This window comes from Ambystoma mexicanum, chromosome 10 (assembly GCF_040938575.1).
Source record: "Ambystoma mexicanum isolate Mex_15411 chromosome 10, UKY_AmexF1_1, whole genome shotgun sequence".
Classification (NCBI taxonomy): Eukaryota; Metazoa; Chordata; class Amphibia; order Caudata; family Ambystomatidae; genus Ambystoma; species Ambystoma mexicanum.
In genome coordinates, this window is record NC_090932.1 from 421,025,302 (window position 1) to 421,169,480 (window position 144,179).

A 144,179-nucleotide genomic window follows, 5' to 3' on the forward strand; every position below is an offset into this window, starting at 1 on the left:
AAACTTGCCAGAGAACAATATGGACAGCGCCCTCAGGCCACACCCATTTTGTTTATTTACGAACATTTCAGGACACCACAAGTGTTCTTAGAACACATTCAACTTGCCAGAGAACAATACGGACAGCGTCCTCAGAACACCCCCAGTTTGTTAATTTACGAACATTTCAGGACTCAGCAAGTGTTCTTAGAACACATTCAACTTGCCAGAGAACAATACGAACAGCGTCCTCAGGACACCCCCATTTTGTTAATTTACGAACTTTTCAGGACACCGCGAGTGTTCTTAGAACACTTTCAACTTGCCAGAGAACAATATCGGACAGCGTCCTCAGGACACCCCCATTTTGGTTATTTACAAACATTTCAGGACACCGCAAGTGTTCTTAGAACACATTCAACTTGCCAGCGAACAATACGGACAGCGTCCTCAGGACACCCCCATTTTGTTAATTTACGAACATTTCGGGACACCGCGAGTGTTCTTAGAACACATTAAACTTGCCAGAGAACAATACAGACATTGTCCTCAGGACACCCCCATTTTATTTATTTACGAAGATTTCAGGACACCACAAGTGTTCTTAGAACACATTCAATTTGCCAGAGAACAATACGGACAGCGTCCTCAGAACACCCCCATTTTGTAATTTATGAACATTTCAAGACACCGCGAGTGTTCTTAGAACACATTCAACTTGCTAGAGAACAATACGGACAGCGTCCTCAGGACACCCCCATTTTGGTTATTTACAAACATTTCAGGACACCGCAAGTGTTCTTAGAACACTTTCAACTTGCCACCGAACAATACGGACAGCGTCCTCAGGACACCCCCATTTAACATTTCAGGACATTCCGAGTGTTCTTAGATCACTTTCAACTTGCCAGAGAACAATACGGACAGTGTCCTCAGGACACTCCCATTTTGTTTATTTACGAACATTTCAGGACACCGCGAGTGTTCTTAGAACACTTTCAACTTGCCAGAGAACTATACGGACTGCGTCCTCAGGACACCCCCATTTTGTTTATTTACAAACATTTCAGGACACCGCGAGTGTTCTTAGAACACATTCAACTTGCCAGCGAACAATATGGACAGCATCCTCAGGACACCCCCATTTTGTTGATTTAGGAACATTTAGCGGAAACCACGAGTGTTCTTAGAACACTTTCAACTTGTCAGCGAACAATACCGACAGCCTCCTCAGGACACCCCCATTTTGTTAATTTACGAACATTTCAGGATACCGCAAGTGTTCTTAGAACACATTCAACTTGCCAGCGAACAATATGAACAGCGTCCTCAGGACACCCCCATTTTCTTAATTTACGAACATTTAGCGGACACCACGAGTGTTCTTAGAACACATTCAACTTGCCAGCTAAAAATACGGACAGCGTCTTCAGGACACCCCCATTTAACGTTTCAGGACATCTCGAGTGTTCTTAGAACACTTTCAACTTGCCAGAGAACAATACGGACAGCGTCCTCAGGACACCCCCATTTTGGTTATTTACAAACATTTCAGGACACCGCAAGTGTTCTTAGAACACTTTCAACTTGCCACCGAACAATACGGACAGCGTCCTCAAGACACCCCCATTTAACATTTCAGGACATTCCGAGTGTTCTTAGATCACTTTCAACTTGCCAGAGAACAATATGGACAGTGTCCTCAGGACACTCCCATTTTGTTTATTTACGAACATTTCAGGACACCGCGAGTGTTCTTAGAACACTTTCAACTTGCCAGAGAACTATACGGACAGCGTCCTCAGGACACCCCCATTTTGTTTATTTACAAACATTTCAGGACACCGCGAGTGTTCTTAGAACACATTCAACTTGCCAGCGAACAATATGGACAGCGTCCTCAGGACACCCCCATTTTGTTGATTTACGAACATTTAGCGGAAACCACGAGTGTTCTTAGAACACTTTCAACTTGTCAGCGAACAATACCGACAGCGTCCTCAGGACACCCCCATTTTGTTAATTTACGAACATTTCAGGATACCGCAAGCGTTCTTAGAACACATTCAACTTGCCAGCGAACAATATGAACAGCGTCCTCAGGACACCCCCATTTTCTTAATTTACGAACATTTAGCGGACACCACGAGTGTTCTTAGAACACATTCAACTTGCCAGCTAACAATACGGACAGCATCTTCAGGACACCCCCATTTAACGTTTCAGGACTACTCGAGTGTTCTTAGAACACTTTCAACTTGCCAGAGAACAATACGGACAGCGTCCTCAGGATACCCCCATTTTGTTTATTTACGAACATTTCAGGACACCGCGAGTGTTCTTAGAACACATTCAACTTGCCAGCGAACAATACGGACAGCGTTTTCAGGACACCCCGATTTTGTTTATTTACGAACATTTCAGGACACCACAAGTGTTCTTAGAACACATTAAACTTGCCAGAGAACAATACGGACAGCGCCCTCAGGACACACCCATTTTGTTTATTTACGAACATTTCAGGACATCTCGAGTGTTCTTAGAACACTTTCAACTTGCCAGAGAACAATACGGACAGCGTCCTAAGGACACCCCATTTTGGTTATTTACAAACATTTCAGGACACCGCAAGTGTTCCTAGAACACTTTCAACTTGCCACCGAACAATACGGACAGTGTCCTCAAGACACCCCCATTTAACATTTCAGGACATTCCGAGTGTTCTTAGATCACTTTCAACTTGCCAGAGAACAATACGGACAGTGTCCTCAGGACACTCCCATTTTGTTTATTTACGAACATTTCAGCACACCGCGAGTGTTCTTAGAACACTTTCAACTTGCCAGAGAACTATACGGACAGCGTCCTCAGGACACCCCCATTTTGTTTATTTACAAACATTTCAGGACACTGCGAGTGTTCTTAGAACACATTCAACTTGCCAGCGAACAATATGGACAGCGTCCTCAGGACACCCCCATTTTGTTGATTTACGAACATTTAGCGGAAACCACGAGTGTTCTTAGAACACTTTCAACTTGTCAGCGAACAATACCGACAGCGTCCTCAGGACACCCCCATTTTGTTAATTTACGAACATTTCAGGATACCGCAAGCGTTCTCAGAACACATTCAACTTGCCAGCGAACAATATGAACAGCGTCCTCAGGACACCCCCATTTTCTTAATTTACGAACATTTAGCGGACACCACGAGTGTTCTTAGAACACATTCAACTTGCCAGCTAACAATACGGACAGCATCTTCAGGACACCCCCATTTAACGTTTCAGGACATCTCGAGTGTTCTTAGAACACTTTCAACTTGCCAGAGAACAATACGGACAGCGTCCTCAGGATACCCCCATTTTGTTTATTTACGAACATTTCAGGACACCGCAAGTGTTCTTAGAACACATTCAACTTGCCAGCGAACAATACGGACAGCGTTTTCAGGACACCCCCATTTTGTTTATTTACGAACATTTCAGGACACCACAAGTGTTCTTAGAACACATTAAACTTGCCAGAGAACAATACGGACAGCGCCCTCAGGACACACCCATTTTGTTTATTTACAAACATTTCAGGACACCACAAGTGTTCTTAGAACACATTCAACTTGCCAGAGAACAATACGGACAGCGTCCTCAGAACACCCCCATTTTGTTAATTTACGAACATTTCAGGACACCGCAAGTGTTCTTAGAACACTTTCAACTTGCCAGAGAACAATATCGGACAGCGTCCTCAGGACACCCGCATTTTGGTTATTTAAAACATTTCAGGACACCGCAAGTGTTCTTAGATCACATTCAACTTGCCTGAGAACAATACGAACAGCGTCCTCAGGACACCCCCATTTTGTTAATTTACGAACTTTTCAGGACACCGCGAGTGTTCTTAGAACACTTTCAACTTGCCAGAGAACAATATCAGACAGCGTCCTCAGGACACCCCCATTTTGGTTATTTACAAACATTTCAGGACACCGCAAGTGTTCTTAGAACACATTCAACTTGCCAGCGAACAGTACGGACAGCGTCCTCAGGACACCCCCATTTTGTTAATTTACGAACATTTCGGGACACCGCGAGTGTTCTTAGAACACATTAAACTTGCCAGAGAACAATACAGACATTGTCCTCAGGACACCCCCATTTTATTTATTTACGAACATTTCAGGACACCACAAGTGTTCTTAGAACACATTCAATTTGCCAGAGAACAATACGGACAGCGTCCTCAGAACACCCCCATTTTGTAATTTATGAACATTTCAAGACACCGCGAGTGTTCTTAGAACACATTCAACTTGCTAGAGAACAATACGGACAGCGTCCTCAGGACACCCCCATTTTGGTTATTTACAAACATTTAAGGACACCGCAAGTGTTCTTAGAACACTTTCAACTTGCCACCGAACAATACGGACAGCGTCCTCAGGACACCCCCATTTAACATTTCAGGACATTCCGAGTGTTCTTAGATCACTTTCAACTTGCCAGAGAACAATACGGACAGTGTCCTCAGGACACTCCCATTTTGTTTATTTACGAACATTTCAGGACACCGCGAGTGTTCTTAGAACACTTTCAACTTGCCAGAGAACTATACGGACTGCGTCCTCAGGACACCCCCATTTTGTTTATTTACAAACATTTCAGGACACCGCGAGTGTTCTTAGAACACATTCAACTTGCCAGCGAACAATATGGACAGCATCCTCAGGACACCCCCATTTTGTTGATTTACGAACATTTAGCGGAAACCACAAGTGTTCTTAGAACACTTTCAACTTGTCAGCGAACAATACCGACAGCCTCCTCAGGACACCCCCATTTTGTTAATTTACGAACATTTCAGGATACCGCAAGTGTTCTTAGAACACATTCAACTTGCCAGCGAACAATATGAACAGCGTCCTCAGGACACCCCCATTTTCTTAATTTACGAACATTTAGCGGACACCACGAGTGTTCTTAGAACACATTCAACTTGCCAGCTAAAAATACGGACAGCGTCTTCAGGACACCCCCATTTAACGTTTCAGGACATCTCGAGTGTTCTTAGAACACTTTCAACTTGCCAGAGAACAATACGGACAGCGTCCTCAGGACACCCCCATTTTGGTTATTTACAAACATTTCAGGACACCGCAAGTGTTCTTAGAACACTTTCAACTTGCCACCGAACAATACGGACAGCGTCCTCAAGACACCCCCATTTAACATTTCAGGACATTCCGAGTGTTCTTAGATCACTTTCAACTTGCCAGAGAACAATATGGACAGTGTCCTCAGGACACTCCCATTTTGTTTATTTACGAACATTTCAGGACACCGCGAGTGTTCTTAGAACACTTTCAACTTGCCAGAGAACTATACGGACAGCGTCCTCAGGACACCCCCATTTTGTTTATTTACAAACATTTCAGGACACCGCGAGTGTTCTTAGAACACATTCAACTTGCCAGCGAACAATATGGACAGCGTCCTCAGGACACCCCCATTTTGTTGATTTACGAACATTTAGCGGAAACCACGAGTGTTCTTAGAACACTTTCAACTTGTCAGCGAACAATACCGACAGCGTCCTCAGGACACCCCCATTTTGTTAATTTACGAACATTTCAGGATACCGCAAGCGTTCTTAGAACACATTCAACTTGCCAGCGAACAATATGAACAGCGTCCTCAGGACACCTCCATTTTCTTAATTTACGAACATTTAGCGGACACCACGAGTGTTCTTAGAACACATTCAACTTGCCAGCTAACAATACGGACAGCATCTTCAGGACACCCCCATTTAACGTTTCAGGACTACTCGAGTGTTCTTAGAACACTTTCAACTTGCCAGAGAACAATACGGACAGCGTCCTCAGGATACCCCCATTTTGTTTATTTACGAACATTTCAGGACACCGCGAGTGTTCTTAGAACACATTCAACTTGCCAGCGAACAATACGGACAGCGTTTTCAGGACACCCCGATTTTGTTTATTTACGAACATTTCAGGACACCACAAGTGTTCTTAGAACACATTAAACTTGCCAGAGAACAATACGGACAGCGCCCTCAGGACACACCCATTTTGTTTATTTACGAACATTTCAGGACACGACAAATGTTCTTAGAACACATTCAACTTGCCAGAGAACAATACGGACAGCGTCCTCAGAACACCCCCATTTTGTTAATTTACGAACATTTCAGGACACCGCAAGTCTTCTTAGAACACTTTCAACTTGCCAGAGAACAATATCGGACAGCGTCCTCAGGACACCCGCATTTTGGTTATTTAAAACATTTCAGGACACCGCAAGTGTTCTTAGAACACATTCAACTTGCCAGCGAACAATACGAACAGCGTCCTCAGGACACCCCCATTTTGTTAATTTACGAACATTTCAGGACACCGCGAGTGTTCTTAGAACACATTAAACTTGCCAGAGAACAATACGGACATCGTCCTCAGGACTCCCCCATTTTGTTTATTTACGAACATTTCAGGATACCGCAAGTGTTCTTAGAACACATTCAACTTGCCACCGAACAATATGAACAGCGTCCTCAGGACACCCCCATTTTCTTAATTTACGAACATTTAGCCGCCACCACGAGTGTTCTTAGAACACATTCAACTTGCCAGCTAAAAATACGGACCGCGTCTTCAGGACACCCCCAATTTAACGTTTCAGGACATCTCGAGTGTTCTTAGAACACTTTCAACTTGCCAGAGAACAATACGGACAGCGTCCTAAGGACACCCCCATTTTGGTTATTTACAAACATTTCAGGACACCGCAAGTGTTCCTAGAACACTTTCAACTTGCCACCGAACAATACGGACAGCGTCCTCAAGACACCCCCATTTAACATTTCAGGACATTCCGAGTGTTCTTAGATCACTTTCAACTTGCCAGAGAACAATACGGACAGTGTCCTCAGGACACTCCCATTTTGTTTATTTACGAACATTTCAGCACACCGCGAGTGTTCTTAGAACACTTTCAACTTGCCAGAGAACTATACGGACAGCGTCCTCAGAACACCCCCATTTTGTTTATTTACAAACATTTCAGGACACTGCGAGTGTTCTTAGAACACATTCAACTTGCCAGCGAACAATATGGACAGCGTCCTCAGGACACCCCCATTTTGTTGATTTACAAACATTTAGCGGAAACCACGAGTGTTCTTAGAACACTTTCAACTTGTCAGCGAACAATACCGACAGCGTCCTCAGGACACCCCCATTTTGTTAATTTACGAACATTTCAGGATACCGCAAGCGTTCTTAGAACACATTCAACTTGCCAGCGAACAATATGAACAGCGTCCTCAGGACACCGCCATTTTCTTAATTTACGAACATTTAGCGGACACCACGAGTGTTCTTAGAACACATTCAACTTGCCAGCTAACAATACGGACAGCATCTTCAGGACACCCCCATTTAACGTTTCAGGACATCTCGAGTGTTCTTAGAACACTTTCAACTTGCCAGAGAACAATACGGACAGCGTCCTCAGGATACCCCCATTTTGTTTATTTACGAACATTTCAGGACACCGCAAGTGTTCTTAGAACACATTCAACTTGCCAGCGAACAATACGGACAGCGTTTTCAGGACACCCCCATTTTGTTTATTTACGAACATTTCAGGACACCACAAGTGTTCTTAGAACACATTAAACTTGCCAGAGAACAATACGGACAGCGCCCTCAGGACACACCCATTTTGTTTATTTACAAACATTTCAGGACACCACAAGTGTTCTTAGAACACATTCAACTTGCCAGAGAACAATACGGACAGCGTCCTCAGAACACCCCCATTTTGTTAATTTACGAACATTTCAGGACACCGCAAGTGTTCTTAGAACACTTTCAACTTGCCAGAGAACAATATCGGACAGCGTCCTCAGGACACCCGCATTTTGGTTATTTAAAACATTTCAGGACACCGCAAGTGTTCTTAGAACACATTCAACTTGCCAGCGAACAATACGAACAGCGTCCTCAGGACACCCCCATTTTGTTAATTTACGAACATTTCAGGACACCGCGAGTGTTCTTAGAACACATTAAACTTGCCAGAGAACAATACGGACATCGTCCTCAGGACACCCCCATTTTGTTTATTTACGAACATTTCAGGACACCACAAGTGTTCTTAGAACACATTCAACTTGCCAGAGAACAATACGGACAGCGTCCTCAGAACACCCATATTTTGTTAATTTACGAACATTTCAGGACACCGCAAGTGTTCTTAGAACACTTTCAACTTGCCAGAGAACAATATCGGACAGCATCCTCAGGACACCCGCATTTTGGTTATTTACACACATTTCAGGACACCGCAAGTGTTCTTAGAACACATTCAACTTGCCAGCAACAATACGGACAGCGTCTTCAGGACACCCCCATTTTGTTAATTTACGAACATTTCAGGACACCGCGAGTGTTCTTAGAACACATTAAACTTGCCAGAGAACAATACGGACATCGTCCTCAGGACACCCCCATTTTGTTTATTTACGAACATTTCAGGACACCACAAGTGTTCTTAGAACACATTCAACTTGCCAGAGAACAATACGGACAGCGTCCCCAGAACACCCCCATTTTGTAATTTACGAACATTTCAGGACACCGCAAGTGTTCTTAGAACACATTTAACTTGCCAGAGAACAATACGGACAGCGTCCTAAGGACACCCCTATTTTGTTAATTTACAAACATTTCAGGACACCGCGGGTGTTCTTAGAACACTTTCAACTTGCCAGAGAACAATACGGACAGCGTCCTCAGGACACCCCCATTTTGGTTATTTACAAACATTTCAGGACACTGCAAGTGTTCTTAGAACACATTCAACTTGCCAGCGAACAATATGAACAGCGTCCTCAGGACACCCCCATTTTCTTAATTTACGAACATTTAGCGGACACCACGAGTGTTCTTAGAACACATTCAACTTGCCAGCTAACAATACGGACAGCGTCTTCAGGACACCCCCATTTAACGTTTCAGGACATCTCGAGTGTTCTTAGAACACATTCAACTTGCCAGCTAACAATACGGACAGCGTCTTCAGGACACCCCCATTTTGTTTATTTACGAACATTTCAGGACACCACAAGTGTTCTTAGAAAACATTCAACTTGCCAAAGAACAATACGGACAGCGTCCTTGGGACACCCCCATTTTGTTAATTTACCAACATTTAGCGGACACCACCAGTGTTCTTAGAACACTTTCAACTTGCCAGCGAACAATACCAACAGCGTCCTCAGGACACCCCCATTTTGTTAATTTACAAACATTTCAGGACACCGCGCGTGATCTTAGAACACATTCAACTTGCCAGCGAACAATATGGACAGCGTCCTCAGGACACCCCCATTTTGTTGATTTACAAACAATTAGCGGAAACCACGAGTGTTCTTAGAACACTTTCAACTTGTCAGCGAACAATACCGACAGCGTCCTCAGGACACCCCCATGTTGTTAATTTACGAACATTTCAGGACACCGCAAGTATTCTTAGAACACTTTCAACTTGCCACCGAACAATACGGACAGCGTCTTCAGGACACCCCCATTTAACATTTCAGGACATTCCGAGTGTTCTTAGATCACTTTCAACTTGCCAGAGAACAATACGGACAGTGTCCTCAGGACACTCCCGTTTTGTTTATTTACAAACATTTCAGGACACTGCGAGTGTTCTTAGAACACATTCAACTTGCCAGCAAACAATACGGACAGTGTCCTCAGGACACCCCCATTTTGTTAATTTACGAACTTTCCAGGACACTGCGAGTGTTCTTAGAACACTTTCAACTTGCCAGAGAACTATACGGACAGCGTCCTCAGGACACCCCCATTTTGTTTATTTACAAACATTTCAGGACACCGCAAGTGTTCTTAGAACACATTCAACTTGCCAGCGAACAATATGGACAGCGTCCTCAGGACACCCCCATTTTGTTGATTTACGAACATTTAGCGGAAACCACGAGTTTTCTTAGAACACTTTCAACTTGTCAGCGAACAATACCGACAGCGTCCTCAGGACACCCCCATTTTTTTAATTTACGAACATTTCAGGATACCGCAAGTGTTTTTAGAACACATTCAACTTGCCAGCGAACAATATGAACAGCGTCATCAGGACACCCCCATTTTCTTAATTTACGAACATTTATCGGACACCGCGAGTGTTCTTAGAACACATTCAACTTGCCAGCGAACAATACGGACAGTGTTTCCAGGACACCCCCATTTTGTTTATTTACGAACATTTCAGGACACCACAAGTGTTCTTAGAACACATTAAACTTGCCAGAGAACAATACGGACAGCGCCCTCAGGACACACCCATTTTGTTTATTTACGAACATTTCAGGACACCACAAGTGTTCTTAGAACACATTCAACTTGCCAGAGAACAATACGGACAGCGTCCTCAGAACACCCCCATTTTGTTAATTTACGTACATTTCAGGACACCGCGAGTGTTCTTAGAACACATTCAACTTGCCAGAGAACAATACGAACAGCGTCCTCAGGACACCCCCATTTTGTTAATTTACAAACATTTCAGGACACCGCGAGTGTTCTTAGAACACTTTCAACTTGCCAGAGAACAATATCGGACAGCGTCCTCAGGACACCCCCATTTTGGTTATTTACAAACATTTCAGGACACCGCAAGTGTTCTTAGAACACATTCAACTTGCCAGCGAACAATACGGACAGCGTCCTCAGGACACCCCCATTTTGTTAATTTACGAACATTTTAGGACACCACGAGTGTTCTTAGAACACATTAAACTTGCCAGAGAACAATACGGACATCGTCCTCAGGACACCCCATTTTGTTTATTTACGAACATTTCAGGACACCACAAGTGTTCTTAGAACACATTCAACTTGCCAGAGAACAATACGGACAGCGTCCTCAGAAAACCCCCATTTTGTAATTTACGAACATTTCAGGACACCGCAAGTGTTCTTAGAACACATTCAACTTGCCAGAGAACAATACGGACAGCGTCCTCAGGACACCCCCATTTTGTTAATTTACAAACATTTCAGGACACCGCGAGTGTTCTTAGAACACTTTAAACTTGCCAGAGAACAATACTGACAGCTTCCTCAGGACACCCCCATTTTGGTTATTTACAAACATTTCAGGACACTGCAAGTGTTCTTAGAACACATTCAACTTGCCAGCGAACAATATGAACAGCGTCCTCAGGACACCCGCATTTTGTTAATTTACGAACTTTTCAGGACACTGCGAGTGTTCTTAGAACACTTTCAACTTGCCAGAGAACTATACGGACAGCGTCCTCAGGACACCCCCATTTTGTTTATTTACAAACATTTCAGGACACCGCAAGTTTTCTTAGAACACATTCAACTTGCCAGCGAACAATATGGACAGCGTCCTCAGGACACCCCCATTTTGTTGATTTACGAACATTTAGCGGAAACCACGAGTTTTCTTAGAACACTTTCAACTTGTCAGCGAACAATACCGACAGCGTCCTCAGGACACCCCCATTTTTTTAATTTACGAACATTTCAGGATACCGCAAGTGTTTTTAGAACACATTCAACTTGCCAGCGAACAATATGAACAGCGTCATCAGGACACCCCCATTTTCTTAATTTACGAACATTTATCGGACACCACGAGTGTTCTTAGAACACATTCAACTTGCCAGCGAACAATACGGACAGCATCTTCAGGACACCCCCATTTAACGTTTCAGGACATCTCGAGTGTTCTTAGAACACTTTCAACTTGCCAGAGAACAATACGGACAGCGTCCTCAGGATACCCCCATTTTGTTTATTTACGAACATTTCAGGACACCGCGAGTGTTCTTAGAACACATTCAACTTGCCAGCGAACAATACGGACAGCGTTTCCAGGACACCCCCATTTTGTTTATTTACGAACATTTCAGGACACCACAAGTGTTCTTAGAACACATTAAACTTGCCAGAGAACAATACGGACAGCGCCCTCAGGACACACCCATTTTGTTTATTTACGAACATTTCAGGACACCACAAGTGTTCTTAGAACACATTCAACTTGCCAGAGAACAATACGGACAGCGTCCTCAGAACACCCCCATTTTGTTAATTTACGAACATTTCAGGACACCGCGAGTGTTCTTAGAACACATTCAACTTGCCAGAGAACAATACGAACAGCGTCCTCAGGACACCCCCATTTTGTTAATTTACAAACATTTCAGGACACCGCGAGTGTTCTTAGAACACTTTCAACTTGCCAGAGAACAATACGGACAGCGTCCTCAGGACACCCCCATTTTGTTAATTTACGAACATTTTAGGACACCACGAGTGTTCTTAGAACACATTAAACTTGCCAGAGAACAATACGGACATCGTCCTCAGGACACCCCATTTTGTTTATTTACGAACATTTCAGGACACCACAAGTGTTCTTAGAACACATTCAACTTGCCAGAGAACAATACGGACAGCGTCCTCAGAAAACCCCCATTTTGTAATTTACGAACATTTCAGGACACCGCAAGTGTTCTTAGAACACATTCAACTTGCCAGAGAACAATACGGACAGCGTCCTCAGGACACCCCCATTTTGTTAATTTACAAACATTTCAGGACACCGCGAGTGTTCTTAGAACACTTTCAACTTGCCAGAGAACAATACTGACAGCTTCCTCAGGACACCCCCATTTTGGTTATTTACAAACATTTCAGGACACTGCAAGTGTTCTTAGAACACATTCAACTTGCCAGCGAACAATATGAACAGCGACCTCAGGACACCCCCATTTTCTTAATTTGCGAACTTTTAGCGGACACCACGAGTGTTCTTAGAACACATTCAACTTGCCAGCTAACAGTACGGACAGTGTCTTCAGGACACCCCCATTTAACGTTTCAGGACATCTCGAGTGTTCTTAGAACACTTTCAACTTGCCAGAGAACAATACGGACAGCGTCCTCAGGTTACCCCCATTTTGTTTATTTACGAACATTTCAGGACACCGCGAGTGTTCTTAGAACACATTCAACTTGCCAGCGAACAATACGGACAGCGTTTTCAGGACACCCCTATTTTGTTTATTTACGAATATTTCAGGACACCACAAGTGTTCTTAGAACACATTAAACTTGCCAGACAACAATACGGACAGCGCCCTCAGGACACACCCATTTTGTTTATTTACGAACATTTCAGGACACCACAAGTGTTCTTAGAACACATTCAACTTGCCAGAGAACAATACGGACAGCGTCCTCAGAACACCCTCATTTTGTTAATTTACGAACATTTCAGGACACCGCAAGTGTTCTTAGAACACTTTCAACTTGCCACCGAACAATACGGACAGCGTCCTCAGGACACCCCCATTTAACATTTCAGGACATTCCGAGTGTTCTTAGATCACTTTCAACTTGCCAGAGAACAATACGGACAGTGTCCTCAGGACACTCCAATTTTGTTTATTTACGAACATTTCAGGACACCGCGAGTGTTCTTAGAACACATTCAACTTGCCAGCAAACAATACGGACAGTGTCCTCAGGACACCCCCATTTTGTTAATTTACGAACATTTCAGGACACCGCAAGTGTTCTTAGAACACTTTCAACTTGCCAGAGAACTATACGGGCAGCGTCCTCAGGACACCCCCATTTTGTTTATTTACAAACATTTCAGGACACCGCGAGTGTTAGAACACATTCAACTTGCCAGCGAACCAAACCGACACATATTGCGTCCTCAGAACACCCCCCATTTAGTTTATTTAGAACATTTCAGAACAGCCGTAATGTCCACAGACAAATCGAACACAACAAGAGGGTCTACCACATAAAATATACAACATTTAACCTATCTCATACTCTCTCACCCTCCCCAAACACTCTTACACACCAACACACTCTACTAAATGCAAATTTTAAACCAACTTTTACCGCACTGTCCGCGGACGTCCGCAAATCCAAGATGGCGGCTGCTACCGAAAACCTGACACGTTTCACGCTCCATGCCGTCCAATCAGCGAACACGCCACATGTCCGCGGACATTACGCAGGCCGATTGGCCAATCAGGACACTGTCCGCAGAGCGAACACGGAAGTGTGTCCGCGGACCGAACACAGATATCAATAATTTTTTATGACCTACTTTTTGGTCATTTAAAAAAAATAACTACTGGACGGATTTTCACCAAATCTGCAAAAGTACGCTTTTGGGACCTAGCCACTACTCCTCATCCAAATTTGGTGATAATCCATTCAGCGGTTTTGGCTGTAGGCGCGAGCAAAATTTTCTCCCCATTCAGTCTATGGGAAAAAAAGAATTTTTGGGACCCCCCTATTACTTTGCCCCCCCTGGAAGAATCCTCACCAAACTTTGCAAAAAAAATTAGAGTGGGCCATATACTTTTTTTGCAAAGTTTGGTGAGGATTCGTCCAGTGGGAGCGAAGTTATAAGCCGCCCAAAAAGTGTTCTTCCTATGGAAGCACCAACTTAACCATAACTACATGGCCATCAGCGTGCCCATATAATTCCCTACAAAAAACTTTGTTAAGGGGACGTTATGGTTAAGTTGCCCTACCAAAAACCTGTGCACTTCACTAAAAAAACTTTTCAAACGTGCCATTATGGTTCAAAGTTAAACCCAAAACCCCTGAAATTCGCCAGTTATGGTAGGATAAGCGACCATAACTGCCCGCACCATTGTGCTCTTCTAACACTAACACCCAGGACATGAAAGATGGCATCATAAATATCATTATTGACATCACTGATGACATCACATGTGCATTTACTTTTCAAAGGAGGGGTTGTGAATGTAATTTTAGCAAAATGTATCAGGGATTATGGGGACATGTGTAATAAAGTACATACCACATCACTCAATGTAGTGTTCTAAAGAAAATACCATTGCAGTGTTCTTTCTAGTACTGGAACATACTCATACAGAAATGCACGTATTGGCTGCAGCATACACCACAGAGGTGCTATATTTGTTATTTCCAAAGTTGTATAATAAAAAGGTGAATATTTCTGTATCACACTTTTCTGGTCTGTGAAACATGTACTAAGTTGGTAATAATGCATCACTTACCACATATTTCTACCAAAACACACAAAACATAAATAGACTGCAATGCATACAAATATGGGGCTTATATATGGAGAGTAAAATAAGCATACAAGACGCAGTATCATTACCAACTGTGTATAAACTACATGATTGTATTCACGCACAAAAATGATTGCTGTGTTTCAGGCCTGCTTCTTCCCCTATATATGTACATCATAAGATGCGATTAAATTGTAAGGAAAGTATTGTACGAACATGTGAGAATAGCAATGTCTATAAATGTAATACCTTTTGAAAATTTACTTTCTGACTTGCAGTAAATACACCCACCTAGCCTAGATATGGCAGTGAATTAAAACAAATGGGCTACATATGTGATGTCATCAGTGATGTCATTAATGACATTTGTGATGCCATCTTTCATGTCCTGAGTGTTAGTGTTAGCAGAGCACCAGTGGAATCCCCCCATCCAGACTCCGTGTGTGGTCCTTCCATGGCCTCCTCCTCAACCAAATCTGGATGACTTCATGCGATCTTCCTCCATATGCCCCTGTGGAGTCTCAGCTGCCCCTTCTGCTGCTGAGGAGTCCACCTCTGACCTCCGCCTCTTGGACCTACCCTCGGCATCTGTGGCCACGGATGCGGCTCCAGACTCCTCACTCCCCAACGAGATGACAACATGGGAGAGGAGCTGGGCCTTGCGTCTCCGGCTAGCGGTGGGATCCCTGCTGCTGTGCTCCACAGCACTGTCTCTGCCCTCTTCATCAGTTGACGCTGCAGACAGGGCGAGACAGAACACAGGCATCAGGGCACTGTAAAATGGTCTGATACACACATGACAGTTGCACATGAGTGGTAGTCTCAAACTTCACACATGGCATCACACTCCCCAACACACATATCATTTGAACCCACACATGCGCAAATTAACAGGAATGTTGCAGCAGGCAGCAACATCCATACACATACAACAGCATGAGCATCCGAAGGTTAGCCTGACATCACATGCAACACGGGGAGTGCCGAACACATGCGCACACGCCACCAAACATACATGCATCTGTACATCTCCACCACCTGTCGGAGTGAAATCATCGGCATCCATGTCACATCTGCCAATCAGCCTCCTACATGTTGGTGTCACATGCATCAATGGTGTATCACAGTGGCACACATGTCAAATACGCACACACGCACATGTACATTGTGCACATACATGAAGGTGGAACCAGCATGCATGTGTCACACCACAACCATGCCACAGTACATACACCGAAATTTAAACATGTGTTTACCGACACATGCCTTTGGGCACCATGCATCCGAACACCTACACCATTAATGTGCCTCACACATGACGGGACTCACATGTGTCAGGCTCATGTCCCTGTACATACACATCGATACATGGGCCTTCCAAGACATATGTGCAACCTGCACACTCCTGCCACACCTCAACATGCACAGCGTCCAATCAGTACGCATGGACACTTACCGCTCGACTCTGGACGGGTCTGCCTCTGAAGGATCTGGAGGTGGAGTGCTGGGTGTATGCGTTTCAGGACCCTCATCTGGATGTTGGTAAGGCAGACCCGGCACCCCTCTGCATGCGTTGCCTTCAAGAGGTGCTGGGCCTTGCTGAGGGTCCTGGACCTGAAGTCCTCCCAGCGCTTCCGGACGTGTTGCATGTCACGGGCTGCCACCCCCTCCATGATGATGGCAGCCACGATGTCCTTCCAGATCCTCTTCCGTCCTTCATTGTCGGTGCGTGAACTTCCAAAGAGGGCATCATAATGCTCCAGGACTTGCTCCACCAAGATGCCAACTCACTTGGCAGTGAAGCTGTCAGCCCTCTGCCTCTCTGGCTGGGGGTTGCCAGTGGTCTCCGATGGTGTGTCCCCCGACATGAAAAACCCCGGGGCAGGTGTGGGTAGGCAACTGGGTCCTGGGGCTGGGCTGTGGAGCGATGGAACTTCAGTCGGGAGTCTTCTGTTCCAGCAGGGGTGGTCACAGCAACTGGACCCCTACAGATGGTTGACGTGCAGGCACCAAACATCAGGGCACGTGGCCAGCAGGCAAGAAGGCAGCAGCATATGCCAGGTGGGAGTGGGCTCAGGGTCTGGGGGGCAGGGAAATGGCCTTCTGGGCAGGAGCGTGGTCTTCCGTGTGTTGTGGCATGGCCAGCTTGATACGGAGTGATTTGGCACGTGAAAAAACTGCACGTCAGCATGTAATTCGAGGAAAGGCCCTTAGCGCGTAAGCGTGTCTGTGAAGTAATGCGCACGGGCGTTTCCCTCCACACGGGTGCATGTTGATTGTTCACGTGCAAAAACTGCATGTCCGGGTGTCACTGCAAGTAATTGGAGTAAAGGCCCTTAGCGCATACGCGCATAAGTGACATCGCACATGTAGGCTGGGTTAAAAGGTACATGTAGGACGCCATTTTCTTGTGCGTACTTTTTGTGGAGAGCGAGTGGGGGATTCTTGTACTTCTTGTCAGTTCACATGCGATTACTTCACAACAGTTGCAGTTCGTACTGCTTGTATACTCACACAGTGTTCAATTCTTCTTTTGGCGGGGGTGTTGCCAACGCGCACATGCGTGTCTTTTTCAAGTTGTTTTACCAGGCAGATGGCGAGTCCAAACGTATTTTTCAACTGTGGTTGCCACCGTGTGTCGCGTACCCATTCACATTCAGAGGTAATTGTAGCCTGCATCTACCACGCGTATGCTTATTTTTGTGTTTCTGGGTGCCACAGCATAGTGCAGGTTCTTTATTCCACGCATGTGGACTACCAGGGGTCGTGTGCACGTTGAATTTTGTTTTTGGGGCGCCTGAGCATTGCTTGACCTGTCATCTTCCCCCAGGGGTAACAGACAGCCTTGCTAGAGCACTAGGGTACGTATTCCATCTAGTACCCTGCCCCTTTCAACCCAATTGCCCAGGACAATTGTTTAAAGCACCTCCCATTCGCACAAGAACATCAGTGCCATGGTTGGGAGGCGACCAATTGGTAAGGGAGGCAAAGGTGGCCGACCTGCAAGAGGTGGCCGTGGTAGGGGACGTGGCCAGGATGTGCAGGGTGGCCCAAGAGGCAAGTGTGTGGAGGACCAATCAGGGACACCTATGCCCCCAAATGGGCCGGGGAGATGCAGCTGACACCATCCCAGCTCAGGCCTTGTTAACCCGGCCCATATTGTAAACCGAACCGGCACAGGATGACTCCCAGGCTAACTTCTGTGTCACCAAGGCAAAGCCACGTGTGGCAGTGAAAGTTGCTGTCACCAGGCCATGTGGATCTGGGGCAGCAATGTCATCTGCTGCCCTAAGTAGCCAGGGTGAGGAGGCTGCAGGGGCAGCCCAGCTCTTAGTCACCCAGCTGGGACAATGTTGGTCCAAGTCCATCACACCGAGGTTTGTCCTGCCAACATCACCCAGCAGCCAATGCCTGCAGTGAGACCTTTGGTCATCGTGCCTTTGGCTACTCCCAGTGCCCAATCCACCTGCGCTTCATCCCCTACCAACCAGGGCAGCGTAAGCCACTCAGGGTCCACACCACCTCTCAATAGGAAGAAGGGTGCTCTTGCGGTATAGGCTGGGACCCCAGAAACAGATCCCCCCTCCGGCAAGTCAAGGAAGCATTTCAATGATGTGGAACTAGACGCACTTGTGGGCTACGTGTCGGCCCATGGCCGCGAAAATGCTGGTGACTGCAGGGTGCAAGACTACGACTGCTCAACGTAGGGCCTACTGGCAGTGCATCGTGGACCAGATTAGTTCCCTTGGATTTGTGAGGCGCACAGCTGATGATTGCTCTAGCGGTGGAATGACCTCAAACGCAGAGCAAAGAACAAGCTGGCTTTCAATCATGCCTCTACTCTGGTGACTGGCAGTGGGTTTCCACCCGAGGAGGAAGTACTCACAGAACATGAGTCTATCGCTGGAGGCGTCATCACAGAGGATCAGATCCAAGGCGTGGGAGACCTACCAGATGTTGAGGCAATGTCCGGTGAGTAGCCATGCATGTGTGTCCTAACCATGTGCATTTTGCTTGGGTGATGTGTTCTGATTGAGTGCCAGGTGAGGCTGTGTAGTCATGACTGCTATGGGTCACCCATGTGGTGTCTCCAAACCATCCCCCGGTCTTGGGTTTTACAGTATCCCTTCTGACCGCAGTTGGCAATTTGCACCCGATTACTGCACTTGCCCTTCAACGCCATCATGCCACAACATTGTTCAAACTGTTATCCTGTTCATTCTGCCTGATTGATGAAATCCTTTGCATGTTTGCCACACATTTTTGTGCTGTTCTGCCCCAAATGTAGCATACTTCAGAGATAGATTACACCCCACAATGGCTCACATTTCTTTACTGATTATGGGAATGATTTAATCAATCAGGCTGATTGAGTATTGTGCACCTACACATGCCCTGCACACAATCACTTCAGGGCCCTGTATGAATGTTCAACATGACAATTGTGTTCTGTATGTCCAAGTGACCAACCATTAATGTATCCATGTGCCTCCCATCACTGCATTAGTGAACACTGGCTTTGTTGCAGCGTGTGGCACATGCGTGTTTTGTCACACTCTTTTTCATGTTCTATTTCATGATGTCCATCTCACATGGATGGGTGACAGTACTGATTTGCTACCATCTGTGTGTCCTTGTCAAATCTGCCATGGCTATGCTGCATGCCATCTGTGTGCTGGCATGTGTCATGTATGTGGATTGTTCATGCCACTCACAGGCATGTGTGATGCCGGTGCTCTGCAGCATGCAGCACATGTGTTGCTTTCCCATCTTGGAGTCCTCAGTGGCTGCTTTTAGGCTCCACTTCCACTTCATTGCCAGTGCATGCATGCCAGAGTTATTGTCATGTGTGACATGTGTCATTTATGTATTCGATGTGTACCTCGTGATGCCTGTGTGTGTGGGCTATGCTGCTAATGCCCGTCTTCATTACTTTTCTTTTATGTTTTTGCAGATGATGAGACACTATATGCTGTTGAGGAGGAGGAAATGGCGCAGAGGCAGGAATACTCATAGACACAAACAGACACCAGTGGAGGACGTGGGGTGGTGGTGGGTGAAAATCCATTACTCCTACAGACCATCTTGTCCACGGGTGTCACTGGGTACACCTCCACAGACCTCTGCAGCTCAGGTGCTGAATCTGACATTGAGACAAATGTCCAGTCGCAGGTGAGTGTTTCTGGAAGAGATGCTGTTCTGTCCAACCCAACTGCTCTGCGGGTAGATCCCACTATGGGCCATTCAGTGTTGGAAAGTCCACCTGTGGCGGTTACGGATGTAGGGTCACACTCCACTATATTTTCTCCTATTCCTGGGCCAGCAGATCAAAGGAGGAATGCAGTCCTGCAGCCTCAGGCAGCCTCAGGCAGTGCCAGCACAGCAAGGTGCACATCCATATATACTATTGCAGCACAACAGGGGGCATCATGTGAGATGATGGCTCATGCCATGGATAGGGTGGCCACTTCCATTCTCCCCTCTGAAAGGCAGGTGGAGCTCCAGCAGCAGGCAACAGAGTCCATGTGCCGCTCACACAGGGAGGACATGTTGGTGTCCAACAGGGACCGACAGGGACCAATGGGCTGGACTGGAGACTCTGCGCACAGCCATTTCTGCAGAGTCACAGGCCCACAAGATGCCCTGAGGTTAGAACACAGGTCCCTCAGAGATACTCTGGGTGCACTTGAGGTGTCCCAGAGTACAAGGTCAGAACAGCAGCTGAAGCAGCTAACACGCACACTCTCAGCTGAGCTCCAGGCAACCCGTGAGGAGATGCGGGCATCACGCGAGGCCTTGCAGGCAGAAATGTATGCTACCTGTGAGGTGCTGCATGGGGATCTCCATACCATCATCCTGCAGAACCAAACCTTTCAGACCTGCATGCTTGCTGCCATGGAGGAGCATGCCAGGGCTTTGTGTGGTCTGCCTCCCATATCACACGCACCTTCTGATGTACCACCAGAGGGTGATGACAGCGACGGCAGTTCTCCCACTGTAGGGTAGCGGTGCAGGCCATGAGCCCATGGAGGGTGTTTTTTTTTCTCAATATCCACGCATGTGGGTGTTGGGGTGTACCTCCTCCCTCCTCCCTCCTGGGTGCCCCCCGGTCGACACATGCCCATTTTTGATGTTGATTTTGGTTTTTTCAAATTTCATTCCGAATTGCAAAATGAAATTAGTATTTAATGAATTTATTATGTTTTTTAATCTTCTTTTTTCAATTTATTATTTTCAATTTATTTTCATTTGTACTTTGTTATTTTAATTTCCATACATTTTTTTAAGTTAAATTGTATTCTGATTTTTCGTTTATTATTCATTTATTTGGTTTACTTTACATTTTCTTTTTCTTTTCCTTTATTTAATTTGCTTTTACTTTTTTGTTAATAACCATTTTCTTTCAGATTGTGAATTCATGTTACAGTGTGTTGCTTTGTGTGCCTCCCGTAGGCATCCACTGTGTATTCCAGCTGGGCACATGCAGGCTTGTCCTGTCTTTGGGTTAGAAACTTGGGTTCCTGACACACACGCCCCTCCTGCTTCCCCTTTGCATGGGCTCGCAAAGGGTGTGACCAAGTGACAGTAACTTACACAGAGGCATTGGGCTCCCATAAGTTGTGTGGGCAGTCTGTAGTTCAAACTGTGTATACATCCCCAGTAGGGATTGGTGTTAATTTCTCCACTGCATGGTCGATATGTGCAGGGTTTTACATTTAGGACTATTTTTGCATATATGCATGTAACTTCTTCATGCCTTAATGAGTCCGTCTCCATTGCAGATGCAATTCATGTTGTATGCAGTACACTGCCACATTTGGCTACCAGCAACACACTGCAGTTGGAAGGGGTCAATGTGCTGCCTTTGTCATGTTGTGACATTTGCACTACTTTCATTTTTTGCTGTCATATGTTGCCACTATTGGATCCTGTACTGATGTTTTGTCTTGCTGGTAAGTATTTGTTCATGTGTGCTGTTTTTTTTTCATTAGTGAGAGGAAATTGTCTCTGGCCTGTTTCCATTTGGGACGGTGCACTTTGTGACACTTTTGTCATGTGTTGTGCATTAATTTGGTTGCTTTCACATTGTATGCCTTGCCATGGTGTGTTGGGTAGTTGAGAGGGGGTTAGGCAGGGGTTGGGTGACATGCCACTATTTGGATGTAGTATATTGCAAGGGGGTAGTCATTCATGCTGCATGAATGTGTGCCTTTTACTGACACAGCATTAGGTGTGTTTAAGTAGCTAGGGATGCACACAATGTAGCACTTCCAGGTGAACAATCTCAGGCTGGTATGGTTGTGACAGTTGACTGTCCCTTTTGTCATCATCATAAATTGTCAGCTGGTATGTGCCAGGCCTGTGTGCGCTTTGTAGGGGTGGGATTTTAGGTAAAAAAAATTGCCACAAGCTGGGTACGGGCTGCCTCACCACATGCCCTTTCACCTCCCATGCACAGCAGCCGTGCATGTGGTTGGGGATGTGGGGGCACCACCATGTCCACCAGCACGCCCCACCAGGTTGCAACGTTGTGCAGGACAATGCTGCCAATATGATCCTGCACACTACTGGGTCGCATATAGCAGCTGCCCACCAGAGAGGTCAAGGGAGAGAAAGCGTGACTTCAGCACTCCGAATGGATGCTCCACTATGCCCCAGGTTTCAATATGGGCTGTCTTATATCTTACCTCGGGTGGTGTAGTGGGGTTCCGTATTGGTGTCATCCTGTAGGTGCTCAGAGGGTAGGCACTGTCCCCAGGGGAGGTGATAATGGTGGTCATTAGTGGCATTTTCACATTTCTCAGTGTCTGACATGCATGCATGTGCAGAGGCATTTATACTCAACAATTAGCCATATGTCGCCATGCCTCCCAGCTTCCAGGTCCCGGTTTAGGGGTGACATTCGGAATATGAAACTATCATGGCTGGACCCCGAATAGTTGGCATATACTGAGGTGATGATTCCCTTGGCATCACATGCTACCTGCACGTTGATGGAATGCCAGTGCTTGCGGTTTCGATAGATGTTCTCAGTGGCCCTGGGAGGCAGTAGAGTCACATGGGTTCAATCAATGGCACCTAGCACTTTGGGGAAGTGTGCCACCCCATAAAAGTCCTGGACGACGGCCTGCCTTTCTACAGGTGCTCTGGGCATGTATATGTGCCTGCAGACTGAGGGGCGTGAAGTCATGATCGCCAACACCTGGTGTAGGCAGCGTGACTGTGTGGCCTATGAGACACCCCCAACTATGGCACTTGTCCGCTGACATGACCCAGTAGCCAAGAAGTGCAGTACATTGAGCACCTTTTCCAAGGAGCTTGGTGCTTGGGAGCACAGGGTGGGTGATGCAAGGTCATCCTCCCACTCCCTGACCAGTTCTAGGATTATTAGTGGTGGAAACCTTTACCTCCCATACACCTGGTCATCAGGCATCCCAAAAAGACTGGTCCTGGGTAATAAAATGCGGGGCCTGGCTATCCTCCTCCTCCTGCGGTGTCCAAATACCACGGCTGCGAGGAACGGTATATTTATCGTAGCGTAAGAGCATGTTTGTTGTTTGCGCGCACTTTTATGCTGCGTGGGGCCACTTACACCTGCTTCCTGCTGGCGTACGTGTTTCCAGATTAGCGTGTCTTTTTTGGCGCACGGGTTTCCCCTGTTCGATTCCATGAATACGCGTTGTTAGCGCACGTGTGGGCGTTGCGAGCATTTACCTCCCGTACTTCCCCCATAACGCCCACATTTTCACGCATTGTTCCCCATTCCGCGTGTTACGCCCCGTGTTTCGACCTCTTTTCTTGTGTGTGCTACACATTGTGCACTTTCCCAGTGTGCGTCAAGCACAGCATTTGGTGACGAGTGTGCCCGCATGCGCCACACACGGATTTGGCACACATCCCAGTGTTTACACGTGCAGTGCATTCCATGAATCGAAGGACGACTGCGTGCGCGGCTTTAGCACGCGTGTGCTGCGTTTTTCACGCTTGCGCCACCCCTTTTTGGCGCACATTTATTCCATTAATTATCCTGCTAGTCTTGTTGTGGCTTGTTGAAACATGGGTCGTGTCATACCATGTATGTCCAGTTTGTCTGTGGAGAAAATTTAAATTATTGGTTGCCTTTCTTTTTTCAACATTGTTTCATAGATTTTGGAACAGCTTGCAAGAGTTAGCTTTAAAGACATGCAATTGACATTTTTGTGTGCTAATTGTACCATGACATCAGTAGCACATGAGTTATGGCCATAAAGTGCACGGATGTGCCGGGTTTTTAAAATTGCTTGTGCTTCTTGAGATAGTACACCAACTCTAATACTTTTTAAAATGTTGGCGTAAGTGAGGTCTGCAGATTGGCACATGTTTCTGTTAATTCTCTGTATTGGAAATGTTGCCAAAGATTGACATTTCCTATGCTGCCAACAGTTTTACGGCAGAGTTTGTGTCCTAAAGTTTTTAAAATAGGCTCACCTTTCACTGGTGTCAATTGAAGAAGATCTCCGAAAACAATAATGTGTTTTCCTCCAATGAGATCTTCGTAGTTTGTTTTAAGTACTTCTTGTAATCTGAGGTGAATGAAAGCCAACATTAGGTTGGAGACCATGCTCATTTCATCTATTAGTAGCATTTTCATTTGTTTTAACACTCTGTGTAGTTCCATTGCAGCTTCTGTAGAAAGTTTGCAGTATTCTAATTTGTTTTGTAGTTCTACTGGAAGGAGTAGTAATCAGTGTAAAGTGACGCTGCCTATGTTGTAGACAGCTAAACCTGTGGGGGCAGTTACAACTGCTGACAGTTTGTTGTTTGTCAATTGTTGAAGGAACTTGCTGATGATTTTGATTAAGAATGTTTTGCCTGAACCAGCTTCACCACTGACATATAGTAGTATAGGTTTGTAATTTTGGCAGGTACATTCTTTATTTTCATGTTGTACACCATGTGCAATTTCGTGTGTTACTTCTTGAAAAATGGTATGCTGCTCTTAGTTCAATTTTGATTGTAGTACAGTTAAGTCTTAGTAGCTTCTTCATAGTGACACATGGTGTTTTCTACTTCTGTCATAGCTAATGCTGCCTCATTTGCTATTAGTGGCTGTCCCAGTGGTTCTTGGCTTCCTGTTACAGAAGGATGACTACTGTCGGGAGTGTCCTTATCTAGTTGGGCCTGGAGTTCTTCTTCGTGTTGCTGTTCATTGTGCAACATTGTTTTGTACTGCGTAAAGTTTATACCGGTAATAGTGCATTCATTTGCTATGAAAGCGTCTTCATAGGAGTCAGAGTTATCTAGTATCATTTCTTCTTTTCTCCATGGTTTAAAAAGTTTTAGCAGGGACATGTAATATAGTTCTTTATGTTGAGGAGTTTTTATTGACAATTTGATATGATTAATTAAGCTTGGTTTGGTAAGTTTCACTAAGCTGCCTTCACAATTTGTTACTCTGTATCTACCTTTTGTTTCATCGGGTTTTATATTATTTTTGTATTGAAGTTTTGGGCTATGTTTTATAGACACATGGTTTCCAAAGTGGTACTCCTGTTTGGGTAGTATGTGTCCAGTAAATTGTTTTTCAAAATGTCTTGGCTGTTGCGATCATTTTTGGCTATTGTTTCTCTGTCGTCGTATGATTTGGGAATTCTTTTTCTAGATTAAGCAGGACCAAGACTTATCCATACTATACAATTTTCCATATAAAGCAGTACCGGTTAAACAATCTGCAGCTTCATAGCAGCCACATTCTCTATGAGAGAGCATTTCTATGCCTAAGCTGTACAATTTCTGAGACAATGTTTTGTCTAATGATAGGTCATTCCAGAGGTCTGGAAGCTCTGTTTTTTCTGCTTTTGTTAAGTAGGCTGTAACATATCGTGCAACTGCAGTGGAATTGTCTGCAATGTACTGCACATCTATGTTTGCATTCCATAAGAGGGCAATGATTTCATTGTAATCATTGATATATTTGGCGTCTTCTGTTCTTTTTATGTAATATGTGTTCTTAGGTAATTTACCTTTAACACAATGGGCCTCATTACACGGATGGCGGTAAGGGTTTACCGGTACCTGTATTTTACCGGTACCGGTAAATCCTTACCGCCTTACTACGAGGTCCCTTTGCATGTTGGGGAATTTAACCCACAAAGGGACCAGGGAGCTAATTACGGTATCGCAATTTGCGGTACTGTAATTAGCGCCTTCCCCATTCCCATAGAGCCCTATGGGGCAAAAATGGGAATGGGGAAGGGCAATGGTGGAAGGGGGAATTACCGCCCCGCCAACCTTGGAATGGGGCGGTAATTCCCCTTTCCACCAAGGCGGTGCCGGTATTTTACCAGCATGAACCATGGCGCTAATAGTGCCATGGTTCTCCGCCATTCGTGTAATGAGGCCCTATGTCTAACTGAAAATATGAAGTTGTTCACTTCACCTGTTTCTGTAACTGGTCTAGGGAAACCAAAGCGGCATTTGGTGTAGTATTTCCCTTTGTTTTTGCATTTGCAACGACAATATTTGCCACATTTGTGATTTTGAAATTGTACAATTTATGCATGAATATCACTATTCTTGCTTCTGATGGAATTTCACAAGTGACATATTTTTTGATGAACTGTAAAACAGTGGCATCACTGTTTGACCAAATTTAGGAACATCTTTAAACCCTAAAACCATGTTGATATGTGGTACTCCTCTGGCTTGGTATTCTTTTCTCCAAAGAAGTGTTGCACTTCTCCAAGGGTAGGAACAGTTTTGTTACAAATAAAGTGTAGCCTAGCAATGAAACGATGATGGAAATATCTTGAAACCTTAACAGGATCTAGAGAGCAATGTTCTCCAGGTGTTAGTATATCTATGTTTGTTTTGTTTTTTTTTTATATGCGTAGGAAATCATGTAAATCTTCCCATGCATATTCTGCACAACTTAATGTAACAAACCAAGTGGGTGGGCCAAGGTTTCTTATCATACAACGTATTTTCCTGCTTTGCCAGTAGGAAAGAGTAGAGGAAAAGCATGTGCTTCTATACTTTTTTCCCATATGCCGATTGGTGATCCTTTGGTTTGTCACAATTTGGTACGTTTCTAGTGCATCATCTATGGTGTCATTAGAGTGTAATGGATGAATTGTATAATGGTCTAAAATATTGGATACTGTAGCTGGATCTAGAAGTTCAAATTGACCAGTTTCTGGTGACTCTTGAATTATTTCAGTTGTTTCCCTTACGTTTTCTTCAATATTAATTTCTTTGTAGTATTCATTATTGTCTTTTAGATATTGCAAGGCTTGTTTAACTTTATGTAAGTATACGAGTTGTTGCCAATTTTTTTTGTCTTTTGTAGGTACACCATTTACTAAGACAATTAAAGATTGCTCTATTGAACATTGTACTCCCAGAGTGTGCACATTTTCTTTTAGATCTAATGGTAAATAAACTACTTTGCCACAAATGCCTTTCACCAATTCAGAGGGAGGTATTTTTTCTGTTTTTGGTTTAATGCGTATTATTGCTTGAAATGGGTGCACTGTTTGAATTATGATGCTCTCATATAAATTCAGTTGTTGCAGGGGTTTTGGTAGTGTGAATAATTCCAAATTATTTGTGATAGCACGTGAAGGAGTTTGATTGTTGTCAAGTTTTGTAGTGCAGTAACTGCAAAGTATTAAGGGGTCAGTTATTTCGTATTTGCTTTCTGCTATAAGGTAGAGAGCAAATTCAAACCATTTGGAATCTTCATTGCTTTCTATTTTGTATGTTACGTCTATAGTTTTTGTGTTACTTTTATAAAAAGTTCTGCGGCAACACACACACACACATGGTTTGGTACTTCAGCGGATGTACTTTTAAATTTTAGTATTTCTTTTTTGTATGTGTGTAGCAGAAGGTTGCCATCTGTACAATTGTTGCTAGTCTGTTGTAAAGCTAGTGCAATATATCAAGTGGATCTCAACCTTTTTTGGTTTTGTTGTGCATTTTGTAAGTGGCTTTCACTTCGAAAATATTTTTTCTGGATATGCTCTATTTCTTCGAGTAGGTCTTTGGCTGTACCATGTAGAATATTGTTATTTAAATTGGCTAGTGCTAAACCAGGACTTTAGCATAGAACAGTTCATAGACTAGATTTCTTATAGTTGAATGATGTGTTGATATCATTTTGATATGACGGAAGGTGCTTTTCCAAATAGGTCCTGAAATGCAGGCTAATGAATGTCCTCGTAGTCCTGCGTATTTGCACACTGGACAGGTATCCATATTTTGCAGTAGTTTCATTTTGATTTTGTCTTTGCCTTTCATATACTGATTGAGGAACTGGCGTAAAGATTTGAAAGATTTTTTGGCATTGTTACACATTGACGTGCATGGCCATTTGTATACTGGACGTTCGTGTTCAGTCGAATGGAGAGGTAATACTACATTTTCTGGGGATATTTTTGTAATTAGTATTTCTTGTTCAATTATGGTATTATTAACTTTTTCATAACCTCGTCCACTGCTTTGTATGGCAATTGTATTTGTTGGCTTTTGTTTGTATGCTTCTTCATTAAAATATGGTTCTGTGCTTGTGGTGTGACTCCATTCACCTCCACAGATAAGTTATTTTTGTTGACATTTCGTTTATTGAGAAGTATTTTTTGTAATTTGCTAGTTAGTTTTGTTAGTGGTTTCATTCTGTTTAATACTAAAATAAATAACTTTCTTTTGAGAAGGATTCCACTGTCTATCAAAGCTTCTAAGATTAATTTTCTACGGTAGGTTTTAAGGGTTGTGCATGATTTGTCTCCTGTTTTTATAAGATTCTGAAAGACCCTGTGGCGGAACATTTTTGCTAAAATACTTTTTTGGTATGGTTACTTGCCACTATATCAAGATTTATAGGAGCAGTTTTAGCAGTAGTGGTAGCTGAATTCTTGTTAATAATGTTCTGTTTCGTTTTACATTTTGCTAGAGGAGGCAAAGTTTCTGTACTGGAAGCGTGTTTTGTTTCGCTAAGTGACTGTATTAGCTGTTTTGTTTGAACTTTTTGTACAACTCTGCTAGAGATGGATGCTTATTTTGGACACTTTTATTTTCATTTGCTCTATTTCTGTGTTGCTTTCTACAGACTTGCTTTTTGGAAGGCATTCTTTAAGGTCTGTTGAAAAAAAAGAAGGTATGGTGTGGGCTGTTCTACAATGTATGTGAGCTGTGTGCATGAGTGTCTGAGTATGATGGTAAAGATGTATGTTGTGGTGTGTGATTGTGCATTGGGCAGCTACAATTAGTTGGGAAGGCTATTCTTCTATTTGTGTGTTACTGTACTGCGGTTCAAAGGACTGCAGAAAGTGAGCTGGAGGTGAGGAGAAGCACTAATAGTAAATTTAATGGTATAAAATTAAAACAGTTCTTTGTTTTGTAATATTAACATTCTAGGGGTTGAGTTATGTTATTTGTGTTCCATAAAATAGGGATTTGTGTGCCATTCTGCCTGCTAATCCCTGTTTAATAAATGGGGATTTGTGGGCAGAATGGTGCGGAAATCTCAATTTATGTGGTGCACAAATTACATGAATGAACCACACAATGGCCCTCATTACGACCCTGGCGGAAAGGGGAAAACGATGGCGGAAATGCAATACCGCCATCGAATAGCGCTCAGTGCGACTACGACCCGTCACCGCAAAGTACGAAGCCATTAGCGACACCGTAGTGAACGCCAACGCTAACTGCACTAAGCACGCGCGCGCGCGCCATGCCAAACCGCAAACACCACCATGGTGCAACGGTACGCCAATTCCGACCCTAGCGGACATGTACCTAACGCCATCAGGCATGGCGGAATGGACCATTCCGCCATGGCGAGAAGTACGGCATCGCGAATCAACCGTAAACGGCCCCACTGAGTGCCTGTACACCGCTCCCTGCCCACAAAGTACAACTCCCTGTAGGTGCAATGAAGTCACAATGCAACCATTGAAATGTACAAAGCACCCATGCATGCCAACGAACAAAAGCAACACAAGAGGGGCCAATGGGAGCTGCAGGGCACAGATGGCACGAATACAGAAGCCATCCCAATGGACATGACCACAGTCCCCCACCAAGAAACGCACGCAAACACAGGCACCTGTGACCAGCAACATTCCGAAAATCACATCATTCCACCAGTCCACCTGGCTGACCGCCATCTGTCACACAAAACCCAATCCCCCGCCCCTGAGCATGACAACATCCAAACTGTCATATAGGCAGCCCCCATCCCTGACCTCACGGGCTCAGTAGGCAAATGCGCCCAGCACAGTACCACGCAACTAAACCCCGAAGCAGGAACCCAATGCAGATCTCCTCACAATACATCGCCCCACAAATAGGCACATGCCACATCACTTGCAAAGAAAAACGCTACACGGGCCAAATCAGAATAGAAATTTAATGCACAACAAAATCACCAAGCCCATACAGCCATCAGGCCATGAACTCCAAAACACATTTCACCATTGTGGGCTGCATCCGCAAGAAATGACCAGCCACTACTTGTGTGACGCCCTGTCCCATCATGGTACACAGAGCCACAATCACGTACGAAAAGGCAACAAGGAAGCGCACACAACCGCAGGGCCGTCCCAATGGGGAGGCACTAGTCCAGCTGAAAGGCCGAAATGTTGCTCCGAGCCACCAGTACTGCGTAAGGGCATGTGGGCCACTGGCGATCGTCCCATAAGATCGTAATGCTGCTCCACCGATTAACACGAAGCAGCAGGTGTCGGGAGTAAAATCCATCTGCAGGAGTGGCATACAGATGGCAGTGGCAAAAGGGGAGGAGATACCTGTCAACCAAAAGAAAAGAACAAGAACAGAATGGCCATCAGAACTACATTCGAACAACTCACTTCAATGAGCACACGAAATCCACAGCCATATGCATGCTAGCCCACTCCAAAGGATCATCACCACCCCAAAGCCACTTGCGACTCATAACCATCTATACCTAGGTGTAAACACCATCACGAACGAGTGTACCTGTGCATGCGTCTGCCAAAACAGAATCCATCAGATGGGAATGTTAACGTGCATGGACACAAGTGTCTGAGGGCGCGTCGAGACAGGGAGGGCTCAACAAGGCCAGATAGACGATGGTCCCACTATGGCAGCCCTGCATCACATAGCGTAGGGGAGGCGGATAGATCCCAAGAAGCCCTGTACATGGCAAACTCTGCATCAAATCACCTGCCCATGCATCCATTCATCCTTCCCTCATCCCGGGATCAAAACGCCTGAATAATTACTCACATGACATTAGAAACGTCCATTGAGTCTGTGCGTAATGCAGCCTGCTAAATCCACAGTGCCCCAGCCCGTAAATCCAGTGTTGTGAAGTAACATGTATTTGGGAATGGCCGGCCTCATCGCCCACGTAGCTATTGCGCATCCCAAACTATTCATATCAATCATTGCTCCCTCGCCATGGGCCCTGTCTCAAGGACATAGAACAATAGAACGTTATATTTGCAGTCAGACCTGTGGGCATCTCCTCGCCGCTAGCTGGAAACCGAAAGCGCCGCCCTTCGAATTCCTCATTTGCAACATCACGTCGAAAAGGCATCTGTGGCCGTTTGAAATCACTAATTATTCCATCGAGTGCGGCTGTGTGTGAAAATGGCAACTGCCTTCACCCACAAATGGGACGCCCCGCCCGTCGTTGCAACTCGGTACAGTGATGCATGAGGGCCCACCGTTACTCGAGTACTACGTTCCACTGACCCTTCACAAGTCCGTTCGCGACTGCACAGATAGTATTGGAAACAATGGGACCACAGCAGTATGAACATATCAACCAATCTTACACGCCCATCGGGTACAAATACATGATTGCAATAGCAAGATACCATTCCCCGATTTGCAGCGTTGTGCGCGGGACGTGCTCGGCCAAAGGGGAGAGCAGTTTGCACAGGTGGAATCAATCACCACAGGTGGAGGCCATACAGCCTGAAAACACATAAATTGCACAGCCAGTCTCCTCCCACAACCACAGCGAAATGCTACCGGCAGGACTCGCGATGTTGGCCCTGGGGGACCTGATAGCACTGCAAGTGCTCCGACTCCAAGAAGAAGACGAACAACAACTACAACCAGCCGCACGGAGGAGACGCAGGAGGAGGAGGAGGCCAAGGCAGGGCCAGCAAGGCCCAGCAGCACAGCCACTACCACCACGCAGGCAGCCCGCAATCCCACGCCTCCGAGCACATCCGTTCAACCTCACTGATGAGCAGATCCACACCCTCTACCGTCTGGACCGGGACACCATAGCCGCCATTGTGGACATGACACAGGCTGACCTAGTCAGCATGATAGATAGCCCAACCGCCATCCCACCCCTACTGAAGGTGGTGTCTGTACTCCACTTCCTGGCCACAGGCACCTACCAGCACACAGTCGGACAGTTGCATGGCATTTCTCAGCCACTGTTCTCACGGACACTATTCCAAGTGCTCGATGCCCTCCTGCAGCACGCAGACGACTACATCTCCCTACCACGCTCGGAGCAGGAAATAACCAACACAAAAGTGGGATTCCATGCACTTGCCGGCATACCGGGTTGCATTGGTGCCATCGACTGCACCCATGTTGAATTGGTCGTGCCACATGCCATGGAGGCCCAGTACCGCAACCGAAAACAATTTCATTCCCTGAATGTACAAATGGTGTGTGACTCCAACAGGATCTTTACGCATTGTTGTGCCCGATTCCCTGGATCAACCCATGATTCCATGGTCTTGAGGAACTCTACCATACCACGCTACATGGAGCGACACGCAGGGAACAGATCCTGGCTACTCGGTGAGTCTCATTGCATGCATGATGATGTGGGGTATGTGATTTGGCAATGTACTGGCAGGAAGGGGGGGGGTGTGCGTACGTATCAATGGCATCCCACATCCTACGTTTCTCGTCCACATACAGGTGATGCTGGATATCCACTGAAGAGATGGCTCCTCACACCAGTCCGGAACCCACGGGACCAGCATCAGGAGGACTACAACCATGCCCACTCACGTACCCGTGTAGTCATTGAGCAGGCATTCGGCCTACTGAAGGGCCGTTTCCGCTGCCTCAGCAGGTCTGGCGGGGCACTCCTGTACCGCCATGAGAAGGTTGCAAAGATGGTGATGGCATGTGTCATGCTCCACAACATGTGCGTACGTAGAAATGTGCCCATGCCCCCTGACGCAGAACTGCAAGCACCGGATGATGGTCATGATGAGGGTGGGGATGTGGCAGCACCTCAAGGAGTCTGCGAGGCACCGGAGGCCCGTGACATTCGTCAGCATCTCATTGATGTATGCTTCTAGCACTCATGCCTGGTGGCTGATACATGGACACGGGACACGTGGCACTGTGTGTGTCTGGAACATGCACAAAATGGACTGTACGTCTATGATGGCCTAGTACACGAAGATCAATGTCCACACATCTCATTGGTTGATCGTGCACTGTTTATGGCATATGTGATATCATGTTGTACACCCTATCGACCCGCCACCCAAGTGAGCCCAACACACCCCCTCCACCCTCCTACCTCCCCCCCGAACACCAGTGTTCAAAGATGCTCATTGTCAGTGGGCTGTCGCTATTGCATGTCCCCTCTGCGGGTATCAGGGGCACCCTTGCCTGTGGAGCGCCGGGTCCTCCCAGATCTACGTTGGGGGCTGCCCTGGACGGAACTTGCAACGGATGATGTGTCTGCCTGCTCACGTCCATGCATGTCCCTAAGGGTTTGCGAGAGCTCAGTGAGCACACGGCGCACTGCGGCAAGTTCGGCACATACGTCTTTGGACGTCGCATGCAGTTCCCCCCTCAGGCTCTCGGTGCTTCTCTCAATTTGTGACCTTAGCGTCTCTGTGCCTCTCTCCATTTCTGCCCTAAGTGTCTCAGTTGATGTTTCTATGTCTGCCTTGGTGCCCCCACATTCATCGGCATGGTCCTTGAGGAGTGTGGCCAGTTGCTGCTGTTGTTCGATCAACTGGTCGAGGGACTGTTGCCTCTGCTGGGCCATGGCCATTTGCGGGGGTGTCGCAGAGGGGCTGTTGACCTCATGTTGCCTTCCCACAGGGCTTGGGGGGGATGGCCAGTCGTCGTCTTGTGGGTGCCCCTGCGTGGTATCCTCATGTTGTACGGGATGGGACAGACAGGGGGATTGGGACAGGTCATGGATGGATCTGACTTCGGCATCCCTGTTTTCTGTGTCCGAGCATGCTGCCATCAATGGGGTGTCACCTATGGTGCTGCTGCCACCAGAGGCAGTGCCTTCTGTGGCATCCATTGGGGGGACCTGTGGTGGTGGTGTTGTGGGCATGCTGGCTGCTGGGGTGCCTGTTGATGTTCCCTCCTGTGTGCTGCCACCTGATTTGTGCTGCTGCCGTGTCTTGATGCGTGCAGCTGAGGTGGAGGGTCTCTGGCCGTTGGTCTTGGCCCTCTTTGCAGGTGTGCTGGTAGGGGTGTCCTGTTGCTCGTCGTTTGGATCGGACCCTGTGGTGGAGTAAAGGAGAGCGAGGGTTATTGATGGGTCTGTGGGAATTGGAATGGCATTGTATCACATGCTTTGGGGTGGTACCTGAGGGTGTTTTGGGTCGGGGCTTTGGAGGTGCATTGATTTGTGTGTGGAGTGAGGGTGCAGTTGTTTGGCAGCCTGCAGTTAGGGTGTGCCTGCTGCACGTGTAGTGCGTGTTTTAGGGGTTTTTAATTATTTATGTATTTATTGTGGTTTTTAACGTGCGCTATCAGGCCGATGTGTGTGGACGTTCTCCTGGACATGTGTTTCTGTTGCACTATGTGGACGCATGGTACTTCACATGGATGGACTGTGTGGATTGTTTTATCTGGCCCACCTACCTGAATCTTCGGATGTCTGCACTCCTTTCTCCATCCCTCCGACTCCCTCAATGCTCTCCATTCCGATGGTGGAGGCACAGATTTCTTCCCAGGGGGTCAACTTGATGGGTGATTCAGGACCTCCCCCGGTGGCTGTGGCAATGTTGCGGTTGGCAGAGAGTATGCTGCGGACGCGTATCCGCAGGTCGTCCCATCGCTTGCGGCATTGCTGTGGGGTGCGGGGTGCGGTCCCCACCGCACTTACCCGCTGTGCCACCAGAGCCCATATGGCCTTCTTGTTTGCAAGTGCCGTCCTGGTCATTTGCGTGGAGAAGACCACGGCAGCATTCTCCTGGAGGGTCTCTGTTAGCACGGTGAGTTCCTCACGGGAGAAGTGGACCTGCCGCTTGCGGTCGCACGCTTTCTTCGCTGCTTTTCCCATTTTTCTTGGTTTCGCTAGGGTGGTTGACGGGGTGGGGTGTGTCTCAGGGTAGTGTTTTTAGTGGTTGTGTGGTTTTAGTGAATTTATAGGTGTACGCCGGGATGTTTCCCGTTCCGGGCCCGTGTTTTAACTTCCGTTTCCGTATATTTCCGGCCACCGTACTTTACGGTAGGCGCACACTGCGGTGACCGCTAAGAGGGGTGGCGGTATTGCACCTAGGGCGCCGTACGGGGGCGGTGTGGGCCGTTTTGGGGTCATTTCCGCCATCGCGGACTTTGCACTTCCGCCATGCCGTGGTGCTCGTGCCCGATGGGTCGGAATGGGCCGCACTTTGCTCCTTCGTTCAATGGCGGAAACGCTATTTACGCTGTGGCGCTCCGGTCAGTCGATTTCCGCAAGGGTCGTAATGAGGGCCAATGTGTTTGAGTAACAGTAAGAATAAAGGTAGTATTGTACTTAATCTTTTTTTGTGGAATGAGCAGGTTTCTTCGTAGATGTTGTTTGTAGTTCAGATGCTGCTACTTTTCAGGAGAGTGGTCTTCACTGCAATTGTAAAAGAAAGAAGTTAGTAATTTTGTGGGTTTATAGCACTGATGTTAATTTAGACGTTGATTTTTATGTTTTTGTAGTAGTATTGTTGCTTGATATCTGAACATAGTGTATGCATGCATTTCATGTGACTATGTGCAGCCTTTATATTTTATTTACAATATGTTGCAGAGCGGAGTGGACAGAGTGTTTCCAGTGTTTGGCAGTCTGTTTGCCATTCCCATTGTGAAGGAGGAGCCAGTTCTCAAAAACCCCTCGCTCAACGAAGCGGAGCGGAGTGGACAGAGTGTTTCCAGTGTTCCCGGTGGGTCCGGGGAGGCCCGGGAGCGCCCTACTCTGTGGAAGTAAAGTGGAAGTAAAGAGTAACTCAGCGACGCAAAGAACAAGCCCAGAGCCCCACAGAGCCCCTGCAGATCGAAAGAACTATGCAGGGAGCTGGGGCGGGAGCGCTGGGCTACGACCAGCTGGAGGACGCTGAAAAGCAGCATCAAGAGGTGGCAGGAGCTCCGGTAGAACTGACGGAGCCGCCGGCCTCACATCGAATCCTGCGGAGCAACAACAAGACTCTTTCCAAAGGAGAGCGGAGGTCGCCGGCGAAAAATGGTAAGATTCCCGTGCACCCCGCATTAGACTTGAAAACTCCTAAAGAGTTGACACCCACCGCCACCCAACTCCAGTCCTTAGGGGTCGGCAGAAGGGGGGAGGACACACCCCGTAATATCGATACGAACAAAGAGTCCCTTGAAACTGCTACAGCGCCCTCACGGATATTTGCCGCCCCCGCAAAACCCCATGGACATCAGCAAGGTGGCGAAAATAGCGCAGGAACAGCGCACTGCTTCGGCGGGCGGTTCTCTAGTCCTGACTACCGGAGGGTGGTCAGACTGGGACCCTTCTCTGGTCCTGTGCGCTAACACACGAGGGGGGAGGACTGAGCTACCTAACATCTATAAGTCCCCAGAGATGAATGTAAGGGACGCAGTACAGACACTGCCGAGTGAAAGACCGGTCATTGTAACTAGACCCCTAATACACAGTACTAAAGACGTACAGATGGCGACAGATGGGAACAGAGACTTAAATGATAGCATCGGTGCACCTAGCCCCACACACACTGTAATCAGCTACTCAAACAACCAGCCAAAAAGGACAAAGGATGGAAGAATTTGGAGACTAGAGTAGCACCGATTGACTGCATAACCAAGGAATCGAATCCTGATACAGGAGACTGGGTCGATCTTAGATCCCCAGGATTTACGAATATGATGGACCCAAAAAAGTGCAATAAATTCAATGGCAATTAGCGCTATTATATTAAGCGCCAAAAGGGGAAAAAAACAGCCGCAAGTGCATCCTTAAACCAAAACCACCAAGATAATAAAACATCCACGCATCATCAGAAAAACCTCGGTACTACGGGGATAAACAAAGTTAAACGGACGCTAGTGGAAAAACCAGCAGCAGGGCCGGGAGCGTACCAAAAGCCTTGCATCCCAAATGCCCTGTTATCCTTCTTCAAGACCAAACAGAAGAAACGCAAACTAGAAACAGAGGACGAAATCACTGATGCAGAAATTCTAGAAGTGATAGAGGGGTCTCTCCCTTCGACAAAAGAGAGCAAAACGGATACAGATATGACAGACAGTGAGAGCAAAATTGGAGAAAGGAGATCAAGAGTAGCGGATCAGCCAGGGGTCAGCCCAAACAAAATGAAACAAAAGGAAGCAAACGCAGAAGAAGCAAGCCAGGCAATTCAGCCTAGCCCAAGGGAAATAATGTGCCTAAATGAGACCGAACAAAAGAAAACGAACACAGAAGAAATAAAACAAGTAAATCAACCTATCACGAAAAATAAGGAGATGCAGACCAAAGAGATGATCGCTTGAAAAGACCTGCCGACTGAATCGACAAGCCCAAATAAAGTCGCAAGGGAAGATTATACAGCATCAGGCACTCTAAGGAAGGTGGCTGACCTTCCTAAAGCCCTCTCGGAAATTAACGAGAGCCATCCTATCCCGCAGCTAGGAACTGAAGCAACCAAATCGGGGCAGAGTACTAATTTAAGGAGAAAATCAATCTCCATTGAGTCACTGATCCATGGCGCAGACACACTATAAATGTCGAAAACAACGTTACAAAGCGGGCCCCAAAAATGGACTGAACAGGAAGAGACGCAGGCCCTACTAAAAACCCGGAACCTCCATGATTTAGTACCAGGCGAAATCCCAAGAAAAGAGCAGAGGGACCTGCAAGTACCTCCTGAACGTCCAAAAAGAAACTTGAGACCCGAAATACAGGCCAGAAAGAAAATAAATAATGAGACTGGGAGATATCAAGAAGGCGCTCTATGCCCAAGAGCTCAAATGAGCGATCAATCCTGGACAAAAATCCACCACCAGCATACAGAAAGAGGAGCAAAATTAACCAGGCAAGTCAAAGAAGGTGGAACAATAGATCCAACTGCCTCTAAAACACTATCAGACTGCTCTGAAGTATCTATTGCGACAGCTGGGACCTCGATATGGGATATTTCAACTACCCAAACCGAAACTGGCCCGGGCAGGGAAAGTTTGAACATGCCTGCCAAACACAGAAGACACAGTGAAATTATGATTGATTCCCAAAAACCTTCCCCAAATAAAAAACCTGATATGACCACAATTATGGCGGCGCTTACGATTGCACTTGCACCATTCTGCAAATTATATGAAACAATCAGTGATACGGCAAAAGACAATACTACACTATTGTGCAAGATGCAATCTAAGCTAGAGTTTCTGGAGGGTTATATTACAGCCGCTGAGATTAAAAATAGCAAGCAGGAGTCAATTTGGGAGGAGAAATGGACCAATCTAGAGATGGAAAGAAAAGAAGCACTAGCTACAAAAAAAATTGTAAAAAAATGTATGGACAGAGCCTGTCAAACAACGGCGAAGTGGGACAAGAAAGAAATGGAACCAATCTTCAATAAGCAAAAATCAAAAACGGACCGAGCCTGTCAAACAACGGCTAAGTGGGATAAGAAAGAAATAGAATCAATCTTCAATAAGCAAAAATCAAAAAACGCGAATGACCTGTCAGAACTACAAACTGAGAATATGATCGGAGCCGCAAAAACAGTACCAGCAATGACAAATCAAAAGAAAAAAGTGGCTCTGTGTTTGGCAAGTGAAACTATCACAGGTCAATCAAACAAAATAAAAATAGCGTCATCCGAATCCGAAAAGGAAGATGAAATAATCAACTTAACCCAAAGCCCTGAAACTCCATCTCATAAAATTACGGCGACGGAAGAAAACTTGAAACCGACTGAAAAATCACTGAGAACGGTGAAAGAATTCATGAGCGTAAGTGCACTGATGGACTTATCATTACATCTCGAAGCAGACGTGCAGGGTGAAGAGCACACAAGTCCAGACGGACTAGCAAAAGAAAGCAAATCTGTCCCTGAAAGAAGGAGGGAAACAAACAGTGACGAAGCTCTAGTTAGTTCAATGCCTAGCCATGGAGCACCTGCCCTGAATCAAAGATTGGACTGGTGCTATGAAGGGAAAACAAGTAAAAGGGGTGAGGGGGAGAGCAGAGAAATTGAACTTAAATACTACTCGGAAAAAAAAAATAAGAACCCAGACAACACCGAAAAAGAATCTAGAGTTTTCAAACTTGAACAAATATCTTGCAAAAACAGATACATCGTGCTTAACAGGAAAACGATATTGTACTTATTAAGTAAGGTACACTGCTTACGACATCTGAAGTCCGAAGACTTCCTACTAATAGAACCCTACCATCGTGATCAAAAGGCGAAGTCCTATCTACACATCAAATCCAAGGCACTAAAAGGAGTGCCGGAGGAAGCCTATAAAGACTTAGAACAAGCCGGATTTATCTTGACGGAAATAGGTACGTCAAAAACAGACGCAAACGCGCAGTCTTCAAAGGAGAAAGAGAGCCTTAAATGGCACTATACATCTAGAACAAAAGAACTCTACAATAGAAAAAGATATGCCCCCTCGGACCATATGGAACAAGAAAACCGTCGGCAGTACAAGTGGGAAAAAAGGGGGATGAGAAACAAAAGATATAGACGAACAGACCCCGAATATAGGGAAGATCAAAAAGAAGAACGATCCAGGTATGGGGGTCGATCCCAAGAAAGAAGGGAACGACATAGAGCTGAAACTGTGTCTCAATTGCAAATGACCAAGACCAGGAGTGAAAGGTCGGAAGAGGAGTGTAGAATGATAAAAGATCGAGAAATGAAAATGGGAGAGATCCAAGAACTTAGAAAACCAAAGGGACCATGGAATTGGCTGAAAAAAACGTTAAACCCTCAACAGGACAAATAGCAACCACCAGGAGGTGGGTCCAGAAGCACACCACCTCCAACCTACTACCAAGCAACGACTCCTCCGAAATTGATCTCGATGGCCTCATGGAACACGAGAGGCCACAGACACTTGACGAACCCTGAAAATCAAGATCTGGGGGTTTTCGACATCCTATGTCTTCAAGAGCACTGGCTAACAGAAAAAACATCTTTAGACGGCTTTGAGATAGCCTTCTCTCCTGCCACAAAAGTCTTGCTGGGCCGTCCGTCTGCTGGACTCCTGCTAGCAATAAAGGCAGGTTCAGGAATTTCTATCATAAAAACGATATACGAGTCGTATGGCATACTGGCAGTCTCTACAACATGGACCCAAGTTGACGAAAGGAAAAAGAAATGTGAAAAAGAGAAATTAGCTTTGATAACAACATACTGGAACCTGGAAAAATCTACAACATCAGATTTTTGTAACCAAATAGCAGGAACAATTGACGACATCATTCTTGAAGATCCACAAACGCACATAATAATATGTGGAGATTTAAATGCCAACTGTAGCAATGAAAATGAAAATAAGGTGAAAAAGATAAAATCTTCAGGGGAACACAGAGGACAAGTATGGCTGAGGCTTATGAAATCGAGAAATCTCCACAATGTGGCCTCTCTGAAATCCTGGAATATAAATACTCCCACATAGGAAAGGGGCAATTCTAGCGCAAACATTGACTACTTTTTCATTTCCAACAGTCTAGTGGCATGCATAGAAGACTACTCAGTGATAAAAACCCAAGAGAGTGACCACAATTTGTTGGCTATAAAGTGGAAAGCACTACGACCTGTAAACAGCCACTACAACACCCAGATTGAGACGAATAATCAACAAAACCGAGTATGTCTGACTGCGGCTAACATCGAGTCCATTATTAAAAAATACAAAACCAGCATCCACGAGCAAGGGGAAAAGACCCAAAGGCCGGACTATTTTCCATTCCTACTCCAATACAGATCGAAGAAGTCAGCGAAAAGGCAAAAGGCAAAACAAAACAAACATATATTTGACAACCAGATCGCGGAAAAAAAAAGATCCCTCAGAAAACTGAAAAGAAAAATAAAAAATGATAATTCACCTACAGCATGGAACAAATGGAAAGATGAAAATTTAAAATACAAAGCCTGGATCCGAAGCCACAGACATGCAATGTACCAAAAAGATGCAGAGGACATGCTTCGCACGTTAAGCACCAAAAAAACTGGTGACTTCTGGACACTTATCAAGAAACCAGATAAGAACATGGAAAATCAGATGGCGAACGCAGTGAGTGAAAATGCGTGGGTACATTTTTTTGAAAACTTGTTTATGGCACCGGAACATCTCCCACTGGTGGCCGAAGGACCAGTTACAACACCTTGGATCGATATCTCATTGATAGACGACATAAAAAGTGCAATCCTCAACCTAAAGAATTCTAGAGCCCCTGGTCCAGATGGGCTATGTAACATCGAGCTAAAAGAAAATCCGGAAAAATGGGCTATTTTCATCAGCTCTATCTTCACTCAATGTAGACAGACAAAATCTATTCCGGCGTCCTGGGTCACTGCGGTGGTTGTGCCGATCTTCAAGCGAGGGAATAGAGAAGAGCCGGGTAATTATAGACCTATTGCCCTACTAGATATAATAGGTAAAATCTTCGCAACTCTCCTCCTGCACCATTTCCAAATTTGGGCCAGAACCTCTATGGCCTATGATTCTTTCCAAATGGGATTTCTAAAGAAAGGGAGCACGTCAGTCAACATCCTAATCCTCAATCTCATAAAAGCCAAGGTAAAGCAAGGGTCTCCTACGGTGTTCCTTGCATTTGTAGACTTATCACTGGCCTTTGATAAAGTTGACAGGCGGATGCTGTGGAGCAAACTTAAAAAATGGAACTGCCCAATGGAAATATTAGACCCTGTGATGGCCCTGCACACCAACACGACACTAAGAGTACATTTAAACAACCAAGGCCTTCTGTCTAAAGAGATAGCAGCGGAGAGAGGAGATAAATAGGGCTGCCCTCTGGCCCCGGCACTATTTATTGCCTTTTTGGGAGATATAAAAGACTCAGAAACACCTGCTAAAGCGTTCCCTCCCAAATTGGGTAAGGTAAATATATCGCGTCTTCTCTACGCAGACGATTTGATATTACTAGATCAAACCCAAATTGAATCTGAAAATAAACAAAACAAAAATGAAAATAGTGATCTTGGGGAAAAGTGCGAAGATGACCCGTCCAGGGTACAAATGGGTGCTGGACAAATCTGAAATCGAAGTGGTCCATAGTTTCAAATACCTAGGAGTTCAGATAGATCACTCAGCAAAAGAAGCATCTATGCAGACCATCCTTTGGGGAAAAGCAAAAAATCTTGCTGCTCAAATGAAAGTCATCGACAGAAAATATGGCAAATTTTCATTAAGTCCAGTGATAGCATTCTACAAAGGGAAAATTGTCCCAACACTGACTTATGGCATGGGGGCAACACTGAGCATGCCTAAGGACATCTGGCGGAAGCTAGAGAGTTATGGCTGGAAGACGGTCCTAGGACTCCCAAACTCAGTGTCAATGGATCTTATCAGAAGAGAGCTGGAACTACTCTCTCTGGAAGTGACAGTGACCCAAAGCGCAATGCAACTTTTCAGGAACACTCTAATGACAGATAGTCCACCCATATACAAGATCATAGCAACAGAAATAGCAAATCACCACTTAAGTATTCTCAACAAATGGACAGACACGCTCAAAGAAAAGCTTTCTGAGATCGCATGCACAGAAGAAAATTTGAAAATGAACCCAGCAAGAGTGAAATCTAAACTCCAGGCTCAAGACTGAATAATGACCCTGGAGAAAGCGCATGCAAACATACTGACAAGAGATCTTCCACCTAACTTTAACAGATTGAAGGAGCCGGTGGCATACTGCACGAAATTCCCAAACAAACATCTAAGGTAAATGTACATGAGAGCGCAATTTAATCTTCTGCCGACACGTGAAATCATGGCGATCCGGATGCAATCCAACGACAAAACTTGCCGGCTCTGAAAGGAAATATCCAAATCAGAAACAATAAAGCATCTCTTACTGCAATGTTCAGAGTTGACAAATGTAAGAGCCACATACCTACACAACCTTGGTAAAAACCATTTAGAACTGCTTGAAGATGAAGACTCAACTTGGTGGAAAAGGTTGATGTCAGGGGAGAAAACAAAGTGGACTATAGCGTCTGTAAAAATCTTGGAAAGCGCTTTTGAAATGATCACCCTTCGATCCACCTTGGTGATCAATTCTGAAGACCAAAATGTGAGGGAGTCACCCGAACAAGAGACTGGCAGCGATACAGCTCCCCTGGCATTTTCTCCCTGATTACTGTGTGAAAACAATGCCTGCTGCTCCGGTATTTTCTATTATGTGGCTCTTTAGAGATGAGCAACAAGAGTTTTGTAAAAATTGCTAATGTAATTAAATACAAAGTATTAAATAAAAAATATGTTAATTCACCATGCTTTGCAAATGAGCAGAATATTACGTGTATGAAATTCACTTGGTTTTTTAGAGCTGTGTTATAGAATGTTAGGAGAAAGAAGAAATAATAATATATTTATTTTGCAATTTTTATAAGGTAAATGGCAGAAACTTTATAGAAAAGCATGGAATGTATGCATTTGTGAAGGTGTGGATAATGAAGCAGAAGGATATGATTTACAGGCAGTGGTGTTATTGCAGCTGGGAGCTTTTCAATGATAGTGTCTTTGTGTATGATTGTATGAAGTTGCATGACCTTTTCCTGGCTGTGTGTAATTTTATAAAACACTACTAAGTGTTTTTTTCACAATTTTTCTGTTGTTCTCCCCTCTTCTAATATTATAATGTTTTATACAGGTGTGTGTGTAAAAGAAATTGAAGATTGCAGACAGGTTTGGAAGTGGCAGTTGATTATAGCAGATGGGAACAATTGCAATAAGTTCATTATATAGGTAATACATGTTTAGTGGCATTACTCTGTTTATATGCATTCATAAGAGTAGTACATGTACTCTGGATAAAATATGAATACCTGTAGTTTGTATTCTTGCATGTGGATATGCCTGTAGCTGTAAGTAGAAATCCTGGAGACTCGTATAGTAGTTTTTGAAGTAGGTGCTTTTGAATGTTATGAGACTTGTAGTCAGAGTGAGCAACAGTACATTTGAAGTGCTGAACTCTGATTATGGAGTTAGATGTAGAGGTCTTGGATATGATTGGTGGATGGTTGTGTGACTGCTTAGCTGTAGTCAATGAGGGATTGTCACAGAGAGTGAAGTGGAAAGGGTAGAAGGGCTGTGTAAGAGTTACGCTGTCCGCGGACACCACGGCAGTCCGTGGATACGGCATGCCACATACGGGGTGTTCCAACACATCCAGCATGGAAAAAGGACTGTAGGGATCAACCAATCAGATGTTGAGGTTGTGGATTTTTGTTAAAAGAAGCTGTGTGTAGTGAAGATGGCAGAGGTGGAGAAAGTCAGGGTGTTGGTGCTTGGAGATATGTTTGTGCATGGTTTACAGCAGTATGCTCAATGCAGGCATGTGGCAAACAATTTTGATGTTAAGGGAGTGGAGGTGGTGTGGAGCACTGTGCCTGATAGCAATGTACAGGGATTGTACATTTTTGTGAAGATATGGGCAGGATGAACAGTCCCCATGTGTTAGTTTTGTACTATGGTGCTTTCCATTTGGGCTATGCCAGTGCCCCTACTTTGTTGGCAGATTTGAAACACTTGGTTCAAGCAGTAATGAACATCCTTCCAAATGCCAAAGTATTTTTTTCTGGATTACTACCTAGGGCAATATGGGACAATAGTTCTGTTTTTTGTCATCAGCAAAACATTGCTAGGTGTGCAATCAACCGAGGCATGTGTGCTTTCATGCTTAGAGCTGGTATGCTTTTCTGTAATAATGAGAATATTGATTCCAGTAATGCTGTTTATTTTAAAGAAGATGGCATTTCCATATCTTTTTTTGGAAATGCCATGCTGTTTTGGAATGTAAGGGTTGCTTTGGAGATGGTTATGTGAAGATTTTAGTGGTAAAGTAAGAAAAAAAAAACAAATAATACAAAGTAACAGGTGTTTGTCAAGCATCTGCAAAAAAACAACAAAAAACAGCTCTTTTCAGAGCCAACTTCAAAGGGGAAATGGGGCACACTATTTAAATTTACATTCACCACGCTCATATTTTTGATTTTTCCGCGGACATGACGGTTGTCCGCGGACATCGTGTATTACATACAGGGATTTTGGGGTGGAGAGGCATGCAAATGAGAATGAGAAAAGCAAGGGATTGCTCAGTAAAGTTTACTGGGTGTGTTGTGTAAGAAGAGAGTTTGTCAGAAAGTATTTTTCCTGTGAAAAGAACAGTAAGCTATGGCTGTGTGTTTCAGAAAACAGATTATCTCGATTTTGGGAGACTCATGGATACATTGGTTGGAGGTGCATGCAGAATGCTGTGGAGTAGCTGCAGATCTTGGATTCCCTCATGTTGAAGTTCACTGGCATGGAGTGTGTTGAATGAAATGGCTGGACTTGGTACCTCTCTTTGCTAATTTCGAGACAGAGCATCATCCAGACATAATTATAATTCATTGTGGAGGGAACAGTTTAGGACATGTGTCTGGAATTTCTTTGCAATTTGCAATGAATGAAGGACTTGAGAAGGTCATGTTCATGTTTCCAAATTCCTAAGTAATTTTTTCTCGTATTGCGCAGAGACAAATGTGGCTGCATTCTTCTTCATTTGGTCCACAAATGGAGACAGTGAAGTGCAATGTCAATAAGGCTGTCTGTGCCTTTCTAAGAGATGTTGGCATGTCCTCTTTTCACAATGAAAATATTATGTTTCGTAGCACATATATTTAGTCGCAGAGATGGAGTCCATCTTACTTATGCTGGTAATCAGATTTTTCTGAGAAATGTACAAAATGCATTGCAACCTTTTTTGAAATAACAGCCATCCATTTTGCAGTAGGTGTTGACTATTTCAAGTTTTTCAAACACAAAAAAACACCACCAAAAGGCTCTTTTCAGAGCCACCACTTCCTCCCAGAGAAAAGTGCAATGGATTTGATAGGGCAGCACCCCAATATTTTAGATGTACGCAAACTGTCCACAGACTTCTAAATAAAAGCACAGGGTCCTGCTCAATTTATTTGCCACTTCTATGTTTAGACTGTGAAAGGCGGCTCTGAAAAGAGCCTTTTTTTTGGATTTCTGTTGTTTTATATTTATTTGGGTTTTTTACACATGACACACTAGGAGAGGAGGGGAAAGGAGGCTAAGGAAGGGACACCAACCACGGGGATAAGAAAGGGCAGGTGGAGAGAGGAAGATGTAGGGTGGGACTTAATTAGGTAGTGGGCATACCTTCTCATGCTCCTTGACCGTAGTCTCAAAAGCACTCCAAAGACTCTCCCCCCTGCAGAGTACTGCATCGCAGTACATACACAAAACTGTGACCCTTGAAAGGAAAGCGTCAACAGCATCAAGGATGGCCTGAGAGGCAGCTGGAGGGATGCACTATCCCACATGAGTGTTTCTTGTGGTGACAGGAGCAGAAACAGAGGATGTGGTAGAGGAACTCAACCTACTACGTTGATCACAAGGTACAACCTTGCGAATGGCCCCACCCTAGAATGACTTTAGGTGTCGCTTCATAGATGTCGTACCAAAGCTGTACGAACCAGGCCTCCCATGAGTCAGCACCATTTTGCACTGGTTGCAGGTGACCTTGTTTGCGCATGCTTTTGGTACATCACCATGAATGGTAAACAACCACCACGCCCAAGACTCACGGCGAGTGCTGGTAGTAGGGACTTCCACTACCTCATCCTAGTCATCCTCTTCATCCTCTTCCTCTACATCCTCATGCCTGTTCCCCTCTTCAAGCCCTTGGGGAGGTGGTGGTGGTGGAGGGGGTGGGGGTGGGGCTGAGACAGATGTAGCACCAGCTGGAGCAGCAAGCATTGATACCATCAGGTCAGATGGAAAGCAGCAAGAGCAGCAAACTCTCTAAGATTAGCAGCCAAAGTAGACAATGCTCTGTCAGATAGCCAGAAGCACAATGAGGATGAGCTCTGGGGTGTGGCCTTTTATACTGTGCACGCTTCACGGAGAGCCGCGCTGTCTGCAGACAGATCGAACACCCAAAAAAGGATCAAAAGGTTCCAAAAAGTATGTAGAATGTCAGGGTTATTGTCTGGGACATATGCAATGGTGAATATTTACTATAAAATACTGTGGATTGCCCAAACAAGTACTTTAAAAATGTTTGTGGTTCAGAACAGTGTCCTCAATTCAGGACACACGCTCAGCATGGGTGCGGGTCACATGATGACGTTGCGAACACGTCCGCGAAGGGAACGGGTATCCACAGGACACTTAGGGGCCGATTTATGGAATAAATGTGAGCCGAAAAGGGGAGCGCAAGCATGCAAATCGCAGCACAAGCATGCCAAAGCCGCGCACATTGATTCATGGAATTCAGTGCACGTGTAAATCCTGGGATGTGCGCTAAATTAGTGGGTGGCTCATGCGGGCACACACGTTACTAAACGGCATGCGCTACGCACACAGGGAAAGTGAAAATTGCGCAGCGCAGAAAAGAAAAGTAGGCAGAACACGGGCGTAACACGCAGAATGGGGAACAACGTGTGAAAATGTGGACGTTATGGGGGAAGTACAGGAGGTAAATGCTCGCAATGCCCACACGTGCGCTAACAACACTTATTCATGGAATCGAACAGGGGAAAGGCATGCGCCAAAAAAGACATGCTAATCCGGAAACACGTACTCCAGCAGGAAGCAGGCGTAAGCGGCTCCGTGCAGCATAAAAGTACGAGCAAACCAACAAGCTCAGACGCTACGATGAATATATCGTTCCTCGCAGCAGTGGTCGTGGGACACCGCAGGAGGAGGAGGATAGCCAGGCCCAGCATTTCTGTACCCAGGGCCAGCCTTTATGGGATGCCTGATGACCAGGTGTATGGGAGGTACAGGCTTCCACCACACATAATCCTAGACCTGGTGAGGGAGTGGTAGGATGACCTCACATCACCCACCCTGTGCTCGCAAGCACTGAGCCCCTTGGAAAAGGTGCTCAATGTACTGCACTTCTTGGCTACTGGTTCATTTAAGCGGACAAGTGCCATAGTGGGGGATGTGTCACAGGCCACTCAGTCACGATGCCTACACCAGGTGTTGGCCATCATGACTGCACGCTCCTCAGTCCGCAGGCACATGTACATGCCCAGAACACCTGCAAAAAGGCAGGCCGTGGTCCAGGACTTCTACGAGGTGGCACACTTCCCCAAAGTGCTAGGTGCCATTGATTGCACCCATGTGGCTCTACGTCCTCCCAGGGCCACTGAGCACATCTATCGAAACCGCAAGCACTGGCATTCAATCAATATGCCAACTATCCAGGGTCAAGCCATGATAGTTTCATATTCAGAATGTCACCCCTAAACCGGGACCTGGAAGCTGGGCGACATGGCGACACATGGCTGATTGGTGAGTATAAATGCCTCTGCACATGCATGCATGTCAGACACTGAGTAATGTGAAAACCCCACTAATGATAGCCATTATCACCTCCCCAGGGGACAGTGCCTACCCTCTGAGCACCTACATGATGATGCCAATTCGGAACCCCACCACACCACCCGAGGTAAGATACAACACAGCCCATATTGCAACCCTGGGCACAGTGCACATTCGGAGTGCTGAAGTCACAATTTCGCTCCCTTGACTGCTCTGGCAGGATTATAGTGCAGCATGTGTCCTGCACAACGGTGCAACCCGGTGGGGCATGCCGGGGGACATGGTGGTTCCCCCACATCTCCAACCACATGCCCGGCCACTGCGCATGAGAGGTGAAAGGGCAAGTGGTGAGGCAGCCCATACCCAGCTTGTGGCAAATTACTTCACCTAAAATCCTACCCTTGCGCAGTGCACACAGCCCTGGCACATACCAGCTGACAAACAATGATGATGACAAAAGGGACAGTCAACTGTCACAACCATACCAGCCTGAGATTGTTCACCTGGAAGTGCTACATTGTGTGCATCCCTAGCTACTTAAAGACACCCAATGCTGTGTCACGAAAAGACACACATTCATGCAGCATGAACGACTACCCCCTTGCAAAATACCACATCAAAATAGTGCCATGTCACCCAACCCCTCCGCATCTCAGCTACCCAACACACCATGGCATGGCATGCAATGTGAAAGCAACCAAATGAATGCACAACACATGACACAAGTGTCACAAAGTGTATTGTCCCTAATGGAAACAGGCCACAATATGCTCTCAGTAATCAATAAGAAACAGCACACATGAACAAATAGTTACCAGCAACACAAAACATCAGTACAGGATGAAACAGTGGCAATATCTGACAGTAAAAAATGAAAGTAGTGCAAGTGTCACAACCTGACTAAGGCAGCACATCGACCCCTTCCAACTGCAGAGTGTTGCTGTCAGGCAAATATGTCAGTGTACTGCATACAAAATGAACTGCATCTGCAAACGCGATGGGCTTGTTAAGACATGAAGAAGCTACATGTATATAAGGATAAAGACATGGATGCACAAGCAAATATCAATCCACCATGCAGTGGAGAATCGAACAACAATCCCCGCTGGGGATGTACACACAGTTTTGACTACAGACTGGCCAACCAACTCATGGGAGCCCAATGTCTCTGTGTAAGTTACTGTCACTTGGTCACACCCTTTGCAAGCCCATGGAAAGGGGAAGCAGGAGGGGTGTGAGTGTCAGGAACCCAAGCCTCTAACCCAAAGACAGGACAGGCCTGCATGTGCACAGCTGGAATACACAGCGGATGCCTACGGGAGCCACACAAAGCAAAACACTGTAAAAAAAATGAAAAAAAAGAAAAATAAAAAATGCCCATTTGTGGACCGGGGGGGGGGGGCACCCAGGAGGGATGAGGTACAGGGTGCACCCCAACACCCACATGCGTGGATGTTGAGAGAAACAAAAAAAACTCTATGGGCTCATGGCCTGCACGGGTACGATACAGTGGGAGAACTGTAGTTGCTGTCATCACACTCTGCTGCTACATCAGGGGGTGGCTGTGAAATGGGATGACATACCACGCAAAGCCCCGGTATGGTCCTCCATGGCAGCAAGCATGCAGGTCTGGAAGGTTCGGTTCTGGAGGCTAATGGTACAGAGATCCCCATGCAGCACCTCACGGGTAGTACGCATTTCTGCCTGCATGGCCTCGCGTGATGCCCGGATCTCCTGACGGGTTGCTTGGAGCTCAGCTGACAGTGTATGTGTCAGCTCCTCCAGCTGCTGTTTTGCCCTTGCACTCCAGGACACCTCAAGTTCACCCAGAGTATCTCTGAGGGACCTGTGTTCTAACCAGTGGGCTTCCCTGTGGGCCTGTGACTCTACAGATATGGCTGTTCGCAGAGTCTCCAGTCCAGCCCATCACTGTCAGACGCCAACCTGTCCTCCATGTGTGAATGGCAAATGGTGTCTGTTGCCTTCTGCTGGAGCTCCATCGGCCTTTCAGGGGGGAGAATGAAGTGGCCACCTATACATTGCCTGAGCCATCATTTCACACAATGCCCCCTGTTGTGCTGCTATACAGTACATGAAGTTCTCCCACACAGTATTGCCTGTTGGCGCATGGCCACCATGTTGGCGGGCACCACACCTGTTTGGGGCAAGGCGATGTGCACCTTGCTGTGCTGGCACTGCCTGAGGCTGCAGGACTGCATTCCTCCTTTGATCTGCTGGCCCAGGAACAGGAGCAATTAGTGTGACCCTGCATCCGTAACCACCACAGGCGGACCTTCCAACACTGAAATCCCCATAGAGGGGTCTACCCCTGGTGCAGGTGGGTTGGACAGAACAGCATCCCTGCCAGAAACACTCACCAGTGATAGCACACATGTCTCAATGTCCGATTCAGCACCTGATTCATAAAGGTCTCCGGAGGTGTATCCAGAGACACCCGTGGACAGCATGGTCTGTAGGAGAAATGGGTTTTCACCCCACGTCCTCGACTACTGCCCGGTTGTGGCTGTGATTCCTCCTGGGTCTGCACCATCTCCTCCTCCTCAACAGCATCAAGTGCCTCATCACATGCAAAAACATGAAAGATAACAAATGGAAACAGGCATGATCACCATAGCACACACACATAGGCCTGACGAGGCAGAGATCCAGTACGTAAATGACACATGTCCCACATGACAATAACCCTGGCATGCATGCACTGTCAATGAGTTGGAGGGGAGGCAAAAGGCAAAAAGCAGACACTGAAGACTCCAAGATGGAAAAGCAAAACATGTGCTGCATGCTGGATAGCACTGGCATCACACATTAGCCTGTGAGTGGCATGTCCAATACACATACATGACACATGCCAGCACACAGATGGCATGTAGCATAGCCATGGTACAATTGACAAGTACAGCCATATGGTAGGAAATAAGTACTGTCGCCCATCCATGTGAGATGGACATCATGAGATAAAACATGCAAGTTAGTGTGACAAACACGCATGTGCCACACGCTGCAACAAATCTAGTGTTCACTAATGCAGTGATGGCAGGCACATGGATACATCAATGGTTGGTCACTTCAACATGTCAGAAGACAACAGTCATGTTCAACATTCAAACAGGGCCCAAAAATGAGTGTGTTCAGGCCATGCGTAGGTGCACATTACACAATCAGCCTGAATGGTGAAATCATTCCCATAACAAGGTAATAAATGTGGGCCATTGTGGTGTGTAATATATGACTGACCCAAACCCAAGGCCGGGGAATGGTTTGGAGGGACCACCTGGGTGACCCATACCAGTCATGATTACACAGCCTCACCTCGCACTCAATCAGAACACATCACCCAAGCAACATACACATGGATTGCACACACATGGATGGGCACTCACCGGACAATGCTTCAAGATCTGGTAGGTCTCCCATGCCTCGGATGTGATCCTCTGTGATGAAGCCTCCAGCGACAGACACATGTTCAGTGAGTTGGTCGTCCTATGGTCGTCCTATGGTGGAGACCCACCGCCAGTCACCAGAGTAGAGGTATGATTGGAAGCCAGCTTGTTCTTTGCTCTGCATTTCAGGTCATTCCACCGCTTACAGCAATTATCAGTTGTGCGCTTCAGAAATCCAAGGGAACTAATGCGGTCCGCGATGGTCTGCCAGTGGGTCCTACGTTGAGCAGGCATAGTCTTGCACCCTGCAGTCACCACCATTTTGCGGCTATGTGCCAACGCATAGGCCACAAGTGCATCTAGTTCGGCGTCATTGAAACCAGGCTTCCTTGACATGCCGGAGTGTGTTGCCGTGTCTGGGGTCCCAGCTTGTACTGCAAGAGCACCCTTCTTCTTCTTGGAAGATGGTGCGGACCCTGAGTGGTTTACGCCGCTCTGGTTGTAAGGGGCAGAAGCGCCGGTGTACTTGGCACTGGAAGTTTCCAAAGGCACAATGACCAAAGGTCTCACTGCAGGAATTGGCTGCAGGGTGATGTTGGCAGGACCAACCTCGGTGTGATGGACTTGGACCGACACTGTCCCAGCTGGGAGACTCAGAGCTTGGGTGGATTGAGCTGCAGCTGCCCCTGCAGCCTCCTCACCCTGGCTACTTGGAGTAGCAGATGACATTTCTGCCCCAGATCCACGTGGCCTGGTGACAGCAACTTCCACCGCGACACGTGGCGTAGACTTGGTGACACGGAAGTCAGCCTGGGAGTCATCCTGTGCCGGATCAGTTGACAATATGGGCTGGTTTAACAAGGGCTGAGCTGGGATGGTGTCAGCTACATTTCCCCCAACCATTGGTGGCGGGGGGCATAAGTGTCCCTGATTGGTCTTCCATACACTGGCCTCTTGCTCCACCCTGCACATCCTGGCCATGTCCCCTACCGCACCGACCTCTTTGAGCTCAGCCACCTTTGCCTCCCTTACTCTTGGTCGCCTCCCAACAACCATGGCACTGATGTTGTTGTGCATATGGAAGTTGCAGTAAACAATTGTCCTGGGCAATTAGGGCGAAAGTGGTAGGGTACTAGATGGAATTTGTACCCTAGTGCTCTGGCAAGGCTGTCTGTGATCCCTGGGGGAAGATGATGGGTCATGCAATGCACAGGCACCCCGAAAACAATATTTAACATGCATGCAACCTCTGGTAGAGCACGTGCATGGAAAAATGAACCCACACTACGCTGTGGCACCCAGAAACAAAAAAATAAGCATATGCGTGGTACATGCAGACTACAATGACAGGTATGCGACACACGGGGGCAACCACACTTGGAAAATAGGTGCGCGACTCACCGTCCCTGGAAAAAGAACATGAAAAAGACGCACGTGTGCACGTTGACAACACCCCCGCCAAAAGAAGAATTGAACGCTGTCTGAGTAAACAGGGAGCACAAACTGGAACTGTTGTGAAGTTATCACATGTGAACTGACAAGAAGTACAAGAATCACCCGCCCGTTCTCCACAAAAAGCACGTACAAGAAAATGGTGTCCTACGCATACCTTTTAAGCCAGCCCACATGTGCAATGTCACTTTCGCGCGTCAGCTCTAAGGCCCTTTCCCCCAATTGCACGCAGTCACACCCGGACGTGCAGTTTTTGCACTTGTACAATCAACATGCACCCATGTTGAGGGAAACGCACTTGCACGTTACATCACAGACGCGCTTACGCGCTAAGGGCCTTTCCTTGAAATACACGTCAGCCATCTGCATGGGTACAGTTGCTGTGACCACCCCTGCTGGAACTGAAGAATCCTGACTGGGATACCATCGCTCCTAAACCCAGCACCAGGACCCAGTTGCCCACCCACACCTGCCTCTGGGGTTGCCATGTCGGACACAACACCATCTGGCACCATTGGCAACCCCCAGCCAGAGAGGCAGAGGGCTACCGGCTTCAGTGCCAGTGAAGTTGGTATCCTGGTGGAGCAAGACCTGGGGCAGTGTGATGTCCTCTTTGGAAGTTCGCGAGCCGACAATGAAGGATGGAAGAGGATCTGGATGGCCATTGTGACTGCCATCAATGAGGATGGGGTGGCAGTCCACGACATTCAACATGTTCAGAAGCGCTGGGAGGACTTCAGGTCCAGGACCCTCAACAAGGCCCGGTGCCTCTTGAAGGCAGCGGATGCCAAGGGGTGCTGGGTTCGCCTAACCAACAACCAAATGTGGGTCCTGGAACGTATACGCCCAGCGCTCCAGGTCCTTGAGAGGCAGACCCATCTGGAGTCGAGCGGTAAGTGTACATGTGTACTGATTGGACGCTGTGCATGTTGAGGTGTGGCAGGAGTGTGCAGGTTGTACATATGTCTGTGTATGGCAATGTATGCATGTGTATGTACAGGGAAATGAGCCTGCTGCATGTGAGTCCTCTCATGTGTGAGACACATCTATGGTGTATGTCTTGGTAAGCATACTTGGCAAATGCAGGTGTGGGTGCACACATTTTTAAATCCTGTGGATGCACTGTGGCATGGTTGTGGTGTCACACATGGATGCTGCTTATTCCTGCATGTATCTGCACTATGCACATTTGCATGTGTGGGTATTTGACAAGTGTGCAACTGTGATACTCCATGGATGCATGTGACACTGACATGTAGGAGGCTGATTGCCAGATGTGACATGGATGGGGATGTTATCACAGCGACAGGTGGTGGAGATGTACAGATGCATGTATGTGTGGTGGCGGGTGTGCATGTGTTCTGCACTCCCCATGTTGCATGTGACATCAGGCTCACCTTCAGCAGCTCATGCTGTTGTTTGTGTATGGATGGTGCTGCCTGTGCAACATTCCTGTTGTTGTGCTCATGTGTGTGAGTTGAAATTACACGTGTGTTGGGGAGTGTGATGCCATGTTTGAAGTTTGACACTGCCACTCATGTACAAATGCAATGTGTGTATCAGACCATTGTACAGTGCCCTGATGCCTGTGTTCTATCTCTCCCTGTCTGCAGCATCAACTGATGAAGAGGGCGGAGACGCTGCTGTGGAGAAAAGCGGCAGGGATCGCACCGCCAGCCGGAGACGCAAGGCCCAGCTCCCCTCCCAGGTTGTCATCTCGTTGGGGAGTGAGGAGTCTGGTGTCGCGTCCGTGGCCATAGCTGCTGAGAGTAGGTCCAAGAGGCGGAGGTTGGAAGTGGACTCCTCGGCAGCAGAAGGGGCAGCTGAGACCCCACAGGGTACGATGGAGGAAGATGGCACGGAGTCATCCTGGTTGGTGGGGGGTTTGGTTGAGGAGGAGGCTGTGGAAGGGTCACACACGGGGTCTGGAGGGGGGATTCCACTGGTGCTAATGGAGCAGTCCAGGGGCAGGGACAGGAGACAGCACAGACCACTGTGGAGGTGCCTGTGTGTAATCCTGTCCCCGATCCTGCAACTGCTTCATCCCGTACCAGCAGGGATGCCTACGTCCAGACCCGTTTTCAGGGAGGGGATGAGCGCACAACAACTGGCCTTCCTCTCCCTGCGGACATGGCAATCTGGGACCAGGTTGAGCCTGTCCTGGCTGGGATGGCGTTGTGTCAACGGGGCATGCAAGGTGACCTGCAGTGTTTTTGTGAAGACACTGCACGTCATCTTGGATTGCCTCTTTGACCGCGTCGACCTACTGGGACGGGTCACCAGGACTGGATTCCTCCGTCTGCTGGACCTTCTTCCGACCCCTTCCTCACCTGAACCCCCTATGTGCCAGTCATATTCTGTGCCATCTTCCAGCCCATGTATCACCTGGGTACCCTGTGGAGATGCCTCTGACCCAGCGGCCAGGCTGGTGGAGGACACATCCCTGCCACAGTCGGGAGTCGGAGGTCCAGCAGGGGTGGCCACACCAACATCTACACCCCAGCAGGAGGAGGATGTGCAGGCATCAACAGCCAGGGCACAGGCACAGCAGCAGCAAGCTCAAGGTGGGAGCGATGATGGCTCGGGGCCATCAACATCAGAGGGGCAGGCATCGGCCGGAGGGCAGGAGGACCCAGGTTTGGGAGTGTCTTCCGTGTGGCAGTGGTTGGGCCAGCACATAGATGCGGAGCGGCGGTGGGCGGAAGAGGCACGGCTCACTATGGTCAGGGCAGAGAACCCCATGCGCAGAGCGCTGAGGTGGGCCGATTGCCTCGAGGCAATTCGCAGGGAGTTGGAGTTGGACATGGCATCATCCCTGCAAAACCACGGGGCCATGGAACAGGCCCACCTCCAGGACATAGAACAGGAGTTCGATGATGTCCTGGCCCGGGAAATCAGCAAGTGAGCCGTATGACTTGTCCGCCGCCATTGTATATAATTAGTTAGTGTTAGGTTTCATTTATGTTTTTCTTTCATTTGGGGCGCTTGGATATGCCCCACCTTTTTGTAGATAGTTCTTCATTAGGTAGTATTTTTTGTATGTTTCATTTCAATGGTTGGGCTCATGGACCCTGGATTTGTTATTTGCATATAATTGAACAGTGGATTTTTCGTCATTTTTATTTTATTTTTCACCATGGAGCAATGGATTTTACTTATTTCTTTCCGTTTGGATTTGCTTTGTTGGACGGTAACTTTGTACACATTTTCATTTGGATTTCTTTGGATTCTGATCTCATATTTTTTTCATTTTGGAACATGATGCATTTTATTTATTATTTCCATTATTGTGTGATTTCATTTCATTCACTTAATTTTGTGTTGAATACATTTTTGTTTCATACTTGAATGTGTGGTATTCTATCATTGGTTTCATGCATCTCACGATGTGGGCTTTCACATTCACTGGCACCCATTGTGTGTGTGTGTGTGACGGACATGTGTTGATGTACATACATGCCATTTGGGTTGTTTCATGTAATGGGCATTTCAATGTGGGGTGGATGTAATACTTGGTTGGCTCTTTGGGCAGGGGTGGCATGTGTTGGGATTTTGGTGGCCATGAGGGCCATAATTGTCGATCATGATGACGTGTTGGAGGGGGACATGAGTCGGGGCCTGCTGGCAGGTGCCCCTCACTGCCAGGTGGGTGGGGGTGCATGGGGACATGAGTCGGGTCCTGCTGGCAGGTGCCTGTCACTGCCGGGTGGGTGGGGGTGCAGGGGGACATGAGTCGGGGCCTGCTGGCAGGTGCCCCTCACTGCCAGGTGGGTGGGGGTGCAGGGGGACATGAGTCAGGGCCTGCTGGCAGGTACCTATCACTGCCGGGTGGGAGGAGGTCCAGGGGGACATGAGTCGGTGCTCAGTGGTGCATGGTGACATATGGGCTGGCTGGGGGGCATGCCCAAAGTGGATGGGCTGCCTGCGGGGCATGGCCTGGGGTGCAGGGTAGTCCCCTGTGGTGTGGGCTGCCTGCAGGGCCTGGGGAGAGGGCACACCTGGGAGGTCCCACACTGCCAATTCGCGTGTGATATTTCCTGCGTACCCCCAAGATACACGTACCTCGCTCGCCCAGCTAAATCACGTGTAAATTGCACCCGCACCCCTCAGAATACACGTACCCCACTCGCACAAGGCCTATCGCGTGTGATACTCACCGTGCACCCCTCAGAATACATGTACTCCATTCGCACAAGGCTTATCATGTGTGATACTCCCCGCGCACCCCTCAGAATACACGTACCCTGCACACCCAAGCCCTATCGTGTGTGATACTCCCCGCGCACCCCTCAGAATACACATACCCCGATCGCACAAACACTATTGCGTGTGATACTCTGCGCGCACCCCTCAGAATACACGTACCCTGCTCGCCCAAGGCCTACCGCGTGTGATACTCCCCGCGCACACCTCAGAATACACATACCCCGCTCGCCCAAGGCCTATCGCGTGTGATACTTCCCGCGCACCCCTCAGTATACACGTACCCCACTTGCCCAAGCCCTATCACATGTGATACTCCCCGCGCACCCATCAGAATACATGTACCCCACTAGCGCAAACCCTATCACGTGTGATACTCCCCACGACCCCCTCAGAATACACGTACCATGCTCGCACAAGGCCTATCACGTGTGATGCTCCCCGCGCACCCCTCAGAATACACGTACCCCGCTCGACCAAGGCCTATCGCGTGTGATACTCCCAGTGCACCCCTCAGAATACACGTACCCCGCTCACCCAAGCCCTATCACGTGTGAAACTTCCCAAGCACCCCCCAAATGCATTGTCCCGGCCCTGTGAATTGGGGATTTCAATGCCTTATCCTTGCGCAAGGGGCGTTCTTGGGGGCATAACTGGCGCTGCGGGATGTTCACTGCGCCAGCGCTCAGAATGGCTTTGATGTTCCATGAATACACGGTGCTCCAGAATGCTGTTTAGCGCACACAGCTGGCGCACACTGGCACACACTACCTCTCGGCGCTGCTCGCGTGCGCTGCCCCTGTAAATGGACAGGAACGGCTGTGCGCATGCGGGCGGGTTTTCTACGGACAGTGTTCGGGTCCTGAAAGTAATTAAAAGTGCTACACAAGTGAGACGGTCAGTTACAGACAGGCGCTATGTTCGTAGGACTAATGGGTGTGGTGCGCATGTGCGTAGATGTTTTAGAGTTAGTATGGACAGGTATCATGTCCTTATGACACCTTCATTTTGGATAATTACGGACATCCCGGACACAGTGCATGTTCTACGAACAGTTTTATTTTGCTTGCGTATAGTACGGACAAGTATAGTGTCCTTAGGACACCTCCATTTTGTTTAATTACGGACATCCCGGACACTGCATGTGTGCTTAGAACAGTTTCACCTTGCCTGCGGACAGTACGGACAGAAATAGTGTCCTTAGGACACCTCCATTTTGTTTAATTCTGGACATTCTGGACACCATGTGTGTTCTTAGAACAGTTTCATCTTGCTTGCGGACAGTACGGACAGGTTTAGTGTCCTTAGGACACCACCATTTTGGTTAATTAAGGACATTCCGGACACCGCGTGTGTTCTTAGAACAGTTTCATCTTGCCTGCGAGCAGTACGGACAGGTTTAGTGTCCTCAGGTCACCTCCATTTTGTTTAATTACAGACATTCCGGACACCCGCACTGTCCCCGGACATCTTAACTGCCTTTTTAATAAAACGCAAAGGACTGAATTAAAACACACATAATATATTTTTTTATTATTACATAAAGATGTAAAATGTATGAAAGAGAGGGGGAAGCAGAAACTGACACACACACAGGGGAATTGGGGGTTTCGAGAGGATGGATAGGAGGAGATGAAGGGATGAAGTCTCATCTTAACGTTTTTCATTGTGGGGAGGGTTTGGGGATAATTGACTGGTATATGGAGAGGAGAACAGGTACATGTGGGACAATTCCATGCACGTGCTCTGGTAGAGCATGCGCATGGAAAAATGAACCCACACTACGCTGTGGCACGCAGAAACACAAAAATAAGCATATGCGTTGTACATGCAGACTACAATGACCTCTGAACGGGTATGCGACACACGGGGGCAACCACAGTTGGAAAATAGGTGCGCGACTCACTGTCCCTGGAAAAAGAACATGAAAAAGACGCACGTGTGCACGTTGATTACACCCCCACCAAAAGAAGAATTGAACGCTGTCTGAGTAAACAGGGAGTAAGAACTGGAACTGTTGTGAAGTTATCGTGTGTGAACTGACAAGAAGTACAAGAATCACCCCCTCGCTCTCCACAAAAAGCACGTACAAGAAAATGGCATCCTACGCATACCTTTTAAGCCAGCCCACATGTGCAATGTCACTTTCGCACGTCAGCTCTAAGGCCCTTTCCCCCAATTGCATGCAGTCACACCCGGACGTGCAGTTTTTGCACGTGTACAATCAACATGCACCCGTGTTGAAGGAAACGCACTTGCACATCACATCACAGACGCGCTTACGCGCTAAGACCTTTCCTTGAATTGCACATCAGCCATCTGCAGTGGTGCAGTTGCTGTGACCACCCCTGCTGGAACTGAAAACTCCTGACTGGGATACCATCGCTCCCAAGCCCAGCACCAGGACCCAGTTTCCCACCCACACCTACCTCTAGGGTTGCCATGTCGGACACAACATCATCTGGCACCACTGGCAACCCCCAGCCAGAGAGGCAGAGGGCTACCAGCTTCAGTGCCAGTGAAGTTGGTATCCTGGTGGAGCAAGTCCTGGGGCAGTATGATGTCCTCTTTGAAAGTTTGCGCGCCGACAATGAAGGATGGAAGAGGATCTGGATGGCCATTGTGACTGCCATCAACGAGGATGGGGCGGCAGTCCGCGACATTCAGCACGTCAGGAAGCGCTTGGAGGTCTTCAGGTCCAGGACCCTCAACAAGGCCCGGTGCCTCTTGAAGGCAGCGGATGCCAAGGGGTGCTGGGTTCGCCTAACCAACAACCAAATGAGGGTCCTGGAACGTATATGGCCAGCGCTCCAGCTCCAGGTCCTTGAGAGGCAGACCCATCTGGAGTCGAGCGGTAAGTGTACATGTGTACTGATTGGACGCTGTGCATGTTGAGGTGGGGCAGGAGTGTGCAGGTTGTACATATGTCTGTGTATGGCAATGTATGCATGTGTATGTACAGGGAAATGAGCCTGCTGCATATGAGTCCTCTCATGTGTGAGACACATCTATGGTGTATGTCTTGGTAAGCATGCTTGGCAAATGCAGGTGTGGGTGCACACATTTTTAAATCCTGTGTATGTACTGTGGCATGGTTGTGGTGTCACACATGGATGCTGCTTCTACCTGCATGTATCTGCACTATGCACATTTGCATGTGTGTGTATTTGACAAGTGTGCAACTGTGATACACCATGGATGCATGTGACACTGACATGTAGGAGGCTGATTGCCAGATTTGACATGAATGGGGATGTTATTACAGCGACAGGTGGTGGAGATGTACAGATGCATGTATGTGTGGTGGCGGGTGTGCATGTGTTCTGCACTCCCCGTGTTGCATGTGACATCAGGCTCACCTTCATCAGCTCATGCTGTTGTTTGTGTATGGATGGTGCTGCCTGGTGCAACATTCCTGTTGTTGTGCTCATGTGTGTGAGTTGAAATTACATGTGTGTTGGGGAGTGTGAAGCCATGTTTGAAGTTTGACACTGCCACTTATGTACAACTGCAATGTGTGTATCGGACCATTGTACAGTGCCCTGATGCCTGTGTTCTATCTCTCCCTGTCTGCAGCATCAACTGATGAAGAGGGCGGAGACGCTGCTGTGGAGAAAAGTGGCAGGGATCGCACCGCCAGCCGGAGACGCAAGGCCCAGTTCCCCTCCCAGGTTGTCATCTCGTTGGGGATTGAGGAGTCTGGTGTCGCGTCCGTGGCCGTAGCTGCCGAGGATAGGTCCAAGAGGCAGCGGTTGGAAGTGGACTCCTCTGCAGCAAAAGGGGCAGCTTAGACCCCACAAGGTCCGATGGAGGAAGATGGCACGGAGTCATCCTGGTTGGTGGGGGGTTTGGTTGAGGAGGAGGCCATGGAAGGATCACACACGGGGTCTGGAGAGGGGATTCCACTGGTGCTAGTGGTGCAGTCCAGGAGCATGGACAGGAGACAGCACAGGCTGCCGTGGAGGTGCCTGTGTGTAATCCTGTCCCCGATCCTGTGACTGCATCATCCCACACCAGCAGGGATGCCTACGTCCAGACGCGTTTTCAGGGAGGGGATGAGCGCACAACAACAGGCCTTCCTCTCCCTGCGGACATGGCAATCTGGCAACGGGTTGAGCCTGTCCTGGCTGGGATGGCGTTGCGTCAACGGGGCATGCAAGGTGACCTGCAGTGTTTTTGTGAAGACACTGCACGTCATCTTGGATTGCCTCTTTGACCGCGTCGACCTACTGGGATGGGTCACCAGGACTGGATTCCTCCATCTGCTGCACCTTCTTCTGACCCCCTCCTCACCTGAACCCCCTATGTGCCAGTCATACTCCGTGCCATCTTCCAGCCCATCTATCACCTGGGTACCCTGTGGAGCTGCCTCTGACCCAGCAACCTGGCTGGTGGAGGACACATCCCTGCCACAGTCGGGAGTCAGAGGTCCAGCAGGGGTGGCCACACCAACATCTGCACCCCAGCAGGAGGAGGATGTGCAGGCATCAACAGCCAGGGCACAGGCACAGCAGCAGCAAGCTCAAGGTGGGAGCGATGATGACTCGGGGCCATCAACATCAGAGGGGCAGACATCGGCCGGAGGGCAGGAGGACCCTGGATTGGGAATGTCTTCCGTGTGGCAGCGGTTGGGCCAGCACATAGATGCGGAGCGGCAGTGGGCGGAAGAGACACGGCTCACTATGGTCAGGGCGGAGAACTCCATGCACAGAGCACTGAGGCGGGCCGATTGCCTCGAGGCAATTCGCAGGGAGTTGGAGTTGGACATGACATCATCCCTGCAAAACCACGGGGCCATGGAACAGGCCCACCTCCAGGACATAGAACAGGAGTTTGATGATGTCCTGGCCTGGGAAATTGGCAAGTGAGCCGTAGGACTTGCCCACCGCCATTGTATATGGTTAGTTAGTGTTAGGTTTCAATTATGTTTTTATTTCATTTGGGGCGCTTGGACTATTCCCCACCTTTTTGTAGATAGTTCTTCATTAGGCAGTATTTTTTGTATGTTTCATTTCAATGGTTGGGCTCATGGACCCTGGATTTGTTATTTGCATATAATTGAATAGTGGATTTTTCGTCATTTTTATTTTATTTTTCACCATGGAGCAATGGATTTTACTTATTTCTTCACGTTTGGATTTGCTTTGTTGGACGGTGACTTTGGACACATTTTCATTTGGATTTCTTTGGATTCCGATTTCATGTTTTTTTCATTTTGGAACATGATGCATTTTATTCATTATTTCCATTATTGTGTGATTTCATTTCATTCACTTAATTTTGCGTTGACATTTTTGTTTCATACTTCAATGTGTGGTATTCTCTCATTGGTTTCATGCATCTCACGATGTGGGTTTTCACATTCACTGGCACCATTGTGTGTGTGCGTGTGACGGACATGTGTTGATGTACATACACTCCATTTGGGTTGTTTCATGTAATGGGCATTTCAATGTGGGGTGGATGTAATACTTGGTTGGTTCTTTGGGCAGGGGTGGCGTGTGTTGGGATTTTGGTGGCCATGAGGGCCATAATTGTGGATCATGATAACGTGTTGGATGGGGACATGAGTCGGGGCCTGCTGGCAGGTGCCTGTCACTGCCGGGTGGGTGGAGGTGCAGGGGGACATGAGTCGGGGCCTGCTGGCAGGTGCCCCTCACCGCCAGGTGGGTGGGGGTGCAGGGGGACATGAGTCGGGGCCTGTTGGCAGGTGCCTATCACTGCCAGGTGGTTGGGGGTGCAGGGGCACATGAGTCGGGGCCTGCTGGCAGGTGCCCCTCACCGCCAGGTGGGTGGGGGTGCAGGGGGACATGAGTCGGGGCCTGTTGGCAGGTGCCTATCACTGCCAGGTGGTTGGGGGTGCAGGGGCACATGAGTCGGGGCCTGCTGGCAGGAGCCTGTCACTGCCGGGTGGGTGGAGGTGCAGGGGGACATGAGTCGGGGCCTGCTGGCAGGTGCCCCTCACCGCCAGGTGGGTGGGGGTGCAGGGGGACATGAGTCGGGGCCTGTTGGCAGGTGCCTATCACTGCCGGGTGGGTGGGGGTGCAGGGGTACATGAGTTGGTGCTCACTGGTGCATGGTGACATGTGGGCTGGCTGGGGGGCATGCCCAAGGTGGATGGGCTGCCTGCGGGGCATGGCCTGGGGTGCAGGGTAGTCCCCTGTGGTGTGGGCTGCCTGCAGGGCCTGAGGAGAGGGGAGAGGGCACACCTGGGAGGTCCCACACTGCCAATTCGCATGTGATACTTCCTGCGTACCCCCAAGATACACGTACCCCACTCGCCCAGCTAAATCACGTATGAAACTGCACGCGAACCCCTCAGAATACACGTACCCCACTCACACAAGGCCTATCACGTGTGATACTCACCGTGCACCCCTCAGAATACATGTGCTCTGCTCACACAAGGCCTACCATGTGTGATACTCCCCGCGCACCCCTCAGTATACACGTACCCCGCTCGCCCAAGCCCTATCTCGTGTGATACTCCCTGTGCACGCCTCAGAATACACGTACCCCGCTCGCCCAAGGCCTATCGCGTGTGATGATCCTCGCGCACCCCTTATGATACACGTACCACACTCACACAAGGCCTATCGCGTGTGATGCTCCCTGCACACCCCTCAGAATACACGTACTCCGTTCGCCCAAGATCTATCGCATGTGATACTCGCCGTGCACCCCTCAGAATACACGTACTCCGCTCGCCCAGGCCCTATCGCATGTGATACTCCCTGTGCACTCCTCAGAATACATGTACCCCGCTCGCACAAACCCTATCGCGTGTGATACTCCCCGCGCACCCCTCATAATACATGTACCGCGCTCGCCCAAGGCCTATCGTGTTTGATACTCCCCGCGCACCCCTCAGAATACACATACCTGCTCGCCCGAGGCCTATCGTGTGTGATACTCCCCGTGCACCCCTCGGAATACACGTACCCTGCACGCCCAAGCCCTATCGCGTGTGATACTCCACGCGCACCCCTCAGAATACACATACCCCGATCGCACAAACCCTATTGCGTGTGATACTCTGCACGCACCCCTCAGAATACACGTACCCTGCTCACCCAAGGCCTACCGCGTGTGATACTCCCCGCGCACACCTCAGAATACACGTACCCCGCTCGCCCAAGGCCTATCGCGTGTGATACTTCCCGCGCAACCCTCAGTATACACGTACCCCACTTGCCCAAGTCCTATCATATGTGATACTCCCTGCGCACCCCTCAGAATACATGTACCCCACTAGTGCAAACCCTATCACGTATGATACTCCCTGCGCACCCCTCAGAATACACGTACCCCGCTCGCCCAAGGCCTATCGCGTGTGATACTCCCCGCGCACCCCTCAGAATACACGTACCATGCTCGCACAAGGCCTATCACGTGTGATGCTCCCCGCGCACCCCTCAGAATACACGTACCCCACTCGACCAAGGCCTATCGCGTGTGATACTCCCAGTGCACCCCTCAGAATACACGTACACCGCTCGCACAAGCCCTATCGCTTGTGATACTCCCCGCTCACCCCTCAGAACACACGTACCCCGCTCACCCAAGCCCTATCGCGTGTGAAACTTCCCAAGCACCCCCCAAATGCATTGTCCCGGCCCTGTGAATTGGGGATTTCAATGCCTTATCCCTGCGCAAGGGGCGTTCTTGGGGGCGTAACTGGCGCTGCGGGATGCTCACTGCGCCAGCGCTCAGAATGGCTTTGATGTTCCATGAATACGCGGTGCGCCAGAATGCTGTTTAGCGCACACAGCTCGCGCACACTGGCACACACTACCTCTCTGTGCTGCTCGCGTGCGCTGCCTCTGCACTGAAATCTATGAATTACCCTGTAAATGGACAGGAAAGGCTGTGCGCATGCGCACGGGTGTTCTACGGACAGTGTTCCGGTCCTGAAAGTAATTAAAAGTGCTACACAAGTGAGACAGACAGTTACAGACAGGCGCTATGTTCGTAGGACTAATGGGTGTGGTGCGCATGTGCGTAGATGTTTTAGAGTTAGTTTGGACAGGTATTGTGTCCTTATGACACCTTCATTTTGGATAATTACGGACATCCCGGACACTGTGCATGTTCTAAGAACAGTTTTATTTTGCTTGCGTATAGTACGGACAAGTATAGTGTCCTTAGGACACCTCCACTTTGTTTAATTACGGACATCCCGGACACTGCATGTGTGCTTAGAACAGTTTCACCTTGCCTGCGGACAGTACGGACAGAAATAGTGTCCTTAGGACACCTCCATTTTGTTTAATTCTGGACATTCCGGACACCGCATGTGTTCTTAGAACAGTTTCATCTTGCCTGCAGACAGTACGGACAGGTTTAGTGTCCTTAGGACACCCCTATTTTGGTTAATTACGGACATTCCGGACACCGCATGTGTTCTTAGAACAGTTTCATCTTGCCTGCGAGCAGTACGGACAGGTTTAGTGTCCTCAGGACACGTCCATTTTGTTTAATTACGGACATTCCGGACACCCGCACTGTCCGCGGACATCTTAACTGCCTTTTTAATAAAAATAAGACGCAAAGGACTGAATTAGAACACAAATAATATATATTTTTTTATTATATAAAGATGTAAAATGTATGAAAGAGAGGGGGAAGCAGAAACTGACAAAAACACTGGGGAATTGGGGGTTTTGAGAGGATGGATAGGAGGAGATGAAGGGATGGAAGTCTCATCCTAACGTTTTTCATGGTGTGGAGGGTTTGGGGATAGTTGACTGGTTGTGGAGAGGGGGAACAGGTACATGTGGGACAATGATATTTAATTTTTTCTTTTATGTGGTCCTCCACAAAATGTTGAAATTTTCCATGAGCATGTCAATTTTTTGTTCCATGTGCTCAAGTGTATTTTCTAATGTCTCTTTTGATGTATTAATTTCAATGTTTGTATAGTCTGTTAAAAAGAAATATATATGTTAAGTGCACATAAAGTAATGATTATTAATGTGGTTATATAGAGACATGTCTACCATTAGTATCACTATCTTCAGACATTTCCCCACCTGGGAAATTTTCCTTAAGCCATTCTAAAGTATTGGACATTTCTGTGTAAAAAAAAATACATATTACTTTTACTGTACCTAATACATAAAGTTTAGAAATATATACGAAAAATTAAGTTTACTTCTTGTAAAGTTGTGGCTTCTGGTAAGTTGTGTTCTTACTGTTCTGTAGGTCTGCTGTTGCTCCTAGTTGTGCAGTTTCTGTGAGGTAATTATGTTGGAATCATATCTTTTTTGTTTTGGTATATTCCATTTTAGTACATATGTGGGTAATTCATGGATTATTTGCGCTGAAAACAACAGGATTTATGCGCCATTCTGCCCGCAAATCCTCATTATGTTAAACAAGTATTTGTGGGCAGAATGGCGCACAAAACCCATTTTTTTCGGCGCACATAATCCATGAATTACCCCCATGGTATTTAAATGGATGGTTGATGAGTTAGGTATATAGGTTCCACTTCTTATATATTATTACATATAATGCTGCTTTTTGAACTTGTGCAGCGTTCATATGGCATGATAGAACAATTTAAGATACCCCCTGAGTTTTTGGGTAGTGTTGATGTTGTCTGTGTCTGTCCACGGACTTCAAAATCACGAGCTGGGGGTTCAGTATGTTCTACATTACATGTATATAAAGTAATGGAATCCTAGTAAACATCTATCAAATTTACACTATGAATATGTATATTCAGTAAAATAAAATTTGATAAAGAGAGGTTATGGTCAAGTTACGCTAATAAAAACCTATGAAATTCAGTAAAAAAAACGTTGTTAAAGGGACGTTATGGTTCAAAGTTAAACCGAAAACCCCCTGAAATTTGCTAGTTATGGTAAGCTAAGCAACCATAACTCGCGCACCACCGTGCATTGCTAAGACTAACACCCAGGTCATCAAAAATGACATCACAAATGTCATTGATGACATCACTGATGACATCACATGTCTGACTCGCTCTTTTATCCTTTAGTGCTATATCTTGGCCAGCAATAGTTAGGAACAAAACATTTAAAAAGTACTACATTTGTAGAGTTATACTTCAAATATGTTCTTACATTAATTCACATAGGTTTCACTCACAGCATATGAAACATATACATAAGGAAAATACACACTTGAAAGAGAGCAATGCTTTCTGTGTATGAAGAGAATCAGTAAGGTTATCAACACTTTCTTATTGTTCTGCTGTTTTTTTATTACTGTACTTTCTCTAGATATGCTCATATTTGTATTCACATTAGTTTTTTTTAGGGTGCAGTCACATCATGTGATAGTTATACATAGAGAAGTAGTAGGTTTCAAGCAGAGAAATCATTTCTGCGCATAAAGATAATCAGTTAGGTTATGAACACTTTCTGGTTCTACTGTTGCTTTTTTTGCATACTTCACTTTCCATTTCTATACTCATATGTGTATGTGTTGTTCTGTCTTTGTGTTTTGTATGTAATAATGAAACTATGTAGTAAGTGGATTAGTAAGTGGGTGTTATTAGATACTTATTACATGTTGCACAGCACGCAAAACTCTAAGGAAAGCATTTATCATTTCACTATTCAACATGGGAAGATTATGAATATTGCACCTCCATGATGTATGCTGTACACAATGCTTATGTTTATATATGAGTTGCTTACTATACTTATACTTCAAATATGTTCTTACAATAATTCACTTAGGGTCCACTCACAGTGTAAAAAACTTCATAAACGAATGCTATTTATATCAATGCACTACATAACTCATGATGTTTATTCCAATGATTCTTGTCACTTTTTAATGAATATTATAATAAGAATCCTTTCTACAGACTTTTCATGAAAAGTAAATGAACATGTGATGTCATCAGTGATGTCATCAATGACATTTGTGATGTCATATTTGATGTCCTGGGTGTTAGTCTTACCAATGCACGGTGGAGGCGTGAGTTATGATTGCTTAGCTTACCATAACTAGCAAATTTCAGTTTTTTTTTCGGTTTTAATTTGAACCATAACGTCCCTTTAACAAAGTTTTTTTACAGAATTTCATAGGTTTTTAATAGCACAATTGGCTGGAATGAAGCGTGAGGTGAGCCGTATTGTTTTTATGTGTCCGCCATCTTGCATCCACAGACATCCACAGACAGCGTGGCGACGAACTGGGGAGAAATACACTTTTGGCAAGTGTGTTGGTGTACAGGAGTGCTTGGGGAGGGTGGGGGAGTAAGAGATGGGTGAAATGTTTTATTTGTTTAGGTGGCAGGCACCTCTGGTGTGTTTGCCATGTCCGCGGACACCGTGGCTGTCCGCGGACATAAAAAATGTGCTTCTGGCTATTTTACTTTAATATGATATTGCTCAGTTAAAATGTTTGATTCTATATAAGTAGCCCATATCGCAGAATTAAACTGTTTGATTCTATGGGTGTGATCTATGGGTGTGATATGCTGCGGTGGTTGTGGCCAGAGCCTAGAGCCTTGGGTGCATGGCCGTAGGCTGTAGGCCATGCACCCAAGACTCTAGGCCCTGGCCACAACCACCGCAGCATATCACACCAGGCCATGCACCCAAGACTCTAGGCTCTGGCCACAACCACCGCAGCATATCACACCCATAGATCACACCCATAGAATCAAACATCTATCAAATATTTGAAAATATACAGTTTCTGTTGTGTTTGATTTATATAGTTTGTATGTGATGTTTTGGCTATGTCATGTCATTAATCAGAGGTGAATCAAAGCCAACATTAGATTGGAGACCATGCGCACCTCATCTATTAGCAGCATTTTCATTTGTTTTAACACTCTGCATAATTCCATTGCAGCTTCTGTAGTAAGTTTGTAATATTCTAATTTGTTTTGGTGTTCTACTGGAAGGAGCAGTAATCGATGTAAAGTGACACCGCCTATGGTGTACGCAGCTTAACCTGTGGGGGCAGTTACACCAGCTGACAGTTTGTTGTTTGTCAATTGTATTGTTGAAGGAATTTGCTGATGATTTTGATTAAGAATGTTTTAAATGAACCAGCTTCACCACTGACATATAGTAGTATAGGTTTGTAATTTTGGCAGGTACATTCTTTATTTTCATGTTGTACACAATGTGCCCATTTCTTGTGTTACTTCTTGAAAAATGGTATGCTACTCTTTGTTTAGTTTTGATTGTAGTACAGTTAAGTCTTCTGTATCTTCTTCATAGTGACACATGGTGTTTTCTACTTCTGTCATAGCTAATTCTGCCTCATTTGCTATTAGAGGCTGTCCCAGCGGTTCTTGGATTCCTGTTTCAGAAGGTTGACTGCTGTCGGGAGTGTCTTTATCTAGTTGAGCCTGGAGTTCTTCTTCGTGTTGCTGTTCATTGTGCAACATTGTTTTGTACTGTGTAAAGTTTACATTGGTTATTGTACTTTCATTTGCTTTGAAAGCGTCGTCATAAGAGTCATAGATACCTAGTATCTATTCTTCTTTTCTCCATGGTTTAAAAAGTTGTAAAAGGGAAATGTAATATAGTTCTTTATGTTGAGGAGTTTTTAATGACAATTTGATATGATTAACTATGTTTCTTTTGGTAACTTTCACAAAGCTGCCTTCACAATTTGTCACCCTGTATCTACCTTTGTTTTCATCGGGTTTTATATTATTTTTGTATGTGAAGTTTTGGGCTATGTGGTATAGACACTTGGTTTCCAAAGTGGTACTTCTGTTTGGGTAGTACGTGTCTAGTAAATCATTTTTCAAAATGTATTGGCTGTTGTGATCATTTTTGGCTATTGTTTCTAGATTTAGCAGGACCAAGACTAATTTTCCATATAAAGCAGTACCGGTTTAACGATCTGCAGCTTCATAGCAGGCACATTCTCTATGGGAGAGCATATTTTTGCCTAAGCTGTACAATTTCTGATACAGCGTTTTGTCCAATGATAGGTCATTCCAGAGGTCTTGCAGCTCTGTTTTTTATGCTTTTGTTAAGTAGGCTGTAACATACAGTGCAATTGCAGTGGAATTGTCTGCAATGTACTGCACATCTATGTGTGCATTCCATAAGAGGGCAATGTTTGCATTGTAATCATTGATATATTTTGCTTCTTCTGTTCTTTTTTATATAATATGTGTTCTTAGGTGATTTATCTTTAACACTATGTCTAACTGAAGACATGAAGTTGTTCACTTCACCTCTTTCTGTAACTGGTCTAGGGAAACCAAAGCGGCATTTGGTGTAGTATTTCCCTTTGTTTTTGTATTTGCAACAACAATGTTTCCCACATTTGTTTCTCTGAATATGCTCTATTTCTTCAAGTAGATCTTTGGCTGTACCATGTAGAAGATTGTTATTTAAATTGGCTAGTGCTAAAGCAGGACTTTTAGCATAGTACAGTTGATAGACTAGATTTCTTATAGTTGAATGATGTGTTGATATCATTTTGATATGATGGAAGGTGCTTTTGCAAATAGGTCCTGAAATGCAGGCGAATGAATGTCCTTGCAGTCCTGTGTGTTTGCGCACTGGACAGGTATCCATATTTTGTATTAGTTTCATTTTGATTTTGTCTTTGCCTTCACATACTGATTGAGGAACTAGTGTAAACATTTGAAAGAGTTTTTGGCAATGTTACACATTGACATGCACTGCCATTTGTATACTGGGCATTCTGGTTCAGTTGAATGGAGAGGTGATACTGAATTTTCTTGGGACATTTTTGTAAGCAGTATTTCTTTTTCCTTAATGGTATTATTAAGTTTTTCACAGCCTCTTACACTTCTATGTATGGCAATTATGTGTGTTTGCTTTTGTTTGTATGCTTCTTCATTGAAATATGGTTCTGTGCTGGTGGTGTGACTCCATTCACCTCCACAGATATTTAAGAAGTTATTTTTGTTGCCATTCTGTTTATTTTCAAGTCTTTTTTGTAATTTAGTAGTTAGTTTTGTTAGCGGTTTCATTCTGTTTAACACTAAAATAAATAACTTCCTTTTGAGAAGGATTGCACTGTCTATCAAAGTTTCTAAAATTAATTTTCTACGGTAGGTTTTAAGGGTTGTGTATTATTTCTGTCCTGTTTTTATAAGATTTTGAAGGACTCTGTGGCTGAACATTTTTTCTAATGTACTTTTTTTGGTATGGTTACTTGCCACTACATCAAGATTTATAGGAGCAGTATCAGCAGTAGTGGTAGCTGAATTGTTGTAAATCACTTTTTGTTTTGTTTTACATTTTGAAAGAGGAGGGAACGTTTTTGTACTGGAAGCTTGTTTTGTTTCGCTTAATGACTCTATTAGATCTTTTGTTTTAACTTTGTGTATACATTCTGTTAGTGATGGATGCTTATTTTGGACACTTTTATTTTCATTTGCTCTACTTCTGTGTTGCTTTCTAAGGACATTGTTCTTGGTAGGCATTCTTTGGGGTCTGTTGAAAAAAAAGAAGGTATGGGTTGGGCTGTTCTGCAATGTATGTGTGCTGTGTGCATGAGTGTGTGAGTATGATGGTAAATATGTATGTGGTGGTGTGTGATTGTGCATTGGGCAGCTACAACTAGTTGGGAAGGCTATTCTTGTACTTGTGTGTTACTATACTTGGGTTCAGATGACAGTACGAAGTAAGATAGTGGTGTGCAGAAATACTAATACTAAATCGAATGGTATAGAATTAAAACATTTCTTTGTTCTGTAATACTAACATTCTAGGGGCTGAGTTATGTTATTTGTGTATCGAAAAACGGGGATTTGTTTGCTATTCTGCCTGTTAATCCCTGTTTAACAAATGGGGATTTGTTGGCAGAATGGTGTACAAATCTCTGTTTTTTGGCACACAAATTCAATGAATCAACTGCACAGTGAGTTTGAGTAACAGTAAAAATATTATGGTAGTATTGTACTAACTTTTTTGTGTGGAATGAGCAGGTTTCTTCGGAGTTGTTGTTTGTACTTCAGATGTTGCTGCTTTTCAGGAGAGTGGTCTTCACTGCATTTGTAAAGGAAAGAAGTTAGTCATTTTGTGTGTTTATAGCAATGATGTTAATTTAGACGTTTATTTGTATGTTTTTGTAGCAGTATTCTTGTTTGATAAGAGAACATAGTGTGTAAATGCAGTTTTCTTTGACTATGTGCAGGCTTTATATTTTACTTACAATATGTTACTTCAATATGCTTTGCCAATGAGTAGAATACTAAGTGTATGAAACTCACTTGGTTTTTTAAGGCTGTGTTATTGAATGTTAGGCGATAGAAGAAATAATGATATACTTATTTTGCAATTTTTATAAGGTAAATGGCAGAAATTGTATAGAGAAGCATGGATTGTATGCATTTGTGAAGGTATGGGTAATAAATTAGAAAAATTCGATTTATAGGCAGTGGTGTTATTTCAGCTGGGAGCTTTTCAATGATACTGTCTATCTGTGTGAGTGTATGAAGATGCATAATCTTATCCTGACTGTGTGTAATTGTATAATACACTACTAAGTGTTTTTCTATAATTAAACTGTTATATATCCCATCTTTTAATATTATAATGTTTTAGATAGCTGTGTGTGTAAAAATAAAATAGATAGCAGGCAGGTTTGGAAGTGAGAGTTGATTATAGCAGATGGGGAAAATGACAGTAGTTTTTTTTTATAGGTTAGACAGGTTAAATGGCAGTTACTCTGTTTATATGCATTCATAAGAGCTGTTCATGTATTGTGCAGAGAATATTCATACCTGTAGTTTCTATTATTGCATGTGGATATGCCTGTAGCTGCAAGTAGAAATCTTGGAGACTTGTACAGTAGTTTTTTGTAGAAGCTGCTTTCCAATGATATGAGACTTGTACTCAGAGTGATCAACAGTACATTTGAAGTGCTGAACTCTGATGATGGAGGTAGATGTAGAGGTCTTGGATGTGATTGGTGGATGGTTGTGTGACTTCTTAGCTGTATCCAATGAGGGAATGGCACAGAGAGTGAAGTGGAAAGGGTAGAAGGACTGTCCAAGTTGTCTGTTAAGCATCTGCAACCCCCCCCCAAAAAATGGCTCTTTTCAGAGCCAACCTCAAAGGGGAAATGGGCACACTATTTAAATTTAAATACACCACGCTCAGATTTTTCGATATGTCCGCGGACATGGCGGTAGTCCGTGGACATTGTGCATTACATACAGGGATTTTGGGGTGGGAAGGCATGCAAATGAGAATGAGAAAAGCAAGGGATTGGTCAGTAAAGTTTACTGGGTGTGTTGTGTAAGGAGAGAGTTTGTCAGAAAGTCTTTTTTCTGAGAGAAGAACAGATAGCTATGGCTGTGTGTTTCAGAAAACAGATTATATGGATTTTGGGACACTCATGGATACATTGGTTGGAGGTGCGTGCTGAACGCTGTGGAGTAGCTTCAGATCTTGGATTCCCTCATGTGGAAGTGCACTGGCATGGAGTATGTGGAATGAAGTTGCTGGAATTGGTACCTTTCTGTGCTAGTTTGGAGACAGATGATCATTCAGACATAATTATAATTCATTGTGGAGGGAACAGTTTAGGATATGTGTCTGGAATTTCTTTGCAATTTGCAATGAAAGAAGAAAGGTCGTGGACATGTTTCCAAATTTCCAAATTATTTTTTCTCATATTGCGCAGAAACAAATGTGGATGCATTCTTCTTCATTTGGTCCACAAATGGAGAAAGCAAGGTGCAATGTAAATAAGGCTGTTTGTGCCTTTCTAAGAGATGTTAGCCTGGCCTCTTTTCACAATGAAAATATTATGTTTCGTAGCACATATATTTTTCGCAGAGATGGAGTTCATCTTACTTATGCTGTCAATCAGATTTTTCTGAGAAGTGTGCAAAATGCATTACAACCTTTTTTGGAATTACAGCCATCCATTTTGCAGTAGGTGTTGACCATTTGAAGTTTTTCAAACACAAACACCACCAAACAGCTCTTTTCAGAGCCACCACTTCCTCCCAGAGAAAAGTACAATGGTTATGATAGGGCAGCACCCCAAAATTTTAGATGTCCGCGAACTGTCCGAGGACTTCTGAAAAAAGCACAGGGCCCTGCACTTTTTTATTTGTCACTTCTATTTTTGGACTGTGAAAGGCTTTTGGGAGATTTTTGGTTTATATTTTTTGGGGTTTTTTACACACGACTCACTAGGAGAGGAGGGGAAAGGAGGGTAAGGAAGGGACACCAACCACTGGGATAAGAAAGGGCAGGTGGAGAGAGGAAGATGTAGGGTGGGCCTTATTTAGGTAGTGGGCAGACCTTCTCATGCTCCTTGACTGTAGTCTCGAAAGCACTCCAAAGACTCTCTTCCCTGAAGAGTACTGCATCACAGTACATACGCAATATTGTGACGCTCGAAAGGTAAGGGTCAACAGCATCGTGAATGGCCTGTGAGGCAGCTGGAGGGATGCGCTGTCCCACAGGAGAGTCTCTTGTGGTGACAGGAGCGGAAACGGAGGATGTGGTAGAGGAACTCAACCTACTACGTTGATCACAAGGTAAAACCTTGCGAACGGCCCCATCGTGGAACAACCTTAGGTGTCGCTTCATAGATGTCGTACCAAAGTTGTAAGAACCAGGCCTCCCACGACTCAGCACCATGTGGCACTGATTGCAGGTGACCTTGATCGCACACGCTTTTAGCACTCCACCCTGAATGGTAAACAACATCCATACCCAAGACTCACAGCGAGTGCTGGTAGTAGGGACTTCCATTACCTCATCCTCTTCATCCTCTTCATCCTCCTCTACATCCTCACGCCTGTTCCTCTCTTCAGGCCCTTGGGGAGGTGTGGAGGGGGTGGGGGTGGTGCTGAGGCAGATGTAGCACCAGGTGGAACAACAGCAGCCATGGATGCCATCAAGTTTCAGCAAAAGCAGCACAGCAAAAGCAGGTAATCTTCAATAGTAGGAAGACAGAATAAAGATCAGCTCTGAGGTGTGGCCTTTTATAGGGATGCTGGTGCGCCCAGATCAAACACCCCAAAAAGGCTTAAAAAGTTCCAAACAGTATGTAGAAAGTCAGGGTCATTGTCTGGGACATGTGCAATGGTGAATATTTACTGTAAAATACTTTGTATTGCCCAAAAAAAGTACTTCTAAAATGTTTGCGGTTCAGAACAATGTCCGCAATTCAGGACACATGCTCAGCATGGGTGCGTCACATGATGGCGTTGTGAAGACGTCCGCAAAGGGAACCGGTGTCCACAGGACACCAAATGCACATGAACGGTTGTGCGCATGCGCGTGGATGTTCTACGGACAGTGTTCGGGTCCTCAAACTAATTAAAAGTGCGACAAGAGTTATATGGACAGTTACGGACAGGCGCAATGTTCGTAGGACTTATGGAAGTGGTGCGCATGTGCGTAGATGTTTTACAGACAGTACGGACAGGTATAGCGTCCTTAGGACACCTCCATTTTGGGTTAATTGCGAACATTTCGGACAACCAATGTGTTCTGAGAACAGTTCCATTTTGCCTGCGGACAGTACGGTCAGGTATAGTGTTCTCAGGACACCCCATTTTGGTTAATTACGGACATTCCGGACACCTGCGCTATCCGCAGACACCCCAACTGCCTTTTTAAAAAAAAATAAGATACAAAGGACTAAATTAAAACACACATTATTTTTTTATTATATACAGATATAAAATTCATGAAAGAGACGGAGAAGCAGAAACTGACACAAACACAGGGGAATTAGGGGTTTCGAGAGGATGGATGGGAGGGGATGAAGGGATGCATGTCTCATCAAAACGTTTTTCTTGGTGTTGAGGGTTTGGGGATAGTTGACTGGGACATGCAGAGGGGGAACAGGTGCATGTGGGACAATGATATTACATTTTTTCTTTTATGTGCTCCTCCACAAAATTTTTCAAAAGATTGACATTTTTGATAAGCATGTTCTTTTTTTGTTCCATGCGCTGCAGAGTATTTTCTAATGTCTCTTTTGGTGTATTATTTTCAATGTTTGTATGGTCTGTTAAACAAATATATATATGTTAAGTACACATGAAGTAATGGTTATTAATTTGCTATATAGAGAAGTGTCTATCATTAGTATGACTGTCTTCAGAGATTTCCTCACGTGGGATATTTTCCTCAAGCCATTCCAAAGTACTGGACATTTCTGTGTAAAAAAAAAATATATTACTTTTACTGTACCAAATACAGAAAGTTTAGAAATATATAAGAAAAATGAAGTTTACTTACTAGTTTCTGGTAAATGGTGTTCTTACTGCTGTGTAGATCTGCTGGTGCTCTTAGCTGTGCAGTTTCTGTCAGGTAATTATGTTTGGAGGCATATCTTTCTTGTTGTGGTATATTCCATTTTAGTACATATGGTATTTAAATGGATGGTTGATGTGTTACATATATAGGTTCAATTTCTTATTTAATATTACCTATTATGTGTTTATGTGCTGCTTTTTGAACCTTTTCAGTATTTATATAGCATGATAGAACAATCTAAGATACCCCCTGAGTTTTTGGGTAGTGTTGATGTTGTCCGCGTCCGACTGTGGACATTCGCACAGTCCGCAGACATCAAAATCACTAGCAGAGCATTCAGCATGTTATATGTATATAAAGTAAGGGAATCCTAGTAAACATCTATCAAATTCACACTATGTATATCTGTATTCAGGAAAAAAAAATTTGATAAAGGGACATTATGGTTAAGTTGCGTTACTAAAAACCTATACAATTCAGTAAAAAAACTTTGCTAAAGGGATGTTATGGTTAAGTTGTGCTACTAAAAACCTATGAAATTGAGTAAAAAAACTTTGTTAAAGGGACGTTATGGTTCCAAGTAAAACTGAAAAACCCCTGAAATTCGCCAGTTATGGTAAGGTAAGCAACCATAACTTGCGCCACAACCGTGCATTGCTAAGACTAACACCCAGGACATCAAAGATGACATCACAAATGTCATTGATGACATCACTGATGACATCACATGTGCATTTACTTTTCATGAAAACTCTGTACAAGGGATTCTTATTATAATGTTGACAGAAAAAATGTCAAGGATCATTGGAATAGATATCTTGAGTTATGTAGTGCATTAGGCAATGCATTGATATAAATAGCATTCTATTATGAAGTTCTTTACAGTATAGTAAGCTTCTGTAAATATAAGCATTGTGTGCAGCATAAATAATGGAGGTGCAATATTCATAAACTTCCTATGTTGAATGTTGAAATAGTAAATGATTTCTTATTAGAGTTTTGTGTACTGTGCAACATATAATAGGTAGCTAATAAAACCACTTACTAAATAATTTCATTATTACATACAAAACACAAAGACACAACAACACATACACATATGAGTATATATAGAGAAAGTGAAGAATGCAAAAAGGCAGCAGTACAAGCAGAAAGTGTTCACAGCCTAAGTGATTATCTTTATGAACAGAAAGGATTACTCTGCTTCAAACCTACTGCTTCCCTATGTACAAATGTCACATGATGTGACTGCACCCTAAAGAAAGTAATGCAAATACAAAAGTACAGTAATAAAAAAAACAGCAGAACAATAAGAAAGTGTTGATAACCTTAATGATTGTCTTCATGCACAGAAAGCATTGCTGTATTTTAAGTGTGTATTTTTCCTATGTATATGTTTCATATGCTGAGTAGACCCTAAGTGAATTATTGTAAGAACATATTTGAAGTATAAGTCTACAAATATAGTACTTTTTGATTTCTTTGTTCCTAACTATTAGTGGTCAAGATATATCACTAAAGGAAAAAAGAGCAAGTCAGACATGTGATATCATCATTGATGTCATCAATGACATCTGTGATGTCATCTTTGATGTCCTGGCTGTTAGTCTTAAAAATGCACGGTGGTGACGCGAGTTATGGTTGCTTAGCTTACTATAACTGGCGAATTTCAGGGGTTTCTCGGTTTTACTTGGAACCATAACGTCCCTTTAACAAAGTTTTTTAAAACCTATCAAATTCATTGAAAAAACTTAGTTACGGGGATGCTATGGTTAAGTTGCAATAATAAAAACCTTTGAAATTCACTGAAAAAACTTTGTTAAAGGGACGTTATAGTTATTTTGGACTAATAAAAACCTATGAAATTCAAAGAAAAAACTTTGTTAAAGGGACGTTATGGTTTCAAGTGAAATCGAACAACCCCAGAAAATCGCCAGTTATGGTAAGCTAAACAACCATAACTTGTGCCACCACTGTGCACTGCTAAGACTAACACCCAGGACATCAAAGATGACATTACAAATGTCATTGATGACATCACTGATGACATCACATGTGAAATATATTTTGATGAAAAGTCCCTACAAGGAGAGGTGTTTATATTGTTGGTAACAAGAAGTCAGGGGTGATCGGGATACCTATCACAAATACTTAATCTGTTAAAGAATGTACTCATCTAATATCATTGTATTGAAGTGTTGTTGTTAATACAGAAACCTAAACATATATAAACATAGGCAATGACTGCAGCATGCACCATAGAAGTACACTATTTATAATCTTATAATTTTGGATAGTACAATAATAAATGCTACCGTATCAGAGTTTTGAGTAATGTTAAACATCTAATAACTAGCTAACAATTCAAGACTTACAGCACTTGTGCTGTTACAAACAATAGATATGAAGAACTACAATGCATACAAGTCAGAGGCACATACAGGGAAAGTAAAGAGAAAGAAACTGCATCATCAGAAAGTGTTAATGACATTAAAGTTTATCTTCCTGTATACAAATGAATTGTGTTTTTGAGGCCTGCTCAATTCCCCATGTATGTGCACCATGAGCTGAGACCAAACCCTAAGGAAAGTACTCAAAGAACATATGACAAGGTTAACGTCTAGATATATAGCACCTTTTTCAGTTTTATTATTCTGACTGCCAGTTAACAAAACCACCTGGTCTATATATGTCAATAAACAAAAACAAGTGGCACAGATATGTGATGTCATCAGTGATATCATGATGTCATCTTTGATGTCCTGGGTGTTAGTCTTAGCAGTGCACAGTGGTAGCGCGAGTTATGGTTGTTTAGCTTTTTATAACTGGTGAATTTCTGGGGTTTTTCAGTTTTAATTGAAACCATAACGTCCCTTTAACAATGTTTTTTCTTTTAATTTCATAGGTTTTTAATAGTCCAACATAACCATAACTTCCCTTTATCAAAGTTTTTTCAGTGAATTTCAAAGGTTTTTATTAGTGCAACTTCACCATAACGTCCCCTTAAGGAAGTTTTTTCATTGAATTTTATAGGTTTTTATTAGTGCAACTTAACTATAATGTCCCTTTAACAACGTTTTCTCATTGAATTTCATAGGTTTTTATTGGTGCAACTTAACCATGATGTCCCTTTAACAAAGTTTTTTCATTGAATTTCGAAGGTTTTTATTAGTGCAACATAACCATAACTTCCCTTTATCAAAGTTTTTTCATTGAATTTCATAGGTTTTTATTAGTCCAACTTAACCATAACGCCCTTTAAGAAAGTTTTTTCAGTGAATTTCATAGGTTTTTACCAGTTCATGCTATTTTCCTACAACTTACTAATATCATACTTACCCAATATAGCAATGTTTGTGTCCAATTTACAAAGTGTCACCTCTGCCATTTCCCACCTCTGGAATCATTTGTAACACTTCCATACACTTTTTGCAACGATTTCAACTAGTTTTGCATCCGTAGATGTCTACGAACATCTGACTTCATAGCGGACCTTCCGGACAGTGCCACATGACCATACGCTGGCGCGCGGCATGATGACGTGCCCGAGAACCTGTCCGCACTTCACGATAAGATTTCTGCTTCACGGACAGTTCAGAACTGCATTTTCTACTGATCTAGGAACTTTCCCTTGCACAGCTCCAACACCTATTCCTAATCACTATCCATAACAATCTAGTACACAGTACATACTTTAAGCAAAGATGCTATTTATCTTAAAATGGCATCAGCTAATGCCATCCCTCCTCCCAAGATCCACCACCACTGCTGTAATCAAGGAGCATGAGAAACACTGCCCCCTACCTTAGAAATAACACAAACACAACATTTTCCCTTGTCCACCTAACCTTCCACATTAGTGTTTGGTTCCTCTTCCCTCATTTCCCTCCCCACCTTTAGGAACCACCTTTCACAGTTAAAAAATAGAACTAAAAAAAACATGTATAGACTCCATCTACTTTATATTTCTCAGTAAAGCACATAAACTCAATAAGATATTCCAACATTTCCATTTGCATTTTGTGTTATGCTAATGGGAATATTGTGGTGTTCATCCTCCGTTCCAGGGACTGGAACAGTGGATACCGGCCCAGCAGCCCAAGTTATCAGCCCAAGCAAAGTGAGGGTGGATAACGAGGTCTCTGGACCATTATCCCCCCATTCCAGCCCCTGAAATGGGGGATCAAAGCCATTAGCACCCTAGGTTCCCAAAGCGGGAACCCGGGGTGCTAATAAATAGGATTTTTCTTCCAACAGCGGGACGCCTGCGGCGTCCCGGTGTAGGAAGGAAAATCCTTTTACAAGATGTCCACCATGGAAAGGGAAGCCGAGTGTTCCATACAGGGCCCCTCTTCGCTTTCCATTGCAGCCTGTAGAAGGCAAAAAGAGAACCCTATGACCATATTACCACGAGCATATTTTTCTTCCCTTTCAGATCTATCCTAATTTCTAATAACTTTACAACAAAGCCAGTGCCAGGTGGACATGGCCACTTTAATCTTATGTTTTGTCCCTCGTGGTCATGGCCAGTAGCCAGATTTTCCAGATCATGACCTTATTCCATGACCCAGACAATCTGTCCACTGCCCATGGCCACATGCTACCCCTCAGTCATTAAAGGTATAGTGATATTTTTTGTAGCTACATTATGACACTTGTAAAATAATAAAACACTGGCACATTTGCAAAACCATGCTTGTAGGTCCTTGCCAATGCTCCTTACGCAAGTTTGCTGGAAATCCACCCATGTTTTATTTTTTCAAAGTGTCAAATGTATGCACATACAACGTCCTATAACCTAGCCCCCACTTGACAAAATCCATTCAGACTTTACGAAAACATCTATATCTAGATCTATAAGCTTTTTGCAAACCTTTGTGTAGATTTGTCAAATGGTACCACATTTATAAACCTTTACAATATTTTGGGACCCCCCTCTAATTTTGCTACCTCTTGACAGAATCCCACCAAACTTTGCAAAAACATGTATACCTAGATCTTTTATCAGTTTGCCAAATGAAGTGTAGATTCATCAACTGACACCTCATTTATAAGCCTTTACATTATTTTGGGACCCTCCCCTCTAATTTTGCCTCCTCTTTCCAAAATCCCACCGAACTTCGCAAAAACATTCATATTTAAATGTATTATCGGTTTCCCAAATTAAGTGTAGATTTGTCAAATGGCACCTCATTTATAAGCCTTTACATTATTTTGGGACCCCCCCTCTAATATTGCCCCTCATTACAGAATCCCACTAATCTTTGCATACTCACCCAGAATCAGGTCAGAAATATACATGAAAAATGTCATGCAGTTCCAATAAGTGGTGCCAAAGTTATATGCCATCCAAGAACTGCATTTCACCAACCCTGTAATGCTGAGGTGTCCTTGAACTTTTCAGGACAGTTCGCGAACATCCGGACCGTTCGCGGACTTTCGCAGCAAAAAACACCAGTTTTTTTTGCTTCTTGCAGCCATATCCCATCCCATCCTCATCACCCTTCAACTCCCCAGAGATTATTTGATAAATTTGACAAGTTCAATGTTGTGTTTTTTAATTTGTTTTTACCGTGATGTCCGCGGACAACAGCCGCTGTCCACAAATGCAAGATGGGGGGCGTTTCCAAAAACCTGGCGCACTTCACGCTCTTCACCATCCAATCAGCGAACACGTCGCATGTCCGCGGACATGACGCCAGCTGATTAACCAATCGCTGTCCTATACGCGGAGTGAACAGGGAAGTGTGTCCATGGAGCGGACATAGATATCACTTATTTTTTGTGACCTACTTTTTGATTGTTTTAAAAAGAATTACTTGACGGATTTTCACCAAATTTAAAAAAGCACGCTTTTGGGACCAAGCACTGCTCCTGCCGCAAATTTGGTGAAAATCCATCCAGCAGTTTGGGCTGTAGACGTGAGCAAAGTTTTTTCCCCATTCAGTCTATGGGAAAAAACGCCCTATACCGTTGCCCCCCTGGACCAAACCTCACCAAACTTTGCAAAAAGATTCAGAGTGGGGCATATACTTTTTTGCAAAGTTTGGTATGGATATGTCCAAGGGGAGCAAAGTTATAAGCCACCCAAAAAGTGCTCTTCCTATGGGTTTAGCAATTTAACCATAACTACACGGCCACTACCATTGCAGTTTGGGGTCATCAGTATCTGGATTTAGTTCTTGGTAGATTGATGCAGTCAGACCCGGTGTTGAACGATGGTTTGAACCAATCCGATTTGGTCCCAACATCAAGCAGTCGATTCGGGCCTAGCAGGTGACAGGCTTGAGTTAGGGCATGATGCAGTATGGAGCTGGTTCAGAGTGCAAGCAATAGTTCGGATTGGAGGAGGAGCAGAAAATCCAGCATCGGCACCTTCCAGCTCATTCCAGGTGCGGTGAACATGGAGCGACTGGTTCTGAGCAGTCGAACAGCGAGCTTGGTCTGGCCCTCTGGCTACTCAGGGGGACTCAAGGATACGATGCTTCCATTCATTGTCTGCTCACCCAGGATTAGGAGATTCCTTAACAGAGTGGTAGGTCCTAGTCCACAGCAAAGGTCACTCCTGATGTGTCCTGGGAGTGGGTAGGGCCAGTTCTTCCTTCTGCCTTGGATATCCCCTTATTCCCATCATGCTGGGGGCTTTGAAAGTGCAACTTTCCCAAACGGAGTCCAGTGAGTTCTTCCAGAGCGAATCTGTGGGTTTTGAGAGGATCCAAGAGAATCTGAGCGAAATCGAAGAAGTGGTAGAAGACCTCTTCATTTAGAGCAGGCGCTGCATATCAGGATATTGATGCAGAATGATACATAAAAATACTATGCTTTTGGAATAGAGCTTGTTAAAAGGGAATCTGATCAAAAGATTACCCTTTCAGAGATGGAATTACCTGCATCGTTTTATTATTGAATACACATTTTTAAAAAGCAAGGGTGTTGACACCCTTGCTCAATAGCAATCTGTCAAAGTGATGAATAGCCTAGCTCTGGATTTCTCCCACCACTCCATCCAGACAAAAGGACATGTTGCTGCTTAAAAAAAATGTCAACCACAAAACAAGAAAAGTGACAAAGTCAAACATATGGGTTTGAACAATAGGAAAGGGTTCTTGTAATGTAGAAGCAATAGGAACGTATACTCACTAATGTACATCAAAGGAAGACATCTTAAGTGTACACAAATATTTCTGTTAACACATGAAAGGAACTGTTTTATGTACTTTTTTTGTTTTTTAGGCTTAGTACAAGAGGAGTGTATTTTTGCAATAAGGGAGAATGGGTAATAAAATGACCAGGGGAAAGAACAACAGTTTTTTTTGTTGCTTTTATGTATTTGTGTGAGGGAGTGGTTCATATGGAAGATAAGAATGGGGCCATATAGAACAGCACAGAAACAGACAAAAAGGGGTGACACGTGGGATCAACAAACACTAAAAAACCCTCAAACAATTTGAAAGCATCTAAAGGGGTTCAAACGGAGATCATCAGATATCACTAGAAAAATCTCCATAACTCTCCTAAACTCATGCAAACCAACTCATGGGCCTATTTTCTCCATTCCTATCTTTGCAGTCAAACTAAATAAAACAATGGAAAAAGAACTGAGCTTGGCTTTTTAAAGGTCCTCAAACCTTTGTTAAATGGATTAAGACCTCTGATTGGCTGGTTCAACTCTAATTATGAGTCTTGGGGCTAATTTAGGGACGGTCACGTGTGCCTGTCATTGACTCCCACATACATGCAACCAGTATGAGTGATAAATCAGACCGACTAAACGTCCCAGCAGCAGATCTTCATAAAAACTGGATGTCTGTAGTAACTACCCTATTGCCTGTAACACTCCCTCAGTGCCTTCAGTGATACATACAGCACACAGGACAGAAGCCAATACAGCCTCTTTACTTCACCCAGAGCGATCATGGTGGGCTCCTTCCTTAGAAAAAGCTATTTGGCCATTCTGTTTTGCCCTCTTCTTCACCCCCTATGGTCACAGGGTATAGCACCCATTTTCCTTAGGGAATTATCTAATTTAGCCATGCCCTAAACACCTCCAAAACCACATCCTCTTTGGCCACAGGATATGACTTCAACACATTCCAGTGGCTATGATGACACCCAGAGAATGCACTTGGCATTGCTGGCAGCCAGGACGAGTAGATAGTTTCCAGTGTACATGATCTTCAGCCATGCTATGGAACTCATGCAGACTGGCCTGTCCTGGCAACTGGCCATGGACTGTGGCTGCGGCCAATCTAACTTTGGCCAGGTCACAATTTGTCAGAGACATGGCTCTGAGTGTGTCCAAATACTTTCCAAACCTAGCCATCGTGGCCACTGACCATGTCAGGCCAATGCTTTCCCAGTACTCTCCATTTGGCTTACTTCCAAATTGCCTGGTGTGTGTTCCAATGGTCATTGGGCATGGCCAGTTGTAAATGTACTTTGTCACGAGATTACCCAGAGCATAATCCATAGCCATATCCCAGGTATCCCAACACACCACAGAGTGGGCATTGATCATGGCATGCAGCCATGGTGAGTTGTATTTTTTCCTGGGGGATTGTCTTCAACTGTAACCCGTGCCCCCAAGCCACCCCTAGTAAGAACCATCATTGCCTTCAGTCTTTACCAGTTGTGTCCTTGCTTGGGGTATTGCCTTCTGTTTTACCACAGGGCTCCCCAAACCCATGTGTGGTCTGATGCAATGGAAGGGGTCAGCTTTCACCAGGCATGTTCTTCACCATGCCCCTACACCATGAACCAAATGATATTGGGCAGCTGTCATGGCCAAATGCTACTTTATCTGGGGCATTGCTAAAGACCAGACCCTGGGCATTCCCTTCCCACCCATAGTATGTTGTGCCCAGGTCCAGCGGTCATTGTGCCCAGGTCATGAATTTCAGTAATGCCCATAGCCACAAAAAACAATCCGATGGGCAGTTGCCATGGCCTATGGCACTGGTGAGTGGTCATTTTACGCAGAAAAGAAACTTCAAACATTCCCCAGACATCCTGAACCTTTCTAATGTGTCCATGGTCAAAGGTCATGGCCAGAGGTAACTTTGCCTGGGCCATGTCCTTCACCCATGTCCTGGATCCTTTGCAGCTATTCTTAATAGGCATTTGTCCTAGTTATACCATGTGGCCCCTTTGCATTTGGCATTGTTTAAGCAATTCACTGGGACTCCCAAATGCATCCAGAGTAAGTTATTGACCGTAGCTCACAAACCAATGCATAACTAGCCAGTGAACTTGGCCTGTGGCCATTGTCAGTGGATCTTTTGCCTGGGACATGTTATGTTATTGAATTCTTATAAGGCGCAACACGCACAAAGGCCTCAGTGTGCTGCAAGAAAGAGGGCCAATACCAGGGGTCAGTAATAGGACAGAAAATTTAAAGCAATTACAATTCCATCATTAGAATTAAAAAATGATGTCTTAACAGCCTTTTTGAAGCCTGTAAGACTAACCGCATGGCGGACGCAGGCAGGTATGGAATTCCAAAGGGGCGGGGCCTGAATGGAAAAACACTGGCCACCAACATTTCTCATCCTATGCCAGGGGACAGAAAGTTTAAATTGCTCGCTTGACCTTAGAGTGTGAGTACTTGTGCTATTTCTTAATCTATGAGCTAGGTAGCTGGGTGCTTGGTTGGTAAGGCCATTGTATGACAAAGTCAAGACTTTATGAGAAATGTGATGGCCAATAGGCAGCCAGTGTAATTCACGTCTTGACTGAGTGACAAGGTTCCATGCGCTCAGGTTGCAAATTGTTCTGACCGCATTGTTTTGTGCTGCTTGAAGGCTATGAAGATTTTTCTTTGAATTGCCTGTCAATAGGCCATTACAATAATCCAGTCGTGAATTAACTAGTGTCTCAGCTAATGAGGCAAGTTGTTCTAGAGACAAATAAAGTTTGATCTGTCTCAGGAGTTTATTAATGTGTGAAAATGAAGATTTAATTTGTGAAACATGTTGATTCATGGTCAGGTCGGAGTCTAGTCTGACACCAAGAGTTTTTACTTGCGGGTTGACCGCCATAGGGCAGATAGATTTAAGGAAATGGGAATGCTGTGCTTCAAGTTTTGAAATTCTTTGAAGCGATCCTACAATCATAAGTTCTCTCTTATCATTATTCGCGCCAGTGAGTTAAGAGTCATGCACACTATTTAGGTGAAGAAGATCAGTATCATGATCTCCATCAAATTCCAGGATAAGCTGGGTGTCGTCTGCATAATTAGTGTAGACGACACCAGCAGTATAAAGCATGTTGAACAGCGGGCAGGTATACATGTTATATAGAATATTGCCAAAAGACAGGTGCCTTGTGGCACCCCACATAAGAGGGGCTACGGAGGGGCCTTAAAGTTGTCAATAGCCACCCGTGCTGTTCTAGGGCCAATGAGGCAAGCCAAGAGACCGTGGCGTCTGGTGTCTCATCCTGTCCAATAGGAGGGAATGATCCACCAGGTCAAAGGCAGCCGACAAATCTAGAAAAATCAGAAGAGCAGGCATGCCCCTTTCTGTTATTTCCGCCAGGTTTGGACGTAGGTCAGTCAGGGCTGCCTCTGTACCATGCATGGCACAAAATCCAGATTGACATGAACTTAAAAGGCCATGTTGTTTGACATGTACTTGAAGTTGTAAATAAGCGATCTTGTCCCATATCTGGACATAACGTTTGGAATTGCCTAAGACACATTAAAACCACCAGCACTGGGAGGAGACCATGGCTGGTTTCACTCATATCCCTAAAATTCACTGAAAATTGATGGTGTCCTTGGGCAGTGGTCATTTTGCTGGGGCATGTGTCCTCAAGAAACCCACAGCAGTATCACCTGCAGCCATTCCCTGAGCACCCAAACCCATTTGTATTTGGCAGTGGACATGGACTTCACCCATGCCCGAGCTCCACATATCCACAAAGGGCAGTAGCTACGTTCAGTTATTCTGGAATGGCCCTCCCAATCCAGCTTTATGAGTTTTCTACTGGACATGGCCTGGCACCAAACACAGTAAACAACTTTCCCTATTGTGGTTGCACAGGCCACCAATAGCCATGCAACCCAATGGTGGCCCACCAACCATCATCTAGCTCCTCAGGCTTTGAAGTGTCTTCCTGACCCAGCTAAAATCGGCAGACCTGGCTGGCGGCCTTCAGACACTGCAGAATAATTACATTTTTTTCTTTTTTGAGGGTAGCGTGTACACCTTTGGACCCTCCCACAACCTAGGCTAGGCTCAGGAGGAAGTCCACAGTTACCATATGACAATGTTTTTATATTTTTGCAGTATAGATGCCTAAAGGTCATCCAACAGTCTGCTGGCTACAATGGGAGCCCTTCAAAGCAAAGGTTGTCCACACTGATCAACCAGTTTGCATGTCTTCAAACTAGCCAATTTGTTAGCACCTTAATGATATCTGCAGACTCACGGACTGGTTTCAGACACACATTAGACAAACAACTCCCTGAAAATGAGCAAGTGAATCCGGCGATAGTCCAGCTGAACCCAGATATTATGTAGACTTTTGGCCAAGTTAAAATATCCACTGGACAGATTTGCATCCAGGCTGCAAAAGCATGCTTTCTGGACCAAGACCCCATTCCTCACGAAAGTTTACGGGAGAACAGTCCATCAGTTTGGTGTGTAGGCGTGACACATTTGACGAGAAAGACAAGCACAAGTTTTGGGTACCATACTTGATTTCTGCCTTGTTACTTTCAAAGGCATGGAAGGCGATTGTGTGGCATGGCAGGTGATAGGATCGTTTGGTCTGTACCAGGGGTCAAGTCCTAAAACTTAAAGTGGGGGGACTCATCAAACAAAATGGGATGTGACATTTAATTACATTTCTTTGCATAACCACCCAAATTGCACAGGACGAATGGCATTTGCCTTTCATAAAATCAACACACACACAAAACCAAGACAGCGTAATTTGTTCCAATAGTGTTTTTGGAAACGTTAAAAGATGTGCCTGTTTTAAACTACAAGAACCAATACAAATGTTTTCCCTTGAACATTCAGTACCGAAATGGGATATTTCACCATTAGCTGTTTGCTATTTTCCATCCGGTTATATAGTGCAGTGGTGAAGTGTCTTGCCTACAAACCTGACAACTGCGGTTTGATCTCCGAGTTCTGTTTTAATTCATAAATTAAAGAGGACATCCAATGTTTCTCTTTTAGCTGGGGGAACTGAGTCCACCCTTTGAATGAATTGGGTGGACTCCAGCATACCCGCATGTACCCTCGTCTTGAGCGCTGGTCTGTATGACCCCCACGGTCCAAAAGCAGCACAAGAATGGTTTGTTTCCATGACAAAGCCGGTCCAATAGCAAAGCGAGTAGAGTGCTCGCTTTGACATCTGTGCAGAGCTTGCTGATGCAGGCTCGAATCCCGGCGGGGCTAAACTCAGCCTTTCATCCTTCTGAGGTTGATAAATGAGCACCACACACCGGGTAATAATAAGCAGCGCTCAGGTACCTGACGGTTCGTAGTGCTATATAAATGCTAAATTATTATTATTATGAATAGGTGAAGATACTAAGGACTACCTCAGACAGGAGCAGGCATGAAGAGATGTTTCAACTGTGCAAAAGCCTGTTCAGCTCAGAGAGATATATGAAATGTACCTTGTTATGATTCAGACGATTCATTGGCACTATTCATGAGTACTGGTCAATAAAATAATGATGAAATTGATCAATTACCTGTAACTGTGGCTGGGGTTAAAGGATAAGCGGAGATGTTAGGAAGATGTAAAAAGGACGGAGACAAACGTGATCATTACAAGGCTACAGAAACAACCAACAGACTATTACAACCCTTTTTGCAACTCCCATTGTGCTTACAACTTCACACAATGGGAGTTGCGGAAATGGTCCCTTGTGGTCGCCGCCCCCAATCACTTCCCCTTGCCTGCTGACTCTTCATGGACATCCCCAGAAGCCCTGTCCATATTCCTCCCAACCCATCGCCCGGCTACATTCCGTCTTTATCCAGTGACATCCCAGGAATCACAACACTCCTCCCCCTCGCAATTTCTCTTCTCTGTCCTCCTTGCCCCCCCTAACCCCCACGACCCCCACTTCTCAGTCCACCTTACCCACACTCTGCTCGGCTCCCATTTACCATTCCTGCTCTCTGGCCTGACCTGTCCTATGCCTTTTGCTTCCCGGTATGGTGCAATGCACGTCCACAATCATTGCATGTAAAGCATCCATTGCTCAAATACTGGTTCTACACCATGATATCAACCTATATTGAAATCCGCCAGTAAACCTATCTAGGTTCTCCATATCTTTAAAGACCTTTTGAGTAGGGTTATTCCTTAAATGATAACCTTTATCTTGCAGCCAAAACACTTTGGGCCAGATTCATGGAAGTATTTGCACAGTGAAAAGTCACTTTGCCAACACACATGCTGATTCATGAAACTCTGTATTTCTGCAGTGCAAAGTCACGTTCTACTGCAAACATGCATTTGCACTGACTTTGCACTGCAAACATACACTTTGCACAGTTCCATGAATCAGCGTGTCTGTTGGCAGTGCAAATCGACTTTGCAGAAGAGCAAAGTGACTTTTCACCGTGCTAATAATTCTATGAATCGGGCCCTTCCTGTTTTCGTCCGCCACTCCCTTAATGTCTCCACTTCCATTGCTGGGAAATCAGGCCTTTTAAAGGAACCATCGACGTCAATATAATCAGTTACCTTGAACTAATGTGGGTGAATGAAAGAGTCACTGCATTAAGAGATGGAGAAAAATGCATTCCTCTGTGGTATTAGACAGGTTAGGGAACACATCTGAAGACCCTTTACCCAGCATGGTGCAGCAGGTCCATATCACATGACCCCCCCCCCCACTCCCTTGAGTCCCTCGTGCCCTCCCCCGCAACCTCCTTCCCTCCCCGCCCCAAAGCGGAATCTCGGAAGCATTTATTTTCACACTGTAAGGATACGTGCCTTATTAGGAGTGTAGCATTATGGATACAAAAACTAGAAGTGACTTTATCTGAAATCAGTACTTTTTAAAAAAAGTGTGAGTTAACCAACGCACATATTCCCATTCTATTCTACGTTGAAAGGGGAGGAGATCTGGCAATTGTCATGTCTCCCGATAATATCGCTGAAGAGCTATATGCATTTGCAATCATATTTTGCCTAGGAAAAATGGTCACTCCTCCACTAAAATAGGTATGTATATTGTATATTTCATTTGGTCATTCGTTAACATGCTCAGCCTCAGACTGTTGTTGAATGGCAGCTTTAAACATGTTCAAGTGTAATCTGAAAGGCCCATGGACTGATGCATAGGCGTCGTGTGACCTTTTAAAAAACGAAAGGGAGTCAAACACTCATTTTGATATCCTCTTTCTCCCCAAAAATGTGAACCGATTATGTAACAAATGATGCTCCAATTTAAGATACCTGTTATCTACACTAATTTGACAGGCAAAATGCGATCTGAGAACATAGTTTTAAAAGGTTTATCCTTAACCTTGGATAAGTGAACAAGCTAATTATTTCCGAGCATGTGAAGCAAAACGTATTAAGACTTTTTATTTGTTTTTTGATTTTATAACCGATTCATCACACCACAGAATATCATTGACTTCAACCTTGTAGACATTCTTGAACATCATGTTCTCTGAAATCGTCACTTAATGCGTATCTATTTTTCTGACTGATCTCAGGCAGGCAAAAAATGGCCTTGCTAAATCTTCATGTCAAGATACCGAAAATAAGCATTCTAGTTCAATCGAATTTTACATTAAACAGTCGACGCGTGCAATTTCCAATCATGATATCACTTTATGACACCACTCTTCACTACCTCGTTCTCTATGATCTATCCTTTAGATGACTTGCAAGGACACATTGCTGATTCAGCATTACCATTTGCAGCATGTTCCCTCACAATATGATACACAGGCTTCTGACACATTTTCAGGGATAAATTTCCTTCATTTCCTCCATCAGTTCTGACCAGGCCCTCAGGTTATTGAATAAAAGCTGTTTCATCGACCCGGGCACTCAAAAAAAGAAGGCATGTCTGAATTTGTTACAGAGTTTGCAAGTGTCAGCGTCAGCGTTCCCATTCGGGTGTGCACCTTTTTTTTTAAACCAGTGTAATTTTGCAAGTTTCCTGGCTTTGCCAATTAGCCAAAGTGTGAAGTTCCCCTTTTTTGGGACTATGCCTACAGCAAAGTTTGCAGTCCATAGCATTCATTTAGAAGATTAAGGGGGTCATTACATGTCAGCGAGTATCCCGCCAATAGTTCTGGTGCGATACCAGCAAACGTTATTACCTTTCCCGCCACCTGATATCCCGGAATTACCAGGATATAACAGTAGGCGGGAATACCGGTAAATCTCCATCCCATGGAGTCCCAAAGTTCCCAAAGTCAATACCAGTGCAGGAAATACCAGCTGCTTTATGCCATTGGGTGCCAGATTTAACTCCAGCTCTTGGCAGGAGGTAAGTCAGGTTACCCCCACCGGCATACTTGTACTCTACCGGTCTGGAAAATTGCTGGTATAAGGAACTACTAGCACTTTATTACCTGACCGGCAGAGTTGTAAAGAGGGATGAATGTCCTTCACGTTCTCGTTGTGGCTAATGATCACTGCACACATGTACATTTATTTGAAACTAAATAACGCATAAGCACATATTTTTATCTCTCCTCAAAAATGATGTAAAAAAGTTCACAAACAATGGATCAATTAGTTTTAACACACGTAATTAGCAGCTATCTGTCTTTTAGTATAAAGAAAGTGAGGATTTCATAGTAGAATAAAGGTTCATCCAGATTTTTCCAGTTACAAAGTCAATCATCAATCATACCCTTCCAGGATGGTCACGTGAGGCAAACAGGAAGTAGAAATAGTAAACTGTCTATTCTGGTGTCTCCTTCACATGTCATACTCATCTGCTTTATCTTTTTTTTATGTTTTATTTGGGCTATTAGGTATCGCTTGCTGAAACTATTCCATAAGAGTAGAGACATGGAGAATTGTTTATGAGGAGGTTACATGTTGTTTGGTTATTTGCCCACCCATTGTCTGGCCATGGCCATGCTAAGCGATATAGACATTTTTACCCAGTCCCTGCCCCTCCCTAACCCCAAACACTTCCTCATGGGAACTCTTTGAGCTCACTTTAATCAAGATTTACCATCAGACATTGCACTGGAAGTGCCTGCCAGTGGTTTTTAAAGCAGTCTTCTGAGAGTTAATGACTTAATTAGAGTTGTATACCCACCACCAGTTTAATAAAAATGTCTTAACCAGGTCTGCCTTCAGCCACTCGATTTATAAACACTATGCATGCACTTCACTGAAGTTCTGTTAAAAACAAGCATTGGCAAAGTCAACCATTTTGGCTTGTGTATACGCACTAGCCATTTACCAGGCACTGCTATTAGATGCCCCGGTACCTGTACCATTTGCACATGCCACCATCATTGGGCAGTTAATAACGCTTCAGCTGTGCCTGGCAAGTGCCTTTCCCATTCTTACACAAAAGCCCAAACTGCTGGCATTGCCAATGTTTGTTTAACCTTGAAGTAATTTGCTTGTGAGAAATATTTACAGCAAATAGTATTTTGTGGGACCTTTGTTCCATACCCACTTCCTTGGTTTGACAGGTACACGTTGAAAGCCCTTCCAGAGCAACATTTATCATGCTAACAGTCGCATTTTCACACTTAAGTGATTGCAATATCCAACGAAAGATCATTGAATGGTGCCGGCCAAAAATTCACAATTTCATGAAATGTGCAAATATTGACAAAGTCTTTGAAGCTGCACTCTCGCAGCTTCGCAGTGGAGCAAATAGCAAATAGTCTTTGAATCAGTAGAATGTCAATCTAAGTGAAGGCTATGAACAGAAAGGCACTTCTCTGTTTTGGTAACATGTGAACGAGCCTTTCTATGTTTCTGGAAAACATGATCATTCGGCCAAATCCAGGAAATTAAATCTTGGGCTCTTCCAGGAACAATGAATAGTATCTGCTTTTAGAGTTAAGAGGCAGCCAATTTGTGTTCTAGAATTGTGCAGACTTCAACAATCCCAGGAATTGTCAATAGGAGAGCCAGCCCTGAGTTATCTCTATCCACGAATCAATTCATAGATAGAGCCTCTCTCAGTCCAATTCAGAGAATCAGCCCTCACCACCGATCAAGATATTGTACAGGCATCCTTTAAGCAGACCCTATGGTCAAGTACTTTGCTAAAATGAACATAAAACGCATGCGTGCTCCATTTAAACATCTTTATCGTTTGGCTTTTGCTTGACAGATCATTGTTCACAGGTGTAGCAATGTGTGAGAACATTTTATTTCAATTTAATGAAATGTCTAGCCGCCCTAGAATATACTCAATAAAACACATGAAGAAGCCTTCCTTTTGAGTTTACGGTAAATCGGCTGATTTACTGCTAAACACAATTTCTGTTACCGCTACTTAGTCCCGTAGCATTACCATAGGATTACGAGTGGTGGTAGGGCAATGCAAATCACAATGTTTGCACTCCATAGAACTCCATGGAAATTCTTGGGTAGATTTGCCACAAGCCGCAATACAGCACAGTAAAGCTGCTGATTTCAATCCTTATAATGGAGGGTTTACCGCCAGCATCATTTGGGAGGTAAATCCCCCACTTCAAGGTCAAATTCTGAATTGGACGGGGTCTTAATTCTCTTACCTCCCAAAAAAGGGACAGTATCTGAATTACTGCAGTTTTCGTGCTGCACCTGCAAACTCATAATGATGTTTCTGGTCTGAGAACATCCTTACATGCTGCCAAGAAACATTCTGCATTGATGAGCTAATTCTTTTTAATAAAAAACACGCCTTGATACACTTGTGTATGGGCACGATATAAATACAATATCATATCATAATGCAGTCCTGGGGATGGAGGGGGTTGAAAACAACTGAAAAAAATGCACTCCTTAATGTCCTTCATCTTTACAAAATGGAGTTGAGATACTTTTCTGATTTGATATTACAAGTGCTTACCAATATGGCTCACTAGTACAGGCATGTGTCTCATGTTGTTTTCATCTCTGCACCCGGTGCCCAATGAAGGTCAACAACACGGTAGAGCCCCTACAATATTTAGTTAGAACCTCCTAGGTGCTGGTCACCACCAGGAACCTCATCTGGCTACCAAAAGAAAAGGTGGATAGAGTTCATGAACCTAAATGAATTCCCCCTCTTTGCTGTTAATACCAGTAGTGAAGCCATCCTCGTAGTCTGAGACAGAACGTTTGTTTAAAACCAATGCATGTTCTGCTCATATAGGTGGAACGATGAAACAACAACGTCAAAGAAAGTATCTATGCATTGGAAGAACACACTCAGTATTGATTTAATGAAACCAAATAAAACAATATTTCATGTTTATATTAATACAATTACACTGAACAGGTGCTTTTGTTTCATGAGTATAAATGTACACATGCAAAGATGAATCGAAGTGCCCATGGTAGTTCATGTTTTTAAATGCACACCTGCAAAAATGGACGAAATGAATGTTTGATTCAGGTGAGAAAACACTTCAACCGTTGCCAGCCAACAACCTTCTACCCGATACTCTGCACATTTTGCACTAGGGCATTTGTGCACGACTGAAACTACATATATGCATATATTTAAAGAAATCGATTCTTTGGCAAAGTAGTCAAAACAAAAACGATCCCTTTTGCGGCTGTCAAATGTTGATCCAACCATTCTCTAACAGAAATGCCAAAACGTCGTGCTGCAGTGCACAAACATTGACAATTTCATCACAGGAAAAAAGGACTAAATAAGACATCACATTGAATGCCCCACTCCTTCTCAGTCATCACCCAGGAATCTCTGACCAATAGGTTGAACACTTTCAAAGCTACCGTCTGTGTAAATAACACCCTTCAACTCCATCCTGTTAAATTCCAGCTCACAATTAGCGCACACAGCACTTCTACACTTCATCAATAACTCTGTCACACAAGATTTGGTCCTTGACTTCTGCAAGTTTGGGATTCTCCCACTGCTAAATATTCCCAAGATTTACCCATAAAAAAACTGCAAATGAGATTCCCTTTATGGCCCTAGCATTTATCAGTGTGGCCATCTTGAAAACCGTTAAACTCCAGCTACTCTGACAGGATCTGAGACCTGACCCTGTCAAGACAGGATGGGGACCCCTATGAGCCTATGGTGGGAGAACTACCAAAGTTATCACCAGAGCCAATCCTACCCCAGAGGTGTCAGTTCTACATATTGGATAGAACTACTAGCTTTACCTTGTTTAGTCCAATACTTGTTGCACTCACTGCTGGCCTGTCTGTTTTTGTTTCCCCTAGATAGCTACAGTTCCAAGGGGTCTTGATGGTGCAAGAGAAAGAGAGCAGCCCGAACAAGAGAGAGATAGCGAGAGAGCTGTGGACTGCACGAATAATGCATACAGTGATCCAACAACACCAGCCCCCCCACACAACCATCCTCAAACAATGGTGTCACCCACCGCAAGACCGCTGAGCATTCCATTCAGCATGTCTACACGCTCACCCACAAGGACAATATGCTTATGTGCGAAAGTGCGGTGCAGTGGTCCCACTGTTAAACCGGCATACTGCACATGCCAGAAAGCCCTCACAGGAACCGGGATATTGAAATTGTATAAGAAAGGGGTGGGTCTTAAGACCACTTTTATGCTTTTGATCATCTATAACACTTCACCTGGGGAAAGGAAAGCCAGTGTTTGACCCAGGGAGCCAATTGAGGAAAAGAGCCAATGAAGAGGGAGGATAAAAAGGGGAACAGGAAAACAAGTGTGGATTTTTCAGGAGTGGTTGAGGGAGAAGGAGGAGGACCAACAGACCGGATGGAGGCAGGTTGGCGTAGAAGAGCATGCAGGAAAATTTCTAAAGGAGTGTGCAAGGTTAAGTATTAGTTGGTCATGCTCTTCCTCATCACAGCCCTTTATTTTGAGTCTCCAGCTTCCATGATAGGGACCTCCCTTCCAAATTACTCTTCTGACCCTTGTCCTAGAGGTATAACACGACCATTTACTGAAAGTCCCCAGTTAACTTTTGCCCACAGAGGATCATGGGCACTTCCATCCCCCACTGGGAGCCAGGCGGAGGGGGTGCCGGCTGGTTGCAAGTACTGTGATGAGGAAGAGTGGGACTGGGTCTAATGAGAATTACAGGTAAATAAAATCCAAGCATTATCGCCACGCCTCACTGCTTTTGAGGAATTCCAAATGCAGTAATGATGGTGCCTATAAAACACCACACAAGACCGATGTATGCTGCAGCACGTCCCATTATCAAATTTGACAGACTGGCCACACCCATTTCTCCCAGAACATGCCAGACATCAGAACCCTGTATCAAAAGCATAGACTGCCTGACAGGCTACATTCTACTAATCTCTGAATATATTTGGGCCATTTCGACTGCCCCTTGAATAATCATCTCCGGCATTGAAAGCCCTTTTGTCTAGTAGGCCATGAAAACGATGAACCTAATCCATCGATTCAGAATCCATAGTCATTACTGCCTATTTGAGGCTACAAATGTGAAAAACAAGGGGCGACATTCAGAAAACATGCAGACGGTTTAATATGCAAACGTATAGCATTTCAGTCATCCTTGGTATGCCATCTCTCCTCAGGAGGAAGATTCAGATGGAAGGCTCATTACCAGTTTGGCGATGCAGTAGAAAAGTGCAGGCAATTCCGTTTACGTCAATTTTTCCCGCACCGCCAAACTACACGTTTGCCAGTATTACCTCAGGTGGTATTACCAGATGGTAATACTGCTAATTTTTGGAGGTAGAGAAGAGTTACTTGCAGCTTTAAACTGGAGGTAACTCCTCCACCTTGCTTTAAAAACCGGTGCTATTACCATCTAGTAATACAGTTGGAGGTAATACTGGCAAAAATGCCCTATGGAGTCCTATAGACTACATAAAATTGGGATTTACGGCCAGAGGTTGTACCTCCAGTGGTAATACTGCCTGACCAAGTGGCTGTATTGGTAATTCAGTTTGCCTGTATTCTGGCGGATTTATCGATGGAGTACCGGCAAACCCGTAATGAGCCCCAGTATTCTGAGAGCTGTGCAATTTTGAATCAAATTTCAGGAAAAAATACGTGGTTGCAGCGATGCACCAATGCTGGTGATGGGATTCTAAGGAAAGAGAACCATTATCCCCAACCTGCTGGCCAACGTAATAGCAACCAAAAAGTCTGTTCTTCGAGTCCACAATTCAACATCAATCTCATCCATCGGCTCAGAACACGGCCCCTGGTGAAACTTCAGTACCAGTGGAAGATCCTAAGGTGGAGCCTCTAAATAGTCCACGGATGTATAAAGGAAAAAAAACACAACATCCACTCCACCAGATTGTCTACTTAGATGCCCCCACAGGGTTCTCTAAACACCTTGACAGTAACCCATTGTGCTCTCAAAGGAGAGACAATCCGACCTTTCTCAAATCCATCCAGACGGATGCCACATGGCAGATCCTGAACCTCATTCTGAACATAGCAGGCTCTCATAGCCATTATGGCACTTGAAAGTTGCCAGCCTTCTGTGCCACTGAAGGGAGATGAGTGAAGGCTAACTGTTGCCGCCCTCTGCTCTCAACTCCCAAACTTACCATCTCTTCAGAAGTGTTGCTAACATTTTCTTGCTATCCTGAGAGGTGATTGGTTTTTCTGCCAGATTCACTGGAAGGGGAAACCACGATCTCTGAGGCCAATAGGATACCAACAAAATCAACACTGACTTGCTCTGCTGGAGGTTGCCCAATACAGCTGGAATCAATGGAGGGAAGCAACGGAATACAGACACAGCATTTATTCCTCATCCCCCAAGCTTCTTTGCTCAGGAATCTAGAGCAAAACAAAGGAAGTTAAGTATTCTCTGGGGTGACAAAAATCGAGAAGCAAACCTCCCTACAATCCTCTGGAAATCTTCTGGATGCACCAACATTTCGCGGGAGGAGGGAAATACCTGACGCAATCTGCCTGCTGTACCACAGCCCACTTTCATGATGCAGATTACCTTCAGGGACTCCAGCTGTGCTTCAGGATTTTCTCCAAGGATTTAGACTAATTCCCCCAGAGGTAGAGACAAATGGCCCCATCATGAGTTCAGTGGTATATGGTAAAAGTGGTGGTAATGGAATGACTGCTCCTTTTTACCATTCTGCTGAATCAGGAATCAGCCGGAATTACCACCAATAACTGGGCAAATTGGCCTTGGCGCTAATTCCACCGACGGAATTACCACCAAGATTGAAAACTGTATTTCTTTCATATTACAAGTTGAAATAACACCAACATACTGCTGAATATGGGTGGTAATTCCATTCAAAACACAGTGCAGTTACCTCCACCTAAAAGTTGGAGGTAAATGCATATATTTGAGCAGATTCAAGCCACAGGTTCAGCCAATCCACTCAGAAAGGGTGCATAAGGCCCACACCTTCCGCAAACACACTTTCCAATATCATGCTGCCAATAGCTGTTGCGAACTGGTACATTCAGCTGCTCCTGCTCTACATTCAGCTGCAGAGGCAGGACCAACAGCACAGGACCCAGGACCCAGGGCACAAAGAGGAGGAGGAGACGCCATGCAAGATGAGAACACATTCCTCGCAGGGGTGGGGTCCTCACCCTGGACCCAAACGGACAACCAGCTGATCACTCTGTACCAGCTGAATAGGGAGACCATTGGTGAACTACTCACCCTAATCCAGATTGACATAGAGGTCAGGATAAACATTAGCATTGTCTAACGGCCACTGCTGAAGCCTGTGTCAGTCCTACATTTCTTTGCAACTGACTCCTATCAGCACACGGTGGACATGCTGCATGGCAGGTCCCAGCCAACATTTTCACATGTGCTCATGCAAGAGCTGGAAGCTCTCCTGCACCATGCCTATTGCCACATCTCCCTGCCCACCAAAACTGCACAGGTAAATGCCCTGAAGGCACATTTTTGCACAGCCGCCCACCTGCCTACGTAATTGCCGCTCTGGATTGCACCCATGTGGCATTGGTAGACCCCCAGTCATCCAAAGAGGTATACAGATGGCAGTATAACTCCGTGAATGTCCAGGTCAACTGTGATGCTGACCTCATCACACGCAGCTGTGGCCACTTCCCGGGTTCCACACAAAATGTCATTGTTCTGTTGACCAGCACACTTCCTGCATACATGGTAGAGCCACAGAGGCCAACAGACATGGATACCGGGTGAGTACATGTTCCATCACAGAAACGGATCCTGTGGTGCCAATGAAATGCCATGTGAAGGGGGTCATTACCACAACTGAACAATGCTCATTTAAGGTCCTGTACATGCAGGACCTGCCCTCTCACCCCACACATGAAAGCCACCAACCCACAGGTCTAGGACATGCAGGACAATGCAGTAGTATGCCAGTGATGCACATCTCCACAAATACTGAGTAATGTACACACAGAGGACTCCAGGACCCACAATGCAAGGGGACACATACCTACATATCGAATGTCACAGATCAACACTGCACAGACACAATGCAACACCGGCAGAAAGCAATGCCATGGAATCTGGTAAGCATGTATGTGAAGCCATAATGGAAGGAACATAGACAGTCTGTATGCAAATCTGCACAAGAACAACAATTCTCCCATGAGGGCACTTGCATAAGAGCAAAGCAAAGGTCCAACACAGGTCATTTGCACAATGCCAATCACACAGCATGAGACCTGCTGGTTATGAGTAGTGTGCAAGGAATGATGCAACAATGCATATCTACCACCATTGTGAATGGCTATGCGTACATCAACTGTTATGGAAAATAATGTCATAGGACAATACCTGGGAAATGCGTGCATGCAACGAGTGTCCATCAATTTGCACTCACAAAAGGCAACACTTTCCCAATGCACTGTTAGTGACACCATGACTTTTTCCCCTGCCAGTTACTCTGGATACCTCCAGCTACTATGGCTAACGACACCAGTGCGCAATTCACGTAAACCACATTAGGTTGCCTTCAATGAGGAATATGTCAGGATCAGGTTGTGCATAGCGTGGACCTTTGGCTTCCTGAAGGGTTGTTTTTCGTGTTCACACCAGGCCAGAGGGGCCTTGATGTACAGGCTAGAGAATGTTGGACAAATGTGTATTGCCTGTGCCATGCTGTACAACGTTTGCCTCAGGCAGAATGTCCCCTTGTCACTTGATCAGGACATGCCAACCCACAAAAGACCACAACTCACTGCCTGCAGGTGCAGTGCTGCCACACAGTGAACAGGAGAAGTGAAGGGATGGTTGTCTGGTGTGGCAAACACTAATAGACATTACATCTGATGACACTGCTGATTACCTGCTGCTCACCTTTGCCACGGATTGAATAAATCACATACACACACTGAGGAATGTCCTAGCAGTGTTTCAAGTGAACTAGACGTTTATATGTAAGTGTGAAAGCAACAATTGTCCAACACACCCTCCCTACCCACCTCCCCCTTTCCAAACAACCAAACCCCAACACAGCTTCAAAACACCCCCCCCAACAGAACATCCCCAACACAACATCCCAACACACCCTTCCCAACTGCCTCTCCAATACACCAGCCCTATAATACCCATCGTCTCACCAACACACTCTCAACAACTCTCCCCATCCACCTCCCTTGTGACTGTACAGGGTGCCATGTAATATCACTTCTGTGACCTGTTGCCCATGGCAGACTGATCAAGCACTGTTGGTGTCAGATGATGCAAGGAGCAGTACCTTGGGGTGCTGGGCACATATCCGTCCATTGGGGTGATGAAGGCAGATGGCTCAGACTCCAGCCCCGCATGTGCTGTAGTGTCAACTTCATGCAGGAGTTGAGGGAGTAGAATTCTCTGTCTTCCTCCTGCTCCTCATGCAGAGAGTCGTTGTTGCCTGTGCCTGCCTCAGACTGGCTCTGGTGATGCACATCCCACAAAGGTAATGAGGAGGTGTCAGGGGACAGATGTGGGGGGTGCTGGCTTGTGGACAACATCCTTGGGAATCTCCATAGGGGCAGGCTGTAGTGTGGCTGTGGCTGCACCTGCATCAGCATGGATGGCTGGTGGAGGGGCCACTGGGCACCGTTGTGGGGACGGTGGTTTTCTCCATGCTTGCCACAGCTGACACTACTATGGTGGTCTCCTGTGGCCTTGCTGGCTCACTCCTGCTCTTCCTTGTGATATGATTTGGCATTTATAACATGCCTATAGAGAAGTGTTTCAAGGTGCGATGAGGCAAAGGGGGGAACAGAGGGCAGGCAGCGACAACAATCTTACTAGGCCAGGTGACATTGAGATTGCGCATATGCAGGGGAAGGGGAATGGGAAAAATGCAGGGGGGAAGGGGGCAGTGCAGTACATGGGATCAACAGTGAAAAAAGTAAATAGAATAAATAAAAACCAATAATAAATAGAATAAATAAAAGCAATACGTAAAGTGCGGCCAGCTGGTGGCAAGTGCAGGGGTAAGTGCAGACATCAGGTGTCAAGTGCTGGTAGGGGACTGTAGGGATACAGAAAAACAGTCCCCAAGTGTGGGGGTTGCCAGGGAGGCAGTGCATGTGTGGAACTGGCGAAGGAGGGGACCTGGGCCCGAGATCATAGGGTGGCCAGGTCACCAGTGCAGTTACAGTTTCAGCAAGGAGTTCAGCAGGGGAGAGGAGGAGAGAAAGCAGACACAAAGAGGAAGGTTTTGAGGTGCTTCCAGAACTGGAGATAGTTCTCTTCAAGTTTCAGGGAGGCAGGGAGGCTGTTCCAGAGGGAGGCTCCAGCCAAAGAAAGAGATCTACCACCAATTTGTTGCTTGGAGAAGCAACTGACCTTGAGGGAGTTGGAGGCGGATGAGCGAAGAGCTCGAGAAGGAAGATATTTAAGAAGATAGAGTTGAAGGTATTGTGGCCCCAGGCTCCAGAATGCCTTATGGATAATGCAGAGGGTTTTGAACTTAATCCTCACAGCCACTTGGAGCCAGTGCAGAGATTTCAGTCCTGGAGAGATATGATCCCTGGGCTTGAAGCCAAGGACAAATCTCGCAGTCCTGTTCTTGATGATTTGAAGAGGGCGGAGAGTAGAACCAGGCAGATTTAGAAAGAGGCTGTTGAAGTAGTCCAGTCTAGAGAGAATCAGAACTCTGGAGACAGCAAGCTTCGGGGTGAAGGAGAAGAAAGGAAGAATACCTCTGAGGAGGTGCAGGTGGTAGTGTGACTTCTTAGAGATGTCGGAGATGTGAGGAGATAAGGAGAGTGTGGAGTTGAAGATGACCCGAAGGTTTTTTAGCCTCAAAAGAGGGAGCAGGAAGAGGGCCAAGAGAGGCAGGCCAAAGAGTGACAGGAAAGAAGGAAGCAGGTGTGCCGATGAGGATAATTTCAATCTTACTGGCATTAAGGAAGAGATCATTGGCGGCACACCATTCCTGGATAGCAGACAGACAGTTAGAGATGAGTGAAGGAGAAGAAGTGGCGGAAGGGAGCCTGGAAATGAGTTGAGTATCATCCACATAGCACTGAAAGTTGAGGCAGAGAGCGGCAATGCGGGAGGCAAGAAGTGCCACGTATTGGTTGAACAGCCAGGGAGAGAGGTTAGACCCCTGGGGATCACCACAGGTAGAGAGAGAGATAGAGGAGAGGACCAAGTTGGAGCTGGGAGGGTTGATCAGTGAGGAAAGAGGTCAGCCAAGCCAGGGCCTGATAGGTGATACCCAGGTTAGCATGAAGAAGGTTGAGCAGGATGGCATGGTTGATAGTGATAAGGCAGAAGAAAGATTACATAAGATGAGGACAAAGTGGGTGTTGGAATCAAGGTTGGAGAGCAGGTCTTCACGGATGTTCAGGAGAGCAGTTTCCATGATTCTTGCAGCTCTGAATTCAGAGTGATGGTCATGGAGACGACCAACAGATTCAATGTGGAGGGTAAGCTGAGAAATAGGCAATTTCTCCAGGAGTTTTCTCAGGAAAGGAGTAATAGAGAGGTAAATTGAAACAAAAGAAACTAAACTCAACCTTGAACCTGGACCTCAAATTACACCCTTGATATTAGATCCACATGTGAGTAATACATTTGCGTTAAGACCAGTCACCATAGCAAAAACCAGTAACATCATCAAAGGATTAAAACCTTTGAGATGTAAAGGTGACACTTGCCCTGCTACCGTCATAAAGGAATGTGCCAATGAACTGGTCCAATTCATCACCACTATAATCAACAGTTCATTCACCACTAGTTCAGTACCAGATGAACTAAAAAGAAGCTTGGGTGCTACCTTTGCTAAAGAATAACACCCGAGACCCTAATAAGCTGACAAATTTCCATCTTATCACTACCGCCTCATTCATATTAAAAAATACTTGACCATATAGCCTATTTACAGGTCCAACAATTCTTGGAAACTAACAAACTCCTAGGATTGAGACAATCTGGAATTAGACCTGGTCACGGAACAGAGAAAGCTCTATTATACTTAAAAACACAAATGTACCAATTCAAAGAAAGAGGAGACGTATGCATCCTCCTCCTACTAGACCTCTATGCAGCTTTCCATTTGGTCAATCATAAATCTTATGTTGTCATCTCGAGACTGCAGTAAACTTCTCCCCTGAAGCCATCAAATGGGTTGAATCATTTCTTTCCAACCGTACGATGAGAGTCTTCTCCACTTCTTCAGCAGCCGTCTCAGTCCCAGTAGCATGTGGTGTGCCGCAAGGCTCCTGCATATCTCCAAAACTGTATAATGCCTTCACTTCAGTTACTATTTGACAAACTCGATAATATGGGTATTTGTTATACAAATTATGTGGACGATACGCAAATACTCATAACCATCACAGGATGCTATGACACTGACGCCAATAATCTTAATGAAATGTACCTTGCCATCCAGGCCTGGATGGCTCAAAATGAATTATGCCTTAACCATGACAAGACAGAGTTAATACTAATAGAAAACAAAACAGAACTAAACAACAAACCCAAAGAGAACAAATCATTCAACATCGATGGCAACACCATTAACGTCACTAATGAAATAAAGACACTGGGGGTCTTCGAAGACTACTCCCTTACACTCACCAGACAGGTTAATGCCATTGTCTCCAGAGCAGCCAACACATCTAGACTTATCAGATTAAGTAGACCTTTCCTCTCAACAGATAACAGCATTACTCTAGCAAGAGCACTGATCATCTCCAGGATAGATTACTGCAATTCTGTATTTGCAGGCTCCAGTACCAGAAATATCAAAAAACATCCAAATTGTACAAAATAATGCCATTGGGGTGGCGCTAAATATACCCAAGAACAAGCATATCTCAACCACCAGACAACGCATTCAGTGGCTGCCAGTCCAAGACAGGATCAAATTTACAATCCTTACCTTAACCTTCAAATGTCTGGCCAATAATGCACCCGCTTAACTCAGTAACTAAATTGTCAAGTTTCACTCCAATGTACATACTCGAGCCCCATAAACTAACCTCATGGCAATACCTAGATTTAAGAGACAGAAAGCTGGCAGTTCCAGCTTTCCTGCAGTAGCTGCTAAATTGTGGAAAACCCTGCCATCTCAATTAAAAAATTACCCTTCCTTTTGGTCATTCTGAAAAAGCCTGAAAACCAAACTCTTCTTCTTGACTCTCAGCTATGAAACACCTGGCCCAGTTTAGATAACACAGTCACAACAAATTATCTACCCTATAAAGGAGTACTGTTTTCAATCATCCTGTTTGTTATGACTTCAGTGCATATTTGCATACTTCTATTCTGGACCTACCATGCCTGTTTTGCAGATCTGTGTATGTGCACTATCTGCATTGTACTCTATGCATAAAACTGTAACTCTTTACTGTACCACTATGTAACCATTGTCGTAAGATGTAGCGCCTAGATGCCTCTGGGTTATGTGCACCTTATAAATGGCACAATAAATAAATACATTAAATAAATCAGGAGGGTGGAGGGGTGGCCAGAGAGGGGCCAGAGAAAGAACAGAGAGTGGAGGGAGGAGGGGTAGAGGAAGAGAGAGAGGACAGGATGTCCTGAGTTTTAGAGATGAAATGAGAAGCCAGGGCCATGCAGAGGGCTTGGGAGGCAAAAGGAGAGGTAGAAACTGCAGCAGGATTGGCCAGCTCCTTGCAGATTTTAAAGAGTTCAGCCTAGTTGTCAGGTGCCGCAGAGACGCAGACTTGGATGTTGTTGGGTGTCTTGACCCACGTTTGGACTATTATGCTGCAACATTTGGTGCTGTGGGCTTAGGAAATCCAAGAGGGCGGAAAAGCCCGCATTTGCGCCAGAATCCTGGAGAACCATGCAGTTTTGCGCACAGCAAAATGGTCCCCTGACCCACCACCCACCAGTGCAAAGAAAGATGGTTCTATTCAAAACCCGTGTTTATTAATGTCGAAAATTGCTAAGATCATGGGCCCGGAACCACCAAACAAAAATCCAACCATGGTTGAGTGTTTTACTTTACTCTACTGCAGATCCACATCAATGCCATGTCAAGCAAGGATCATATACTATCAAGTAAAATCCTTTCCTTTTGAAATGTATTAATTCAAGACAGCTGTCAAAAATAGGTGCAGACCGGCATTGGACACTGACCGGCGCTGGTGCTCTATAAATCCTGACAGGAGAGCTGTCTTGCAGAACTGTGCAGTGAACAGAAGGGGGTCTTATGTAATTAAAAGTTCAAAAGACATGCCTTTCCTGAGAACTCTTAACACCCCAGAGACCCACACCAGGAGGCAGGATATCACATGGCCCTGTTAATTGAGAGGGAGGGGACTTCCCTGCAGCCTGCTGGACCCAACACAATAGGCCCTTTCATTAAATGGAGTATGCTGATTTGGGTGTGGACTGTAAACAGAGCTCTGCCTGGAAGAAGAGACATGTGATCCCTGACTCACCCAGTTCCTAGGGGCGGGCAAGACACTTTTTGTGAATTGAATTGAAGGCAAATATATGTTTTATAAAATAAAAAACACTGATAACTAATTGTAACCAGATGACAGGAATGTACAACTTGGAGATCCTTAAAATGGAAATTGTACCTACAATTTGAGTTTAAACTCAATTCCGTACGATGTTCTAGGACCGAACCCCGCAATTCTAGGACCGAACCCCGCAATTTATTCATGTTGCAGACACTGGGTTTAAGCTAGAGACATGGAAATTTAATGGAATATGTGTAGAGAGAGGGTACCTCTGTGTAAATTTGGGTAAAAGTCCAATATTGGGAAACCAACCAAAAAGCTCAAAATGTTGTCATTTCTTAATCCAAGCTCTTAGAAACATCATAGTTGGAACAGAGACTACCTTATGTGATATATGATGTGTGTATGTAATTTCAACAAATTGTGTATCTGGGAAATATGTATTTGGATCAGAAATAGATTTGTGTGCAATTTGACAAGGAGAGGATCCTCTGACCATAAACCTACCTCATCACTCTGACTCACAACTCAGTTCCCCCAATCAAGGGAGAGAGGAGAACTGGGCCAATGATAAGTTGAGAGGGTCAGGCTTAGTTATGCCTACGCACACAACCATTTTCTAAAGACATAAAAGGAACACCAAAAGCCAGGTAGGGACATTCACTTTCCACTTTCTTGCGGGACTCTCCAGAGACCAGAACTTTGAATTCAGACTCCAGAACTTGTAGCAGAAAGGCCTGAATCCACAAGCTGAATCCTTTTTCAGCAGGCCTCAAAATTATTTGCAAATTATTCAAACAGCCAGGCTGAGCTGTCGGATTCTGGCCTAGAACCCTGTGCCAGAAACACCCAGAAAGTAGAGCTGCATCCAGAACCGCAGACCGGACCCAGACCAGATCGCTGTGAACAGAACCAGAGAACCAGACCAGACCAGAACCAGAGACGGAGAACTCCAGAACCAGTACCCAGAAATCAGTGCTGTATCCAGAGAGACCAGACCCTGATGGCCTATTTCAAATTCATAGTGTGAGTACTTAGCCAGAACTGTGCAAAGCCAATCTCTTAGCTTAAATTAATCTTATTCAAAACATTTGAACCTGTCCAGAACTGCATCATAGAATCGTGTGTCCCTTCTCCGATTTTAAACCTGTAAAATTTTAATTTTGCCATTTTGAATCATTATTTAATTTCTGAAAAACCACCTTCATAAAATCGTCCGTATCTCTTGAACCGTTTGTGCTAGAAGCGAGATTTAACTTTCATTTTAAAGCTAAGATTCTAGGCTTTCCAACGAACCCAGAACTTTCTATTCATTATAATTGTTCCGTAATCACGCTTGACACACTCGGAAAAAGTGCAGCGATTTGCGATTTGGCTCAAATTGCTTCACTTGTCAAAATAGCAGCTTCTTGCTTTCCTTTGCAACCTGACAATCATTCATAGAGCATTGCTAAAGTGATCCTGAACTAATTTGAAGTAGCTATCACCCACCCTGAATCTCTTATAGGGAATTAAAATCATTTTTAGCATATTTTTCCCTTCTTTGCATACCACCTTTAAAGTACTTTGCCTGTGTTTAAAATCATCCCTGTTTCTCCAAGCTTGCTAGGGGGGAACTGAATTTGTATTGTACTGTGATTGTATTCCTGAAGACTGTGTGTGTTACTTCCATCTCCTTACATTGCATAGAGGGGGGGTGAATTGCCAAAAGGGGAAAAGTGATTATATTATGTTTTTCTGAAATCATGTTTATTCCTGTGTTGCTTTTTTCCACCTTGCATTTCCTTGTACCATATAAAGCATTCTCAGCTACATTATCCTCTATACTATTCCTAAGTAATTAAACCAGTGTGCTAGTATAACATCATCCATTTTTGATCACTCACTGTCATATGTCTAAGTGTGATATCAAATATTAATTTATTATCAAAGTGTGATATATATCTATTGTTTAATTTTTCAAATAAACCTTTTTAATTTGCAACACAAACCTACATCTTGGCTCAGTGGGGTCAGGGGGATTCTAAGAGAGGGGCGTTAGACAAGGGTTCATCATCCAGATTATAACTTGTCATAAAATATATAAATAAGGGCTTCCCTTGAGCAATCCCAGACAAGGCACTGACTTAGTGGGAATGCTTGATTGGAGTCATTAACAATGTGGGCTCTCTCCTTGATGCGGACAGAGAGCTAGTATTGCCTTTTGAGCAGGCGACAGGCCAATTTGTCAGCGGATGTACCGGAACCACGCCATTTCCTCTCAGCCACCCTGCACTTGCATTTAAGGGTGGCGTAGTCTGTGTCGTACCAGGAGTTGCACTTGGCTGTGAGTTTCAAGCAGATCCTCATGATAGGGGTAAGTACATTGTGAGTGTCAGAGATAGCAGAGTGGAACATGGAGAGGGCTGTGTCAGGGTGCGAGTCAGCCAAAGGGGGAGTGGGGGTGATAAATTGATCATGGAGACAATTAACAGATTCAGTGTGAAGATCAAGCTGGGAGATGGCAGTGATGGAGATTGGGCGATGGTTAGCCGGGCAGGACGGGTCGGCAGAGGGTTTCTTAAGAAGAGGGTGCACAAGGGAGTGTTTCAGGGGGGAAGGGAAGACCCCAATGGCAAAGGAGTGATTGCAGAAGTCAGACAGAGCAGGGGCCAAGGTGTCAATGTTGTCCTTGATGGTTTTGGAGGAACAGGGGTGAACCTGTTTAGACGAGACTTTCATAGATCGGACTTGTCTAGAAAACTTGTCTAAAAACAATGGAAAGGAAGAGAAGGGAATGGATTGAATCATTTCTTTCCAACAGTAAGATGAGAGTCTTCTTTACTGAATGTAGTTGGTTAGAATCAGCAACGCCTGCAAATAAAGCCACCTTTCAGACCTCAACCAACATTTACAAGGAAGCCATCATGAAAGCTAAAAGTGATTCCTATAATCTAAGAATTCAGAATGCCCAATAAAGTCCTAGAGAATTATTTGCTATTCTCTGTGAGCTGGAATCAACAGCTCCGGCACCTGACCACTCCATCAAAGATCAACAGTGGTGCACTAATGTGGAAAAGGCACTAGCAGAGAAAATCACCCTTCTACAAAGGAAAATTAAAACAAAAAAACTGAACTCAACCTTGAACCTAGACCCCAAATTACAACCTCGATATTAGATCCACATGTGACTAATACATTTGCGTTTAGGCCAGTAACCATATCAGAAACCAGTAACAACATCAAAGGATTAAAACCTTTGAGATGTAAAGGTGACACTTGCCCCTCTACCGTCATAAAGGAATGTGCCGGGGGGCGTGGCCAGCGCGCATGGAGTGAGGACGGGTTCTCCTCGCGCTCCTGCCCGAGATCCTACAACGGACCGAATCGTTCGGCCTGCTTAAACTGAACAAGCACGCCTGAAGTAGCTACGGGAAGTAGAACCTTTACCCTACCCCCGACGAAGTTTCTGCAAGAAAATCGGAACGAGATAACGGTTAACCGAAGCGAACAGAGAGGAGGCCCCGGCCCAACAAAATGGCAGGGCCCGCCGGCCCCATCTGAGACGCACTGCTGGAGGGCGGATAGCCTCCGGAGGCGAGAGAGGAGGGCCCACAGCGTCCAACCCAGTGATCCGGCGACACCCCGGGGGGGTGGACCCCCGCGGCCGGCAGTGACCCGGGTCTCTATCTCCAAGACCGAGTGCCGGGAGGAAGAGACTAAAGGGGGGACCCTCAGCGCGAGACCACGTGCAGGAGAGGCGCTGGCTGGCGGGAGGCCGCAAGAGACACGGAGAGACACGAAGAAGAGAGAAGGCGATGGGCGGTTCCCTCCAGAACATCCGCGGGCCGACGACTCCCCATCTGCAATGACCGCCCTCGCAATCGATCCTACATTCACGTCCCTGCGGGAAAAGGCAGCGGAGCACGCCCAAAGACAGGCGATGTCGCCCCCCAAAAGCAAATTGAAAACCGCGACCATGGACTCCTTCACGACGGTCAGGGCGAAACAACAGGGGACCGAGGCAGCAGACGACCCGACAGCTAAGGAGGACGATCCGACAAATACACAAGTGCTACAAGCCATAGCGGCGCTACGGACGTCTATTGAAACCAGGATCGATGAAATCAAGTCGGACATGCAACTGATGAGACAGGACGCCCGTAACCTTACAGAAAGGGTGGCCACAACGGAGGCAATGCTCCAAGACAATGTTAACAACACCACAGAACTTAAATCTAAGGTCCAAGACCTTGAGTTGCAAGTAGCGCGGCAAGAGGCGTGAACAGAGGACGCTGAGGGAGGTGCCCGCCGCGGCAACATCCGAATCCTGGGGGTACCGGAAGACACGGAGGGCCCAGACCCGACCAATTTCGTAGAAACAATGCTCTTGCAAGAAATCGGGGCTGGCAAACTGACCCAGGGCTTCTCAATAGAACGTGCCCACAGATCACTTCAGAAGAGGTCCCCTCCGGGCTCCCGACCATGCCCTATTATTGCAAAAGTCTTGAACTTTCGCGACAGAGAGACTATACTGAGATTCTCAAGAGAAGGAGGGGAGATCGAGAAACATGGCGCCAAAATAGTCATTTACCCAGACTATAGCCCCGCAGTGCAGCAAGCACGGAACTCATTTGTACTGGTGAAAGCTAGGTTGCACAAGCTAAACCTCAAGTACATGCTACTGTACGCGTCCCGCCTCAATGTACTATACAAGGGGAAAGCTATCTTTCTTGAGACTCCGGCAGCGGCAAATATGTGGCTTGAGGACAACAACCTTGCCGATGATAAGTAAAGCACTGCGCATGAAGTCACAGGCCATTGAAAGCACCAAACGACAGGAAAATGAAGGGTCGCACAACTGCCGAATGAATACCGGACCGCTTGAGATCTACAACTCTACGTACGCCATGACGGGCCGGAGCGCACCGACCCATGTGAATAACAACGAAGCCGACGCACCCCCCTACAACACGTGGAGGCCGACTGCTGACACACCACCCGCACCGGGAGGCCCGGTAAGGCCTGGAAGGATCGGGTGCCCCCGAGAGTTGCAAGTTTGAGGCAACTGCTGGGGGCAGTTTTGAGTTGAAAGGTTTGTTGCCCTTATTCACTAGAATGAGGATTGTTAATGTTAACAAGTCTCCAATTGACACTGAGAGGGAGGGGGGAAGGGAGGGAGGAAACGATGAGGCTTGCGCCCCAACCCCAACACAGACCGACCCCTGGTTAACAAGTGCAGGCCCGGGGGCGGCAGAGACGGGGAAAGGGGGGGACAACAGATCCGTTACTAAACCCCTATGGCTGCGACCACCATAAAAATAATGACATGGAATGTAAGGGGCTTAAGGACTTATCTCCGAAGGAACAGGATTAAAACCTACCTGCACAGAAAAGGGGTAATGATAGCATTACTACAGAAGACCCACTGCACGGCGGACTCGGTGGCCAAGCTACAAACACATTGGGGTGGACAGGGGTTTGGTAACACTTATTCTAAATACGCAAGAGGGGTCTACACCTGGATTCACCCGCAGCTCCCATTCCGGGTGGACAAAACTGAGATAGACCCGGAAGGTAGGTTCATCGTAATTTGGGGATTCATTGAACAAGAAGCAGTATGCATCATGAACTCCTATCTCCCTAACAATAACATACCGTCCTACCTAAACTCACTGTACCCTAGAGTTGCACAGTACAGGAACAATCTCTTTATTTGGGGGGGGGATTTTAATTGTGTACATGACCCGCAGCTGGACAGATCCACACCACAGCTAGGAGGCCCATCGACCGCTACGACAGCACTTTCCACCATGTTGGGGAGGTTGGAAATGACGGATGTGTGGTGGGAAAAACATCCTGAAGCACGCAAATACTAATTTTACTCATCCCCACATAAGTTACACACAAGACTAGATTACATATTCATAGACAGGGAACACTTACCCCGGGTGGAGGGAGCACAATACTTGGGGAGAACTATCTCTGATCACTCCCCGCTTCTGATAACATGGAACCACAGAGGGCCCAGACCCCCCATTCCCATGTGGAAAATGCCCATAGATGCCCTGACGGACCCAGCTTTCCGAGAAGAATGACGGGATTCTATTGATGCATACCTAGAGGTTAACACTGGTAGTGTAGCTTACAATAGCACAGTGTGGGAGGCTCTAAAGGTAGTAACCAGGGGAGAAGTAATTGCAAAGGCGGGAGGTATCAAGAAGCAGCTGAGGAAAGAACTAGACCTAGTGGAACGGCAGATTGAGCGACTTGAGGCTACCCCCGTAGACATCCAACAGAGGGAAGAGGAGCTTGTGAAACTTAGAGAGCGGAACATAACTGCGTGGAACAGGCTGGAAAAGTTTGACTATACTGCCAGAACAAATAGAGCACACGTTTAGGCCGACAGACCGGGCAGACTACTCGCCTGGCTCTGCCGTAAAGAGCACCCCAAACACCCCACCACCTCACTACAAGATGAGGATGGAAACACACACTGTACGCAGCAGGGCACAAATGACACTTTCACTCGCTTTTACACCCACCTGTATTCACATGAGGAGCAGGTTCCCCATGAACGGTTGGTAGAAACACTAGAAGAGATAGGGCTCCCCAGGCTGTCCCCTGAGCAAGCCGAATCCCTAGAAGCAGAAATCACGCCCGAAGACATTACCGATGCAATCAGATCCCTGGCCACAGGCAAAGCACCGGGAACAGACGGGTTGCCCACAGAGTTTTTTAAAACGTATGAGTCCTCCCTGACCCCCCTATTACACGCAGTATACCAGGAGGCATACGAAGAAGGGATACTACCCGAAAGTATGAGGGAGACGCTTGTGATCCCGATCCTCAAGCCCAATAAACCGGCAGACCAATGTGACTCATACCGCCCGATTGCAATGTTAAATTATGACGTTAAAATCCTGACTACGATCTTAGCGAAGCGGCTGTCTAGAATAATAGGAGACATAGTTCACCCAGATCAGTGCGGCTTCGTGCCGGGCCGAAATATGTCCATGAACCTACGCAGGCTGCAGCACATTATAGCGCATACCGATAAAGACAAGGACTCATACGCGCTGCTGTCCCTAGACGCAGTCAAAGCCTTTGACTACATTTACTGGGAATGGCTTGCGGCAGTGCTTAGGGGGTTTGGGTTTGGTCCCGGGTTCATCAGGTGGATTAACATCTTGTATGCTAAACCTAAGGCAAGGGTGAAATCTGGGAAGTATGTGTCGGAGGCCTGGGGTATATGCAGGGGGACTAGACAGGGTTGTCCACTATCCCCAATGCTTTACATACTGGGACTAGAACCCATAACTGTTAACTTTAGAAAGCAATTCTTCGATGCAGGCATTAGACTGGGAGATGTGGATCACATCATTTCGCTCTACGCAGATGACGTTCTCATATACGTCAGGGACCCACACCTCAACGTACCAACCATGTTAGAAGTGCTGGACAATTATTCCAAGGTCTCTGGGATAAATTTTAGCAGGTCAAAATCTTGTATGTTCCCCCTAGCGGCCCTGAAAACAGAGAGTTTAGAAGCACTCCCTGAAGTTGGGATCCAGTGGCAGAATACGTCATTCCGCTATCTTGGTGTACACATTATGCATACCCCCGAGCTAATGCACGAACGAAACACAAAAGCAGCACTCCCCGCCCTGCACAAATCAATGGCGTTCTGGGCGAAACTCCCAGTCTCGATGATGGGCAGGGCTTTGATAACTAAAATGATCGTTCTCCCGCGTTTCCTTTATGGGTTTCAAAATGTACACTACTATATACACAAGCCCTTCTTCCGACTGCTTGAGACCATACTGCGAGAGTTCCTATGGGGGAAAGGCAGGCATAGAATAGCGTTGCAATTGCTAACCCTACCATATAGCCAAGGCAGTATTCAACTTCCAAACCTAGAAAAATATTACATAGCAGCACAGCTTAGTTTTGTGACCAAATGGCTAGATGATGAACCCACATCTGAAACACCATTGCTACAGGCCATGCTGCCCCAATTCCATCTGAAAGAACTGGTCTGGGCATCGTCCAAACTGCTGGGAACTCTACCCTTTTTGGCTGACCTGGGAAGGAAAATTTGGCACAGGGCGAAAATGCTCACTAGCTCACGGAACCCCTATACCCCAGAAGTCCCCCTGATCGCAGACCTATAAACAACATTTTCGGATTTGAAACATATCAGGCTCTGGGAGAGGGAAGGGGTCGACACGTGGGGAGATCTGTATGATGAAGGCACTTTCAGAGAGTTCACCTCGCTGCAGGAGACGGAAGGCATACATACCGTCCAGTTTCTGTGGTACCAAAGAACTTGTGCTGTGTTTGATGCAAATGGGACCTGTGGCCGATGGACCAGACACAGACCCACTACTCACCTTGATGTACTACTTGGGAGAGGGCGGTAAACCCGTTTCGCAAATATATGGCCATCTGATCGACATGCCAAATCCTCAGAGCATGGAAATGAAAAGCAAATGGGAGGAGAATATAGGCCGGGAAATGACTGAAGGGGAGTGGAACAGAGCTCTCACATTCCCCAAAACGGTGTCCAGAAACCATAGATTTAGACAGGTTCAGTTGAACATACTACACAGAATTTACCTGACCCCGTGCCGCATAGCCACCTTCAATCCCCAGGCACAACCGACCTGCAACTGGTGCAAGGGGGAAAGAGCGGATCTGATCCACATGGCATGGGAATGCCCCAGGACAAGGGCTCTGTGGGACAGGGTCCAACAAACTTGCGAAAAAGCAGGCCTGAGTAAATATAATTGGACACCCGGCGAGTGCCTCTTAGGAACCTACCCCAGACCAGCCAAACTCAAGCATGCAACAAGGCTCATGGACATTTCGTGCATACTGGCCAAAAGAACTATAGCAATGGCCTGGAAGAAACCCATGGGCCCTCAGTTCAAACTATGGCACAAAGAGACTGAACGGTGGGTGCTGGCCAAGACCGTGGCATGGGAGGACTGTGTGGCCAGATCCACAGATGACTGTAGTATGTCACTCGAGGCATGGAAGGAACTCACCAGACGCATGTTCCACCCCTCAGATGATAGGCCCCCCTGAATCAGAACTTAATCCAGACCCATGTGAGACCTGTCATAAAGCCAGCGGCAGCGGGAGTACGGCAGAGGACAGAGACCTTGCGGAAGCCTTTCCCCTATTGTAGTTGCTGGATGATTCCCCTTCGCTCCCACCATCCCCCCGAAACAGTTAATGATATATGAAACGGGCAGAATATGGAGACAGTTATGGTTGTTTTGTTTTTGTATTTGTCATTTTTTGACGTTAAGTTAAACATATATTTCTAACTATTTGAGATTGGCTCCATTGTACACAACTTGTTTGATATTATTGAAAAATGGCAATAAATAAATTTGAAAATAAATAAATAAATAAAGGAATGTTTTTCAAAGACCAGACGTGGTCTCCCTCTCACTGTGCTTAGAGAGGCATCAGCTTCACCTCACTGATGATCCCCAACAAGGGTGAAACACGTGTATGGGGTTGCTGGTGGTACTCTCGTTCAGATTGGAATTGCCATTGTATTTCGGTGCTGGACTGCCCTGGGGCAGGACAAAGACTGATATGCAAATGGATATTTCCCATCTGTGAAAGGCACAGTGAGTAAAAGCAGTGGCTGCGAACTCTCAAGTGGTTAATAACCACTGAACAGCTTATCATGTCTGTTCTTGCGAGAGAGAGGCGCCCGCTACCTTTGTAAAACTATTTGTTAAGGAACCTGGGATTGGTAACCCTAGGTCTCCTGGGGGCAACCAGACGTGGTCTCCCTCTCACTGTGCTTAGAGAGGCATCAGCTTCACCTCACTGATGATCCCCAACAAGGGTGAAACACGTGTATGGGGTTGCTGGTGGTACTCTCGTTCAGATTGGAATTGCCATTGTATTTCGGTGCTGGACTGCCCTGGGGCAGGACAAAGACTGATATGCAAATGGATATTTCCCATCTGTGAAAGGCACAGTGAGTAAAAGCAGTGGCTGCGAACTCTCAAGTGGTTAATAACCACTGAACAGGTTATCATGTCTGTTCTTGCGAGAGAGAGGCGCCCGCTACCTTTGTAAAACTATTTGTTAAGGAACCTGGGATTGGTAACCCTAGGTCTCCTGGGGGCAACCAGACGTGGTCTCCCTCTCACTGTGCTTAGAGAGGCATCAGCTTCACCTCACTGATGATCCCCAACAAGGGTGAAACACGTGTATGGGGTTGCTGGTGGTACTCTCGTTCAGATTGGAATTGCCATTGTATTTCGGTGCTGGACTGCCCTGGGGCAGGACAAAGACTGATATGCAAATGGATATTTCCCATCTGTGAAAGGCACAGTGAGTAAAAGCAGTGGCTGCGAACTCTCAAGTGGTTAATAACCACTGAACAGGTTATCATGTCTGTTCTTGCGAGAGAGAGGCGCCCGCTACCTTTGTAAAACTATTTGTTAAGGAACCTGGGATTGGTAACCCTAGGTCTCCTGGGGGCAACCAGACGTGGTCTCCCTCTCACTGTGCTTAGAGAGGCATCAGCTTCACCTCACTGATGATCCCCAACAAGGGTGAAACACGTGTATGGGGTTGCTGGTGGTACTCTCGTTCAGATTGGAATTGCCATTGTATTTCGGTGCTGGACTGCCCTGGGGCAGGACAAAGACTGATATGCAAATGGATATTTCCCATCTGTGAAAGGCACAGTGAGTAAAAGCAGTGGCTGCGAACTCTCAAGTGGTTAATAACCACTGAACAGGTTATCATGTCTGTTCTTGCGAGAGAGAGGCGCCTGCTACCTTTGTAAAACTATTTGTTAAGGAACCTGGGATTGGTAACCCTAGGTCTCCTGGGGGCAACCAGACGTGGTCTCCCTCTCACTGTGCTTAGAGAGGCATCAGCTTCACCTCACTGATGATCCCCAACAAGGGTGAAACACGTGTATGGGGTTGCTGGTGGTACTCTCGTTCAGATTGGAATTGCCATTGTATTTCGGTGCTGGACTGCCCTGGGGCAGGACAAAGACTGATATGCAAATGGATATTTCCCATCTGTGAAAGGCACAGTGAGTAAAAGCAGTGGCTGCGAACTCTCAAGTGGTTAATAACCACTGAACAGGTTATCATGTCTGTTCTTGCGAGAGAGAGGCGCCCGCTACCTTTGTAAAAATAAAGGAATGTGCCAATGAACTGGCCGCCTTCATCTCCACTATAATCAACAGTTCATTCAATATAGTTCAGTACCAGATGACCTAAAAGAAGCTTGGGTGCTACCTTTGCTAAAAGAAAAACACCCTAGACCCTAATAACCTGACAAATTTCAAGCCTATCACTACCATCCCATTCTTACTAAAAATACTTGACCGTATAGCCTAGTTACAGATCCAACAATTCATAGAAACCAAAAAAACTCCTAGGATTGAGACAATCTGGATTTAGACCTGGTCACAGAACAGAGACAGCTCTATTAGACCTAAAACACACACATGGACCAATTCAAGGAAAGAGGAGAGTTATGCATCGTCCTCCTACTAGACCTCTCTGCAGCTTTCGATTTGGTCAATCATAACATCTTATGTCATCATCTCAAAACTGCAGTAAACTTCTCCACTGAAGCCATCAAATGGGTTGAATAATTTCTTTCCAACCGCACAATGAAAGTTTTCTCCACTTCCTCAGCAGCCGTCCCAGTCCCAGTAGCATGTGGTGAGCCGCATGGCTCCTGCATATCTCCAACACAGTATAATGCCTTTACTAAGTTACTATTTGACAAACTTGATAACATGGGTATTTTGTGTACAAATTATGCGGACGATACACAAATACTCATACACATCACAGGATGCTATGACACCGCTGCCAATAATCTTAATGAAATGTACCTTGCCATCCAGGCCTGGATGGCTCAAAATGAATTATGCCTTAACAATGACAAGACAGAGTTAACCCTAATAGGAAACAAAACTAAACTAAACAACAAACCCAAAGAGTAGAAATCATTCAACATCGATGGCAACACCATTAATGTTGCTAACAAAATAAAGAGACTGGGGGTCAACATAGACTCCTCCCTTACTCTCAAAAGACACGTTAATGCCATTGTCTCCTCAGCAGCCAACACGTCTAGACTTATCAGATTAAGAAGAACTTTCCTCTCGACAGATAACAGCATTACTGTAGCAAGAGCACTGATCATCTCCAGGATAGATTACTGCAATTATCTACATGCAGGATCCAGTACCAGAAATATCAAAAATACTTCAAATTGTACAAAATAATGCCATTAGGGCAGCATTGAATATACCCAAGAATGAGCACATCTCAACCACCAGACAACGCATTCACTGGTATCCGGTCCAAGATGGTATCTCATTTAAAATCCTTACCTTAACCTACAAATGTCTGGCCAATAATGCACCAGTTTACCTCAGTAACCAAATTGTCAAATCTCACTCCAATATACATACTCGAGCCCCATACACTAACATCATTGCAACACCTAGATTTAAGAGACAGAAAGCAGGCGGTTCCAGCTTTCCTGCAGTAGCTGCCAAGTTGTGGAACACCCTGCCATCTCAATTAACAAATGACCCTTCCCTTTGGTCATTCCAAAAAAGCCTGAAAACCAGACTCTTCAGCCTTGACTCTGAACTATGAATCACCAGGCCCAGTTTAGATAACACAGTCAAAGCCAATTATCTAAACCTATGAAGGAGAACTGTTTTCAATCATCCAGTTGCTATGACTGCTCTGCATACTTGTATACTTCAATTCTGGACTTACAATGCCTGTTTTGTAGATCTGTATATGTACACTATCTGCATTGAACTTTATGCATAAGACTGTAACTCTTTACTGTACCACTATATCACCATTGTCGTACGATGTAGCGCCTAGATGCCTCTGGTTTATGTGAGCCTTATAAATGCCAAAATAAATAAAGGAGGGAGGAGAGGTGGCCAGAGAGGAGCCAGAAGGAGAGCATAGAGTGGTGGAGGAGGGGGAGAGGAAGAGAGAGAGGACAGGATGTACTGAGTTTTAGAGATGAACTGAGAAGCCAGGGCCATGCAGAGGGCTTGGGAGGGGACAGGAGAGGTAGAAACAGCAGCAGGAGTGTCCAGCTCTTTGCAGATTTGAAAGAGTTCATCCAAGTTGTTGTGTGCCACAGAGATGCAGACTTGGATGTGGGCTCTCGTCTTGGTGCGGACAGATAGCCGGTATTGCCTTTGGAGCAGGCGGCAGTCCAGTATGTCAGAGGATGTACCAGAACCATGACATTTCCTCTCAGCCACCCTGCACTTGCTTTTAAGGCAGGCAAGGTCTGAGTAGTACCAGGAGTTGCACTTGGCTTTGGGCTTCAAACAGATGCTCATGACAGGGGTAAGAACATCAAGAGTATCAGAGATAGCAGAGTGGAGCATGGAGAGGGCTGTGTCAGGATGTGAGTCAGCCAAAGGGGGAGAGGGGGCGAGAAAGTGGCGGCAAAAGCCTCAACTGAAACATGCTTCATGGGTCGTATAACCGAGAAGGTAGATGGCAGTGCTGGAGTTGGCTTGGCCTGAGGGGTGGAGAGAGTGAGCTGGGAGAAAAGGAGAAAGTGATCACTCCAGGAGAGAGGAGTAGTGAGAGTGATAGAAAAGGTGAGGTCTGTAGAGATCAGAACATCCAGAGTGTTCCCTGCAGAGTGAGTCGGGCCAGAGGGGAGGATAGAGAGTGAGAAAGAGTCACAGAGGTCATGAAAGAGTCCAGAGGAAGAACAGGAATAATCCAGGTGGATGTTAAAGTTTCCAACAATGAGGAGTTGAGTGGTCGAGACCAGTAGGGAAGAGGAGAGGTCCGCCCACTAAGAGAGGAAAGAGGAGATCTGCCCAAGTGCCTGATAGATGATAGCTACAGCAAGGGAATGTCTAGGAGAGAGAAAGAGCCTGCAGACCAGGCATTCGAAAGAAGAGTAGGCTTTTGTAGGAATGAGAGAGGCAGGCATCCACTCGGAGGAAGAGCAGGGCTACACCCCCTCCAGAACGGTTGGACTTGGCCATGGAGAGGATTGTGTAGCCGTCGGGGAGAAGAGTGTCAAAGCTCGTGACAGAGCTGGCCATGAACCATGTCTTGGTGAGACCACGGACATCGAGGTTAAGTTCTTCAAGGAGGCGGCAGATGTCAGAGGAGTGTTTGACAGCTGAGCGAGAGTTTAGGGTGGTAATATGGAGAAAAACTTCCAGGGAGGGGTACAAATCAGAGGTATGCCCTGCAGAGGTGTAGAAGAAGCCCGAGGTGTGGCAGAAGAGGAAGGAGGAGAGCGAAAGGTAGCCAAGGAGGAGACAGCAGGGGGAGGGAAGGAAGTTGTGTAGGGAAGAGAGGGGACAGCAGGAGAAGGAAGGAAATTGATGAGGCGAGGGAAACGTCTATCAAAGAGTAAAAGATTGTCCTGAGGGTCTTGGACCAGCACAGAGACATTAATGATGACCTTAGAGGAGTCAAAGGAGGCCATGAGGGCCTCCCACCGGGTGCCACCATTAATGGGAGAAGAGGAGAAAGGAGAAAGAACAGAGACCATATGAAGAGTCCTTAGGTCTGGTGAGGGAACGACAAAGAGGATGTCGGTGAGGGTTTGTCTAGAGGAAACCCTGGTATAGGTGTCAGCGATAGGGAGGCCTGGGTTGGAGACCAGGATGTCTTTTTTAAACTTCTTCCTACCCGCATTAGTGAGGAGAGCAGGATAGTCGATAGTGAAGTAGTTATGAAAGATGGGAGAGACAGAGAACACCATACAATAGGTAGGGAGAGGAGAGAAGAGGAAGGGGAGATGGTAGGGGGAGGGGAGAACACTAGGGAAGGACACAGGGAGGGGTGCAAGCAGATGACACACAGGAGAGATGAGCCAATAGTAGACAATTGAGCTAAACGACAAGGGCTCAGCCAGTAGTAGAACAGTTTACTAGGGGAACGCTTTGCTAAGAAGGCAGGAACCAGAGACAGCACTACTTTCACAATTAAGTTTAACAGCAGAGACAGCACACCTAGGTCTAAGAGTCGAGTAAAGTGTGTGAAAGGCCTAGGTTTCTCAATGCAATTTAAATACTTTCACAATGCAATTAAATAAAAAACAACACACCTAGATCTGCAAGTCTCCTTTAAAGTGGAAGAAAGGCTTAGGTTTTCACAATGCAATTAAATAAAAACACACCTAGGTCTGAGAGTCCTGTAAAGTGGAAGAAAGGCCTAGGTTTCACAATGCAATTAAATAAAAACACACCTAGGTCTGAGAGTCCTGTAAAGTGGGGCAAAGGCCTAGGTTTCACATAGCAATTTAAATACTTTCACAATGCAATTAAATAAAAATACAGCTAGGTCTGAGAGTCCTGTAAAGTGGGAGAAAGGGCTAGGTTTCACAATGCAATTTAAATACTTTTATTAATGTCACAGCACTATTCCAGTGTGGCACAGTCTAACAAAATACAGAAATATTCTAGTGTAGGTTAGGTTACTATGTGGCAGGGTTTCAGGGTAGAGTGAATGCTCTATTCCTCACCCAAGACCACTCCTACCTTTCTAGTCGCTGCTGGTTGACAGCTGGCACTGGTTTACCCTGTTGACACCTGCAGACACTAGCTGGAGCCGCCTCAGTGGGAGCCGCCCTTTGCCTTGGGGTCCTTAGCTGCAGGGGCTGCTGTGCAGGGGTCTGCCCTGTAGGGCTCCTTAAGAGGGCTCAACAGGCCAATGGGAAGGTACTGGGTGGGAGGGGAGGCGGGTGGAGGAGGGAACGTAGAGGTGATTGGAGGACACAAGAAGGAAGCGGTTCGGGGGAGGGAGAGCTACCACATGGTAGTAAAGTGCCTGGGCAAACATAAAAAGGTGCCAAGCGAGCAAAAGGCACTGCTCTTACCGGCTCTGCTGGACCCGAGCCGCAGCGAGGTGAAACAGCAATGAGGAACGCTGCTCAATTGCAGGAGATGTTAAACGGCCCCTCGTCGGGCCCGTGCAGGGGTGGCGGTGGATGCACTGGCAGTGGTGGGGGTGTTTTTGGCAGTGCAAGGTCTGGCCTCTTCAAACTCAGTCAACTGTGTATCTGCTGGTTGCACAATGACATGATGTCAATCATCTTGCATACAAGTAAGTGGGCTAGCAAGTCACTCATGTAACATGAGGTTTGTTCTTCCTACAACCATTTTGTGTGATGGGCACGGCTGGTTTAAGGCCAATGAGTACTGCTAGTTGGAGTAGTGCCTTCTGAGGGTGTACACTGTGCATGATTGTGCATGTTGATTGTTGGCCTGTCAATATTGATTGTTGTTCTGGTGGCGCAAGGGTTTCACTTGGCAACATGGACTATCACAGCACCCATGGGTGCTTCTCATGGTTTTAAGTCTTCACATGCTTAGTTCCCCACGAGTGCATTTGCATTACTACATAATCCCATCTTCCCGGGCACATGCTTGTAGTCACTGGTCCTTTGTACGGATTGGCATCTGGTTGCCCATCCCTCTGAACAATGTGCTCATCAATGAGGGGAGCATGCTTGTGGACAGTGCATTCACATTAGGGTGGGGACTGATGTACTCACTGCCATTCCCTTGGCTTGCTGCTCCTATTTCCATATATCCAGTACCAACAATCTCTTCCATGTGTGGTATAGAGCTGACAGCCTCCCACTGTGGCAGGGTGAGAGGTTCCACAGTCCCAGCTCCTGTGGCTGAGCTCTCTCTCCTGTGCCTAGCAATGCGGCTGTGGACCCTGGCCTTTATGTCATTCCATTTCTTCCATCAGTCTTCAATGTCCTGTGGTACAATGGCCACTGCCACCTCCTTGTCTTTCATGGAGGATCAGATGGCAGCCTTCCTCTGGTCAGAGGTCATGCGCTGCCTGCTGCCATGTAACTCCATGGCATGGCAGACTACCTAATCTATGAAGAACTGAAGTTCAGCCCTGCAAACCTCTGCTTTCGCAGCCTCATTTTAGGGACCTTGGACGTTCCACTCGCCTGTGACATGTCTTTTCCCAAGTATGGTGCCTGGATGGCAACAGGAAATGGGATTTTCAGAGTGGATTGTACTTTTCAAGATGGACACCACCCTGCTTCCAGTTCCGGCGATGATGCTAGTTTCACTGGTGTTAATTCTGGAAGCTGTCATTCAGCGAGTGGAATTAGCGCTGAATGCAGTGGCGGTAACTGTAATTCTGCCAATTCCAGGCAGAATTACCATTGGAAACTTATTTTTGACAGTAATTCCACTGGATGGAATTACCGTTACCACCAGTGGTGTGTGCATGCATGCTCCCACCAAGATGTAATACAGCAGTACACTGGATTACCACCCAACTCATGATGAGGCCCAAAGTACTTAATTGCTTATTAACATAGGCAACCACTGTCATATTGTCCATCTGGACCAATCGTTGAATGTCCCTGCACCCAATCTGCAAAACTAGAAAACTATGTATATTTTTCATAAATTTCTCAATGACAATCTTTGGCAACTGTTCAATTATCTAAACCACCTGTAAACTGACAATGCATACATCAAGTTGAACATACCTTTTACCGTCCGAGTGTCATTCCTAGAGCCTAAGATGGACAGTAAGTGGCATTCCAGGTTAAAGCGTCATTTTCTGCTCCTTCCTAAAACAATGCTAAGATCCTCCAACTCATAATAACTGGGCACCACCATTCAGTTCATTGCTAAAGGGAGATTCACTGTGTCTAATGCCATGCTTAGATTGACACCAAATTCTCACTGTGTTGTCACCACCATAGTACTTTGTCATTGCTTGTTCCAATGGATTAGTTTGGAGATCATCTTGCATGTTCTCCTAGTAAAGAGGACAGAACAGTTGATGGATCCAATCTGACATGTGGGAAGGCTCTGGGCATTTAGCAACTGTTTTGCTGTAGTGGCAAAAACACTAGTAGTGGGCAAACCTATTTCTCTAAGGTGGGTTTGTGGTGTTAGAGCAAACTCTTCAGTTTATGCTTTTAGGGCTTGGAGGTAGTCCTAATCGTTCATCCACTTTGGAAGAGCAAAACACGGATAACAAACTAACCCCAACCAGGCACTAAGTAGATCGTTATATGAATCCTAACCATAGGTCCACCCCACAATTACCCATTGCTAATATTCTCTGTACAATGCTATCAGGTTCAGGTATAAAGCTTTGTTATCACATGTCAATGCAAACAAAGAGGCCATAATAATCATACGCATTACTGTCATCTTTTGCCTTTTGGGTGCAACAGGACCATCACCAATGAGCTGAAAGTAAAGAGAAGCAAGAATTATCCCTCCACCTATAGGCTAGAGCTGTTTTCTTGTGGGGGGTTTATGTGGACTCTGTCACCGAATTGTAGAAAATTACCTGGTTTGACTGGTTCTGGAGCAGAGCTGTTTAGACCTGATTATTTATAAAAGGGATCCTGCCATACCTCATTTTCACACACAGAACCCTCACAATCATCTCCTTGTTATTGTCGAGGATAGACTACACAAATAATCTACACCGGGGAATGCCTGAACGCTGCACCAAAAAACAACACATCCAACATACTGCAGCAAGACTACAACTGTGATTACATAGTAGAGACCACATCACACCGGCTACCTGTAAAAGAACACATCAACTTCAAAGCTCTCTGCATTGCCCATAAATCAATACACTGACACAGAGCCAAATTCATCCAAACAAAAATCGCCCAATACCAACCTTGGAGAGACTTAAGATCAAGCACCAACCTCCAAATAGGAACAAGACACTACGAGAGAAGAACATTTGGAGGAAGTGACTTTTCCTATCTGGTAGCAAAGCTATGGAACTCGATCCCTAAGGCAATAAGAGCGATGGAAGACATCCTCACCTTCAGGAAACATGTAAAACTCTGGCTTTTCAACGCGCTGAGATAAACACTGACCAACCACTTAACAACCAGTGCATGAATGGACCATCAAACCCATACAATCACTGCTTCTACAAACCAAGAGATACATTCAGATTGGAAAACAATAACATAACTAGAAATAACCAGAGATCACACAAACACACTACCCACTTCTCTCCCACACAACCCACACTCCTCACCTAAAACACACGCAGAGAGGGCTAGTGATTTAACCCACCAAAACACGGAAACCACATATCACTCTAACCAAGCTACAAACTTCACCTCAGATAACAAACAAGCCAAACACTAGACACCACTCTTCCGGACACAACAAACCCAGTGTACAAAAAAACACACATTCATAAATCTCCATGCATCAACAAATGAGCACAACATCTATCCTATCCTTCTCCCCCACACTAACCAACCCTACCAACGTTTCTTACAGAGCCACGTGAGCGCCCAGAGACCATAGAAATGGCAGCAGTGCATGATATAAATCAAGTTAACTTGACATATAATGTTACATGAATATGAATTGTCCATTTGAGCAGAAAAAAATGATGATGTATTCTTCAATTCCTGCAGTATACGTTTTAATCAATGACTTCAATTATTCATTAAATAAATCATAAGCGTTCAACACGATTTTATAATCGTGTAATTTTACTTCACTTTTCTGAAGGTTTCATGTTAACAATCACTTTAGATTCCAGGTGCACCGTGAAAGTTGGAATTCTGAAATAGGAAAGAGAGAACACTGGTCAGAAACTGAGAGGCATTGGGTGATGAAGAGCAGTACCAGTGGTGATATTCTTTTCACATAGGGGTTTTCACAGGCTGGGAACCCCCAACTCCCACTTCTTGCATTTGGGCCATGGCCGGCTCTGGCTTTTGTAGTAGTGAACATCCTGCCTCCGGTTGAGAAAAGTGGGATGATTGACATCTTTTCCCAAACCTTCCCACTATACAGGGTCATGACCCTGCCCAGTCACACTGGTAAAAAAAAGAATGCCTCACACCGCCAAAAATGATGCCAAAATCAATTCAGACATCATTCCCCTAAAACACACACCAAACAGGATATTGAACATATGTTAAGTTCATTTCTTCAATCACAGAACCAGGTACCTTGAGTGATTCGAATTGCAGCTGATATCTCGTAACCTACACCTTTTAAAAAAATTCTGTCGCAGTGGGTCAATTAAAAAACACTACACCTGTATGTGTTTAAATTATAAACTTTCATAAATATGAATTGTCCACATGCGCAGAAAAAAAAAAAACAATGCACGCTTTAATTCCTGCAGTACACATTTTAATCAGGCTTAAAGTATTCATTCAATAAATCATAATCTACATACTACAATATTGTGGTTTCAATCCCTTCTCTCAAGTTTTCATGTTAACAATCACTTTACATTTCAGTAATTGTCTACTGATACAAACAAATCAACATTTGTTATTTTTGATTACCACAAGATAGAAAATTGCTCTATATTTAATAGGCGTTTTCTCTATAGTTGATTTAGCCTAAACTTCTTTGCCCAATATGATTTTACCATCACGTAAATTCCAGGATCTGCCAACATCCTTGCTGATACCCTATCACATCAGCACGATGAACCAATTTTTCCAGGAAGAATATGGAAAAAACATATTTACTGAGGCAGCCACCTTCTTGGTGGACATTCAATCTGCTCAAAACGCCATCATTGAGACCCTACTATACAAACAAGGATATTACTTCAAGGAAGTATACATTGTTGTTCCCTTATCGTGCCAGCAACACTTGATTCTTCAAATTTCGCTCAAACTGATGGAAAGATATTATTTGTGGCCTACTCTGGGAAAAGACACCATGGAATATATAAGCTCCTGTTCAATATGCGCGCAACACAAGGTACCTCGATGGCCCCCTACAGGAAAGTTATGTGCACCAGCTACACCCACTGGCCCGGCCCATATAAGGATCTTGCCACTGGTTTTATCGTAGAGCTGCCTCCTTTTGATGGACATATTTCTATAGTGGTTACTCTTGATCTATGGCACACGTTCCACCTTTATCCAAGGTCCCTACAGCGGATACCATGGAACACATATTCTTGAAAGAAGCTTTTTTGCTTACACAGGTTACGGAACTCCATCATTTTGGACAGAGGGCCATAACATTTGAGTCATTTTTGGAGATCCTTGTGTAACTGCTTGGAATCAAGAGAAACCTGTCCCCAGAATATAATCCTCAGGTGCCATGGAGAGGCTTAAACAAATGCTGAAACAATATCCTCAGTGTTATGTGTCAACTACCCAGGGCAATTGGCTTTCCCTGCTGCCATTGGTGGAGTTTGTCTACAATAGCAGCAGGCATGAATCAATATTCAATAGCCCCTTCTATTCTATGTATGGCTACCATCCTGATGCCTTTCCATTCCACATGTCAAAGGGAGGTCTTGTTACTGCCATTCAACAGCACACAGATCTACTTCATAAAGGACAGAAAAGGGCCATGGACCACAAGACACCACAGTCGTGCAACAAATAAAGGCCAATGCACATTGTTCACAAGAACCTCACTATTCCTTTGGGGATAAGGTGTGCTGAGCCACGAAATACCTACCTTTATACCATATGGTCACAAAACTGGGTGCCAAGTATTTTGGTCCTTTTTCCATCATTGTTCAGATCAACCCTGTCACATACCAACTTCTTTTACCACTATCTTGGAAACAGAGAAATGCCAGTTTACACAGTTCTCAGCTTACATTTTTCATAGGCAGCCATTTTCCACTCAGGTGCCACCCCTGCCGCATCCCATTGCCACCTGTGGTGGACCTGAGTATGATATACAAAACATCTGAGACTCCAAGATATATCGAGGTCGCCTTCAGTACTTTATCAACTGGAAGGGGTACATCCGGTTGATAGGTCTTGGGAACCTGCTGACCAGGTTTTTGCCTCTAACCTCCTCTGTAGATTTCATCGCCTACATCCCTGTAAACCCAGGCCTGCTGCCCTGTGAAGGGGCCATGCTGTCACAGTTTTGCACCACCATGCCTGTCTCTGGAGAAATGGGCCCATGGCCAGGCGATTGCCTTTTCTTTGCGGCCATCATGCCTATGCCAGGAACATAGTGATGTATGGATGCAGAGCCAATGTGACCGTGACACGGAAGAGAAGACACTTGGCAGTACTTCCATCTCTGTGTCTCAATGCTCTGTGATTCCATTCAGAGAGGACACTTCCTGTTACCATGAGTAACAATCTCCCTCCATTCAGCCTTCCTCACCTTTTTTGCTGTATTGTTGTTACTTTCGTACTTGGAACTCCTCCCCAGCCTTGTTTTTTATCTGCTCTTTGTTGCTCTCCTTAATTCATCTGTCAGAACTGTCTATCTCACAATTTCACCAGAGAACTCCCTCTCCTTTCAATCAGATCCTGTGTCCTGCCTCCTCTGCCCCCATATCCAAAAGATCCTTAGCTGCCTGGTGGTCCCTTCCTTCTACAACCAGAAGATCCTTCACTGCCTGGATATTTTCTATCTTATTGCTTTTCCTCCCTCGGTTTACACCTGCTCTCAGGCTGTTTTCACACTCCTCTGTGACACTGTGGGGCCCAGGAAGGACTGACCTTACCTCATTAAGTCATCCCACTGCACAAGAGAACAGATAAGGCGGGTGGGTAACAGTAAGAGCAGTGGGTGGAGGTAGACAGTATAGAGAGAGGAATATTAGAGGGTAAGAGAAGTGTGTCAGGGGGAGAGAATACATTGTGGTGGTTGCTGTAGGAGATAGGAGAGTAAGAAGAGATAAGAGAGAATGACAGAGGAACGTAGGGAAATGAACTCAGAGTGCAGAACGATAAGATCAAGTGTGGCATACGTATCTATAAGGAACACACCCTTATATTTGATAACATTGGGTATCCTAAAGCAGGGACACCCGAGATTGTTTCCAGAGGGAGACAGGAAGATAAGGTATTTGCTTAAGGCTACCAGCACTAGCCAGACAGAAACATAGACAGTAGGGGCTAGTAATCTCTAGAGACAATTCTGGAGTTAAGGAATGCCTCAGCTAGTGAGGGGATGGCCCACACTATATGAGAGAGAGAGGATCCGGTCCTTAGCCAGTTAACCACCTTTTCCAGTCCCGTGCATTCCACTGAACTGTTCCACTAATATGAACATTGGTCAGTTTGCCTGTCCTAATAGTCACAAATCTACTTGTATTATTATCAACCAGACCGCTACTATTTGAACTATCTTAAGTTGCTTAGAGAAGTAAAAACTCTTGAATCATCCTGGAGACTCCAAGGGTTATTAAGTCCATTTGTGACACGTGGTCTCATTGTAGAAACCTCCGACTCTGATGCAGGTGCTGCCTACTACCCAAGAAGATGCTAAAAGTGGTACGCCATACACAAGCCTAAATACTGTGAACTAGGGTCACGCCCACAGGAGTAGGCTACAAGATATGGTAATAAGGGGGTGGAGATCTTGCCGAGGGGGAAGGCACTGGTCTACACCAGACTCCGTGTTGATTTTCTTAGAGAAACCGATTTGAATATCACCCCAAAGTCAGGCCTTCTACACAGGCTCTCTCTGGACGTGAGAACCATAGTCATAGGGAGAGATCAATGTCGACCTATTCAACTTAGGGACCAACGCATACCTGATCAAACCTGGACACAAAATCACCCATCTAGCCTGTGAGAGGATCCTGGTCTCAGAAGTGAAATAGGTCTTGTATCTGGGATGCAGAGTTAGCACCAAAGCCAGGTGTATAGAGGGGACTGCCAGGTAAAGAAAAGTCCCTTGGGGGGCATGACCAAGATGGCGACCGTGGTGGAGCAGAGCCTGTGAGCTCACATAACCAGCGCTCAGGGTTATCCCCATCTTACCCCACAGCGTCGAGCAAGATCTGGTTTAGTGTGGGGCTGGGATCCTGGAGATGCAGATGATCTGATTTGGGAGTTTGACTTGTCCCCACTCAGCTAGATGGTGGATGAGTGTGCAGCCCATGTGTGAGGGAGCAAACACGACCTGCCACTGAGAGGGAATCGTGGCGGAGAGAAGATCACTGCACTGGGCCCACCATGCAAGCACAGGTTTTCAACTTCAGCGCTTATGGTTCCAACTCGAAGCTGGGGCCATGAGTTATGGACACCTGCCTGGTGGATAAGCTTGTGAGCCAACGCGGAGTTTGGTGCAAGTGTAACCAGCAGCAGCAAATCAGGGTGAGTGGTGCTAAAGCACTCATCAGAGTTAGTGAGCCCACATTGACGTGTCCCATCAAGGCACATGATGTACAGAACCCTCCTATGCACTTAAACATAACTGGGCAACCTTCTTTCTCATTGGGGAGAGTACAGGATTCTGACCCGACAATCAGAAGTCTGTACCCCTCAAACAGTGGCTGCTGGGAGAAGTAAGAAAAAGGTCAAAAAAGGGGATTTGGACTTCTTCATATTAGCCTTGACATGACATTTGATTGCAGTGCATTTTTCTGAGTCTGGATCTGATATATGATGAAAATGTTTCCATATGGAAGACTGTCCCTGGGCATATGAAGCACGTGGCTGGACAAATGGGACAGCAAATGACCTTTAATAAATCCAAACCTATTGCTTTTGTCTATGATTGTAGATACGTGCAATTATTATTTTATCTATGCATACATGTGAGTACATTATGCCCACTCGAAATTCTTAACCTAATCAACAGATGATGCTCTATAAATACGAATTGGCATGGTGTCACAAATAAAAATGTGCATTGAAGTAACGGGTCCCTGGAATCAGAGTTATATAGCATTGGTTTAGCAGCTCAGTGAGATCAAAAACAAACAGCTTATGCTCTAAGCAGATGTAATTTATCTCTGCTCGCCTAGAGGAGACCGTAATAATATAATGATTTTCAAGAGCTTTATTTGCGTGCCATCTGCAATGGTATTTAAAGAGGAAAATATGTTCTTTCTGTAGTGGATTACAGCAACATAAGTCACTAATATTGCACAGCGCACAGAAGAGTGTGCACTCTACCGTGTATGTTCAGATAAAGTTGAGGTTTGCTTAAGGGTTCCATGAATGTTTCCTCTTTTCGATTGTCTAGATTTTCAATGATTGCAACTGTAACATTAACATATCAGAAAATAATGTTTTAATGAGTGTATTGGCACAATTTAACAAACTGCTTAGTTTCTGTTCAGTAACATGTAATCAAACAGTGCTTTAAGTGAAGTGAGAATATTTAGGGGAGGGGCTGCAAAGTGTCTGTACCTGGCTAACGTGTGTATGTAATTGAGGTGCTTCCTTTATAACTAAAGGGATGGCCTAACAGATGTGGTCAAGCTTTCGATCTGTTACAAAACATACCCTGCATGAAAGGAAAGACAAACAATTTATGAGAAAGGGGTTTTAAATGTATTATGATCAGCAGTCAAAACCATCTACTAACAAAATATATTCAAATTAAAAAAATAAGAAAGCAAACCGACATAAGTCAGGTGTCTGCAACCTGTGGCTCTCCAAATGTTTTGGTCTACAAATCCCATGATTACTATCCATTGATTATACTGCCTAGGGCTAATGGAATTTTAATCCAAAATATATAGAGAACCAAAGGTTGCAGACCCCTGAAATAAGTATATTCGGATCGCAGTCTTTGGTAGATCATTCAGAGAACTAAGTGATGCTACCAACATATGGCTGCACCATTCAGGCCATAGCTTTCCAATCCCGCAAATATGGTGCATGGGGTTAACACACCTGCAGAAGCAGCAACCTGTGTGTGACATGCAAGACACAGATCTCTCCACCAAAACTGCAGAATATCTATGTTCAGACACTTCTAACCCAGTGCTGGAAAACTAACAAATATAATCTCCATTCTGCAGCTCACAGAAAAACAAATCAAAATGCATTTTAGAGGAAAGCCGGCAAAAACGTTGTAATGAAACTAGTGCTCCCCACTAGTAACGCTCGCAGTGGTGGGGATTGTCTGGTGGGCTCCTTTGGGTGGGATGAAGTAAATCATGTGTTAGAAAAACTCCAGTATGTTGTTCCTCACACTTATCAAATCGTATGTCCGTTCTGTAAGTTAAACGAAGTTGTAATCTTTTTATAGGGATATATGTGCTACTGTTCAACATGCTCATGGACGGAGAACCTAAAGCTACTGGGAGGGTTTGGTCTTGCTCGCTGCATTTGGTCGCACAGTGTAATATGGGGCAACTCTGAACAAAATGTATAGGTCCAATTTTGATTCCATTCCTGGTCCACCGCTTAGCACTCAGCTGCATTAAGTAATCAATGAAATGCAATTTAATGAAGATCTTCCTTTTGCGTTTTTTTTGTTTTTTTCAAGGCTTACATGAATTGAAGATTGAGCACTGACACAGCATAGGGCAATAAGGGGGATCTACTGAGGAGTGGGAAGCAGCCCACGCAGAACCCTGGCCTCAAATGAACCCCCAGAGGTGCTAACTTCAGGCATTGCAGATTGTGTGTTAATGAACGCCTCGGCAAGAGCAGATGCACCAAAGCATCACTGTTGGTTGTTGGCATGGTCAAAAGAAAGAGCAACAGACGTGAAGATACAGTGAGGCAAATTTTTAATTACAACATTCTGCATGATAGCTGCACATTTTTGGTGAAATACTGGTTCAGTCATATTGAAATAACTGAAGAAGAGCATGATACAAAAGTAAGGTGAACAGCGAAAGAGAGAGGTAGTGATGGATTGTGAGAGACTGGCAACATTAAATATTAAAATGAGTGACTGCTACCCCAGTCAATAACCTTTGTCATTGGCCCATAAGCTAATGCCTCTCAACTCACAGGTGTTTAGGTGTCAACCACTGGGGACCCTTTTTCTCAAACTACAAGTCCTTTATTGGGCCATAGACTTCAATAGGCTCTCACCCAGCAAAAACAAACAATACCTGGGGGGGCGGGGGTGATTCAAAAGGCTGAGCGATATGTAAGCTGGAGGTAAGGATGCACAATGGCGAGGGGACTAATGTCACAGTTTTAGAACACAGCACACTCCAGCCAGAGACTCCTTCCCCTAACAATGAACGTGGTGCACAATAAAAAAACGTTGTATCTTTAATAAACCACAGGTTCTTTATTTGAGAAATCAAAAAACAAGGGTGAAACACGTGTATGGGGTTGCTGGTGGTACTCTCGTTCAGGTTGGAATTGCCATTGCATTTCGGTGCTGGACTGCCCCTGGGCAGGACAAAGACTGATATGCAAATGAATATTTCCCATCTGTGAAAGGCACAGTGAGTAAAAGCAGTGGCTGCGAACTCTCAAGTGGTTAATAACCACTGAACAGGTTATCAGGCCTTGTTCTGTCGAGAGAGGGGCGCCCGCTACCTTTGCAAACTAAATTTCAAGGAACCTGGGATTGGTAACCCTAGGTCTCCTGGGGGCAACCAGACGTGGTCTCCCTCTCACTGTGCTTAGAGAGGCATCAGCTTCACCTCACTGATGATCCCCAACAAGGGTGAAACACGTGTATGGGATTGCTGGTGGTACTCTCGTTCAGGTTGGAATTGCCATTGCATTTCGGTGCTGGACTGCTCCTGGGCAGGACAAAGACTGATATGCAAATGAATATTTCCCATCTGTGAAAGGCACAGTGAGTAAAAGCAGTGGCTGCGAACTCTCAAGTGGTTAATAACCACTGAACAGGTTATCAGGCCTTGTTCTGTCGAGAGAGGGGCGCCCGCTACCTTTGCAAACTAAATTTCAAGGAACCTGGGATTGGTAACCCTAGGTCTCCTGGGGGCAACCAGACGTGGTCTCCCTCTCACTGTGCTTAGAGAGGCATCAGCTTCACCTCACTGATGATCCCCAACAAGGGTGAAACACGTGTATGGGGTTGCTGGTGGTACTCTTGTTCAGGTTGGAATTGCCATTGCATTTCGGTGCTGGACTGCCCCTGGGCAGGACAAAGACTGATATGCAAATGAATATTTCCCATCTGTGAAAGGCACAGTGAGTAAAAGCAGTGGCTGCGAACTCTCAAGTGGTTAATAACCACTGAACAGGTTATCAGGCCTTGTTCTGTCGAGAGAGGGGCGCCCGCTACCTTTGCAAACTAAATTTCAAGGAACCTGGGATTGGTAACCCTAGGTCTCCTGGGGGCAACCAGACCTGGTCTCCCTCTCACTGTGCTTAGAGAGGCATCAGCTTCACCTCACTGATGATCCCCAACAAGGGTGAAACACGTGTATGGGGTTGCTGGTGGTACTCTCGTTCAGGTTGGAATTGCCATTACATTTCGGTGCTGGACTGCCCCTGGGCAGGACAAAGACTGATATGCAAATGAATATTTCCCATCTGTGAAAGGCACAGTGAGTGAAAGCAGTGGCTGCGAACTCTCAAGTGGTTAATAACCACTGAACAGGTTATCAGGCCTTGTTCTGTCGAGAGAGGGGCGCCCGCTACCTTTGCAAACTAAATTTCAAGGAACCTGGGATTGGTAACCCTAGGTCCCCTGGGGGCAACCAGACGTGGTCTCCCTCTCACTGTGCTTAGAGAGGCATCAGCTTCACCTCACTGATGATCCCCAACAAGGGTGAAACATGTGTATGGGGTTGCTGGTGGTACTCTCGTTCAGGTTGGAATTGCCATTGCATTTCGGTGCTGGACTGCCCCTGGGCAGGACAAAGACTGATATGCAAATGAATATTTCCCATCTGTGAAAGGCACAGTGAGTAAAAGCAGTGGCTGCGAACTCTCAAGTGGTTAATAACCACTGAACAGGTTATCAGGCCTTGTTCTGTCGAGAGAGGGGCGCCCGCTACCTTTGCAAACTAAATTTCAAGGAACCTGGGATTGGTAACCCTAGGTCTCCTGGGGGCAACCAGACGTGGTCTCCCTCTCACTGTGCTTAGAGAGGCATCAGCTTCACCTCACTGATGATCCCCAACAAGGGTGAAACACGTGTATGGGGTTGCTGGTGGTATTCTCATTCAGGTTGGAATTGCCATTGCATTTCGGTGCTGGACTGCCCCTGGGCAGGACAAAGACTGATATGCAAATGAATATTTCCCATCTGTGAAAGGCACAGTGAGTAAAAGCAGTGGCTGCAAACTCTCAAGTGGTTAATAACCACTGAACAGGTTATCAGGCCTTGTTCTGTCGAGAGAGGGGCGCCCGCTACCTTTGCAAACTAAATTTCAAGGAACCTGGGATTGGTAACCCTAGGTCTCCTGGGGGCAACCAGATGTGGTCTCCCTCTCACTGTGCTTAGAGAGGCATCAGCTTCACCTCATTGATGATCCCCAACAAGGGTGAAACACGTGTATGGGGTTGCTGGTGGTACTCTCGTTCAGGTTGGAATTGCCATTGCATTTCGGTGCTGGACTGCCCCTGGGCAGGACAAAGAGTGATATGCAAATGAATATTTCCCATCTGTGAAAGGCACAGTGAGTAAAAGCAGTGGCTGCGAACTCTCAAGTGGTTAATAACCACTGAACAGGTTATCAGGCCTTGTTCTGTCGAGAGAGGGGCGCCCGCTACCTTTGCAAACTAAATTTCAAGGAACCTGGGATTGGTAACCCTAGGTCTCCTGGGGGCAACCAGACGTGGTCTCCCTCTCACTGTGCTTAGAGAGGCATCAGCTTCACCTCACTGATGATCCCCAACAAGGGTGAAACATGTGTATGGGGTTGCTGGTGGTACTCTCGTTCAGGTTGGAATTGCCATTGCATTTCGGTGCTGGACTGCCCCTGGGCAGGACAAAGACTGATATGCAAATGAATATTTCCCATCTGTGAAAGGCACAGTGAGTAAAAGCAGTGGCTGCGAACTCTCAAGTGGTTAATAACCACTGAACAGGTTATCAGGCCTTGTTCTGTCGAGAGAGGGGCGCCCGCTACCTTTGCAAACTAAATTTCAAGGAACCTGGGATTGGTAACCCTAGGTCTCCTGGCGGCAACCAGACGTGGTCTCCCTCTCACTGTGCTTAGAGAGGCATCAGCTTCACCTCACTGATGATCCCCAACAAGGGTGAAACACGTGTATGGGGTTGCTGGTGGTACTCTCGTTCAGGTTGGAATTGCCATTGCATTTCGGTGCTGGACTGCCCCTGGGCAGGACAAAGACTGATATGCAAATTAATATTTCCCATCTGTGAAAGGCACAGTGAGTAAAAGCAGTGGCTGCGAACTCTCAAGTGGTTAATAACCACTGAACAGGTTATCAGGCCTTGTTCTGTCGAGAGAGGGGCGCCCGCTACCTTTGCAAACTAAATTTCAAGGAACCTGGGATTGGTAACCCTAGGTCTCCCGGGGGCAACCAGACGTGGTCTCCCTCTCACTGTGCTTAGAGAGGCATCAGCTTCACCTCACTGATGATCCCCAACAAGGGTGAAACACGTGTATGGGGTTGCTGGTGGTACTCTCGTTCAGGTTGGAATTGCCATTGCATTTCGGTGCTGGACTGCCCCTGGGCAGGACAAAGACTGATATGCAAATGAATATTTCCCATCTGTGAAAGGCACAGTGAGTAAAAGCAGTGGCTGCGAACTCTCAAGTGGTTAATAACCACTGAACAGGTTATCAGGCCTTGTTCTGTCGAGAGAGGGGCGCCCGCTACCTTTGCAAACTAAATTTCAAGGAACCTGGGATTGGTAACCCTAGGTCTCCTGGGGGCAACCAGACGTGGTCTCCTTCTCACTGTGCTTAGAGAGGCATCAGCTTCACCTCACTGATGATCCCCAACAAGGGTGAAACACGTGTATGGGGTTGCTGGTGGTACTCTCGTTCAGGTTGGAATTGCCATTGCATTTCGGTGCTGGACTGCCCCTGGGCAGGACAAAGACTGATATGCAAATGAATATTTCCCATCTGTGAAAGGCACAGTGAGTAAAAGCAGTGGCTGCGAACTCTCAAGTGGTTAATAACCACTGAACAGGTTATCAGGCCTTGTTCTGTCGAGAGAGGGGCGCCCGCTACCTTTGCAAACTAAATTTCAAGGAACCTGGGATTGGTAACCCTAGGTCTCCTGGGGGCAACCAGACGTGGTCTCCCTCTCACTGTGCTTAGAGAGGCATCAGCTTCACCTCACTGATGATCCCCAACAAGGGTGAAACACGTGTATGGGGTTGCTGGTGGTACTCTCGATCAGGTTGGAATTGCCATTGCATTTCGGTGCTGGACTGCCCCTGGGCAGGACAAAGACTGATATGTAAATGAATATTTCCCATCTGTGAAAGGCACAGTGAGTAAAAGCAGTGGCTGCGAACTCTCAAGTGGTTAATAACCACTGAACAGGTTATCAGGCCTTGTTCTGTCGAGAGAGGGGCGCCCGCTACCTTTGCAAACTAAATTTCAAGGAACCTGGGATTGGTAACCCTAGGTCTCCTGGGGGCAACCAGACATGGTCTCCCTCTCACTGTGCTTAGAGAGGCATCAGCTTCACCTCACTGATGATCCCCAACAAGGGTGAAACACGTGTATGGGGTTGCTGGTGGTACTCTCGTTCAGGTTGGAATTGCCATTGCATTTCGGTGCTGGACTGCCCCTGGGCAGGACAAAGACTGATATGCAAATGAATATTTCCCGTCTGTGAAAGGCACAGTGAGTAAAAGCAGTGGCTGCGAACTCTCAAGTGGTTAATAACCACTGAACAGGTTATCAGGCCTTGTTCTGTCGAGAGAGGGGCGCCCGCTACCTTTGCAAACTATCTTTATTTGAGTGGGCCCCCAACCCGTCTCGCACCCACCTTTTATAAACACCCCGTGTCACAATGGACTAGGAACAAGGCCGGTGTGTATCAATAAGATATTTATTAATTTACTGTTTAATGGAAAAAGGAAAAAACATTCAAAATACAATTTTACAGCAGCCACCAATATTGTGGCACACAATGCAATGTTTCCTACAGAACATTTGGGTCCGAAATCCTAACACTGTTCACATGAATTTTTAATGGCAAACAGGAAAAATAGTTTTAAAACATGTGATTGCACCAAGGTTAAGCACTCCCCCTGCAACACTCAACCCAAACATCAGAAAACCTAATTCCCTTTGGATGGAAGGCAGTGGCAAGGAGTAAGGATAAAGAGAGAAAAATCGAATTTGGAATACAGCCCACCAGCCCAAAATGGGAAGTCAGAAAAGAAAATGAAAACCCACTTTAGGAGCAAAACGGCTGAAACAGATGTAGCTTATTATGCACACAGCTACATGACAGACTGTAAGGAAATTCGTGTTGCTACACTTGAGGAGACAAGGAAGCCTAAAGACTGCTACTCAGCACAGCAGGGCAACGTGAAAACAAAGTAGGAAGATCGATTTTGTGGAAGAAACAAATACAAAAGAAAAACACACACGGCAAAAATGGAAATTCGTTTTACACAGGATTTGTGATGACATGCAGTTAAGGAAAGGGATGAGCTGTCAAAATCGGAAATCGGTTTTAAGGACAAGGACAGAGGCACATAACAGATAGGATTCTGACAGAAAGGGATTACTCTCAATGGGACTACGTTTTGGGTTTTTCAATGGGACAGATGCAAATTAGGAATTCGTAGGAATGCACACAATATACGGACCAATTCGGTTTTCAGTGACAAGGAGGCTAATTCTTAGAGAATGGCAACTATATTGAATGTGAATTTCAATGGGAACTTAATTGATTTATTTCAAAATGATACTAAGACTTATTCAGACAACTGAAAGATTTCTCAAAGCAATACGCTAACATACACATGCTAATGCAGATTCTTCTATGGAAAGGTGAATGAATCATACTGGCAATTTGGGACTTTCAATTGGGTTTTCTATTGGATTCATGTTACAAAAGGAGAGGGTTATGCAATTTGGGACTGGGGTTATTTGCTACTTACAAAGTAAGCCTTGGTTTGGGATTCTGGAAAGTCAGCTGGATCTCAGGACTCTCTGGACAACTAGGCAAGGAGTCTGGTCTCTGCTCTCTCCTGGATGGGATTCTGGACAGTAAGGCTGGATCTCAGGACTGTCTGGACAGCTAGGCAAGGGTCTGTTCTCTGCACCCTCTTGGATGGGATCAGCTGCCTACTCTCTGCCTTCTTTATACTGTCACCCTGGATTCTTGTGTGTGTATGTCTCATCGGTTCTGTGTCTAGTTCATTCCCCTCTTATATAGCTCAAATGGCATCCTTCATTTTACAAGTACTCTAACATTGTCATGATCTCTGCTTCCAAAAGGTCAGGGTTTTCCCAACTCCCTTGGAAGCAGATCCATAACCCAGGTTCCGAGTGCCAACCAGTCCCAATTGGGACCTTTTGGACCCAGTCCTGGCGCCAGTGGCACCAGGCTCATAAATATGCCCAGTCCCAGCGCTGGAAGCGCCGGGCTCATAATGCTTGGGTGGACTTACCTTCAGCAGACCATGCTGCTTACTTGCCTGCCAGTTGAGCCTCTGATCCTCTTCTGTTTGGAACTACTTTTCCTGTTGGGTGGGGCTGGAGCCACTCCCTAGATTCAGAACACTGGAACTCTTCTGGAAGGCAGGAACTCTTTTCTTACCAGGAACTCTTTTCTTACTTAGGCGTGGCTGTGGAAGGAGACACCTAAGCACTACAGGAGGCTATTTAAACCACACCCGGTGGATGAATCTTGCTTTGCGTTATTCTGCAACCTCTGCAGCAGAACGCTCATCGTGTCTTCTGCATCCGGTCCTGGGCCTAAGGAAAAAGGCTTACCATCCTGAATCCAGTCTTCAGCAACACCTATAAAGACAAGAAAGAACAGGTTAGCATTCCGGCATCTGAAAGGCAAAGGCTTACCTACTCTTCGTGCGCTCCGGAGGTCTTCACACTGCATTCCGGCATCTGAAAGACAAAAGTTTACCAACTCTTCGCACGCTCCGGAGGCCTTCGGCGCTGCATCCCGCATCTGAAAGACAAAACAAGGTGCGTTTAAAGACTTTGGGGAACTTTAATACTCACGTGCCATTACTCCTTTCCACATCTAATCCAGTGGGTATTCCGGCACCCTGCAGCCGCTCCGAACTCGTACCTGCAAAATAAAAAGACAGTTAGAGCGCATAGTGAAGCAGGCAACAAGCGCTTACTTACGTGCTTCCAGGCGCTTCTATTCATCACACGGGCTCCATCTTCAACTCACTTCAGCCCGTCATCCGCCATCGCCGGAACCCTGCAAAACAAGAGACATCATTACTAAAGACTTTAAAGACATTTGAATGACTCGAAACTTACCGTTCGTGCAGTAAACGACGGACAGCAGTCCTCTGAAGTCAAGAGGCCTGCGCTACCTATCCAGTGAAGAAACTGGTTACAGCACCCTGCCCCGAGGCAGATGGAGAGCTCGGCATTCACTTACCTAAGGTGAGAGCGTTAACCTTTGGGGGTCTACAGGAGAGGAGAAGAGGAAAGAAATAGGGACACCCCAATAACCCCAGTTCATTAACCCCATATTTTCTATCTGCAGACATCTTACTCTACACGTCAGGCATACAGTGCACAGAGGTCCAGCCCAAAGAGCCAACCGGGTGCTACACATCACCTTTGAAGATAAGGTAGTCGCCCAGTCAAGACCGGCGCCTCTGCGAGAATCAGGTGAGCGTTACAGAACGCAAAGCCTACCGCAAAACTCTCGCCCAGGCGCTATGGAAACCTCGGATACTGACCCCCTAGCCCGGTTACTTGGGGAACTAAGGGCAGAAGTGCATGCAGCTCGTCAGGAAATGAATGCTCTAAGAAGGGAACTAATTATTTCCAAGGAGAGAACAGACAATCTTGCTAGACAAGTGCTACAGTCACAAACCGGACAGACCCCGTTACCCGCATCAGGGGCAAATCTTCCTTCAACATCCTCTATGAATCCAGTGCAGATCAACCTACCTGGGAATGTACCTCTGGCTCCGCCCGAACGATTTTCTGGTGACCCAAAGAGGTTTGCAGTATTTATCAATCAGTGCCGGTTGCACTTCTTATGCCGGCCAGCAGCCTTTCCAACTGATCAAGCAAAAGTAGCTTTTGTACTTTCGTACCTTAGTGGCAATGCGGCAGACTGGTCGATCCCTCTAGTTAATCAAGATGATCCGGTTCTCCATGATTTTCAAGCCTTTCAGCTTAGTATGGAAAAACTGTTCTCAAGACATTCACAGGGGCAGGCCTTGGACAATGAGCTTCTTTCGTTGCGACAGGGTAATCAAGACCTTTTGGCTTATATTGCATCTTTCAATAGACTAATAGTGGAAACTCAATGGCCTGAGGACAAAAGGATTACGCTGTTTTATAGAGGTCTACGTGGAGAGCTCAAAGACGTTTTAGCCCAAGTAGTGAATCCCCCACAAGACTGTTCGGATTATATAGACTTGGTCGTTCAAATAGATCACAGGCTGCAGAACAGGAAGGCCGATCGTTCCAAGTTTGATGCTCGAGTATTTTCCAAACCGCCAACTCCTTCCAAAGGAGTAGACTCCGGGGAACCCATGCAAATAGGGGGTCTGAAAGGTCCTCTAACACAAAGGGAGCGGGAAAGGAGGAAACAGTTGCAATTATGCCTATATTGCGGAAACTCAGGGCACTTTCTTCGAGACTGTCCGGTGAAACCTGCCAAGAAGGCAGTAGGAGCTGCAGTTACCAAAGTTACAAACTCTGAGCAGGGAAACGACCTCGCCCGACAAGAATAGAGGTCCTCTTGCCGAGCGTGAAAACCAGTTCCGTGACCTCGCATTTCGTGATACCTATGGTCCTCATTAGCCCTGATAATCCGGATCGATTACATGCAATTGAAGCTTACGTCGACAGCGGTGCCATCGGCAATTATGTGGATCATGAAATGGTTTTGAGGATGAATCTAACTCTTTGTCCCAAGGCTGTAAAGGACGTCATTACTACGGTGGATGGTACGGAGATAGCCTCCGGGCCAGTAACGCATACCACTCAAGAGGTGACGCTAGTAAGTCAAGATGGACACCATGAGAAGATCGTGTTCGATGTGATCAAGGCCCCTCAGTTTCAGATTATTCTAGGAATACCTTGGTTAGAGAAACACAATCCTCTGATCGATTGGCGAGCAAGAACGGTCCAGTTTCCAGAATGTGTCTCTACTTGTCACCCTCCACCTGGTGTTGCACTGGCCGCAATTTCTTCAGAGACTCCCCAGTTACCTCCCGAATACCTAGAATACCAAGATGTTTTCCGGAAGGATCAGGCTAACTCTCTACCTCCTCATAGGTCTTATGACTGCCAGATAGACCTGATACCTGGATCTACTCCTCCTTGTAGTAGAATTTATGCCCTCACCGAGCCTGAGAACCTTCACCTTCGACAATACCTGGATCAATACCTGGCAAATGGGTTTATTCGTCCTTCCAAGTCCCCTGCTTCTTCAGCTTTGTTCTTCGTTCCAAAAAAGGAAGGAGACCTTAGAACTTGTATCGATTATCGCTCCCTGAACCAGATCACCGTTAAGAATAGATATCCGTTACCTTTGATCCCTGAACTCCTGGACCAAGTCAGAAAAGCATGCATATATACAAAACTGGATCTTAGAGGAGCTTACCACTTGGTACGAGTAAAAGAGGGCGATGAATGGAAGACGGCCTTCCGCACCAATTATGGGCTATTTGAATATCAGGTCATGCCCTTCGGACTTTGCAATGCCCCGGCCGCCTTTCAATATTTTATGAACGATGTCCTCAGAGAGCTCATAGATGTATGTGTTGTTGTTTACATTGACGACATCCTCGTTTATTCTTCATCGGAATCTGAACATCGGAAACACGTGAAAATGGTCCTCGAAAGATTGCGTCAACACAAACTTTTCGCTAAATTGGAAAAATGTGTTTTCAACGTGACTGAAGTTGAATTCTTGGGATTCATATTATCACCTGGCGGAGTGCGTATGGATTCAAAGAAGGTCGATGCAGTTCTCAAATGGCCATCACCATCCTCCGTAAAAGGTGTGCAAAGCATGTTAGGCTTCGCTAACTTTTACCGCAGGTTTATCCCCGAATTCTCTCGAATAGTCCAGCCCATCACTGCCTTGTTAAAGAAAAACAAACGTTTTGAATGGTCTACCGAGGCGGAACAAGATTTCCAGGATTTGAAGACTAAATTTATCTCTGCACCAATCTTAAAACACCCTCGC